General features: G+C 40.2%; 2 protein-coding genes across 8 annotated transcripts in view; one reads left to right on the top strand and one right to left on the bottom strand.

Annotated features, from left to right (window-relative positions):
* The window catches only part of LOC118626658 (cytochrome c oxidase assembly factor 7), an 8,877-nt gene extending 1,586 nt beyond the window's left edge, over positions 1-7,291 (bottom strand). Inside the window, exons 1-2 of the mRNA XM_036256638.1 lie at positions 7,184-7,291; positions 5,083-5,223 (exon numbers count right to left, since the gene is read on the bottom strand). Coding sequence (XP_036112531.1) covers positions 5,083-5,223; positions 7,184-7,289 — 247 coding nt within the window. The 5' untranslated portion in view covers positions 7,290-7,291. The remainder of the gene's footprint in view (positions 1-5,082; positions 5,224-7,183) is intronic.
* Positions 7,292-41,372: 34,081 nt separating this feature from the next.
* Positions 41,373-142,973, top strand: ZYG11B (zyg-11 family member B, cell cycle regulator). Of its 7 annotated transcripts, none has more exons than XM_036256209.1 (14): positions 41,373-41,465; positions 70,550-70,715; positions 80,360-81,114; positions 92,386-92,526; positions 97,623-97,799; positions 99,206-99,270; positions 107,955-108,054; positions 108,280-108,330; positions 110,814-110,975; positions 111,080-111,127; positions 115,409-115,606; positions 115,742-115,794; positions 117,902-117,999; positions 139,817-142,973. In XM_036256209.1, exons 1-14 carry the CDS (start codon positions 41,436-41,438, stop codon positions 140,005-140,007), a joined length of 2,235 nt encoding a protein of 744 aa, XP_036112102.1. In that variant the 5' UTR covers positions 41,373-41,435; the 3' UTR covers positions 140,008-142,973. The 7 variants fall into 7 exon arrangements, with proteins under 7 accessions (XP_036112102.1, XP_036112109.1, XP_036112108.1 ...); XM_036256216.1 differs by lacking the exon at positions 41,373-41,465 and adding an exon at positions 50,588-50,606; XM_036256215.1 differs by lacking the exon at positions 41,373-41,465 and adding an exon at positions 117,129-117,142 and having other exon boundaries at positions 70,151-70,715; positions 139,817-139,967.
* The last annotated feature ends 1,206 nt before the right edge of the window (positions 142,974-144,179 follow it).

The following is a 144,179-nucleotide window of genomic DNA, read 5'->3' as shown; positions in this document are numbered from 1 at the left end:
GCCAGGGCTAGCCATGGAACCTTTTGTTCAAATGAGAACTTATGAGGCAGATCATGAAGGTAAAGGAGGCAAAAAGTGGGAATGATAACAATAGCTACCTCATATGATTGCAGTGAGAATATGGCATCTTATAAGCACTTTATTTAATGTTTGTTAATTTAAATATACACTGAATGTATATTATTTGCTAACTACTATGCTAGGTTCTGGGGAACAGATTCTGTCCCTGTCTGGGGATCTTATGAGACAGATATTAAACAACTACAAAAATAAATGTATGAATATAAGTGTGACAATTGTATGGAGGAAAAGTATAGGATGTTATGAGAATATATCAGGGCTCTGACCTGGACTAGGAGGTGGTATCAAGGAAAGCTTCCCCAAAGAAGTGACATTTGAGCTGTGAAATAATGGAAAAAAGAAGGAAAAGAAAATATTACTTGTTCCAGGCAGAAGGAAAAGGATACAAAGAGAAAAGGTGCCCATGTAGCTTAAACCCAGAAATCCTGGGGAAGAAGGCTAGAGAGATAAGCAGGGTATGGTGAATTGTGTTAAGGATCCTGGACTTAGAATCCTAGCAGCAATAATAAGTAGGAAACCACTAATGGGTCATTTTATGCAGAGGTAGTTACAGGGCTCACTTTTTTTTCTCTAGTACGCTTTTTTATTAATGAAAAGTTGAAATTCCCATGTTATCACTGAGGCAGGATAGTTAAGAAGCTAGGAAGATTCCTGGGCAAGTGGAATAGGGAAACTGAGACAAGAAGATTACACATGGCCAAACAATTTGAACAACTTACAGTCAGCCGGTGAATTGCAAGACCTTATCATCCCTAACCAAGGACGCTTAAAAGCAAACGGTTTATACCTATCCTCCCTAACCAGGAAATATATATCTTCAATCACCCTGGTTGGGGAAAATTGAGAACAGAGACCCAATTAATGCCATCTGTGCCAGCCAAACACAAGGACAGATGAAATCAGGGGAACAAATAACAGAAGTCCCATTAAAGCCAGACTGGCCCAAGATAAAAGTAAAACAATAAAGCAGACCAAAAAATAATCCAAAACTCCCCAATCCACTCATTTTAATGCATCTGTATATTTTAAATGCACCTGGAAAGCTGATGAATATTACGCTAAAACACTTCCCTAAGATTCTTGCCCACAGAAAAAAAGATTAAAAAGCTTTAAGACAGACCCAGTACAGGTGCTATAGAACATGCCCATGCCCCTTCTCAGCATGGACTTTTTACTTCCCCCTAAACTTCAAGGGTCCCCATGAGACTTGCAATCAGGGGAGCAGCAGACAATGGCAGCTCAACCTGGGCTTACCCCTTGATCCTGTCTCCAAGGCCCCCTTTTCTCTGATTCCCCGGTGAGCTAAAGAAGCCTCACCTTGCCCTATCCAGTTTGGCTCAGCGATTAGAGCATCAGCCTGCGGTCCAGAGAGACCTGGGTTCGGTTCCCGCTAAGGGCACGTACCTCAGTTGCAGTTTGTCCCAGGCCCTGGTTGGGTCGTGCGGGAGGCAGCCTCTCAATGTGTCCCTTTCACATCGATGTTTTTTTTTCTCTCTCTCTCTCTTCCTCTCTCTCCCTCCCACCCTATCTGAACAAAAAATGGAAAAATGTCCTCGGGTGAGGATAAAAAAACAAACAGCCCTGGCCGGTTTGGCTCAGCGGTTAGAGCGACAGCCTGCGGTCCAGAGAGACCCGGGTTCGGTTCCTGCTAAGGGCACATACCTCGGTTGCAGTTTGTCCCCGGCCCTGGTTGGTCGGTCGTGTGGGTGGCAGCCACTTGATATGTCCCTTTCACATCGATGTTTCTCTCTCTCTCCCTCTCTCTCTCTCTCTCTCTCTCTCTCTCTTCCTCCCACTCTATCTGAATAAATCATGGAAAAATGTCCTCGGATGAGGATAAAAAAAAGAAGAAGAAAACAAACAAACAAAAAAGAAGCCCCACCTTGGCTCACTTCTACCATTGTGACCTTCACTTCCCAGTGACCTAACAACAGCCCCGCTTTGGCTCATTTCTTTTAACATGTCTAGAGAGCCAAAGCAGAGTACTGCCTAAGCTCTCTCCTGTTACTTCTTCTACCCTAAGTCCTTCCTTTTTCACAGTCCCCAGCTTTAAGAAATGTACTCTGAAAATCACCTAGACTCATGTTTTGAAATCTTTCCTACATGAAATCAAGAACCCACACACTACAGGCCAGCCTGAGGCAAACCCACTCCAGGCTGGTCCCTGTCCGATAACACCATCACCCATTCTCAAAAATATATAAACATTTTAACTATCTCTTAACACTATTTTTTTATTTTTTACGATCTTGTAGACATAAATGTTTTTTTTGCTCCTTTTTCTTCTTTCTTGCATTCTTTTGAACTGTATATCTCTAACAGTCCATTTCATTCTCATCATTGGCTTTTTAGTTATTTATACTTCTTTTTCTAATGGTTTATCTAGTGATTATACTATATATCCTTAACATATCACAATCTACCATGAATTAATATTATATACATATAATATTATATTAATATTCTCACATATAATGTAAGAATTTAACAACAGTATACTTTTACCACATTCCTATTTTTTATACTGTTGTTATTTTACTTCCATATATATGTTACCTTTAAAAAAAGTTTTCTTTTTACACACATATTCTAATGTGCTTTATTCTTTTGTATGGATCCTAATTTTAATCTGTTATTTTCCATCAATCTAAACAACTTTATTTCTCATAATATAGGTCTGTTATAGGTCATTCTGCCAGTTTTTTTAGCTGAAAATGAATTTATTTCATCTTTAATGGGCTAAATAATATTCCATCCAGTGGAAGTTATATTATTTATTTAACTAAGCTGCTACTGTTGGTACACAGATTTTTTTTTTCTTTTTTTTTTAATCCTCACCCAAGGATATTTTTCTGTTTATCTTCAGATAGAGTGAGAGGGGAAGAGAGAAAAACATCAATGTGAGAGAGATACATCAACTGGCTGCCTTCCACATGACCCCAACCAGGGCCGGGGACAAACCACAACCGAGGTACGTGCCCCTGACCAGAATCAAACCCGAGACACATTGGTCTGCGGGCCAATGCTCCAACTGCTAAGCCAAACCGGCCAGGACAGTACACAGATTTAAAAAAAAAAATTAGCCCTGGCCGGTTTGGCTCAGTGATTAGAGTGTCGGCCTGCAGTCCAGAGAGACCCGGGTTCCTGCTAAGGGCACGTACCTCAGTTGCGGTTTGTCCCTGGCCCTGGTTGGGTTGTGTGGGTGGCCACTCGATGTGTTCTTTTCACATCAATGTTTTTCTCTCTCTCTCCCTCCCACTCTATTTGAACAAAATATCAAAAAATGTCCTCGGGTGAGGATTAAAAAATATATATATATATAAGGTAAATAATATAAACCTTTATGACATAATACAGGTGCTATAACAGGCACAAAGATATAACACTTAGTACTGCTTGTAAACTATAAATTAATGATAAATTTGCCAGATAAATAATGCTGGGTGGGGTGAGCATCTTTGCACATAACCTTTATTTGCATTTTCAGTTAATACCTTAGGTTATTAGGAAAATTACTAAGTTAAAGAAATGCCCCTCTGCACCAGAAGGGAAACTAATATTCCTGTTGATGCTACACTTTCATCAGAATAGGGACTACCACAAACCCAATGTCCCACGTGAAAGCAGAAATAATCCACATAGCTTCAGAGAATTAAAAAGACATCTTCAGCCCAGCCAGTGTGGCTCAGTGGTTTAACATCGACCCATGCACCAAGAGGTTGCCGGTTCTATTCCCAGTCAGGGCACATGACCAGCACATGCCCAGGTTGTGGGCCCGATCCCCAGTGGGGGGCTTGCAGGAGGTGGCCAGTCGATGTTCTCTCATCAATGTTTCTAACTCTCCCTCTCCCTTGCTCTCTCTCTAAAATCAATAAAGAAAAAAATATTAAAAAAAAAAAAAAAAGACATCTTCATCAAATTTTCACTGAACATCTTTCCAACCAGGCTTAGCTAGGCACTGGGAACAAGGTATGAATTTATCATAACATCCTCAGGAAGCTCATGATCTAGTGAGAGAAAATAAAAGGCTGCCTGTCAAAGGTCATATTCCCTGTTTGTGGTGGTTTAAAAATATGCCCACAAATTCTTTGATATTCCTGCCTTTGAGGGGTGGAATTTTAAGTTCTCTCCCCTTAGTATGGACTAGATTCATTTCTAATAAACAGAACGTGATAAGAATGAAACATGTGACATCCAAAGGTAGGTCACTGAGGATTCATCAAAAGATACTAAGGATTCCTTCTTACTCTCCCTCTTGGATCACTCACTCTGGAGGAAGTCAGATTCTGTGGTATGAGGACACATAGAGAGATCCATGTCACAAGGAACTGAGGGCACCTGGTAACCGCTGGCCAGGAACAGAAAGAAGTCTTTACCTACAGCCACATGAGTAAGTCATCTTAAACTTGTAAACCCCAGTTCCAGTAAAGCCTTCATATAACTGCAGTGCTAGCTCCTTGGTTAATGTCTCATGAGAGCCTGAGGCACATAGCTAAGTCACTCCCAAATCCCTGACCCAAAGAACTATGTGAAAAAAGTTTGCTAGGATAACTTGCTATTTAGCAACAGATAAACACTACTCCCGTGATAACTAAAATCAGGGCATGAAGACAAAAGACAGATGGAAGGGAATTAACCATTATTGATCCCTTCCTCTAGGCCAGGCATGAGCTGATGCCTTTACCTACATTATCCTATTTACTCCTCACAACAACCCTATGAAACATGTACTATTTTTTCTCCATTTTACATGTGATATAACAGGCACAAAGTTAAAGTGATTGGCTCAAGGTCCCACTCACTACTTGCAAATAGCATTCCCTAAGGTCTGCCTAACTTAAAAGATTGTACTCTTCCCCTAATCACTCTGCTGAACTTGTTTCCAAATCTTCTTGCAATGTGCTTCCCCAATGCCTGTGAGGACCCTTCCACAAAGAAGGCTGAGTGTGAGGTCAGCACTACTATCAATGACAAGAACCAAGGAAAGCATGCCCTCCTTACCTTTTCCTGTCACATAATAGGCCCCCAGTTTGTAGCAGCTATCACTGTGTTTGTTCTCTTCACAGTTGAACTTCAACACCTTGGCAGCCTCATCAAAATTCTTCTTGATCCCTTCCAAATAGTCTACCAGCCGATAACAACCTGTGAAAAGAGGACAAAAGGTGTTCTTCATACCTTGGGCCACTGCTCAGCAGTGGAGAGGGTCCAGGTGTGACAGGCCAGATGTGTCTTTCATTTAAGACCAGCCTCTGTTCTCCTAAGGTGTAACAAAGAATGCAAGTGGTGTTCAGCCATTCCTACAAATGTCACTGTCTGCCCTTAGGCAGGGACTGAGCAATGTAAGGACTGGGGAGACCTTGCCTCTGCACTGGCTCCTCCTCTCACCAGCCCTTCTGTTCCCTGCTAGCCAGGCCAGCCCAAAGATGCAGTGACTTCCATAATTTGAACTCTGCTAGCTTTGGAACTTGTTAGGAGGTTCGGTAGTCAAATGCAGAAAACCAAAAGTATCCATGGGCCAGTCTTTGTAGCATCAAGAAAGGACTGCTTCGATGACTGCACCTTACTCCTCAGCCAGGCTAGCAACATAAAGCCTGAAAACAGAGTAGAAACAGCAGCTAGCAAAGGAGTTGGAAATATACTCTCTCCCCTAGTCTCTAGTCCCAGCGAGGTTCTCCTTAATATCTCTCCTGTCTGTGCCTTCTTCATCTCTCATTCATTTTTACTCAACAATATCTGAGCATCTATGTTCATCTATGTACCAAACACTGTCCCAGATGTTGGGAATATAGTCACTTGCCCTCCTAAAAATTATATTCTAGAGGAGTAAACACAATAAATAAGTAAATAGGTGAGCAAGATGTATTCAAACAGTAATAAATGTTATGACTGAAATAAAACAGGATTATAAGAGTTTGTTGTGCATGTTGGAGAAATGGTTAGATTGGGCGATTAGGGAAGGTCTACTCCTTCTCACTAACCCCAGAAATCTTTCTCAACCACCCTGCCCTTCAGTGACGCTCCTGTGAACTCTCTCTACATTTATGACATGGCCCAGACCTCAAAGAACTCTGGATTCTTTTTAAGCCATTATACTGCAGAGTACCTCTGCGTAGTTGGTTAGCACCAAGAAATAGCTATATCATGTCTGGAAACTAGGCTGCAAGCTATTATAAGGTAGGCCCAGTGCCATTTTTTTTTTCTTTTATAAAAATAAAGTAGGAAGCCCTGGCCGGTGTGGCTCAGGAGGTTGGAGCATCACCCTATACACCAAAAGATGGTGGGTTCAATTCCTGGTCAGGGCACATATCCAGGTTGTGGGTTGGCTCCCCAGTCCGGGTGCAATGCAGGAGGCAGCTGATCGATGTTTTTTTCTCTCATGGGTATTTCTCTCTCTCTCTCTCTCTAAAAGCAATCAATCAATCAATCAAGGTAGGAAGAAGAAAACCACCCAAAACACACTGGCTGCTTTGGATGGCCCCTTCTGGACACCACCATCCACCTACACTCAAGTCAACTCAGTGTCCCCAGAACACACAGTGCACATTCATGTCCTAGGTCCTTTCCACTAACTGGTACCTCTGCCTGGCATAAATCTCCCTTACGTTCTTCAAGGCTTCGTTCAAACGCCATATTCTCAACGATGCCCCCTGACCAGTCAATTTAAAATTGCTCTTCAGAATTCCTGGCACCACTCAGTCACTTCTTTTATCCCATTGCACTTACTATTTTCTAACACACATTCCACTTATTTCCATATGTTTATTGTCCAATTCCCCCCACTAGATGTATGTTCCATGAGGGCAGGGAATTTTATCTGTTTACTGATGTAGCCCCAGTTCCTCTACCCGAAGTGCTCAAAGCACTTCTTCCCGGCCGGCCTCCAGGTTGAATTCGGCGGAGCATTCCTCCACGGGGAGCCCGGAGAGTCCTCGTGGAACCCAACCCGCCCCGGCACACGCAAGGTCGTCAGTGTCCCTCAGACCGACCAGTCCCCGTGACCGCTTCCAGAGTCCCTGAGACCGCTCACGTGACCACCCGCCCCCGCCCCCGCCCCTCCTCCAGGAGCTCCCACGTGTTCCCAGGCCGCGCAGGCGGCGCTTACCATCCGGGTCCTTCTCGCGGTAGCACTGATAGTTGCACTCCACCTCCATGTTCTCCAGAAACGACTTCACCTGCTCCTGGTCCTGGAAGTCCACCACGCCAGCCATGGTTCTTGCTCGCGGAGATGAGATTACTGTGTCGCTCCTACCCGGGCCACGCAGAGGCCCGCCCCACGGTCACGTGGGCCCGTGGAGGGGCGGGGCCGGGGCGGGGCGTGCCGCAGAGGTCTTCGCCCACCGCTCACTCCTGCTAGACTCGGCGCAGCAAAAGCTGGGCGTCCGCTGAATCTTCATGCTGTTGGTCTTTGGCGGTTAAATCTTTTCCTCAAACTATTGGCACTCTTTCTGCATCCCTTTATCTGTGCCAGGTTTGTGGCTTTAAATGATTTTCTACCTGTAGTCTTGTATCCCTTCATCTCCCCATGCATTCATTAGTTTACGTGCCTACTGTGCCTCACCAAGTGCTTCCTTCCAGTAATTCAACAGCTAGGAAGAATGGCCCCTGCCTTTAAAGAGCTTCTAGTTTAGTAGGAAGACATTTATTCATTCAACAAACAGTTTGTGCACCTCCTATGTATAAGTTTGTACAATTGCAATAGAAAATCTGGTTCAGCCCTGGCCTGTTTGGCTCAGCGTTTAGAGCGTTGACCTGCGGTCCAGAGAGACCCGGGTTCGGTTCCCGCTAAGGGCACTTACCTCGGTTGCAGTTTGTCCCCGGCCCTGGTTAGGTTGTGCGGGTGGCAGCCAGTCGATGTGTCCCTTTCACGTCAATGTTTCTCTCTCTCTCTCCCTCCCACTCTATCTGAACAAAATATCGAAAAATGTTCTCGGGTGAGGATAAAAAAAAAAAAAAAAAAAATCTGGTTCATCTCTTTATTCTTTCCAGAACTATCTCCTGCCCCCAACATGAATGACCTAAGGAATGGATGGCTATGTGAAGTGATGACTGAAACACAGTAGCTGTAGAGGTTGTCCAAATAATTTCATTATAATAGCTAGTGTTTAAACAGGGCTGAACTTTGTTCCAGATTCTATTATAAAAATGTACAAATTCTCATTTAATTCTCACTAATACACTCTTTGTGACACTATGGCGTATATATTATTATATTCCCATTCTACAGATGGGGAAACTGAAGTACACAAAGGTTAAGTACCTTGGCCAAGGTCACACAGGAAGTGAAAGAGTTGTGCAGTATTTTTTTAAATAAAAAATGGATGACTTACAAGAGTAATGTGTCAAGGAGATGAGAGAGAGGAAAGGAACTTCACCTGTTTTTTTATTTGTTCTGCTCAGTATCATCAGCTTCATAAAGCCTAGATTGCAAGCTCTCCAAAGCCAGTCAGTTCCTGTTCATCTTTGAGTCCCAGCCAGCTCTGTCTAAAGCCTTCAGTAGAGTTTAGTCCATGGTTTCACATCACCTATAACAATACTTCCCAAATAACTCCCCTATTGACCTATCCCTAATGGCATCAAAGAGTGTACAACTTGCAAACACTTCCTCAATGGAAAACAGCTTACTGCAATTGGGAAATGTTTTTGAAATCCCAGCTTTATTTTAAAATTCATATGACTTTACATCCAATGCCACAATACATCTTTCATTAAAAAATAAAACAAAACACAAGATGGCCTTTTCCCCAAGCCTTTGAGTAAAATTGAAATTCCAGGTGATATGCCACATTTACCTGTGGTTTCTCATACCTGATTACATTGGGAGATCCCTCAGTATACATGCCCCAGGTAGGGAAGCCCTGACCTTGGATTTTGAGCCCACCTTCCTTAGCCTGGCATTTAAGGCTATGTCCAATCTGATTCTAGCCTGCCTCTGCTCCCCAACATGCCACCCAACCTTTTATTCTCTAAATAGGTCTCATGTGTGTCACTGTTTGGACCACCCTTTTTTGCCCAAATCAGATCCTCTCCGCTGTAAAATTTTCCCAGGTGCAACAACTACACACCCCTAAAGTAGATTTAGAGGCTCCCACTCAGTGTTTTACACCACTTGGTTTATTCTGTTATAATGCAGTGGGAAAGGCTGGCTTTGGAGGGCAGACAGACCTTAGTCAGAATCCATGTTCCATGTTTACTAAATTGTGACCTTGAGCCAATCACATTTGTGACCCTGATTCCTTTTCTGTAAATGCAGGTCCCTTGTATGGCTGTCAGGAGGACTAGAAGTTCATGTATGCAATGTAATTAGCAGAGTGCCTGGCTTAGAGTCATTCTTTTTTTTCATTTTTTTTATTAATTAATTTTTGTTACAGATGTTTCTCCTATTTCCCCCACTTATCCCCCCTCCCCCTCCCCCCCTGCCCTGTCCCCCACTTTGTTGTCCATGTCCGTTGTTCATGCATACACGCATATAAGTTCTGGGATTTATCTCTCCCCCACCACCCCCTCTTCTGGGGATTGTCAGTCTGTACCCCACTTCCACATCTCTGGGACTACCCCATTCCTCAGACTGTTATGTTCATTATGCTCCACAAATAAGTGCGATCATATGATACTTGTCTTTCTCTGTTTGGCTTGTTTCACTTAGGATGATACTTTCCAGGTCCCTCCATGTAGTCTCAAAGGATAAGAGATCTTTCTTTCTTACAGCTGTGTAGTACTCCATCGTGCATATGTACCATTGCTTTTTTATCCATTCGTCTACTGATGGACACTTGGGCTATTTCCAGATCTTAGCTATTGTAAATAGTGCTGCTACAAACATGGGGGTACATATCTTCTTTTTGATTGGTGTTTCAGGCTTTTTAGGGTATATTCCTAGAAGTGGGATCACTGGGTCAAATGGAAGTTCAATTTTTAATTTTTTGAGGTAACACCATATTGTTTTCCTTAGTGGCTGCACCAGTCTGCATTCCCACCAGCAGTGTACTAGAATCCCCTTTTCTCCACACCCTCGCCAACACTTGTTTGATGATTTGTCGATGGTGTCCATTCTGACAGGTGTGAAGTGATACCTCATTGTTGTTTTAATTTGCATCTCTTTGATGATTAATGATGTTGAGCATTTCTTCATGTTTCTTAGCCATTTGTATGTTCTGTTTGGAGAGGTGTCTATTCAGTTCCTCTGCCCATTTTTTAATTGGGTTCTTTGTCTTCCTTTTGTGGAGTTTTATGAGCACTCTATATATATTGGAAATTAACCCCTTATCTGATATATTATTGGCCATTACGCTCTCCCATACAGTGGGTAGCCTTTCTGTTTTGATGATTGTATCTTTCGCTGTGCAGAAGCTTTTGAGTTTGATGTAGTCCCATGTGTTCATTTTCTCCTTTGTTTCTGTTGCCTTAGGTGATGTATAAGTGAAAATTCTGCTGCGTATGATGTCTGAAATTTTGTTGCCTACAGTTTCTTCTAGGATTTTTATGGATTCATGAGTCACATTTAAGTCTTTTATCCATTTTGAGTTTATTCTTGTGTAGGGTGTAAGTTGATGCTCTAGTTTCATTTTTCTGCATGTAGCTGTCCAATTTTCCCAACACCATTTATTAAAGAGGCTGTCCTTACTCCACTGTATGCTCTTGCCACCTTTGTCAAATATTAATTGAGCATATTGCCTTGGGTCCATTTCTGGGTTCTCTGTTCTGTTCCACTGGTCTATATGCCTGTTCTTGTGCCAGTACCAGGCTGTTTTGGTTACAGTGGCTTTGTAGTATAACCTGAAATCTGATAATGTGATCCCTCCAACTTGGTTCTTCTTTTTCAAGATTGCTGTGGCTATTCGAGGTCTTTTTTGGTTCCATATAAACTTTTGAAGTACTTGTTCTAATTCTGTGAAGTATGCCATTGGTATTTTGATGGGGATTGCATTGAATCTATAGATTGCTTTGGGTAATATGGACGTTTTTTTTGTTTTGTTTTGTTTTTTTTTATCCTCACCCGAGGACATTTTTTTTATTTTTTATTTTTTGTTCAGATAGAGTAGAAGGAAGAGAGAGAGAGAGAAACATCGACGTGAAAGGGACACATCGAGTGGCTGCCACCCACACGACCCAACCAGGGCCGGGGACAAACTGCAACCGAGGTACGTGCCCTTAGCGGGAACCGAACCCGGGTCTCTCTGAACCTCAGGCCGAAGCTCTAACCGCTGAGCCAAACTGGCCAGGGCAATATGGACGTTTTAATGATGTTAATTCTTCCAATCCATGAACAGGGTATGTGCTTCCACTTTTTTATATCTTCCTCTATTTCTTTTTTCAATGACCTGTAGTTTTCTGTGAATAGGTCCTTTATTTCTTTGGTTAAGTTTTTTCCTAGGTATCTTAATTTTTTTGCCACAATGCTAAATGGAATTGTTTTCTTAGTTTCTCTTTCTGTGAGTTCATCATTGGTGTATAAGAATGCCGTTGATTTCTTGACGTTAATTTTGTATCCTGCTACTTTGCCAAATTCATTTATTAAGTCAAGTAAATTTTTGATGGAGTCTTTGGGGTTTTCTACGTATAGTATCATGTCATCTGCAAATAATGGCAGTTTCACTTCGTCGTTTCCCATTTGGATCCCTTTTATTTTTTCTTCCTGTCTGATTGCTGTGGCTAAGACTTCCAGTACTATGTTAAATAAGAGTAGCGAAAGTGGGCATCCTTGCCTTGTTCCTGTCCTTAAGGAAAATGCTTTTAGTTTTTGCCCATTGAGTATGATGTTGGCTGTAGGTCTTTTATATATGGCCTTTATTATGTTGAGATATGATCCCTCTATTCCCACATTGCTAAGCATTTTTATCAGAAATGGATGCTGGATTTTGTCGAAGGCTTTTTTGGCATCTCTTGATATGATCATGTATTCTTTATTTTTTCTTTTACTTATGTGGTGTATCACGTTTATTGATTTGCGATTGTACCAGCCTTGCATCCCTGGGATGAATCCCACTTGGTCATGGTGGATAATTTTTTTGGTGTATTGCTGGATCCGATTTGCTAGTATTTTGTTCAGGATTTTGGCGTCTATGTTCATCAGGGATATTGGCCTGTAGTTTTCTTTCTTTGTAGTGTCTTTTTCTGGTTTTGGAATTAGAATTATGCTAGCCTCATAAAATGAGTTTGGAAGTCTTCCTTCTTCTTGAATTTTTTGAAATAGTTTGAGGAGAATGGGTGTTAGTTCTTCTTTGAATGTTTGGTAAAATTCCCCCGTGAAGCCATCTGGGCCTGGGCTTTTGTTTGCTGGGAGAGTCTTGATTACCTCTTCAATTTCCTTAGTTGTTATTAGTCTGTTCAAGTTTTCTATTTCTTCCCGGTCCAGTTTTGGGAGACTATGTTTTTCTAGAAATTTGTCCATTTCACTTAGATTGTCGAATTTGTTGCCATATAATTGTTCACAGTAGTTGTTAACGATCTTTTGTATTTCTGTGGTGTCGGTTGTTACTTCTCCTCTTTCATTTCTGATTTTATGTATTTGGGTTCTCTCTCTTTGTTTCTTGGTGAGTCTAGCTAAGGGTCCATCAATCTTGTTTATCTTTTTAAAAAAGCAGCTCTTTATTTCATTGATCCTTTGAATTGTTTTTTTTTGGTCTCTATGTCGTTTATTTCTGCTCTGATCTTTACTATTTCCTTCCTTCTACTTGCTCTGGGGTTTTCTTTTTGTTTGCTCTCTAGTTCTTTAAGTTGTGAGGTTAGATAGTCTATTAGAGATGTTTCTTGTTTCTTGAGGTAGGCCTGTAGTGCTATGAACTTTCCTCTCAGAACTGCTTTTGCTGCATCCCATAGATTTTTTGTTGTTGTGTCTTCATTTTCATTGGTTTCCAGGAAGTTTTTTATTTCTTCCTTGATCTCCTTGGTAACCCATTCATTGTTTAATAACATTCTATTTAGCTTCCATGTGTTCAAATGTCTTTGTATGTTCTTCTTGCAATTGATTTCTAGTTTCATGCCATTGTGATCTGAGAAGATGCTTGATATGATTTCAGTCTTCTTGAACTTGTAGAGACTTAGTTTGTGCCCTAACATGTGGTCTATCTTTGAGAATGTCCCATGTACACTTGAGAAGAATGTGAATTCTGTAGTATTGGGGTGTAATTCTCTATAGATATCTATTAAATCCATTTGGTCTAGTGCTTCATTTAGAGTCTCTGTTTCCTTGCTAATTTTTTGTCTAGAGGATCTATCTAGTGATGTCAGCGGGGTGTTGAAGTCTCCTGCTATGATTGTATTGCTATCGATTTCTCCTTTGAAGTCCTCCAGAAGATTTTTAATATATTTTGATGCTCCTATATTGGGTGCATATATGTTTACCAAGATTATATCTTCCTGTTGGATAGATCTTTTCAATATTATGTAGTGGCCTTTTTTGTCTCTAGTTATGGCCTTCATTTGAAATCTATTTTATCAGATATGAGTATTGCTACCCCAGCTTTTTTTTGCTTTCCATTTGCTTGGAAGATTTTTTTTCATCCCTTCACTTTCAACCTATGTGAGTCCTTTGTTGTGAAGTGGGTCTCTTGTAAACAACATATAGATGAGTCATGCTTTCTTATCTAATCAGCTACTCTGTGTCTTTTTATGGGAGCATTCAATCCATTTACATTTAAGGTGATTATTGATATGTACTTATTTATTGTCATTTTTGTTTATCGTGGTTCTATTTTTCTTCCCATTTCTCCTGCTAATTACAGCAGTCCTTTTGACATTTCTTGCAGCATTGGTTTGGTGCTAATGTATTTCCTTAGTCTTTTTTTGCCTGAGAAGCTCTTTATTTGACCTTCTATTTTGAATGAAAGCCTTGCTGGGTAGAGTAGTCTTGGATTCAGATTCTTGTTTTTCATAACCTTGATTACCTCATGCTATTCCCTTCTGGCCTGTAGTGTTTCTGTTGAGAAGTCAGCTGAGAGCCTTATGGGGTTTCCTTTGTAGGTAACCTGTTGCTTCTCTCTTGCTGCTTTTAGGATTCTCTCTTTGTCTTGAATTTTGGCACTTAGATTACTATGTGTCTTGGTGTGGGCTTGTTTGGGTTCTTCTTACTTGGGGCTCTCTGTGCTTCTTGAACTTGAATACTTTCTTCCTTCACCAAATTAAGGAAGTTTTCTCTCACTATTTCTTCAAATTTATTCTCTAACCCTTGCTCATTTTCTTCTTCCTCGGAGACTCCTATGATGCGAATGTTATTACGTTTCCAGTTGTCCCACAGTTCTCTTAAGATGTTTTCCTGTTTTTTAATTATTTTTTCCTTTTGGTTTTCTGATTGGTTGATTTTTTCTACCCTATCTTCTAATTTACTGATTCGGTGCTATTTAGACTTTCCAATGTGTTTTTCATTTCTGATATGTCATTCTTCATTTTTTCTTGGTGGTTTTTAATTTCCAACTGGTTGATTTTCCACATTTCTATGTCTTTACTCATGGTGCTCATGTCCTTACACATGCTGTTGAGCTTCCTCAAGCTCATGGCTCTGAATTCTAGTTCTGTTAACTTGCTTAACTGCACCTCATTTATCTCATCTTCAGTAGAGGTCTCTTGTTCGTTAGTTTTGTTTTTATCCTCACCCGAGGACATTTTTCCATTTTTTGTTCAGATAGAGTGGGGAGGGAGAGAGAGAGAGAAGAAACATGGACGTGAAAGGGACACATCGAATGGTTGCCACCTGTATGACCTAACCAGGGCTGGGGACAAACTGCAACCGAGGTACATGCCCTTAGCGGGCACCAAACCTGGGTCTCTCTGGACCTTAGGCCGACGCTCTACCACTGAACCAAACCGGCCAGGGCAGAGGTCTCTTGTTCTTTTATTTGGATTTTGTTTCTGTTTTTCACTATTTTGGCTATCACAGTGGGCTTTGGAGTCTGCCAAATTTTCCCTGTGGGTGTTGGTGTTCTGCTGTTTGTGGCTCCCTCTCCTGGGTTTGGATGATGCAGGAAGGATCCACTGTAAACACCACTGTCAAGTCTTAACTTTCCTAGTTAGAGTTGCTAGCCCAGGGAATGGTAGTTATCCTCTAGCTTTTTTTTGCCTGGAGGCTATTAGTAGAGGTCACCTGAAGAACCTTGGTTTCTGAGTTGACTGAAAAAACTCCCTCAGGTGCTCAGTGTAAGAGGATTTCCTGAGGGTGGGGCAGATGCTGGTTGTTAATGGGCCTCAATTAGCATTCAATGGCCACCAGGTGGGGTTGAATCTCCCAGGGAGGGGCTGCCCCTTCTTCCCAGGGCCCTGGGAAGGAGTAAGATGACCACAACCCTGAGTGGCTGCACTCAGCAAAAGCTCTGAGCACCCTCCAAATCCCAAGTGTCCCACACAATTCCAGTCCAGTCTGCCTTCCCTCTGCCGGAGCCCAAGGTGAGTGGCTGCTGCCAATTTCGCCTCTGTCTGGGCTCTGCGCAGTGGAGCCGCCTGGGACTTTAACCCAAGGGCGCTGCTCCCAGCTAAGGGCAGCCGAGCCTGCAGCACCAGCCGAGTGCGTAGCAACCAGCTGAGGTCGCAGGAATCAGCTGAGGTCGCAGGAATCAGCCGAGGCAGCTGCTGGTCCCAGCTGAGGTCGCAGGACACAGCCGAGGTCGCTGGACCCAGCTGAGGCGGCAGCAGGTCCCAGCCGAGGCCATAGGACCCAGCCAAGGGCGCAACTTCCAGTTAAGTCCGCTGGTCCCAGCCCAGGCCACTGGGGACCGTGGGCTCCTGGCCCCCTCTTGCGTCCTCGCAAGCCTATCAGGATTGAGTCAGTGTCCCTGGTTATGTGGTCCTCCAAGCTGCCTTTTGGTTGCCCCTTCCTGACGATTTGTCTTTATTTTCGTTGTAATTCCAGTTTGGTCCTGGGAGATGGTCTGTGTAGCTTCCATTCACTCTGCCGCCATTTTTTCTCTCTCCTAGAGTCATTTTTGTTCCAGAAATATAAGGTGTCCCCCCAAAATGTATACACACTTTGAACAGTTATAAAGCCAGTGTTTATTAAAATATATTTCATTTTTAAAATGTAATAGAATCTACAGACAACCTGTATACTTTTTTTTGGACACCCTGTATTTCTTGTCATGCTCATAATAGCTATAATGGCTTAAAAGTCTGTGTTCCCCACTAGTATGTGAGCTCTATGTCCCTTGTGCTGGTTGCAGGGCCAAGAATAGAGCAAGGTTCAGTGAGGGTAATATAGGTAACTAAGGTCAGGGATAGGCCACAAATTGTCCTTTCCCTTAATCTTACTTGCTAAATCGAAATGAGAACCCCTGAGCAATAGAGGGCGATAGAGAGTTACGGAAAAAGAAGAGAGGCTGGGCCAACTATGAAATCACATATTTTAAAAGGAAATTTTAAAGGTCATTGCAAAGACAGCCAGCTTCTTTTATTAGTTCTGTCCTTATCTCTGTGGTGTTATTCTCCCTATTCTTATAAATGTTTGCATTTTTTTAAACAGATGATTTCATTTAGTTGTGGAGTCCAAAAATCAAAATAAACAAGCAGAACAGAAACATAGATACAGAGAACATTTTAACGGTTAACTTTTATTCAAGTAATATGTGAATATATGCTTATTGTAAATTAATCTAATGTTTTTAGCCCTATTTGATAAGCATGGTGCCGCTTGTAGACACTGTTCAGACTGTTGAAGAGAAATAGAGGGTTAAAGAAGTGAATTACCGCCCTGGCCGGTTTGGCTCAGCGGTTAGAGCGTCTGCCTGCGGTCCAGAGAGACCCGGGTTCGGTTCCCGCTAAGGGCATGTACCTCGGTTGCAGTTTGTCCCCGGCCCTGGTTGGTCGTGCGGGTGGCGGCCACTCGATGTGTCCCTTTCACATCGATGTTTCCCTCTCTCTCTCTTCCTCTCTCTCCCTCCCACTCTGTCTGTACAAAAAATGGAAAAATGTCCTCGGGTGAGGATTACAAAAAACAAAAAAACAAACAAACAAAAAAGAAGTGAATTACCCAAAAACACATAGTGAGAAGACCCAGAGAAACCAGTCCTCTTGGAATTTTAGCATTCACAACAACCATCCCAGATCCTAAAGGGAAAGAATTCAAGAGGAGTATAGCACTCACCTCCTGACTCCAGACATTGATTCAACTGATATTAATTGATCACTAAGTAGTACTTTAGAATCATTTTCTCTTTTATTCACAGCATTACTCTTCATTCATTCAACAAACATTTGCTGGATGCTTAGTAGTGAGTAGGGTTTAAGGGATGCAAAATTGAAAAATCCAAGGTTTCAACAAAACATGCTTTTTCTTAGAAGAGGAAAAACACTGGTAAGTAAACATGATGAGATATTCCTCCTAATGCTTAAAGGAAGGCAAATTAGAAACAGTGTCATATTATTTTTTGTTTCATAGATTAACAAAAATAGGCATTCCATGTTTGTGAGGATGGTGAGAAACCAGCATTCCCATACACTGGGAATATATATTGATACTTCCTCTTTGGAGAGCAATTTGGTAATATTTATTAACATTTAAAATGTGCTTATATATTTGGGGGGGGATAGGAGAAAAATTTGCAAACCACCTTTTTTCACAGTGGGCTTGTATTCAAAACATATAGAGAACTCCTACAACTCAATAAAAAGGCTATGTTTGAAAAATGGGCAAAATATTTGAGTAGGCATTTTACCAAAGAAGGCATATAAATAGGCTAAAAGCACACAAAAATACACCCAGCACTCCCTGACTGGTGTGGCTCAGTTGGTTGGAGCATCGTACCATACACCAAAAAGGTGGCAGGTTTGATTTCCAGTGCCCTGGGAGACAACTGATTGATGTTTCTCTCCCACATCGATATCTCTCTGGCTCAAAGAAAAATCAATAAAATTTTAAAAAATACACCTAGCAGCCCTGGCTGGTTTGGCTCAGCAGTTAGAGCATTGGCCTGTGGTCCAGAGAGGTCCGGGTTCGGTTCCCTCTAAGGGCGCGTACCTCGGTTGCACTTTGTCCCTGGCCCTGGTTGGTCGTGAGGGTGGCAGCCACTCGATGTGTCCCTTTCACGTCGATGTTTCTCTCTCTCTCTCTCTCTCTCTCTCTCTCTCTCTCTCTCTCTCTTTCTCGCTCCCTCCCTCCCTCCTACTCTATCTGAACAAAAAATGTAAAAATGTCCTCGGGTGAGGATAAAAAAAAAAAAAAAGAATTAAAAAAAACAAAAATAGCCCTGGCCAGTTTGGCTCAGCGGTTAGAGCGTCGGCCTGCGGTCCGGAGAGACCCGGGTTTGGTTCCCGCTAAGGGCACATATTTTGGTTGCAGTTTGTCCCCGGCCCTGGTTGGTCGTGTGGGTGGCAGCCACTCGATGTGTCCCTTCATGTCGATGTTTCTCTCTCTCTCTCCCTTCCTCTCTCTCCCTCCCACTCTATCTGTACAAAAAAATGGAAAAATATCCTCGGGTGAGGATTAAAAAAAAAACAACAAAAAACAAAAATACACCTAGCATGGGAAAATGCAAAATAAATTTCCACAATGAGATACCATTACACAACTATTATAATGGCTGTAATCAACCAGACAAATAATACCAAGTGTTGAAGAGGATGTAAAATAACTGGAAACCTGCCCTGGCTGGTTCCCCAGGGATTAGAGCATCAGCCTGTGGACTGAAGGGTCAATGGTTTAATTTCTGGTCAAGGATTGCAGGTCAATCCCCAGAGGGTGGGGTCGTTTGGGAGGCAACCAATCGATGTGTCTCTCTCACATCCATGTTTCTCTCTCTCTCTCTCTCTCTCTCTCTCTCTATCTCTATCTCTATCTCTCTATCCCTCCCTCCCTTCCACTCTATCTAAAAATTAATTGGAAAATATCCTCGGGTGAGGATGAACCACAACAACAACAACAACAACAAAAATCCAAAACTGGAACCCTTATAGATTTCTGGTAGGAATGCAAAATGCTGCAGCCACTTTGTATTTTTGTTTGTTTGAATTTTATTTAATTTGGTAAGTACACTTAACATATCTATCTTGTTAACAGATTTTTTAGTGTACAATATATTAGTATTGAATATAGGTACAATGTAGTGTTGGACACCAGATTTCTAGAATTTACTCATCTTGCTTATTGAAAGTTATGCCCTTGATTAGTAACTCCGCATTTCCTCATCCCCCACAGCCCCTGCAACCACCATTTCATTCTTTGACTCTATGAATTTGACTATTTAAATAATTCATATACATGTAATTATGCAGTATTTGTCTTTCTGTAACTGGCTCATTTCACTTAGCATAACGTCCTCAAGGTTCATCCATGTTGTAGCATACTGCAGAATTTCTTTCTTTTTTGTGGCTGAATAGTATTCCAGTGTATGCATGTGTATCATGTTTTCTTTATGCATTTACCTGCCAATGGACATTTAGGTTGTTTCACATTTTGATCACTGTGAATAGTGCTGCAATGAATATGGGGATGCTAATATCCCTTCACGATGCTGATTTCAATTCTTTTGGATAAATGCCCAGAAATAGGATTGCTGGATCATATGGTAATTTTATTTTTAATTTTTTGAGGAACCTCCATACTGTTTTCTATAGCAGCTGCACCGTTTTGCAGTCTTGTCAACAGTGTACAAGTATTCCAATTTCTCCATAGGCTCAACACTTGTCTTTTTATTTATTTATTTATTTTTAATCCTCACCTGAGGATACGTTTTTATTGATTTTAGAGGGAGGGAGGGGGAGAGAGAGAGAGAGAGAGAGAGAGAGATATCAACTGGTTGCTTCCCGCATGTACCCTGACTGGGATCGAACCTGAAATCTGAGCATGTGCCTTGACCGGGAATCAAACTGGTGACCTTTCAGTGCATGGGACAATGCTCAACCAACTGAGCCACACTGCCCAGGGTAAACCCACAACTTTTTTGATGTAGAGGATGATACTCCAACCAACTGAACCACCCGGCCAGGACTGTCTTTTGATTTTTTTTTTTTTTTATCCTCACCCGAGGATATTTTTCCTTTCTTTTTTTTTTTTTTTTTGTACAGATAGAGTGGGAGGGAGAGAGAGGAAGGGAGAGAGAGAGAAACATCGACGTGAAGGGACACATCGAGTGGCTGCCACCCGCACGACCAACCAGGGCCGGGGACAAACTGCAACCGAAGTACGTGCCCTTAGCGGGAACCGAACCCGGGTCTCTCTGGACCGCAGGCCGACGCTCTAACCGCTGAGCCAAACTGGCCAGGGCCTTTTGATTTTTTAATAATAGCCATCCTGCCCTGGCCGGTTTGGCTCAGCTGTTAGCGCATCAACCCATAGACCAAAGGGTTTGGTTCCAGTCAAGGGCATGTACCTGGGTTGCAGGTTCGATGCCTGGGGTCAGGTGGGAGGCAATCAATCAATGTTTCTCTCTCTTTCCCTCTCTCTCCCTCCCCCACTTCCACTCTATCTAAAAATCAATGGAAAAGTATCTTTGGGTGAGGATTAACAACAACAACATAAAGAATATATCCTATAGAAATTCTTTTTTTTTAAATCCTCACCCGAGAATAATTTCGCATTAATCTTCAGATAGAGCTGAGGGGAGACAGGGAGGAAGAGAGTAAGAAACATCAATATGAGAGAGACACATCAATTGGTTGCCACCTGCGCAACCCCAACCAGGGCTGGGGATGAACCACAATCGAGGTATGTGCCCTTGGCCCGAATTGAACCCGGGATTCTTTGGTCCGTGGGCGATGCTCTTACTATTGAACCATACCAGCCAGGGCCCTACAGAAATTTTTACACAAATAAATATTTGCTGTAGTTTTTGTAGCTGCTGCCCTGCTATTATGAGAATAAAAATGACAAAAGTCAGCCCTGGCTGGTTTGGCTCAGCGGTTGGAGCATCAGCCTGCGGACCAGAGAGACCGGGGTTCGGTTACCTCTAGGGGCACGTACCAAAAAAAAAAAAAAAAAGACAAAAGTCCAAGAATAAGGGACTTAATACAATGTAGACATTAAAAAGAATGAAATAGGTCCATTTATGTAAACATTGAAAGATGTTCAAGCCCAACCAGAGTGACTTAGTTGGTTGAGTGTGGCCCTGTGCAACTCAGGGCACATACTTGAGGGTTTGGTCCCTGGTAGGGGCATGTAGGGAAGGCAACTAATCCATCTCTCTCTCCTTTCTCCCTTCCTCTTCTAAGTATATCCTCTGGTGAGGATTAATAAATTAATAAACAAATAAAATGTATTAACTTTTTTAAAAAAAAGATGTTCAAATGTATTAAGTGATTAAAAAGTTGTATAGCACAACCTAATTTTATTTAAAAAGTAACCTTTTGTATAGTCATAGAAAAAAAAACCAGAGGGAAAATACACTGAACTGTTAATAATAACTATGGGCTGGGAAGGAGAGAGGAAATAGTGTACAGGGGACTTGCAGTGTCTGTATTCCATCTTTAGTTTTATAATAATCGTATATTACTTTTGTAACCTGACAAAATAATAAGTGTTTTTTAAAGATATGATATCTTCCTTAGGCATATTCACTGTCTTATGGGTCATATCAAGTATTAATATCTCCATTTTATAAATGAGGTTTAGAAAAGTAAAGTGATTTCTTCAAGGTCACACACTGGCAAATCTTCCCCAAGGTAACGTATGGGTGAGCTGACAGGATCCGCCCAGTGGGGAAAGACGGGACCAATCACGGTTGCTGTGAGGTCACTTTAAAGGCCTAGGATTGGTGCTCGTGAGGCTGGCGCAGCTGAGGGCGGCCCAAGGCTCGGGATGATTAAGCTTTCCCACGGTTGCCCTAGAGGCACCAGTTCTTTGTCCTCTGCAGGCCCTCAGCCTTGTGTGGGTTAGTCCTGGAGGTGCCCTGCCCTTCCAGCTGTGGCCTGATCCCCCAAACCCGTGCCCGCATAGCCTCCAGCCCTCCCTCCCTTCATCCTTTCTACTGGAAATAGGGAAAGTCCGTGATAGGTGCCAGCTCTGCTCAGACTCGCGTTTCAGCAGCATGATTGCACATCACATAGTCCCCACATGACCTACATGGCTTACAGCCAGCACAAAGCAATCAGAAACAGAATTCAATGCAGCCTCTACTTTCCCGCATGTCTTTGAGGCTCTCAGGTTGTTCAGGTTGTGCTGAAGCTGGAAAGGTCCTGCTTTATAGAGAAGGGGGGGTGGGGGCCGAGAAAAAGGCTTGGCCCAGGGCACAGAAAAAGTTAATGAGAGAGCCATGGAAGCAACGGACTCATCCTTCAGGGCAGCAAGTTGGACAAAATAGACAACAATCTTTGCCCTCAATTAGTATTTGTTCTAAGGAGATTTTTGCGGAATTATTAAAACAATTATGATAATGATATATTAAGCTTAGTACAACACTGGCACATATTGAGCACTCAGCAAGTGGCAGCTATTATTCATGATGGAGAAAGGACTGGTAAACAGTAAAACGCAGTATTTGATTAAGCTGCGAGTTCTCTGAGACTTGTCTGACTCATGCTTGTGTCATTAGAATCTATCATAGGGTCTGGTGCAGATTAGGGTTCAGTAAATATGATGAATGTATGTACAAAAGTCAGATTAATACTGCCTGAGTTTCCTTTATAATCAATCTTTAGAGCTGACATCTCAACAATAAACCACTCTCTAATAAGCCTTCCTCTCCCCTTATATTTGTATATTTCACTCTTTCCAGTTATTGAAAAGTAACTTTCTTCACATTCATGTGTTGTGACAGGTCTGAAATGTAATTGGACAAGATAATGCTGGGAGGAGACAGACCAACTTTTCTTTCTTTCTTTCTTTCTTTCTTTCTTTCTTTCTTCCCTCCCTCCCTCCCTCCCTCCCTCCCTCCCTCCCTCCCTCCCTCCCTCCCTCCCTCCCTCCCTCCCTCCCCTCCCTCCCTTCTTTCTTTCTTCTTTCTTTCTTTCTTTCTTTCTTTCTTTCTTTCTTTCTTTCTTTCTTTCTTTCTTTCTTTCTACGTGCCCCTGGCAGAAACCAAACCCAGGACGCTCTGGTCTGCAAGCCAACGCTGATCCAAACCAGCCAGGGCAACAGACCAACTTTAATACCTACGTTTTAAAGATGCTTCACACAACCACTAATGTGTCTCCTTATCTTACCTCTCAGAAAAAATTGCTGAAAGCAGTAAAAAGAGATCATGTAGGTAAACCTCTTTGTAACCTTCAAACACTAAAAATTAAGATACTGCCCTGGCCGGTTTGGCTCAGCGGTTAGAGCGTCGGCCTGCGGTCCAGAGAGACCCAGGTTCGGTTCCCGCTAAGGGCACGTACCTCGGTTGTAGTTTGTACCCGGCCCTGGCTGGTCGTGTGGGTGGCAGCCACTCGATGTGTCCCTTTCACATCGATGTTTCTCTCTCTCTTCCTCTCTCTCCCACCCACTCTATCTGAACAAAAAATGGAAAAAATGTCCTCAGGTGAGGATAAAAAAAAGTAAATAAAAAAAAAAAAAAGAAAGAAAGAAATGACTCTAAATCCTTGCTACTGAAAGTGTAATCTGCAGCATCAGCATCATTTGAGACCTTGGTAGAAACACAGACTCTTGGGCCTTACCCAGACCTACTAAACCAGAATCTACATTTTAACAAGATCTTCAGGGGATTTAGATGCACAATAAAGTCTGAGAAGCATTGCTTTAAATCAGACTCATAGCACACATGCACTGAAAAGGTTTTGAAGATATCTTCAACTCCATTTTACAGATGAGTACACTGGAGCTCAGCAATAAAACAGACTTGTTTTTCCTTTTGAATTCTCACCCGAGGACATTTTTTGATATTTTGTTCAGATAGAGTGGGAGGGAGAGTACACTGGAGCTCAGCAATAAAACAGACATGTTTTTCCTTTTGAATTCTCACCCGAGGACATTTTTTGACATTTTGTTCAGATAGAGTGGGAGGGAGAGAGAGAGAGAAACATCGATGTGAAAAGGGACACATCGAATGGTTGCCACCTGCACGACCCAACCAGGGCTGGGGACAAACTAACCAAGGTAGGTGCCCTCAGCGGGAACCGAACCCGGATCTCTCTGGACCGCAGTCTGACCCTCTAACCGCTGAGCCAAATCAGCCAGGGCCAGACTTGTTTTTCTAAAAGGCAATTCTAAGTGTGTCATACTGGTGTTGGAAACCAGTGGCTCCACCTTGCTCACATCCTTAGCTCAGCTTTGACCTCTGCTTATCATTGCACTTAATACTTCCCCACCGCCCTGGCCAGTTTGGCTCAGCGGTTAGAGCGTCGGCCTGCGGTCTGGAGAGACCCGGGTTCGGTTCCCGCTAAGGGCACGTACTTCGGTTGCAGTTTGTCCCCGGCCCTGGTTGGTCGTGCGGGTGGCAGCCACTCGATGTGTCCCTTCACGTCGATGTTTCTCACTCTCTCTCCCTTCCTCTCTCTCCCTCTCACTCTGTGCAAAAAATGGAAAAATATCCTCAGGTGAGGATAAAAAAAAAAAAAAAAAAAAAAAATACTTCCCCACCTATATGAGACAAACCAATCACTCTGACCTCTCCTCTTCTTTGAACTCCTCAGGCTGTTTTCTCTATGTGGGCTGTTCTTCCCACTTCTCTCCAGCCTCAGCTCAGATTACGAACACCCTTGATACCAGCTCAGATATGACACCCCCAGTCCTTATTTAGGACATCTTCCTAACCTTTACTGGTTGACAGTGGGCTCTGGTTAGCCAGCTGAGATCTCCAGCTCTGTGGTCATTGCCTGTTTTTAGTATACTTGTTTTACCAGACTGTGAGCTCCTTAAGGGTAGAACCAGGTTCTCAGGTCCCCACACAGTCTGGCACTATGTAAGAGCTCAATTTATCCCATGTGACTAATGATTTCTAAGGTGTCTTCCAGATATAACTTTCTGCATTTTGAGACTGTGAACTCCCAGAGAGCAAGGACTTGATATTCTCTCCCTGTGCCTGCACACAGTAGACACTCATTCACCACCCAGGCTGACTGGTTTAGCTGTTTCAACTGTAGCCAGTCCCATAATGTGGCCCCCAATCTGGTTCACTGCAGCATGCTCAGGGAAGTACAACTGACACTGTGGCAGGATAGTAAGAAGCTAGGAAAATTCCTAGGCAAGTGGAATAGAAAAATTGAGACAAAAAAATTAAATAAGGCTAACAGTTTGGGCAGCTTGCAGCCAGCTTGTGAATCCTAAAACCTTATCTTTCCCAACAAAGAACACTTGCAAATCAATGGTTTTACCTCCCCTCCCTAACCAGAGAATACATATCTAAAATCACACTGGTCTGGGAAATAGAGAACAAAGACCCAATTAATGCCATTTGTGCCAGCTAAACCCAAGGACAGATAAAGTCTGGGGAATAAATAAGAAAAACCCCATTAGAGTCACACAGACCTAAGATAAAAGTAAAACAGTAAAATAGACCAAAAAATAATCCCAAACTCCCCTATACACTTGTTTTGATGCATCAGCATATTAAAAATGCAACTGGAAAGCTGATGAATATTCTACTGAAACCCTCCCCTGTGGGAAAAAAGGAGGGTAATAAAATGTCCTCAGAACAAAGACTCAGTGTAGCTTGCTCTATATACTTTCGGGCCATGAATTCTTTATTTCTTCCTAAACTCCAAGGGTCCCCACAAGACTTGCAACCAGGGGAGCCATGAGTGGCAGCTCAACCCAGGCTCACCCCCTGATCCTGTCTCCAAGACCCCCTTTTCTCTGACTTCCCAATGAGCTAAAACATACCCACTTTGGCTCACTTCTATCATTGTGACCTTCACTTCCCAGTGAGCTAACAGCAGCTCCGCTTTGGCTCGTTTCTTTTCCTTTTTAATCCTCACCAGAGGATATTTTTCTATTTATCTTCAGATAGAGTGGGAGGGAAGGAGAGAGAGGGAGAGAGAAAGAGAGAAACATCAATGCGACAGGGACACATCAACTGGTTGCCTCCTGCATGATCCCAACCAGAGCCAGGGACAAACTGCAGCTGAGGTATATGCCCCTGACTGGAATTGAACACACAACTCCTTGGTCTTTGGGCCAAAGCTCCAACCACTAAGCCAGACCATCCAGGGCAGCTCATTTCTTTCCTATAACATTTCTAGGGAGCCAAAACAGAGCACCACCTAGGCTCTCTCCTGTTGTTTCTTCTACCCCAAGTCCTTCCTTTTTTTCACTATCTCCAGCTTTTTTAAAAAAATTTTTTTCTTTATTGATTTTAGAGAGAGGAAGAGAGAGATAGAAACATTGATGAGAGAGAACATAATTGGCCACCTCCTGCATGCCCCCTACTTGGGATTTGGTCCACAACCTGGGCATGTGTACCAACCAATAATCGAAATGGTGACCTCTTGGTACATGGGTCGACTGACGCTCAACCACCAAATCACACCAGTCAGGTACCCCAGCTTTGATAAATGTACTCTCACAATCACCTGGACTCCTATTTTGAAATCTTTCCTACATGAAATCAAGAACCCACACACTACAGGCCGGCTTGCAGCAGACCCAGTCCAGGGTCCCTGTCTGGTAACAACCCTACAGTTTGCAACACCAAGGGTAAGGAAGAGATCAGATTTCAGGGTAAATCATCTCAAGTCTGGATTGAGATTTAGGGCCTTCTAAAAAAGCTCACAAGATTTCAAATTGTGACCCTGAAGTTTCCTGTCCCTACATAAGAACTGATACAAGTAGGTGCTCAGTACATGTTGATGAGTGAATAAATGAATCGGTAAATTAATCTGAGCTTCTAAATTAACAGAATGAAGACTGTCAGTAAGAAGCAATGGTAAAGGAAGAGAGTTGTGATCAAATGTCACCTAGTGTTAAAGATGAAGTATAAGCTCCTTACCTTTGCCCTGCTGTAATCTGCCCCAGCCTGCCTCTCCAGCTGTCTCTTCCCCTCCTATACATACTCTTTGTGCCTCATCCCAAACTATTTGTAGAGCTCAAACATGTCATCTGGCTTCATTCTCCACTGTCTTCACACATATTGTTCCCTATACCTAGAATACCGTTTCCTCCCCTCTTAATTTAGGTAATTCTTATTTGTCTTTCAAAGCCCAGGTCAAGTAGTATCTCTTCTAGGAAGCCCTCTCTGACCACTCTGCTGGGCTGGATGCCTCCTCTGTGCTCTGGTAGGTGCCATGCTTAAAGTACTGATCATATTCTTTTGCTGTTGTTTATCTTTTTCACTCACAAGACTTGAGCACCTTGAGGGCAAATATTGTCTTATTTATTTCTATTTCTTCAGTGTCCAGCATATGGCATAGAACAAAGGAGAGGCACATGGCAGTGGAAAGAATGTAGAATAGAAGTTATCATTAGTGAGGGAATTTGCCACGCATAGAATTCCAGGTAAGAAGGAATTCGTTACACCTGAAACTAATACAAAATAATATTGAATGTAAATTGTAATTAAAAAATTTTTAAATTAGCACTGGCCGGTTGGGTTCAGCAGTTAGAGCATTGGCCTGCAGACAGAAGGGTTGCAGGTTCGATTCCCAGTCAAGGGCATGAATCTCAGTTGCAGGTTTTATCCCTGGTCCCAGTCGGAGTCGTGCTTGAGGTAGCCAATCCATGTTTCTCTCTCTCTCTCCCTCCCTCCCTCTCTTCCAATCTATCTAAGAATCAGTGGAAAGTCCAGCCGGTGTGGCTCAGTGGTTGGGCATCGACCCATGCACCAAGAGGTCGCCAGTTCAATTCCCGGTCAGGACACATGCCCAGGTGGTGGGCCCGATCCCCAGTGCGGCATGCAAGAGGCAGCCAGTCAATGTTCTCTCTCATTGATGTTTCTATCTCTCTCTCCCTTTCACCTCCTCTCTCTCTCTAAAAATCAACAAAGAAAAAAATTAAAATAACTAACTAACTAAATAAATAAAAGTCAGTGGAAAAATATCCTTCTATGAGGATTTTAAAAAATTAAAAAGAAGAGCTTTGCAAAGCCTCATTTAATATTTGTTGAAGAATAAATTACTTACATGCATATGGCCTCCTAGGAAAGGCCTAGGACAGTGAATAGTAGATAACAGGCAATGATGCCTGGAGAAGTGGAATTCACACAGAAACATATACACACACACACACAGTCCATGCAGATGCATCATTTTTAGTACATGGATAGATGACCCTCTTCAGAATAGTACCCTGGAAACAAGGCCCCAATAGTCTGATTTGGGTGACTGTTCCAAACTAGCTGCCACATCTTTCTTTCTCCCATCCAAGGAAAAATGTGCACATAAAGTATGAGATCTGGATCAGTTACCAACCCTGAAGCCAAGTTAATTCTATAACCAAGTCACTCCTCTCTGTAAACTTCAGTTTCCTCATCTTTATAATACCAACTTAATTAATCCTCACTAGAACTCTATGAGGTAAGTACAATTTTCATAGAAATTTTAGAGATAAAGAAACAGACATAGAAATGTCACATATGTTTCCAAGATCATACAGCTAATAATTATGGAGATGGGAGTGAAACCCAGATTGGTTTGTTTCCACCTACGCTCTTAACAAGTACTATTTTATTTATTTTTTAAATGTCTTTTCTTTCAACTATTATATACTCCTGTGATTGGAAGTTTTTCTGTCTGAGTAGTCTGGGCTATTTTAAGATGCGCTAAAGGTAAACTGGCTGCCTTTATCTGAGAAACTGGAACAAGTTTTTAGCACTTCAGCCAGAGGGCATTCAAGGGACAAGAAGATCCCATGAAATTAATTCCTCCAGTCAGGCCATGTTCTGGGCCCTGAAGACAAAGCTAAATTGAATCCGGCCAATGCTCTCAAGGAGCTCACAGCTTAGTTGGGGAGACAAGCAAAAGAGACAACCCCAGTATAGTATTGCTATGTAGGGAAGCTCTTAAGGGACATCTAAGTAAATTATGGAGGGATTTATCAGAAAAGGCCTTCCAACGAAGGAGACACATGAATCTAGTGTCAAAGGCAAGTGGAAGACATAGTTGAAGAAAGCATGAAGGGTTCTTGGCAGAGAGAATGCTATGAGCAAATATGGAGGGGCTTCAAATCGCACTATATACTCCAAGAACTATGAATTGTTCATTATGGCTAGAACAGAATTAGGAGACATGAAATGGAAGTGTTGTTGCCCAAGGCATAGACAGAGGCCAGGTGGGAAAGTGTCTCAGTTGTCAAATTAAGGGGTTTGGCCTTATCCTGTAGGAGATATAGAGCCATTGAAAAGTTCCAAACAGGGGTATATTATGGATTAGAAAGATAATTTTTGTTAATAAAAGGGGGGTTGAGTTAGAAGTTTAAAACTGGAGACAGCTTTCCCCGGGCCAGTTTGACTCAGTGGTTAGAGTGATGGCCTGCGGACTGAAGGATCTCAGGTTTGATTCCAGTAGGGAACCCGTACCTGGGTTGCAGGTTTGATCCCCCACTGTGGTCGGGGTCATGTGGGAGGCAACCAATTGATATGTCTCTCTCACATCGATGTTTCTCTCTCTCTCCCTCCCTTCTTCCCTTCCACTCTCTCTAAAAAAAATCAATGGGAAAATATCTGCAGGTGATTAACAAAAAATAAAACAATAAAACTGGAGAAGCTTTGAAGCACATCATTAGTCATTAGGGAAATGTAAGTTAAAACCACAATAAAGTACCATTTTACACCCACTGGAATACCAATAATAAAAATAATGGATGGCTGTGTGTCCTGGCTGGTGTGGCTCAGTGGTTTAGCATCGACCCATGCACCAAGAGGTCGCCAGTTCAATTCCTGGTCAGGGCACATGCCCAGGTTGTGGGCCAAATCCCCAGTTGGGAGGCATGCAGGAGGTGGCCAATCGATGATCTCTCTCACTGATATTTCTAGCTCCCTCTCCCTCTCCCTTTCTCTAACATCAATAAAAAGAAAACAATTTTTTTTTTTAATCCTCATCCGAGGACATTTTTTTTCCCCGATATTTTGTTCAGATAGAGTGGGAGGGAGAGAGAGAGAAACATCGACGTGAAAGCGACACAGCGAGTGGTTGCCACCCACACGACCCAACCAGGACCGGGGACAAACTGCAACCGAGTTATGCGCCCTTAGCAGGAACCGAACCCGGGTCTCTCTGGACCACAGGCCGATGCTCTAACCGCTGAGCCAAACTGACCAGGGCGAAAACAAATTTTTTTTTAATGATGAACAATTACAAGAGTTGGCAAAGATGTAGAGAATCAGAACCCTCATACATTGCTGAAAGAAATGTAAAATGGTGTAGCTACTTTGTAAAACAGTTTAGCAGTTCATCAAAAAATTAAATATAGAGTTATCATATGACCCAACAGTTCTACTCCTAGGTATAAACCCAAGAGAAATGAAGGCATACATTCACATAAAACCTCTTACATGAATATTCATAGCAGCATTATTCATAATAGCCAAAAAGTGGAAACAAAATAAATGTTCATCAGCTGATGAACAGAAAAACAAAATGTGGTATATCCATACAATGAAATATTATTCAGTCATAAAAAGGAATGGAGTCCTGATACATACTACAACATAGATAAGCCATGAAAACATAGTGCTAAGTGGAAGAATCCAGACACATAAAGCCACATGTTAGATGATTCCACTTACATGAAATGTTCAGAGTAGCCAAATCTATAGAGATAGAATGTAGATTAGTGGTTTCCAGGGGCTGAGGTAGGAAGGAATGGTGAGTGACTGCTGTTGGGTACCAGATCTGGAATTAGTGGTGATTGTTACACAATTTTGTGAATATATTGAAAACAACTTAAACAAAGGCACTAATGATAGGGATATCAAGGAAGAAGAAAATGATTTGAAAAATAAATCATGCATAGAATTCCTGGTCTGGGGACGGCTTTGCAAGCCTCAATATCTGTTGAAGAATTAGTTAATAACTTAGATATGACCCCCAGGAGGTAAAAATGGTAGGTGATTTTTTGGTAAGGGGTGAAGGAGAGGAAGATGTCAAGGATGACTCCCAGGTCACCCTTAAAAACTCATCTATGGGCATCCTGAGATAGAGAGCACAAGAAAGGGAAAAAGTTTTGGGGAAAGATAAGGAATTAATTTTTGGATCTATTGCTATAAGATACCAGTGGGATATACAGATGGAATTTGCATTTGGCATTGGATTTGTAGATCAAAAGCTTGGGAGAAAAATTTTGGACTCATCAGATTATAGGGATGGCCTCTCCCTGTCTACATGAAGCCATTGGAGAATTTGTCATGATTCAAGGAAAGCAGAGAGAGTATAAAGGTAAAGAGATTGTGATGCACATGTAGGATGTTTTCAGACTTCAGACATGAATACATTTTGAGTCTGACAAAACTGAGACATGGGATTGGGTGGCTGAAATGGGAGCGAGAGTCACTAGAATCGAGAAGATCAAGGAGCAGAGAGGCCAGAGAGCTAGATGGGTCACTGAGGTGAATAGTGAAGTCACCCAAGTTGTTATAGGATTGCAATAGCCTAGTGGCTCTCAAATCTTAGTATGTGGATTAGGATCTGTTGGAAGGCTCGTTACAACACAGATTTCTGGGCCCCACACCCAGAGTTTTTTATTTTGTTGGTCTTGGTGGCCCAAGAATTTGCATTTCTAACAAGTTCCCAGGTGATGCTGATACTGATGGTCTGGGGACCACACTTTGACAATTACTACAACAGAGTAAAGCCTGAGTCAGGTGCCAAAGTCTTCTATACATGTATTTAGTGGATGAGAGCAACAAAGAGGGAGAGGTACCAACCCTAAACAGTTGATTTAGAATGTGGCCCTGACACTTCGACACTCCACTTAGTGATCAGTTATTTATCTACCTTGGGCACATACCCCTCCGTGCCCTTTATACTAGAAGTTTGGACAGCCTTCAACTCCCCTCCTTGGTTTAAAGTTTTATTTATTTATTTATTTTATCCTCACCCGAGGATATTTTTCCATTTTTTGTACAGATAGAATGGGAGGGAGAGAGAGGAAGGGAGAGAGAGAGAGGAACATCGATGTGAAGGGACACATCGAGTGGCTGCCACCCGCACGACCAACCAGGGCCGGGGACAAACTGCAACCGAAGTACGTGCCCTTAGCGGGAACCGAACCCGGGTCTCTCTGGACCACAGGCCGACACTCTAACCGCTGAGCCAAACTGGCCAGGGCTAAAGTTTTAAGTTCTGCATTGATTCTTTGTTCTATGGAGTACACTTCACCCTCATGTTTGAATCAGAAATAGCTAAAGCGACCTTTATGCTAAAGCTAGCAACTTCAGAAGAAAAAGAAGACTTAACTGCCAAACTGCTTTCTACCCCCAGAGGTTTCACTATGTTTTGAGGAATGAAGAAAGGAAATAGAAAAGAAAACACTAGAGAGGGTGTTTATAGATTAAGTGAAAAATAGCAGGCAGGTTTTTCAAACTAATGTTCTTTCTCACAATAAACATATTCTGTGCTTTTATGCAAACTCTCTGAAACACATTTTACATTAAAACTCAGGAAAATTCAGGTAGAACTTGTAACTTATATTAAAAAGCAGAAGAAGGTAAAATGTAATCTTACTAGAGACCTCTGCTTCAGCCTGATTAGTCACCTAAGAACGTTCATTTTACATCATTATACTTATAGGTCCTAAGAGTTTGTTTCCTTTCTGTACAAAACCCTCTGTTCATTGTTCCTTTTTAATTAAAAAAGACGAGAAGATACTTAATTGATTTTTAAACCACATTTCTCTTCTCTGGAGACATAATTTCTGATTCCACAATCAGGAGTTTTTACCAGCTCCCCCATGAGGTCTTGGATCCATTATGTGAAGAGGATTTCCCAAGCACTATCTGATTTCTCAGAGTTCCTGTGGCTCGTGTTAAATATTAGCTACTCTCTGTCTACCCTGGAGGCATAGGTACCTAGAGAAATCAAGACTCTGGCTAGATAAGGACAGAACCAGAATGTTAGAACTGGTAGAGACCTTGGAGTTTACCACCCCTCCTGACCACTCATCCCCTCAGGACATTGTACAGATGATCAAACCACCCCAGAAAGAGAAAAGATTTGCCCAAGGCTTCATTATCTTAGGGGCCCAAGTGGCCTTAATTAAAGGTACAAAATCCCACTTCCCCTGTATCAGAGCCAGGGACTAGAATTCAACCCTTTGACTCCAGGTACAGTGCTCCTTAGTCTCTTCTTGAGACAGTACACTCATGCTTCAGCAGCAGTCTAGAGAGGTATAAAACCCTTCTGTTTTTCTGCTCATATCATCTTCATTTGTCTTGTGGCATCTGACAGAAGACACTAGGAAGGAAAGAGAAAGTAGGAGAGCAGCTCTCCTAGTTCCTTCCTGGACCTACATTGTTAGCATCTTCTAGGAATGTGCTAGTAATGTGAATTCTTGAGTCCTAACCCTGACCTCATGGATCAGAAAGCCTGGGGGAGGGACCTAGAAAACTCCTTTACCAAGTGCTTCAGTTGATTCCGATAGACACTAGAAGTTGATGATGGATTATAATAGAAAATTTTGCATTAGAAAGACCTCCTGTTCACTTGGTCCTTCCTGTCCTAGAGAGAAATTCCAGTCCCCTCCAAGGCTGGGAAGTAGGTAGAATGAGCTCTGGGGTCAGATTTAGCCCTTCCACAGCTGATTGGTGAGGTCTCTTGTATCTAAGCCTGTGTTCTCATCTATCAAATGGGAAAATAACCCCTTCTACCAGTTCCAGGGGATTGTCGTGAAGATTAAATGTGAGGTTGGATGATAAACTACTTTCTAAAAAACCATGTGCTGTGATTATGTGAGGGATTGCGAGTTTGTATCTTGATTGCTACTTTTAGCTCTGAAAAAAAAAAAATCTCTTTGATACTGCCTAGTTCTACACACAAAACAGCCAGCCCACCAACCAGGGTGAACTCTTAATAGATAATGTTTATTGGAAACTTCTGCCCTGAGTCTTGGGTTCGGATAAGGGGTTGGAATGGAGCTCAGCACCTCATGTTCAGGAGTAGCCAGCTGACATTTTACATACGCAGTAGGTTTGTTATCCCCTTATTAAATTGCTAAGGAGGAGCTTGTTTATTTTTAACTGGGAGTCTTTTTCATTACCCAACAAAGTACAAAAGACAGTAGACCTTTAGAATGGTCCCCTCCCTTAAAGATTCAGGGCATTGAATATTAAAAGTAACAGGAAATCCTGCCTTGGAAATGAGTTGTATTGAAATTTCTCTTCCTTTGCTTTTGCACTTAACTTTCTTGAACCACTGAATGTTAGAATTAGAAGGCATCTGAACAATTATTAATTCTATTTTTTTAAATTCCTTACAGAACTCTTATCTATTGTATTCCCAACATTTTGTCAATTGGCCCCTTTTTGCACTTCTCTGGTAACCAGGAGTTTACTATAAGTAGCTCATCCCATGTAGGATAATTCTTGCTCTTTGAATGTTTTTCCCTTTGTCTTCCTACAGTTTCCCATTCCCTCTTTGCCTCTAGCTTTACATTCTAGAGCAAAATGGAATATATATTCTCTTCATAATAATAATAATAATAATAATAATAATGATAGCTATCATTAAAATTATAAAGAAATCTTCCAATTTCTATAAACAATTGAGTTTCTGGAGAAGTAAATTATTATAAAGCTCTGAATACCTTAGATTCAGTCTTGATTATAGTTAGAGAATAAAGGCCAGAAGCTTTTTGTTGTTATTGTTAATCCTCACCTGAGACTATTTTTGACACTGATTTTTAGAGACCGTGGAAGGAAGAGAGGGAGGAGGAGAGAGAGAGACATCAATGTGAGAGAGACACATCAATTGGTTACCTTCCCACATTTGCCCAGACTGGGGCTGGGGAATGTACCTGGTTGCAAGTATGTGCCCTTGACCAGGAATTGAACTGAACCCCTGACCCTTTGGTGTGCAGGCCAATACTCTAGCCATTAAGCAGTAATACATTTTCATGATTAAAAAATTAAATAAGGCCCTGGCCGGTTTGGCTCAGCGGTTGGAACATCGGCCTGCGGTACAGAGAAAAAATTAAATAAGCCCTGGCTGGTGTGGCTCAGTTGGTTGGAGCATCGTCCTGTACACAGAAAGTTCGAGAGTTTGATTCCTGGTCAAGGCATTAACCCAGTTTGCAGGTTTGATAACTGGTCAGGGCATGGTCAGGAGGCAGCTGATCAATATTTTACTTTCACATAGATATTTCTCTTTCTCTCTCCTTCTCCCTTCCTTTCTCTAAAATAAAAAAAATAAATAAAAACATTATAAAATTATTTTAAAATCAAAAGATACAAAAGGTTGTATGATAAAAGTCTCGCTTCTACTTCTTTCCTGCCATCCAGTTATCTTCCCTAGCAGCAATCGAATAATCAATTATATTAGTTTCTGTTAAATTTTTCCAGGAATATTTTTTTTGCATATATAAACAATTATGAATATATATTGCTACCAACATTTCTTACAAGAACAACAGTATTCAATATATATTGTTGGGGACCTTGCCTTTTCACTTAACAATAGATCTGGAAGAGTCTATATTAGTATACAAAGAACTATCTTCCTTTTTAAACCTGCAGAGTTTGCATTGTAGAAATATACTATTATTTGACCAATGTACAATAAGCCTGTACATATACTTGAACATATGTGTAGATTAAATTTCTAGTAGTAGAATTTCTCAGTCAAAGGGAATGTCCATTTAAGATTTTGATAAATACTACCACCAAATTGTCCTCCAAAGAACTTGTTACAGTTTACACTCCCACCAACAAAATATGAGCGTACCTGTCAAACATCCCCCTCACCACACAGTGTCTTATCAATTTTATTGATCTTTGTCAATCCAGGAGGTGAAAAATAGTATTTCAAAGAAATTCTAATTTGCATTTCTCTTATTATGAGTAAGAGTGAGCATTTAAGAGCCATTTCTATTTCTTTTTCTGTGAACTAGCAGTTCATATCTTTTATACATTTTTCACCTTGGGTTTTTGTTCTTATTCTTTGCTAGCTCTGTATATTAAAATGAAAACCATCCATTTTTCTATGAAATGAAATGCAAAGATATATATAGTTATTTGTCATTTTATTGTTCTTAAGGTGCTTTTATGCCTTACAGACTGTTGTAATTTTTACGTAGTTGAATTTATCAGTCTTCTATAGCATCTAGGTTTTGTTTTGTACCCTGTACTTTGAAAGACCTTTCTCATTTTAACATTATAAAAACATCTCCCATGGTTCCTTCAAGTATGTATTTTTTACATTTAAATATTTGATGTATTTGAAATTTATCTTGGTGAATAGTGTGAGGTGTAGATCTAAGTTATATTTTTGTAGATGGCTATTCAGTTATTCTAATACCAAATACAATTCCACCTTTTTTTTTTTTTTCACTGACTTGAAATTTTACTTATACTATATTAAATACCTAAGAATATTTGAATGTACTATTGTACTTTCTATTCTGCCTCATTGATTACAGATTGACTGTGGCTCCATTCTTTATTTCTTTCTTCGTTACTGGTAAACACAGAAATCTTGGTACCTGGCCATTTGCTGAGTAGGTTTTTCCCCATTAACTGTTTATCACCCCCCCCCCATGGTGTTGTTTCTCTCTCCTTCTCCTTCTCCTCCTCCTCCTCCTCCTCTTCCTCCTCCTCCTCCCCCCCCTCCTCCTCCTCTTCTCTCCTTTTTTTTTTTAAATCCTCACCCGAGGATATTTTTCCATTTATCTTCAGATAGAGTGAGAGGGAGAGAGAGAGAGACAGAGAGACAGAGAAACATCTATGTGAGAGAGACACATTGACTGATTGCCTCCCACAGGACCCGGACCAAGGCTGGGGACTGAACTGCAACTGAGGTACGTGCCCTTGACCAGAATCGAACCTGCGACTCTTTGGTCCATGGGCCAACAATCTAACAACTGAGCCAAACTGGCTAGGGAATTTTCTGTTTTAATTTGTTGACACTATTACAGATGTCCCAGTTTTCCCCCTTTTGCCCAACTCCCCCCGCTCCCTTCCCTCTGGCCATCACCACACTGTTGCCTGTGTACATGGGTCCATTCTTTACTGATGGCAAAACCCTGATTTTTTTTCTTTTATGGTTATTTTTCTTTTTTTTTTTTCTTTTTCTTTTTTAATCCTCACCCGAGGACATTTTTCCATTTTTTGTTCAGATAGAGTGGGAGGGAGAGAGAGGAACAGAGAGAGAGAGAAACATCGACATGAAAGGAACACATCGAGTGGCTGCCACCCGCACGACCAACCAGGGCCGGGGACAAACTGCAACCGAGGTACGCGACCTTAGCGGGAACCGAATCTGGGTCTCTCTGGACCGCAGGCCGACGCTCTAACCGCTGAGTCAAACCGGCCAGGGCTTTTTTTTCTTTTCTTGATTCAAGAGACAGAGAAGAGAGAGAGAAAGAGATTTGTTGTTTTACTTATTTTATATTCATCAGTTGCTTCTTGTGTGTGCCCAGACTGGGGATCAATCCCTCAACCTTGATGTATCGGGACGATGCTCTAACCAACTGAGTTACCCAGCCAGGGCCAGAACCCACAACCTTGGCATATCAGGACAATGCTCCAGCCAAGCAGGATGAATTTTCTTCACTACTACCAGGTCCTCAGAAAGGGTGAAGCCCAGATCAGAGAGAGAATAAATCATAGTTGGTCTAAGCTAATATTGGTGGTCTTATTCCCTTTGCTATTTGTTGGTTTATTCATGGCCAATAGGACTTGAAAGGTAGTTTACTGGTGGCTACCAAGAATAATAGGAATCTATTAGACATACAAAGGAAGGTGTTTAATTGGTAGTTGGATATATAAATCTGAAATTCAGAAGAGAGGTATGGAATGGAGGTGTCATTTGAGGGGATTATCACTACATAGATCATATTTAAAGTAACATGATGGGATAAGATTATCAAAGAGTGAATATAAATGGAAAAAGTTAAAAGGTCAAAGTATTAACTAGGGGACTGCAGTATTCAGAGGTCATAGAAGTGTGGAGAAGCCAAGAGTAGCCAGTGAGACTGAAAAACCAGGGAGAGGAGTATCATACATGAAGAGGAAATAATCAGGTGTGTCTAGTGTTCTTGGTTGGTGAAGTAACACTGAGAATTGACCATTGTTAATAAATGGATGTCACTGGTGACCTTGACAAGAGCATTTCAGTGGTAGAGGTAAAGGCTTAACTGGACCAAGGTCCCACAGAAAATAAGAAAAAGAAAGTCAAGACATCAAGCACAGTATAGGTCACCTTTGTGAGACATTTTGTTGTAAAGAAGAATAGAGAAATGAGGCAGTAGCTGGAGGGCTGAGCAAGGTCAAGAAAGGTGTATTTGCCCTGGCCGGTTTTGCTCAGTGGTTAGAGTGTCGGCCCAGGGACCAAAGAGGTGTGGATTCTATTCCGCTCAAGGGCATATACCTCAGTTGCTGTTCGATCCCCTGCCCTGGCCAGGTTGTGTGGGAGGCAACCAGTCAATGTCCCTTTTTCTCCCTTCCACTCTATCTGAAGATAAATGGAAAACTATCCCCTTGTGAAGATTGTAAAAAGAAAAAGAAAGAAAGAAAAGAAAGAAAGAAAGAAAGAAAGAAAGAAAGAAAGAAAGAAAGAAAGAAAGAAAGAGAAAGAAAGAAAGGTGTATCTAATTAATTTACTTATTTATTAAAGAATAGTTTATTGCCCTGGCCGGTTTGGCTCAGCGGTTAGAGCATCGGCCTATGGTCCAGAGAGACCCGGGTTCGGTTCCCGCTAAGGGCACATACCTCAGTTGCAGTTTGTTCCCGGCCCTGGTTAGTCGTGTGGGTGGCAGCCACTCGATGTGTCCCTTTCACGTCGATGTTTCTCTCTCTCTCTCTCCCTCCCACTCTATCTGAACAAAAAATGGAAAAATGTCCTCAGGTGAGGATAAAAAAAAAAAAGAATTGTTTATTGATTTTTCTTTTTTTTTGGAGAGAGAGAGAGAGAGAGAAACATTAATCAGCTGCCTTCTGCACATTCCCAACTGGGGATCGAGGCTGAAAGCCAGGGATTAATGGGAATGGAACCAGCATTTCAGTGTACTGGTTGACAACGCCCAACCAAATGAGCCACACTGGCCAGGGCTATTTTTTATTTTTGAGACGGAATAAATAAATTCATGTTGGTTTGTCAATAGAAAAGGAAAACAGAAAAATGAAGATATAGAAGAGAGAAAGAATTGTTGAATAGCCCAGATCGAGTGGCTCAGTTAGTTGAGCATCATCCTGTATACTGAAAGATTGCCGGTTCCCTTCTCTGTCAGGACACACACTTGGGTTGTTGGTTTGATCCCCGGTTGGGGTGTGTGTGGAAGACAACCGATCAATGTTTCTCTCTCACATCGATGTTTTTCTTTCTTTCTCTCTCCCTCCCTTTCTCTCTTTAAGCATGTCCTCGAGTGAGGATTAAAAAGAAAAAAAAAATGATGGTTTATGAACAGTTTGTCACCAATTTGTGGCAGAAATTGAGAGTAAATATTTAAATTTAAAACTTAAATACTGTATAGCAATTTGAATAGCATTTTGACAGGAAAATTTTATGTCTGTTAGAACTAATAATAAAAAAATATGACCTAGAGTAGTCAAATTCATAGAGACAGAAAGTAAAATGGTGGTTGCCAGGGGTTGTGGAGAGGAGGCAACAAGAAGTTATTGTTTAATGGGTTTGGAGTTTCAATTTTGCAAGATGAAGAGTTCTGAAGTTCCATGGTGGTGATAGTAGCGAAACAATGTGACTTGTTTAATGCCGCTGAATTGTACACTTTGAGAAAAATGGTTAAAAAATCTGGATTTAGCCTGGCCGGTGTGGCTCAGTGATTGAGCTTCAATCCATGCACCAAAAGGTCATATGCCCAGGTTGTGGGCCCAATCCCCAGTGGGGGACATGCAGGAGGAGGCCGACTGATCTTCTCTGTTATTGATGTTTCTGTCTCTCTCTCACGCTCCCTTCCTCTCGCTCTCAAATCAATAAAGAAAAAAGAAATTAAACATTTGAACTTACATTTTATGTCTGTTTTTAAATTTATTTTCTAATAATCTTACAAAAGTATAGGTTTGTAACTGATTGTGAAGGAAAAAAAAAAACAAAAACAAAACCAAACCTTTTAGACCAGATAGTCTGAGAAGAACTGAGGAAGGTTTGACCTCCCATAAAAGACAAATCATTAGTAGGAAGGAAAAGAAGGCAGAGTTACAGGCTGAGCCGACTTATAGGTAGTTGGAAGTCATGGTGGTTGGTGGGAACTTGTAGCTGTTCTCTCTCTCTCTCTCTCTCTCTCTCTCTCTCTCTCTCTCTCTCTCCTCATTTCCCCAGTGAATTGGTAGTAAAATAATGAGTTAAGTGAGGATAAGGGAACAAGTTTTGCAGAGGGATGTGAAATTGCTATCTAGTAGGGTGGGAGGGTGTAAGGAACTGGAAAAATGTAGTAGTATAGCCAAGCATTAGGGGCCTATTGAGGATAGTGACATCAAATTTAGAGGGAGACCAATCAGCCCATTTAGTACGGTTTTGTGTTTTTCTCTACTCCCCACCATCGCCCCTCCCCGCAGACACACACCCCATTTTGCTGCAGGTTCAGGATTAGAGTTTTGTCAGGTGAGTAGGAGGAAAGGAGAGCAGAACTGGAGGAATAAGGGTTAATACCTGGGAATGATTTTCATGATGGACAGTAGAATCTAAGCTGCTCAAGAAAGGAAGTGAGGACATAGGGTAGTGTGAGGAAGATTGGAAAGGTAGTAGGGTCAGTGGGTTTTGAGTCTTGGTGGAATTGAAGAATTTTTGGAGTTGGTTATTAGAGGAAGAGAGCTAGAAAAGAAGGATTTTGCAGTGGGATGATTAAAACAGATTTTGGAGGGGTTACAATTATTGGTAATGAAAAGATCTGCGGTATGAGCGTGAAAATGAGAAGCTGAGGCAAGGGTGATCACTAAAGGAGAGGAATCTGAGAAGTCAGGGCATTGGAATAATCATCTGAGAGAACTGAAATCACCAAGAATTATGATAATAGTAATTAATGACAATGAACCAGAAGCACAGGAGTCTATATGTGACTGAAACGAGTGAGTGCTCTAGTCTCCCGTAACGACGTAATACTTAAAGCTCTTACTTTTAAAGGGGGGATGGGATTTGAGGGAATGGGACGCCTTTAAGGGACTAAGACGGAGAGAAGCCAGAGGTGGGGTGCCGGGTCTTACACCCCACCGCTGAGTCTGCGCAGTGAGAGTGGAGGCGGGGCCAAGTTTGGGCTCGTGAGTGTGGGCGGGGCCTCACGGGGGGCGGAGTCTGCGGTCCGGGTCGGGCTGCCGCTGCGGTGCTGCACTTCCAGCTTCTGAGGGAAGGAGGCCGAGGCCTGGGCCGAGCCCGGAGCCGCCGCTCGCCGGAGCCTCCTGGAGCCCCCGCGCCGGCTCAACCTGGGGGCGGGCTCAGGCCCGGCCCGCCGCCGAGCCCAGGACAGAGGCTGCATGCCCGAGGACCAGGCTGGCACAGCCATGGTGAGGGAGCAAGGCCTGCCTGAACCGCAGCCGTCCGCCACCCTGGCTCCCGCAGGCCTGCCCTTCCCTTGCCCTGGTGCCCCTCTCTGCGCCCTGCCTTTACCTCACCCCCTTGTTACCGCCCCCTCGGTGGCCCGCTCCTCCTTCCTGGTGTTCCCCGGCCACCTGCTGGGGTGACATTCCCCCTTTTCTCTTTCCTCCCAGGTGACACCAGCTTTTATTTTTTTTAATCACCCCCAGTGACAGCCGCTTTCGCGATCCTCTTTGCCGCCCCGTCCTCGTCCTTTAACCCGACCTTCCTTTTCTTCTCTACCATTTTGCTTTATCCTTTTGGGGGCATCTCTACTACTTACCTCTTTTCCTCCCCATTTTTCGTTCCGGCCCTTTGCTCTCGCTTCGTACCCCCTTTCACCATTTTATCTCCACTGCCCCCTCCTTGCCGTATCATTTCTCCCCTTCGTCCTCTACCATCCACATTTCCTCTCCCCGTTATCGGCCATCCTCTCTCCCCCGGCTCTCACAGCTGTCCCCATTTCCTTCCCCGGGTTTCAGGAGTCTAAGCAGGAACAATTTGAGGGCGATTGCTTTCCCGGAGCTGCAGGGCGGGCAGATGAGAATTCGCTGGCTTTCTTTTCTTTTTGTAGAGGAGAAGGACGATGTTGGAGGTACTGGAGAGAGCCTCGAAGCCTTGTTATCTAGTGTCATTGCAAAACCTGAGTGACAGTGTGTTTTAGAGTGATGGAGTGGGACCAGCATGCATACTATGGTCTCATGAGATGTGTTACCTTTTGACAGAAATAACTAAAAATGGTTTGGAATGTATTTTTTATTTTGAGGGTCTTTTAATGTGGAGGTACAAGTTTGAAAAATTTAAAAATATTTACAGGTTTGACTGTTACTCAGAACAAATGATTTGTTTTTGTTTGGAGGCAGAGACCAGGGCTTCTACAGACTGAAAATCAGCTTAGCAGTCAGATTGTGACAGCTCTTTTTAATACCTTCTAATGCCTTCATTGGTTTTGCCCTCTCTGAATTTAGTTGAGAGACCCTTATATTGGCAATTCTTCTCCTTCCTGTTTCAAAATAGGTTGAGGCTTCAGTTGGTTTTTCATTGAGTTGAGTCACACATGGTTTGCAGTACATTTAATGAACATATTTCTCAATCATATGCAGTAATCTATATTTTGGTCTCTTGGAGGAATAAGACATTGTAGTCAAATCTAAGTCCTGGTAATCAAGTTCTCCTAGGAGTTAGTTAATTTCTATTTTTTCCCCATCTGTTTTTTAGGAAAATGGTTTATAATGAAATGATTTAATTTGTGAACTTTCTCTAATTCACTGACTCTGCATTTTTGGGTTGTCATTTTCCTGTGTCCGTCTCCACAACAACCTTTCATGTTCACAACCGATCACATTGTCATTGTGTTAAACTGTTTTTCCCCCTGAGATGTGAGTTCTTCTAGACAGCAGCTGTACCTTACTTATTCCTGTTATTCCCAGTGCCCACTTAAATTTAATGGGGATATGTTCTGAGAAATGCATCATTAGGTCATTTTGTATTTGTTCCATCATCATAGAGTGCACTTACACAAAGCTAGTGGTATAGCCTACTATATCCCTAGGCTATATGATATACCACTGTTGTATATGCAGTCCATTATTGACCAAAATGTTGTTATGCAGTGCGTGACTGTAGTTGAGATGTCTAAGACAGGGGCTCTCAGACTTTACCATGAATCCGAATCAACTGGAGAGCTTGCAGGCAGTCAGTTCTAGAGTTTGATTTATTGGGTCTGAAATAGGGCCTGAAAGTTTGCATTTCTAATGAGTAACCCATATCATGCTGATGTTCCTGGTCTGTGAATCACACTTTGAGAACCACTAGTCTAAGATATTAGTTCTACTTTTTATTCGTCTAACAGTTATTTTTAGTGCCACTGACTGTGTTGTCATTGGGATATTACAAGTAATAAAACATGTGGCCCCTACCTTTTTGTATCATATATGTGTGGACATAAGAAGAGTAAGAAGAGTAGTTTTACTTTGCTTAAAAATAAATGATTTGGAGAGAGAGGAACATTGATTTGTTGTTCCACTTATTTATGCATTCATTGGTTGCTTCTTGTCTATGCCTTGACTGGGGATTGAACCCACAACCTTGGTGTATCAGGATAATGCTCTAACCAGCTGTGTTACCCGGCCAGAGCCCCTGAAAAAGAGTAATTTCAAGTGAGGAGTGCTAAGAAAGGAAAAGTTGAATCAAGGTATGGGATAGTCAGGGATGGTTTCCTAGAGGATTTTACTTTCAGGAAGAAAACTGAAGGATTAAATTATAGGAGTTGTGTTGTGGAAAACCAGATGGAAGGAATAGCACATGTGAATGACCTGTGGTAGTACTCTCTCTTGTCAGTTTAACACTGCATATCCTGGAAGTTTCAGCTAAAGGAACACAAGGAAACCCATCTACCCTGCCTACCCCTAACACTGATCACACTCTATTATATAACCCTCTTACATAAAATATATACCAATTGTAATTTTATATTTCTTGATGTGATTATTTGGCTAATGTCTGTATCCAATCCCAGACTATAAAAATCATTGATACAGAGGTGGATTTTGACCATCTGCTAAATGAGGGCCATGTGATGTTCTAGGCACTGGGGTTACAGTGATTAAAAAAAAAGGCATAGTCCCTGTGGAGGGAGGAAGGTAGACAATAAATAAATAAATATGTAATGAGAACTAATTATAAATGCTAAGAAGAAATACATCAGGGACATTTTGATATCTTGCTTTTCAGTATATGTCATCAGTTTGGCTCAAAAAGACTCATAGAAATTTAAAAAGAAAGAAAGAAAGAGCGAGCCCTGGCTGGTGTGAGTCAGTTGGTTGAGTATTGTCCCATGCAAGGAGAGGTCCCTGGTTCCATTTCCAGTCAGGGCACATACCTGGGTTGGGAGTCAATCCCCAGTAGGGAGTGTGCAGTAGGCAGCCAATCAATGTTTATCTCTCATCTATGTTTCTCTCTCCCCCTCTCCCTTTCCCTCTTTCTAAAAAATCAATAAAAGCATTTTTAAAAGTAGAAAGAAATCAGGGTAAGATATAAAGTGATATCTGTATGCAGCAAATGTTTTTGATAGTATAAACAGCAACACTAATAGCTAATATTTATTGAACATGACTGTATAGGCCCTGTTTTAAGTGATTTACATATTTTATCTCATTTAATCCTCATAGCAACCCAGTGAGATAAGTACTAGCTCTATGAATGCAGAGACCATGTTTGTTTGGCGCATTCATTGACTCTTTAATACACACAGTGCCTGGTGCATAGGTGCTCATAAATATTTCTTGAATGAATGAATGACTTTAGACATGATCAGAAAGACAGGGAGGCTTGGTTGAAAAGGGGACATTTGAACTTGGGGTCTTAACAAGTGGGATTTTATTGGGTAAGAATTTGGGGAGGAAAGCCATTCTTGGCAAGGGACCAGCTTGAGTGTCAAAGCTGAGACAGAAGCAGGCATGATATATTCTGAAAAATGTGTAACTCGAGTATTGAAGGTGCAGTAGGTTATGAGATTAGGTGAGCCTGAGGTCAGATCATGGAGGACCTTGAATCACAGGCTCAGCAGTTTTGGCCTCATTGTAAAGACCCTGAGTACCTGAAAGGGGCGTGTGTGTGTGTGTGTGTGTGAAGGGATGTCATAATTAAGAGATCTGAAGGGATGATCACTATGAAACGGTTTGGAGCGGGAAAAACTGTTGCATTTGTCTGGGTGAAAAATAAGTGTGTAAACTTTCTCCCTAGCCTTATTATGGTGGTGGTAATGTAAATTAATGGAAGGAGAGTATAGGGAAATGAAATATGAAGATCTGGCACACCACTTCTTGTGAATTTTCCGTAGAGACATTACTATGGAATTGTACAAGAAACAGAATCAGCCCTGGCCGGTTTGGCTCAGCGGTTAGAGCGTTGGCCTGCGGTCCGGAGAGACCCGGGTTCAGTTCCTGCTAAGGGCATGTACTTCGGTTGCAGTTTGTCCCTGGCCCTGGTTGAGTCGTGCAGGTGGCAGCCACTCGCTGTGTCCCTTTCATGTCAGTGTTTCTCTCTCTCTCTCTCTCTCTCTCTCTCTCTCTCTCTCTCCCCCTCTCCCTCCCATTCTTTCTGAACAAAAAATGGAAAAATGCCCTCGGGTGAGGATAAAAAAACAAAAAAACAAAAACAGCTTTGCAATTCTGCTCGTTGGGCCTCAGTTTTTATATTTGCTACTTTTAGGGATTTATGACAATAGTAAAACAAAGTAAATTTCTATACTGAAGTCCTTTATTTACAAAGGTCTCCCAAAGGTTGTGTATTAGGTCTTACAGAGAGAATGAGCATTTTCCAAACTTACTTAATATTTTGAAAAATTTTTATTGCTTTCTAGAGAGAGAGGAAGGGGGGGGAGAGAGAAAGAGAGAGAGAGAGAGAGAAACATCAATGCAAGAGCAAAACATTGATTACCTGCCTCCTGCACGCCCCCTGCCAGGGATCATGCCTAGAACCTGGGCATGTGTCCTGACTGGGAATTGAACCCACAACCCTTTGGTGCCCAGGATAATGTCCAATCAACTGAGCTGCACTGGCCAGGGTGCAAACTTACTTAATTTTAAATATATTTTTTGTGTGGTATGAGAAAGTGATTTTAAGTAAAATTTACTTTTTTAAATTTTAAATTAAGTAAAATTTACTTTGTTTTATTTTAAATTACATATATAATTTATTTAATAATACATTGAACAAAATACAGTAAAACAAACTTCTTAATTTTTAACAAATGACACATTAACATGAGATAAATCATTATTTGTCATATTTTAAAATGAATATTTATTACAATGTAGGTAGAGATTAATTATGTTTATAGCATCAAAATTAATAAGAACTGACTTTTTAACCTTAAATTTGGAATTCATTTTCTTAAAATATGTTTTTATTGATTTTTGGGAGAGAGAGAGAAAAACGTTGACGTGAGAGAGAAACATCGATTGGTTGCCTCCTGCATGCCTCCTATTGGGATTGAGGCTACAACCTGGGCATGTGCCCTGACCGGGAATCGAACCTGGACCTCTCTGTTCATGGGATGTCGCTTGGTCCACTGAGCCACACTGGCTGGGCTGGATAGTTTATTTTCAATAAGTGAAAATCCTAATTGGATATAACTATCGCCACATTTCTTTAAAAATTTTTTTTTTCTTTATTGATTTTTGCAGAGGAAGGGAGAGGGAGAGAAAGATAGAAACATCGATGAGAGAGAACATCGATTGGCTGCCTCCTTTTTGCTCCCCATTGGAGATTTGGCCCACAACCTGGGCATGTGTCCTGACTAGGAATTGAACCAGTGACCTCTTGGTGCATGGGTCGTTGCTCAGCCGCTGAGCCACAGCAGCTAGGCATCACATTTCTTTTTTTTAATGCTTAAAACATGCTGAACTATCTCACCCTGGCTGGTGTGGCTCAGTTGGTTGGGCTTTGTCCTGTACACCAAAAGATTGCTGGTTTGATTTACGGTCAGGGCACATGCCCAGGTTGTGGGCTCAAATCCCCGGTAGGGGGCATGCAGAGGCAGTGATTGATGTTCTGCTCTCACATCTATGTTTCTTTTTCTCCCTCTCCCTTCCTCTCTAACAGTCCATAAAAACATTTAAAAAAAAAATAACTGAGCTATCTTGATGTAGTAACCACTTAAGAATCCTGATCAGATAAATGTATTCATTTACTCATTTTATCATCATCGTGGCTTATGGTTCTTGTCCTTAACCAACAGTTCATTATAAGAATAAAAATAATTTTAAACTACTGTGATGTTCAATGTTCAGATCATGAGCCAGCCTCCTAATTTTCATTAATTCACTATGTGCAGCAGATAAAATTTTGGATAATCTCAAACTGTTCTGTTTTTAAAGGAGAAAAAAGATAGATATCTATTTTTTGTTAATCCTCACCTGAGGATATTTTTCCATTAATTTTTAGATAGAATACAAGGGAGGAAAGGTGAGGGGGGAGAGAGAAACATCAATGTGAGAGAGACGCAGTGATTCGTTGCCTCCCACATGACCCTGACCAGGGCCGGGGATCAAAACTGCAACTCCGGTACATGCCCTTCACTGGGAATGGAACCCAAGACCCTTTGGTCCAAGGGCCTACTCTCTAACCCCTGAGCCAAACTGGCCATGGCAAGGAGAAAATTTATAATAATTATTTTATTAAGTGGTTAAAAGTATACAAATTGTGCCCTGGCCGGTTTGGCTCAGCGGTTAGAGCGTCGGCCTGTGGTCCAGAGAGACCCGGGTTTGGTTCCCGCTAAGGGCGCGTACCTCGGTTGCAGTTTGTCCCCGGCCTTGGTTGGTTGTGAGGGTGGCAGCCACTCGATGTGTTCCTTTCACATCGATGTTTCTCTCTCTCTCTCTCTCTCTCTCTCTCTGTTCCTCTCTCTCCCTCCCACTCTACCTGAACAAAAAATGGAAAAATGTCCTCAGGTGAGGATAAAAAAAAAAAAAAAAGTATACAAATTGTGCCCTGGCCGGTTTGGCTCAGCGGTTAGAGCATCAGCCTGCGGTCCAGAGAGACCTGCGTTCAGTTCCGCTAAGGGCATGTACCGCGGTTTCAGTTTGTCCCCAGCCCTGGTTGGGTCGTGCAGGAGGCAGCCACTCGATGTGTCCCTTTCACATGAATGTTTCTCTCTCTCTCTCCCTCCTACTCTGTCTGAACAAAAAAATGGAAAAATGTCCTCGGGTGAGGATTAAAAAAAAAAAAAGTATACAAATTGAGATAGATATCAATATTGAATTTAATGATGTGACCCATTGGGAAATGCTGGCTAGAACACTACGTTTTTCATGGGTTCTAAAGCTAGCCCTTAAGCCGTGGCCCGTTTGGCTCAGTGGTTGGAGCGTCAGCCTGCAGATCAGAGAGTCCTGGGTTTGGTTCTCGCTAGGGGCACGTATCAAAAATAAAGTAAAAAATAAAGCTAGCCCTTAAAAACACATTTAACCAGTAAGTGGAAGAAATAGTCATTATTTACAATTTTAACCAGTAAGTGGAAGAAATAGTCATTATTTACAATGGAATAAACAATTTTTAATTTTAATAGCAATTAAAATAGAAAAATAATGTTAAAACAAAATTCTTGAATACTGGGACATTTATTTAGAGGAGCATGATTTCATACAATAGCTTTCATTTAGTGAGCACACAAAGTGTCAGAGGATGTACTAATTAATCTTAACAGTCCCATGAGGTTGATGATGTTTTCTCATTGCACACATAAGAATACAGAGGCTTTGAGAAATCAAGTAACTTTCCTGAGGTTATATAGTCAATAAGTGACAGAGCAGGATTCAAGCACAGGATTTTCTGACCCCCTAAGTCTGTGCTGTTTCAAACATGTTCCCTGGATTCTTATGTGGTTGTAGAAATCTAAATTGAATTCAGGCATTTAAAATATTTGTACTATTGTTTTCCTTCATAAAAATAATTCATATTGCCCTGGACAGTTTGGCTCAGCAGTTAGAGCGTTGGCCTGCGGATCTGGGAGTCCCGGGTTTGATTTCTGCTAAAGGCACGTATCTCGGTTGCAGTTGGTCCCCAGCCCCGGTTGGGGTTGTGTGGGTGGCAGCTGATCAGTGTATCTCTCTCACATTGATGTTTCTCTCTCTCTCTTCCTCCCTCTCTCTCTCCCGCTCTATCTGAAGATAAATGCAAAAGTTTCCTCCGGTGAGGATAAAAAAATAAAATAATTCATATTTATTGAAATAAAATTGGTCAAAGTATGTACAGTTTTATGGTTCTTTTTGTTGTTGTTAATCCTCACCTGCGGATATTTTTTCCATTGATTTTTAGAGAGAGTGGAAGAGAGAGAGGGAGAGAGAGAGAAACATTGATATGAGAGAGACACATCAATTGGTTGACTTCAACACGTGCCCCAACAAGGGCCCGGGATTGAATCTGCAACCCGGATACATGCCCTTGACTAGGAATCGAACCCAAGACCCTTTGGTGCTTGGACCAACACTCCAACCACTAAGCCACACCAGCCAGGCCAGTTTTATGGTTCTTGAACCATGTTGCCAAATTGCCTTCTATAAAGCACTTGAAGCAGAATATAAGATGTTGATGGAATTCTGTCTTTTGCATTTCAATACCTTTTGAACATTGAAAGCTTGGGAACTATGGCAGGACTATACTTTCAGAATACATTAATTGGGGGCGGGGGGAGCAGAAGGTTAGTAGGAATTCAGAATTATGTTAAAATGCTACTGCTCTTGACCTGGCAAGTTTGGCTTAGCAGTTAGACCGTTGGCCCGTGGACCAATGAGTCGCAGGTTTGATTCCAGTCAAGGGCACGTACCTGAGTTGCGGTTTGTCCCTGGCCCTGGTTGGGTTGTGCGGGAGGCAGCCAGTCAATGTGACTCTATCACATCGATGTTTCTCTCTGTCTCTCTCTACCTCCCTCCCATTCGATCTAATAATAAGTAGAAAAATATTCTCGGATGAGGAATAAAAAAAAAATTAAAAAAATAAAAAATAAAATGAGCCTGGCCCATGTCGCTCAGTGGCTGAGCATCAACCCATGCACCAAGAGGTCACTGGTTGGATTCCCGGTCAGGGCACATGCCTAGGTTGTGGACCCAAACCCCAGTGGGGCATGCAGGAGGTGGCAAGTCAATGTTTCTGTCTCTCTCCCTCTCCCTTCCTCTCTCTATAAAATCAATAAAGAAAAATTTTTTTTAATAAAATAAAATGATACTACTCTTAGTTCTAACAGCATCTATTATGCATCGAAAACAGTATATATTTCAAGATACAGTGATACCTCGGTTCTCAAACATAATTCGTTCCAGGAGGACGGTCGAGAACCGAATTGTTCGAGAACCGAAGCAATGAAACCAATAGGAAAGCGTGACTCCACAAAGCGTGACTCTCTCTCTGCACTCACACTGATGACGCAAGCAAGGCGCGCTGGGCCGAATGAACGCCATTCGGCTCAACTCGGCTCATCTCGGAAGTTCGAGTTCCAAATATTTGTTCGGATTCCGAGACAAAAGTTTCTCGAATCTCCATTTGGTCGAAAACCGAGGCGTTCGAGAACCGAGGTATCACTGTATTATTATATATAGAGGGAGCATACTTGGTATGAATGTGGATTTGTGGACTTTTTATGATATTTAAGGAGCCTGCATTTTAGACCCCGCTAGTTTACAGTGTTCTTACAGGGCTGCTGCAGCCACATAGGCTATACTGTACAACTCAAATGGTAACCATACATATGGACAGCAGTGGGTCTATAAAGATCTGTATTCTGTGTACTTGTCAGTGTCTAGCACATAGTAGGGGCTCAACAAATAGTTGTTGAATAAAAGTTTTTGAATATTCTATTAGGACTCTTATGATCTAATCCTTAATGATCTAATCATTTTATGAGGAAAAAGTCTTTTCATTTTATGCTCTGTAATACTAAGCACACATTATGCTGTTTTTCCTGCCTCTGAGTTTTGCTTACACTGTTCCTTTTTGCCTAGAATGCTGTCCCCCTTCCTGACTATTGAACCTCATATGTTATCTTAAACCAGCAATTATCAACTGGTATGCTGCGGCAGGCACACTGGTATGCCCCAAGAATTTTAAAAACATGTATATCTTACTATTTAGTTAGGGGCACTGACCTCTTTTCCCTTAGACTGTCTAATAAAAAAATGACAACAGCCAACACAACAATAGCTGTCCGGTGTGAGTGAATCAAAATTATACCTATTTTTTTGTCATTTCGGCAAAAAATATATTTTTTGGTGTGCCGCAGAATTTTAGCAATTAGTTTATATGTGCCATGAGATGAAGAAGGTTGAAAATTGTTGCCTTAAACCTTACCTCCTTTTTGAAGCTTTCAGTTACCTCCAGGCAGCCTTGTATTGTTTTTTTCCATGTACCTTTCCTGTACTTAGTGTATGTCTTGGTTACAATTTATTCTGTGGTGGTATTATTGCTTTTTTGTTTTATTTTTTTTAAAGCGTGAGAGAGAAACATTGATTTGTTGTTCCACTTATTTATGCACTCATTGGTTGCCTTTTGTATGTGCCCTGACTGGAGATCTAACCCACAACCTTGGTGTATCAGGATGACACTCTAGTCACTTGAGCTACCTGGCCAGGACCAGTATTATTTGTTAACAAGGCTGGCTGTCTCTCCAGACTGTGAGCTCTCTGATGGCAAGGACATTACCAAGTTTTATCAACTTCATATCTTAAACACTTAGCATAATGCCTGAGATGAGACACAGTAAGAAGATAAGTATTTGTTCAGTGAAAGAATGTGTGTATTTTGTAGAAAATTTAATAAGGTGATGTTAACTAAGAAGTAAGTTATAAAAGAGGGCAAAAAAGGTGAACACTCTCTAAAGGTCCCATGAGAGGAAAAAGAAATTTGATGGGTAAGAAATGTTGAATCAGTTTCTCTTATTAGCCTAAATGGTACTTTTGACATAGGATACATGTTTCTGTCCAGAAGAGTTGAGCTAGAGGAGTTAAGGAAGCCAAGTGATTTCAAGATGAATTGCAAAACGATATACCTTTGTATAAATACTTGCAAATTACTTGTTTATAATTTGTGGAGGTGTCCTTCCAGAGAATAGAATATTTAAACACAAACAGTCAAGACTCAGTTACAGGTAAATCTAGAGGGGTGGTTAATCATTTAAACATTTTGTTAGCTCTATATAAAGATCTTTTGGTTTTTTTCTTTTTCCTATCTCCAGTTCTGTTTTGTATAAACATTTTTCTTAGCTCTCCAGCATCTTAATCCTTGTTCAATGTCATATTCTCCTTTTCTAAAGACATTTTTTAAAAGTGTGAATGTTCATGGGAATGTAATGTCAGTTAGTTTCTTTTCATGGGCCTTGTAACCTTTGGCAAATCATTTAATCTCTCTATGCCTCTCTCTCTCTCTCTCTCTCTCTATATATATATATTTTTTTTTAAATTGATTTTTAGAGGGAGAAGAAGAGATAGAAACTTCTATGTTAGAGAGAACCATCAACCGGCTGCCTCCTTCACGCCCCCTACTGGAGATTGAGCTGGCAACCTGGGCATGTCCCCTGACTGGGAATCTAACTCATGACCTCTTGGTTCTATGCCTCCATTTTAAAATCTGTAAAATGAAACGGTTGTATTAAATCCTCTCCGTGATCCCTTCCACCTCTTAAAAAAAATGTAATAAAATTCTGGCAAGTTAAAGGTAAGTATTATAGTAGAGTAGGTACGTTCTATTAGTTATAGTACTATAGGATTATGGCAAGATGCTTTTCTAACTTTAAATTTTGTATAAACTTGCCCTGGCCAGTTTGGCTCAGTGGTTACAGTGTCGGCCTGTGGTCCAGAGAGACCCGGGTTTGGTTCCCACTAAGGGCACATACCTCTGTTGCAGTTTGTCCCCGGCCCTGGTTGGGTCATGCGGGTGGCAACCACTCGATGTGTCCCTTTTGCGTTAATGTTTCTCTCTCTCTCTCCCTCCTATTCTGTCTGAACAAAATAAATAAATAAATAAATAAATAAATAAATAAATAAATAAATAAATAAATAAATTTTGTAGGAACTTGAGCTCTTACCTCAACTTTTCATACCAGAAACTATTAATTCAATTATGTTAATATTTGCATAGTACTTTAGTATTTTAAAGGCATTTTTATGTATATCTCATTTATTCCTCACTACCATTTTGTGTGGTTGTCAAGATAGAGGTGTAGGATCAGTTTTACAAATAAGAAAACTGAGAAGTTAATTTATTTTCCTAAGGTGACACAGCTACTAAGTAACAGAGCCAGGACTGACTGCAAGCCTAATGCTTTTTCCATTATTAACCTGGCTTCTCTGTTTACCATATTATGTTTCAAAACTCATGCTGTTAGTTAAGAGGAAAAAGATGCTAAACTATCTCTTTGAGTTAGTGATTCCTATGATCTACTCATCAGCTCAGTAATTATTGAGTTGAATTTTTGTTTTGTTTCTTGGGATAGTTTTGTTACTTGTGCTAAGATGGAAGGGAAGGGGATTTATTTACCTTTCCAGGCTTTGATCTCTTATAGATGGAACAGCTTCTTGTCCTTTAGCGCATAGTCTCGTTTGCCACACTGGTCAGGCCATGAAGTGATACATGCGAGAAGCTTGTCTTGCCTGCATTATTTGACATCTAGGGAATCTCTGAAAGTCGTTGGTGGTTTTTAAAAAGAAAAATAACTTCCCACTGTCCAAGCCAAGTAGTTCATTATATTTGTACCCTTGAGTACAATTTATCTGTGCCTTTGGTACTATCTTCTTGACCTTCTTCTCATTTGTGAAATGATTATGTTTGGGGAAGAAGAAGGTAAATGGATTAGATATATCTAAGGTTGTGTTGGTATTTATTCCTGGAAGTCTGACTTGGTTGAATCAGTAGCAGAAAATATAAGGAAAAAGACTCCTATAAATGAGGGAGAGATTTCCCTCCTGATACATGATGAACTATTCTAAAAATCCTTTACTTAGCTTCTAGGGGCTGGTAAATGATGCAGTTCCCCAGGCTTTTAATTTTTTAACTACTATTAAAGGCTCCATCTAGATAACTACTTAGTGAGTTACTAAGAATTAGTATAATTTAGTAATCATAAAGCTAAAGTTAGAAGATTTCTAGAGTTTACTGAGGAGGACTCTAGTTCTTTTATAAAGAAGTCTGACATTTGGAAGTATAAAGCTCCTACTACATATAAACAAATGTAGGTTTTTGGAATTTCTGTTAATTTCTTGAAAGAGAGCTTTGTAATCAGTACATCAGCAACATTGTCTTGAGTTGGTAGGTTTTTTTTTTGTAATCCTCACCCGAAGACATTTTTCCATTTTTATTCAGATAGAGTGGGAGGGAGAGAGAGAGAAACATCTACGTGAAAGGGACACATAGAGTGGTTGCCACCTGCACGACCCAACCAGGGCCAGGGACAAACTGCAACCGAGGTACATGCCCTTAGCGGGAACCAAACCCGGGTCTCTCTGGACCACAGGCCTACACTCTAACTGCTGAGCCAAACCGGCCAGGGCAGTGGTAGTTTTTTTTTATTGTTGCTAGTTTTGTATCTTAATTATGAATTATCACTAATTTAACTTTATTACTGGTATAACTTGTGGTTTATTTGGTTAATCTAGTGTGGGTGATGTATATTTGTATTAATAATACTTTTGACATGAAAACTTCCAAATTCAGATTTTGACAATGTATGTATTGTTATTTAAATAAGAAACATCCATTTTCTTTCTTTTTTTTTTTTTGAGAGATTGGGGCACGGGGAGGTGGGGGGGGACATCGATTGGCTGCTTCCTGCATGCCCCCCTACTGGGGTTCAAGCCAGCAACCCAGGCATGTGCCCTGACCAGGAATCCAACTGGTGACCTTTTGGTGCATTGGATGATGCCCAGCCAACTGAGCCACACCAGCCAGGGCAAAAACATTTTTCTTGTTAAAGCAGATGTCTTAACATTTTCTTGCAGTTATAATTCATTGTTAACACTGTTTTCCACTGTAACTTGGGAACGAAGAGTGGGTGGGTAGGCTATAAGGTTTTTTGCCCCACCTAAGTGGGACAGATAAAAAATCTTTAAGAACTACTTTCTTTGAACTCATAGCCTAGAGGGAAAGACAGCCATTTAAACAAATAAAAGTTATACAGTGGATAACTAATAGAACTAAATACAAAGTGTAATATGATTATATCTACCTGTGTTTTGGCATATATATGAAGCTTCATGGAGGAGTGGACATATGTACTGGCTCTTTTAGTATGAATAGGAATTTGATAGATGGCCAAGTAGGGAAGGGCATTCTAAGGAGAGGGAAAACATGTATAAAGGAGAGGCATAGCTACTATTGGTAACATTCCTTCTCTGAATCTGTTTCCTCAACAAAAATAACTTCTATTCTCCTTACCTTACAGAGTCATAATGATTGTTTTTGAAAAGGCTTTATAATTTTTTTTTTTTTTTTTTATCCTCACCCGAGGACATTTTTCCATTTTTTGTACAGATAGAGTGGGAGGGAGAGAGAGGAAGAGACAGAGAGAGAGAAACATCGATGTGAAAGGGACACATCGAGTGGCTGCCACCGCACGACCAACCAGGGCCGGGGACAAACTGCAACCGAAGTACGTGCCCTTAGCGGGAACCGAACCCGGGTCTCTCCGGACCGCAGGCCGGCACTCTAACCACTGAGCCAAACCGGCCAGGGCTGAAAAGGCTTTATAAATTTAAATGCTAGACAGATGTTTAATGACAAAGATTCTTTTTTACTTGCTTTTCTTTCCCCTCACCCCAACATTTGAGAGCCTTAGTTTCTCCCCTAGGTAATGTCATGTCAAGACCTCTTCTAACCCTTTAGTCTAGTCATTCTTTTTTTTTTAAATCCTCACCCGAGGCTATTTATCCATTTATCTTCAGGTTGAGTGTGAGGAAGGGAGGGAGGGAGAGGAAGAAGGAGAAGGGGGGTGAGAGAGAGAGAGAGACAGACACACACACACACACACACACATCCATGTGAGAGACACATTGATTGGTTGCCTCCCCACGACCCCAACCAGGATCCGGGACTGAACCACAACTGAGGTCACAACTGAGATACATGCCTTTGACCAAAATCAAACCCATGACTCTTTGGTCTGAGGCTGTAACCACTGAGCAAAATCAGCCAGGACACTAGAGTCATTCTTTTTTTCTGTTTTTATTGTTCTTCCAAGGCTTTGTTCTGTGATATCTAAAGGCAGGAGAAGAGAAGATTTGTGATATACCTAACTTTAATAGTAAGAAAAATTCTTTAGTTGTTTATGTATATAGTCGTCCCTTGCCACTTGGTGCTTCTACTTTTGCGGCTTCACCCTATCGCGTTTTTAAAAAAAATATATTCATTAAAAAGTTGATGGAGCCCTGGCCGGTTTGGCTCAGCAGTTGGAGTGTCGGCCTGCAGACCAGAGAGTCCTGGGTTCGGTTCCCGCTAGAGGCATGTACCAAAAAAAAAAGTTGATTGAGACAGTGAAAATGATACAGCACGTGCTCGGTTGTCTGAGTCAGTTATACACCCCTATATTACAATTAAAATTAAAATTACTGTATGTATGGACTGTAGGCCTATGTATTTGAGCACTCCAGGAATCCTTCAATGCCAGGTGCAACCGCTAGAGTCTGGAACAGATTAACCATGATAAACGAGGGATGACTGTAACTGTCACTATTTCAGTTGTGACCTATGTAGTCTAGTTTCAGAGCAGTGTCATAATCCATGGAACATAGTTCTGCAGTGAAAACGTAATTTAGAAATAACTCAGAGTTTTTATTGCAAATTTTTGAATATTGTGAAGTAGAATAGAGTTCACAGATCTCTTTTTATTTTCTCTCTAGTTCCCTTATACATCGTAGCTGTTCCCCTTCCTTTCTACTGAAAACCCTTCCAGTCCAGCATTATCAAATGGTAAAACCTATGGGGAATGTAAGACTAGATAAGGAAAAGTGTGTAAGAGCAGTATAGTAAGAATGGTTCATTTAGGGAAATGTGTGTGTGTGTGTGTACGCACATACACATTTTCATTCAAAATTAAAATAATTTTATTGAGTCTAATAAAATATGTCTGTTCTTACTAATTTGAATATTTTTATTGAAAAAATGCCAATCATTAATAAAATTGAGCCCTGGCTGGTTTGGCTCAGCGGTTAGAGCATCAGCCTGGGGACCAGAGAGTCCTGGGTTTGGTTCCTGCTAAGGGCACGTACCTCAGTTGCAGTTTGTCCCCAGCCCTGTTGGGGTCGGTTGGCACCGTGTGGGTGACAGCCAATCGATGTGTCTCTCTCATGTCGCTGTTTCACTCTTTCTCTCTTCCCTCTCTTCCTCCTGGTCTATCGGAAAATAAATGCAAAAATGTCCTTGGGTGAGGATAAAAAAAAAAGATGATAAAATCGACACTGTTTTGATTATCTTATAATATTTGAAAAGCAAAAACATGAACACAACTCTTTTTCATTTCCCTAATTTTTAAATTTTTGTCTTTTTCCATTTTTAATCATTTAATTTATTTAGAAGATAATATGAAACATTTATGTAAGCCATGGAACATAGTAAACAAATATCTAAAATCCCAGCATCCAAGTTAAGAAGTAGAACATGACCACTGCCATTTTTTCCTCCTGTGGTACCACATTTCTCTATGTCATGTCTCCTCACCCCCAAGGTATCCACTATCCTTTTTTATTTTAAATCTTTCCCTTGATCTTCTTTATAGATTTACCATAACATATTATTTGGTTTATTTATTTATTTATTTATTTAGTTAGTTAGTTAGTGAGTTAGTTAGTTGTCCTTTTCATTGATTTATTGGGGTGGCACTGGTTGACAAAATTATATAGATTTCAGTTGCACAATTCTACAGCACAGACTTCTGGTCAAGATGGCGGCGTAGATAAATGTGGTATCGCATCCTCCCACACCACATCAAAGTTACAACTAAACTACAGAACAACCATCATTCAAAACCGCCTGAACTCAAGCTGAATGGAAGTCCTACAACTACGAAATTAAAGATGCAGCCACATCGAGACTGGTAGGAAGGGTGGAGGTGGACGGGCTGATCCCACACCCACATGTGGCGGATAAAAATCAGGAGGATACCTCGGCTGGGAAGGTCCTCTCTGAGGACTGAGTGGTCCCCGTCCCACACCAGGCATCTCGCTCAGGGTTCCAGTGCCAGGAACAGAAGTCCCCATTACTTCTGGGTGAAAAAAAACAGCAGGAACTGAGGCTCAGGGAGGCTGAGGCGGCTGGAGCCCCAGGCAGCTCCTGTTAAAGGACCCGTGCACAGATTTATCGGACTCACTCCCTCTAAGCTTGGAGGGGAGGCAGCTCGATGTAAGGTAGCCAGGTGCCGCAGGTGGGAGGTGGGAAGAAACCGAAGAGCCAAACAGCCGAATAAGCAGAAATCAGGCTTTATTGGGTACACTCCAGGTGGGTTCACAGACTCCGGGGGTCGAGTCCGAGAAGCCGCGCCCGATGCTGGGGTTTGTGATTTTTATATCCGCGCCTATGGCAGTGGGAATTTGTTGTTAGGGTTAGGTCCTGAGGGGCTACGCATGGGTGAGTCTATTGTCCCGGAGCAAACAGTTCCTGGACTAGGACAGGAGAATGGGACAGGAGTTGATCTATGAGTTCGGCGCAAACAGTTCCTGAAACAGGGTGGGAGTTTAGGTTGGGTAAGTGAGGTAATGGCTGAACAGTTTGCCTGGCGCCAGTTCCCAGGCTATCGGACACTCGAGGGGCACCAGAGACATACAAGGAAGAACTGACTGAGCTGCTTGGCATTGGAGCAAGGGCTGGAGAGGGGGCTTTCTCCAGGACAAATGTGCTGTCAGAGGCCTTTGTCCCTTTGGTGAGCCCTTCCCTGGGGCAACAGAGAGCCGCCAGATCTGGGACTCCAGCAACCTGTCTCACACCGGTTGCCCGGCCCTGGTGATTTCCTGAGGCCCTGCCCCACCCAACTTTCAGGCCCACCCAAGCTGTTGCCAGTTGCTTAACCATAGGATTAGCCTGACTTGGATCCTGCTTCAGGTTTTCCTAAATTATTTCAAACAAGTAGCATCTGGTCTCAGCGAGCCCCATACCTCTCATTAAGTAATACATAGAAACAAACAGGGAGGCAGCCAAAATGAGGAGACAAACAGGTCCCAAATGAAAGAACTGAACAAAACCCCAGGAAAAGAACTAAGCGAAATGGAGATAAGCAACCTAACAGATGCTGAGTTCAAAATACTGCTTATAAGGATGCTCAGTGAACTTAGTGAGAACCTCAGAGAACTTAGTGAGGGCCTCAAGAGCATAAAAAAGGACCAGTCAGAAATGAAGGAGGCACTAACTGAAATAAAGAATAATTTACACAGATTCGATAGTAGAGTAGGTAAAGCCAAGAAGCAAACCATCAATTTGGAATATAAGGAAGCAAAAAACACCCAATCAGAACAGCAAAAAGAAAAAAAACCCCCAAAAAATGAGGATAGTGTAAGGAGACTCTGGGACAACTTCAAGCATGCCAACATTCGCATCTTGGGGGTGCCAGAAGGAGAAGAGAGAGAACAAGAAATCAAAAACCTATTTGAAACAATAATGGCAGAAAACTTCCCTAACTTGGTGACAGAAACAGACATACACGTCCAGGAAGCACAGAGAGTCCCAAACAAGCCCACACCAAGACACATCATCATCAAAATGCAAAATGTTCAAGACAGAGAATCTTAAAAGCAGCAAGAGAAAAGCAGTTAGTTACCTACAAGGGAGTTCCCATAAGATTGTCAGCTGATTTCTCAAAAGGAACTTTGCAGGCCAGAAGGGAGTGGCAAGAAATATTCAGAGTGATGAAAAGCAAGAACCTACAACCAAGATTACTCTATCCTGCAAAGCTGTCATTTAGAACTGATGGCCATATAAAGAGTTCATCACCACCAAACCGTTATTATATGAAATGTTGAAGGGTCTCTTTGAAGGAAGAGATAAAATATATGATCAAACAAAATGGCAATGAATACGTATCTGGTGACAGTGCAATCTACAAACAAAATGAACAGGCAGAACAGAAACATTCTCATAGATACAGAGAATATTTTGTTGGTTGCCAGATGGGAGCGGGGTTGGGGGAATTGGTGAAAAAGGTGAAGGGATTAAGAAGAACAAATTGGTTGCTAGACTGACAAACCTCAAAGAGAAGGGGGTTGGGGGATGGGAAGAAATAAACCAAAAAACTTATATGGATAACCAGAGGACACAGACAACAGTGTGGGAAAGGGAAGGAGGGGGGCAGGAGTAGGGAAGATGGGGTCAGTGGTGGAAAATGAGGAACATCTGTAATACATTCAACAATAAAGATAAAAATAGAAATTCAACAGCACATCTTCTGTACACTGTATTGTGTGTTCACCACCCCAAGTCATATTGTTTAATTTAGAGGTAGCTTTCCAACCTTCTGAAATAACTTTTCAGGCAATATTATTCCCTATGCCTAATTGATGTTTTATTGAAATCCTGCTCTATGTATAGTTTTTACTTAGATTAATATTTTATTCTCAACATTTTATCATGTTGTTAAAATTTATTTTATATATATATGTATATGTATATATAAATAAATAATCTGGCCAGTATTGCTTAGTGGTTGAGCATCGACCCATGCACCAAGAAGTTGCCAGTTCGATTCCCGGTCAGGACACATGCCCAGGTTGTGGGCCCAATCCCCAGTGAGGGGCATGCAGGAGGTGGCCAATCCATGGTCTCTCTCATCGATGTTCTGTCTCTCCCTCTCCATTCCTCTCTCTAAAATCAATAAAGGAAAAAAATTTTAAATATATATATTGCTTTGTCATATTCTACAGAGTTTATATACCATAATTTGTTTTTTTTTTAAAAAATTATTTTAGACATTTATATGTATGTATGGATGTTTTGGGGGTTTTTTTGGTCAGAAGAACTGATTAATCTCTTTGTGTAAATACCTTTGTCACTACCCCCCCCCCCAGTTGGATTTTAGAGAGAGAGAGAAGAAGGGAAAGAGAATGAGAGGGAAAGAGAGAAACACATTGATTTGTTGTTCCACTTATTTATGCATTCATTGGTTGCTTCCTGTATGTGCCCTGACTGGGGATTGAACCCTCAACCTTAACGTATCAGGATGACACTGTAACCAACTGTGATACCCAGCCAGGGCAACTATCTTAATTATTTGCTCCCCAACTTCTTTTTTGTAAATTTTTGGATGAAGAAGTAATGAATCAAGAGTATGGGTGTTTTAAAAATAATTATTAAATCTTTTATATTGAGAAAAATCGTGCCAACTTACACATCGACCAGCAGAATTTGAAAGGACCAATCTGGGCAAATTTTATTTTAATAATTTACAATGTGCATTTATACCCTGTTTCGGAAAACACCACATTAATAAAAAAAATTAAAGGGGTATGCTGTTCTTTCAGAGTGGAGCTCTTGTTTTTCCTATTTGCCATAGGATATTTTTTTAGCCATTGTTCAGGTACTCTAATTCTGCCAGCTGTATTTGGTGATAATTACAGGGCTTAGTTATCTCTTCTGATCACTGCAAGAGTTTATATAGCTGTCACTATGTGGAGGGGCGGGTAGCGTTGATACTTAAATCTATATAATCTGCTCAGTTCTTTCTAAAGCATTAGTTCCTCTTCTGTACTTGCCAAAGCAGACTAACTATTCATGACCATAACAAATTTCACTGAAAAAATTATCCCTTGTGTAGTCTTATTAGTTTTGTCAGTGAAATTATAGGAGTGTTAATCACTATTTTGTTTTTTATTTTTATTTTCTAACATTTTTTTACAATTTCACTTATAAAAACTTGCAAAAATAATACAAAGAATTCTCATGTAGCATTCACCCAAATTCCTCAAATGTTAGCAATTTATCCTGTGTGCTTTGTTGTGCTCACTGTCTTACACACACACACACACACACACACACAAACACACACCACTTTCCTCCCCTGGTTAACTATTACTTTAAATACATTTTGGAGTTGTTGTATTTTTTTTAACTAATTTCTCCTCCAAAGAAGAGGGATATATATATTTTTTTATTTGATTAATTAATTTATTTTTGTTACAGATGTTTCTCCTTTTCCCCCCACTGATTCCTCCCTCCCTCACCCTCCCCGCCTTGTCCCCAGCTTTGTTGTCCATGTCCATTGTTCATGCATACATGCAGAGGGATATATTTTTTAATTGATGAATTGATGTTAGAGAGAAGGAAAGAGAGAGAAACATTGACATGAAACATCGATTGGTTGCCTCCTGCATGTGCCCCAACTGGGAATCAAACCTGAAACCTGGGTATGTGCCCTAACCGGGAATCAAACCCACCACCTTTTGGTGTATGGCATGATGCTCCAGCCAACGGAGCCACATAGGCCTGGGCTTGGAGTTTTTGTTTTTTTTTATCCTCACCTGAGGACATTTTTCCATTTTTTGTACAGAGTGGGAGGGAGAGAGAAGAAGAGAGAGAGAGAGAGAGAAACATCAACGTGAAAGGGACACATCGAGTGGCTGCCACCTGCAGGACCAACCAGGGCCGGGGACAAACTGCAACCGAAGTACGTGCCCTTAGCGGGAAGCGAACCCAGGTCTCTCCGTACCTCAGGCCGACGCTCTAACCACTGAGCCAAACCGGCCAGGGCTTTTGTTTGTTTTTTTTAAAATCGATTAGAGAGAGTGAGGAGAGGGAGACATTGATTTGTTTTTCCACATTTTTTTTTTTTTAGTTTTGTTTTTTTTTAATCCTCACCCGAGGACATTTTTCGATGTTTTGTTCAGATAGAGAGAGAGAGAGCGAGAGAGAGCGAGAGAGAGATCTCGACGTGAAAGTGACACATCGAGTGGTTGCCACCCACACGACTTAACCAGGGTCGGGACAAACTGCAACCGAGGTACATGCCCTTAGTGGGAACTGAACCCCGGGTCTCTCCGGACCTCAGGCTGAGGCTTTAACCGCTGAGCCAAACCAGCCAGGGCTGTTTTTCTACATATTTGTGCATTCATTGGTTGAGTCTTGTATGTACTCTGACCGGAAATTGAACCCACAACCTTGGTTTATCGGGTCCATGCTCTAAGCAGCTGAGCCACCCAATTAGGGCAAAGTTTTTGTTTGTTTGCTTGTTTTTATCTCAACTTCTCCTTCCACGCCCTTTTCTCTCCTTCACTTGAGGGGGCTACATGGAATAAGAATTGTGATGTTCTGAATTAAATACTTTGGTTCAAGGCCCCATTATGCCACATTCTACCTAGATGGATTAGATTCATTATTTTTTCTGAGCTCTAGTATCCTCATATACAAAATGTATCTGTTATAGCAGCTCCACAAGATTGTTGTGCGGGCTAAATGAGACAGTGTATGTCAAAAGTATGCTGTATATTGTTCAGTCCTTCAAAGAACACTTGCTTGTCTAGTAGAGTGCCAGGCATTGTGCTCAGGACTGAGGATTCAGAAAATATCAGCATCTATTTCCTATTTGGTTACTTACTGCATTTTGTCAATTTTTCCTTCAGATTATTTTTCACTTTTTAATTTTTTTCCCCCATTTTCATTGTCTCTACCCTAATCCATAACTCCTATTTGAGCCACTGTAACAAGCTGGTACCAAAGTTGTTTTTTGGCACTTATATTAATACCAAACTAATAATTGTTCTGAGAGTTGTTATGATATAGTAGAAAAGGTGTAGACTTCGTAATCAGTAGATCTGGATTTGTATCTTGACTCCACTTCTTACAAGTTTTGTGACACTGGGGAAGTCCCTTTACTATTCTCATCATTTGAACTCTTTTTTTTCCTTTTAACAGGTAAATATTTGGGACTGTGCTAGGGTGCTAGGGGTATAAACAAAGGGTTAATAATTTCCTTGAGCTTGAAGGAAACAGATACAGTCATAAATAACAATGGTATAGCATAGAATTATAAAAGAAAACTGGCTTTGGCGTCAGATGTAAAAGGCAGCTTATGCATTGGTAAAAGCATAGATTTAACTCTAGAGTCAGATTGCCTGGGTCTAATCCTGACTCTCTCATTTATAAGATGTATCATTTGGGTCAAATTACTTAGCCCCTCAAAGCTTCAGTGTCCTCATCTTTGTAGAATAGGGATACTGATAGAATTTAACTTAACAGAATTCTTATGAGAAGTAAATGGAATTATATGTACAGTCGTCCCTCGCAACTGTATTACAATTACAATTAAAATTACTGTACATATGGACTGTAGGCCTATGTATTCGAGCACCCCAGGTTCTCAACACCAGGTGTAACCGCTAGAGTCTGGAACGGATTAACCGTGATAAATGAGGGATGCCTGTAAAGCACTTAGCATAGTTTATAATATTAGAACATAGCATATATTAACAAAAAGTATGAGCTTGATAAGTATGATTATGATTATGATATTATAGTGGTTAAGAGCTTTAAAATATAGGTTTTGGCCTCATGAGCTGGAGTCCTAGTTTAGCAACATACTGGTCATGTGAGAATGGGGAAGATATTTAACCTAAACTTCAGTTTCTTCATCTTTAAAATACATAATGGAACAGTTCTGGACTCATGAGATGTAGAAATTGAAAGAGTTCATGTTTCTAAAGAGCTCTGAACCAAAACCTGAGATGCAGTGTTTTATGAACGACAACTATTGTAATTTTTATTTTATTCTTGCTCTGCTATCTGCTGGCTCTTTTTATCTTTGATATGTAAATTAATCTTTCTGAGCCTCAGTTTACCTACTTTGTTCAAAACAGAATTTATTTATTTATTTATTTATTTTTAATTTTTTATTTATTTTTTTGTTACAGATATTTCACCTTTTTTTACCCCATTGGCATCCCCCTCCCCACTCCACCCCGTCCCCGGCTTAGTTGTCCATGTCCATTGGTCATGCATACATGCATATAAGTTCTGTGGTTTATCTCTTCCTACTCCCCCCAACCCCTCTTCTGAGGGATGTCAGTCTGTGCCCTACTTCCATGTTTCTGGGTCTACCGTATTCCTCATACTGTTATGTTCATTATATTCCGTATATAAGTGAGATCATGTGGTATTTGTCTTTTTCTGCTTGGCTTATTTCACTTAGGATAATACTTTCCAGGTCCCTCCATGTCGTCTCAAAGGATAAGAGATCTTTCTTTCTTACTGCTGCATAGTACTCCATTGTGTATATGTACCACAGCTTTTTTATCCATTCATCTACTGATGGACACTTGGGCTGTTAAAACAGAATTGTTTTGAAGATTGCAAGTAAGTTGACCATTGAACAATGTGGGGGTTAGGGGTGCTGACCCCCCCATGCAGTAAAATATCGTGTATAACTTTTAAAAAATTTGTTTTCTTTATTGATTTTAGAGAGAGAGGAAGGGAGAGGGAGGCAGAGGTAGAAACATCAATGAGAGACAACATTGATTGGCTGCCTCCTGCATACCTGCTACTGGGGGTATGTGCCCTGAAGGGGAATCGAATTGGCGACCTCCTGGTGCATAGATTGATGCTCAACCACTGAGCCACATTGGCCGGGCCTGTGTATAACTTTTGACTCCCCAAGGACTTAACGTTTTTTGTTTTTTTTAATCCTCACCAGAGGACATTTTTCCATTTTTGTTCAGAGAGGGAGGGAGGGGGGAGAGAGAGAGAGAGACATCTATGTGAAAGGGACACATCGAGTGGCTGCCTCCCGCACCACCCCAACCGAGGCCGGGGACAAACTGCAACCGAGGTACGTGCCCTTAGCGGGAACTGAACCCGGGTCTCTCTGGACCGCGGGCCAATGCTCCAACTGCTGAGCCAAACTGGCCAGGGCAGAACTTAACTATTAATGACCTACTGTTAACTGAAAACCTCACCAATAAAATACTCAATTAACCCTTATTTTGTATGTGATATGTATTATATACTATATTTTTATGATAAAGTGAGCTAGAGAAAAGAAATTGGTATTAAGAAAATTGCAGCCCTGGCTGGTTTGGCTCAGCAGTTAGAGCGTCACCCGTGGACCAGAGAGTCCCAGGTTTGGTTCCCACTAAGGGCATGTACCTCGGTTGCAGTTTGTCCCCAACCCTGGTTGGGGTTGTATGGGTGGCAACCAGTTGATGTGTCTCTCTCACGTTGATGCTTCTCTCTCTTCCTCCCTCTCCCTCCCACTCTATCTGAAGATAAGTGCAAAAATGTCCTTGGATGAGGATAAAAAAAATAATAATAATAAAAGAAAATTGCAAGGAAGAAAATACATTTATAGTATTTACTGGGGAAGAAAATCTGTGTGTAAGTGGGCCCGTGCAGTTCAAACCCATGTTGTTCAAGGGTCAACTGTATACATATATCAAAGTGGTTGGATTAGTGCCTGGCACCACATAGCTGTCATTCAGTACATAATAGCTATTGTTAATGGTGCACTTTAATTTCTCAGGTGCTGAGAGTAAAATTAATCTGCCTTGGAAATTAGGAAAGTCATCACCGAACTAGTGAGGTTTGACTGAATTTTGAAGGGGGTGTGTGGTTTTGCCACATAGAAGAACTAATTTTAAAAAAAAAGCTTAGAAGTGTGAACGTGCCTGTTATAGTGCTTAGGGGAAGTAGGTTGCATTAAGGGACACCCAGTTTAGTGTATCTGGTGGTTAGCACTTTTTTTTTTTTATCCTCACCCGAGGACATTTTTTGATATTTTGTTCAGATAGAGTGGGAGGGAGAGAGAGAGAGAAACATCGAAGTGAAAGGGACACATCGAGTGGTCGCCACCCACACACCCACACAACCCAATCAGGGCTGGGGACAAACTGCAACCGAGGTACGTGCCCTTAGAGGGAACCAAACCTGGGTCTCTCCAGACCGCAGGCCGACACTCTAACCGCTGAGCCAAACCGGCCAGGGCTGGTTAGCATTTTTTGAGGGAGAAGGTGGAAAATTAGGCTAGAAAGGAAGGTTGGAGTCAATTAGTAAAACATTTTGAATACCTTGCTAACGTGTTTACACTTATTCTTTAGGTCCCTGGTTTTCCTCCTTCTAACAGCAACATTTAATTTGCTGTGGGATAGGGAGGGGAATTACTTGAAACTGGTGTTATAAACAGGAATTTTTTGGTAATCTTATGTTTTATCTTAAAATTCATGCAGTGTTTATATTCTACATAACATTTGTTTCAGTACAAAAATATTTTAAGTTATTTACTGGTTATGTAATTTAATTCCTTGTCCCCCAGTCTTCCATATTCTCATCCTCTGAAATAATCTTTGAGTGTGTTTGGTATTCTAAGATGTGCCAAGTTCATTTCGTAGCTTTAGTCCCTTGTCACACCTCTACTGGGAATCCCTTGTATGTATTTCCAGCATTAGAATTGTGGTTATAGATGATATGGAACTTTTGAAATATTTTTAGAAGGAGAATGATAGGTAAGACCTGTGTATTAAAGATCTGGGTTGGGCCAGATTGAGTAGAAGCTTCATTTTGATTAATTAAAAATAATTTTCCTGCCCTGGCTGGCATTGTCTCAGTGGTTAAAGTGTTGGCCCGCACACTGAAGGGTCAGAGGTTTGACTCCCTGTCAAGGGCAGATATCTGGGTTGCAGATTCCATTCCCAGCCCTGGTCAGGGTTTGTGCGGGAGGCAGGCAATCAGTGTGTCCCTCTCACATTGGTGTGTCACTCTCACATCGATTTTCTCTCTCTTTCTTCTCCCTCCCTTCCTTTCTCTCAAAAAAAATCAATGGAAAAAAATATCCTTCCATGAGGATTAAAACTTTCCTGTTTGTTCTTCCTAGAAATCATTTAGTCTTTGAATTCTGTGGATTACTTCATGATCCAAATTAAGTCAGACTTGACTTCCTCTCTCTTCTGAGTTTTTAGTAGGAACTTTAAAAAAAAAAACTCTGCCTGGAGTGTGCCTAATTGGTAAGGGGCTAGAACTCTTTGGGAAGGAATTTCCAGGAGATGAATTGTTTAGACACCAAATTCCAGCATTAAAAAAAGAAAATGTGTTTTTATTTATTTTAGAGAGAGAGGAAAGAAGAGGGAGAGAGAAAAAAACATCAATCGTAGACTGAATCTGCAGCCTGGATATGTGCCCTGAACAGGAATTAAACCTACGACCTTTCAGTATATGGGACATGCTCAACCAACTGAACCATACCTACCAGGGCACCAAATTTTAGCTTTTGCTTTATCCTTTCTTTGTTAGTCTTTGTGTGCTGCTGCTATTTGTTTAAAAACAAAATAGGATCCCAGCCGGTGTGGCTCAGTGAACCAAGAGGTCACCGGTTCCATTCCTTGTCAGGGCACATGCCCAGGTTATGGACCAAATCCCCAGTCGGGGGCATGCAGGAGGCAGCCAGTCGATGTTCTCTCTCATCGATGATTCTGTCTCTCTCTCCTTTTCCCTCCCTCTCTCTCTAAAAATCAATAAAGAAAAAATAAAAATTAAAAAATATAATAAAATAAAAACAAAATAGGAAACACTGATCTCTCAATAATTCTGTGTTAGCTTAAATTACTGGTATTTGGGGAATTACAGATGTCAGTATAGGCTTTGGAGTGGATCTCAGATAACCTGAGTACAGTTCTAGTTCTGTCATTTGCTTGATATATGCCTCTCTATTCTTTACTTTAAGTGAGGATCATTATCCTTGTCCACATCACAGACCCACTTTGAGTATCAGGTGAGATAATATATCTGGAATTGGTGAAGCTGAAAGGTAGTATATTACAGTGGATAAGGACATAGGCTTTGAAATCATGTTTTCTGGGTTTGAATCCTGGCTCTGCTCCATACAAGCTTTGTGTTTTCTGTTTTATCTCATTTAATCCTCAAAACAACTTTATGAAGTAGGTATTAATTACTATTATCTTTATTATAAGAGTTGTACTCCTGAGTCAGTTTTTAATTTGAAGCCATACTTTGTCACTTACTATGTGTGGAATGCTGAGAAAGGTGTTACTTTTCTTACGTGGTTTTCAGTTATGCAAAAATGGAGATGATGCTTTACTGCTTTGTAATTCATGTAAAATACTCAACACAGTCATATTGAAAACACCTAATGGACGGTAGCTACTATAGTATATTATAATTGTATTATTGGTGGGGACATTTAGAGTTGTTTTTTCTTCCTATAATAAAACCCTTACACTTACATTTTTGTGCTTATTTGATTAATTCTTTATTTTTCAGATAGGAATAACTGGGTTAACCTTTTTCGTTTTTGAAAATGCCAGCAACTATGGAAAATTTCTTTTACCCAAATAAATTTATCATATTTGAACTATAGCTTGGGGTGGGAAATTAATTTGGAAAGTAAATTGAGGCTAGATTTTAGAACTCAAGCATCTAAGAATTTTTTTGTTTTTGTTTTCAGGCCCATGGGAGTTCATTGAAGGTTTGAGCAGAGGAGGGATCATGGGTGCTAATTTAGGAAGATTAATCTGCTATGCCTCTGAGGTCTTTCCTGACCATCATTGACTTATTAGGGCACTCTGCTATATGCTTACATACTACCCAATATGCCGTCTATTATAATATTTAATAGGCTTTATGTAAATATTTATTTAAATGTTTCTCTTCTCTTCTTGAGAACATGGATCACATGTTGTATTTCCTAACAAAGTATCTAACATATGGTGGCACTTATGGGTGGGGAGAGCTCCTCATCCCCACCTGTTGCTCATGGAAGTGGGCTTCTTTCGATATCCTGAGAAAAGGAATTTTCTGAGACTTACATGGGAGGATGAGCTATTGTAGAAAGCTTTATTTCTGTGGAATCAAACCCCTGAATTTCCAAGGTCCTATTTCCCTTCATCCTCCTAAGGAAGAAATGTAGCTGTGGCTTCAGCAGAACTAGAATCAAAGTCAGTGTCCAGAATTTTTGCTCCATATTAGAGCAGTGTCCAGTCTAGCATCAGGCTAGCTTAGTCTGTCTGTTACCCACTGCAGTCCATCAGTCCATTGTTTGTGGTGTCCACAGGCCACATGGCTATGGAGGAAACACAGGCAGGACCAAAGCCAAAGGAACCAGAGAGCTGAGAGAGCCAGAGCCAAGAGCCCCAAGAGCTGAGAGAAATAATTCCTTTGTTTGGGGGATATGTATCATGGGCTTGTATTGGCTCCACCTCTTCTAGCCAATGATTTCTGTTCTCAGGTTTGATGGACAGTAAGCACCTTCCCTATGTCATCTCCACTTCACTGCCCATGTGTCCATCCTCCCCTTTTTCCAGTCTGCAGGGAATGGCCTGGTGGTTCTCTGGGGAGTGTGAAATTGCAGCTTCCTGGTAAAGCTTCCTAAATGATATGCCTATAATGCCTGGCTTTCCCCTTTGCTTCTTTCCTATTATTAATAACTAGTTAATTACAACAGTATCATAGTGAGTGAAAATACTTGTTGAATGTGGAAATGAATGTTTTATTCCCTTCTTGTCTGGAAATTAACTTATTGGCTTTTGTGTTCCTTTTATTTTTCTTCCTGGACTCCAAGGAGGAGGCATCTCCCTATTCCTTACTTGATATCTGTTTGAATTTCCTGACTACACACCTTGAAAAGTTCTGTTCAGCAAGACAAGATGGAACATTGTGTCTGCAAGAACCTGGAGTATTCCCACAGGAAGTGGCTGATCGATTGCTTCAGACTATGGCCTTTCATGGTAAAAAAAATAATATAATCAGAGGAAAAATAATTTGTTCTGTTAATTGGCATTGGATTTTGAAGTGCTACTGTGGTCATTTAATTATTTTCTTAGAAATAACAAAACAAAACAAAAAATGCCCTGGCCAGTTTGGCTCAGCAGTTAGAGCATTGGCCCGTGGTCCAGAGAGACCCTGGTTCAGTTCCCGCTAAGGGCACATACCTCGGTTGCAGTTTGTCCCCGCCCCTGGTTGGGTCATTTGGGTGGCAGCCACACGTTGTGTCCCTTTTAAGTCGATGTTTCCTCTCTCTCTCTCTCTCTCTCTTTCTCTCTCTCTCTCCCTCTCCCTCTCCCTCTTCCTCTCCCTCTCTCTCCTTCCCACTCTATCTGAACAAAAAATGGAAAAATGTCCTCCGGTGAGGATTAAAAAAAAAGAAATAACAAAAAAAAGCCAGATGAGCCTGATTCCAGGGAAGTAATTTTATTTATTTTTGCCTACACTGCTACTTTTCTGTAACTTAGATTAAGCTTTTTTTTTTTTTTAATTGGGGCAAATTACTTTTTGTTTTTTCTCTTTTTGCTTTGAGAAGCTATTCTCATGGCAAAAATAACTTCTCTAACTTCCAAAATATCCATTTAGAAGTCTGCTGGTGTGAAAAAATACCTTACATCCTTATTTGGCAGTGGGAGAATCAATACATACTGTTATAAAAAAACTAGTTTCTGCTTTTGACCTTTGAAATGAGAAATCATTGCTAATTTAGGACTTATGTTTTCAAAAACAAATTCTAAAAATAAATTGGGAAAGTCCCATCTGTGAAATTCTGGTTATGTATATTGAAGATTTTTCTTACTTCTATTTAAGTTTTAAGTAGAAAGAGATATAATACCTTTTTAGGTCCTGTCCAGGTAGCTCAGATAGTTAGAGTGTCACCCCAATATGTAAGGTTGTGGGTTCGATCCCTGCACATACAAGAAACAACCAGTGAAAAGGGGGGAAGAGGAGACACCTGCAATAATGTCAACATTGAGCCCTGGCCGGTTTGGCTCAGTGGTTTAAAGCATTGGTCTGCGGTCTGGAGAGACCCGGGTTCAGATCCCGCTAAGGGCACGTACCTCGGTTGCAGTTTGTCCCTGGTCCTGGTTGGGTCGTGTGGGTGGCAACCACTCGATGTGTCCCTTTCACATTGATGTTTCTCTCTCTCTCTCTCTCACTCTCTCTCCCTCCCTCCCTCCCACTCTATCTGAACAAAATATCAAAAAAAAAATAATAATGTCAACATTGAAACATTTTTAATAAATAAAAAAAAGAAGCAACCCTGGGTGGTTTGGCTCAGCAGTTAGAGCGACGGCCCGTGGTCCAGAGAGACCCAGGCTCTGTTCCGCTAAGGGCATGTAACTTGGTTGCAGTTTGTCCACAGGAGGCAGCCACTCGATGTGTCCCTTTCACATTGATGTTTCTCTCTCCCTCCTACTCTATCTGATTAAAAAAAGAGAAAAGAAGCAACTAATGAATGCATAAATAAGTGGAACAACAAATCAATGTTTCTCTTTCCCTTTCTCTCTCTCAAACTCAATAAATAAATTTAAAAAAAAGAGGGATATAATACCTTTATATATAGGGTTTATAAACTTTTACAGTAGGAAATATAATTTGTCTACAACTATAAAGTAGAATGAAAATGTGGTAATAATATTATTTATTGCTTGCCTGTTATATGTCAGGCATTTTATGTTTTCCTTGAATTTTCTCAACAAACTATATAAGAAAGCTATTATTATTCCATTTATATACAGATAAGGAAACAGGTTCAGAGAAGTAACTTGTTAAGAATTACACTGCTAGTAAATGGTGGAATCCTGGTTCAAATGCAAGTATATCTGATTCCAAGTCTATGCTCTTTTCACTGTGCTACACAACCTTTTTATACTTACATTAGAGGTATCTCTGCTCCTAGATGGCAAATAATGGTAAATATGTTTAAATATATATATTTAAAACATAAATGTAGATAATGCATTCCAAGGAAGGATAGGAGAAATAAGGCTGTAATTAAGTCATTTTGGAATAATTTAGTAAAGAAGACTTCTGTACTCTTTGGTTTTCACAAAATTGCTCAAGTCTATAGTCTCTTTGAATTCTTCCAACCTGCCAGGGGAACTAAGGTACATTTCAATAGGTACAATAAATATTAAAAGTTCAAGGTCCCACCCGGTCAGTGTGGCTCAGGGGTTGAGCTTCGACCCATGCACCAAGAAGTCACCAGTTCGATTCCTGGTCAGGGCACATGCCCAGGTTGTGGGCCCAATTCCCAGTGGGAGGCATGCAGGAAGTGGCCAATCGATGTTCTCTCATCGATGTTTCTGTTTCTCCCTTTCCCTTCCTCTCTCTCTAAAAATCAATAAAGAAAAAATAAATTTTAAAGTTCAAGGTCCTTTACAAAGCTGCACAACAATGTAAGAGATTATGCCAGTGCTAACATTTCTTACTAGTCTCAATTTAATGATTATTGGTTGCATGTTCAATTTAAATATATTAAATATATATGAACATGTTCTATTTAAATATATATAGATATAACTAGTTTTATAAATCATGAGTAAATGTTAACTAAAGTTCTAATATTGCCAGATTCCTAATGATAGCAGCTAACATGTATTAAATGCTTGTTACTATATAATAAAGCACTGTGGCAAATGCTTTTTAAAAAAAACTTATTGTTGAAAGTATTACAAATGTCCTCCCTCTTTTCTCTCATTGACCCCCTTCTGCCTTCCTCACACTATTGTCTATGTTCATTGGTTATGCATATATGCATATAAGTTCTTTGGTTCATCTCTTCCCACCTCCCTCCCCCCTTCCCTTTGAGGCTCATCAATTTTAACAATCAATTTGTACTTTTTTTTTTTTTTAATCCTCACCAAGGATATTTTTCCATCTATCTTCAAACAGAGTGTGAGGGGGGAGACAAAGAGAGAGAAACATCGATTGGTTGCCTACTGCACAACCTCAACCAGGGCCCGGGACCGAACCACAACTGAGGCACGTTAACCAGAACCAAACCCGTGACTCTTTGGTCCCCGGGAATATGTTCTAACCGCTGAGTGGAACTGACCAGGGCCAATTTGTACTTCTTAACCCCTTCATCTTTTTTGCCCATCTCCCAAAACCCTCTCCCATCTGGCAACCAACAAAAAGTTCTTGATGTCTATGAGTTTGTTTCTGTTCTGCTTGCTCATTTTATTTGTAGATACAATTGTTGATAGATATGTATTACTTGCCATTTTATTGTTCATATTTTTTATCTTCTTCTTTAAGACCCTTCAACATTTCATATAATACTGGTTTAATAGTGATGAACTCCTTTAGCTTTTTCTTGTCTAGGAAATTCTTTATATGTTTATTGATTCTACATGATAACTTTTCAGGATAGAGTAATCTTGGTTGTAGGTCCTTGCTTTTCATCACTTTGAATATTTCTTGCCACTCCCTTCTGGCCCACAAAGTTTCTTTAAAGAAATTGGCCGACAGTCTTATGGGAGCTGCCAATAGGTAAATAACTACTTTTCCCTTGCTGCTTTTATGATTATCTCTTTGTCTTTAACCTTTTGCATTATTTTAAAAATATTTTTTCTTTATTGATTTTACAAAGAGAGGAAAGGAGAAGGAGAGAGAGATAGAAATATTTATGAGAGAGAACATCAATTGGCCGCCTCCTGCATGCTCCCCACTAGGGATTGGGCCCACAACCTGGGCACGTGCCCCGACCAGGAATCCAGCCGGTGACCTATTGGTGCGTGGGTCGATGCTCAACAACTGAGCCACCCCGGCCGGGCTAACCTTTTACATTTTGATGATGATGTGTCTTGGTGTGGGCCTCTTTGGGTTCACCTTATTTGGGGCTCTGTGCTTCCTAGACTTGTATGTCTGTTTCCTTCACCAAATTAGGGAATTTTTCTGTCATTATTATTATTATTTTAAATATGTTTTTATTTATTTATTTTTTTAGAGAGAGAGGAAGGGAGAGAGAGAAACACTGATGTGAGAAACACTGATTGGATGTTTCTCCATACCCCCCAAGGGATCAAGTCCTCAACCTAGGCATGTGCCCCAACCAAGAATTGAACTAGAACCTCTCAGTTCATTGGACTACGCTCAATCCACTGAGCCACACCAGCCAGGCAATTTTTTCAACTAGGTTTTCAGTTTCTTGCTCTCTTTCTTTTCCTTTGGCACCTCCATGATGTGAATGTTGGTATGCTGAAGTTGTTCCAAAGGCTCTTTACACTATCCTTTTTTTTTTTTTTTTTGATTCTTTTTTTTCTTTTTGCTGTTCTGATTGGGTGTTTTTTGCTTTGTTATATTCCAAATCAATGGTTTGTGCCTCGGCTTCACCTACTCTACTATTGATGCCCTATAAATTATTCTTTATTTCAGTTAGTGCATCCTTTATTTTTGATTCGTCCTTTTTTATGTTCTTGAGGTCCTCGCTCAGTTCCTTGACCATCTTTATAACTAGTGTTTTGAACTCTATATCTGTTAGATTGCTTATTTCATTTTGTTTAGTTCTTTCCTGGAGTTTTCTTCTCTTTTTTTATTTGAGACATGTTTCTTTGTCTTCTCATTTTGCCTGCTCTTCCCTGTGTTTGTTTCTATGTATTAGGTAGAGTTGCTATGTCTCTTAGGCTTGGTAGGGTGGCCTATTACAGTAGGTGTCCTGTAGGTTCCAGTGGCACAGCCTCCCTGATCACCCCAGCTGGGCCTTCAGGGTACAACGCTTGTGTGGACTGTACACCTCCTGTTGTAATTGAGTCTTTTTTTTTTATTTTTTATCCTCACCGGAGGACATTTTTCCATTTTTTGTTCAGATAGAGTGGGAGGGAGAGAGAGAGAAACATCAGCGTGAAAGGGACACATCGAGTGGTTGCCACCCGCATGACCCATCCAGGGCCAGGGACAAACTGCAACCGAGTTATGTGCCCTTAGCAGGAACCAAACTCAGGTCTCTCTGGACTGCAGGCTGACGCTCTAACCGCTGAGACAAACCAGCCAGGGCTGTAATTGATTCTTGATGGCTGTTGGCAAGTCAGTGGGAGGGATTTACTCTGGCTGTAAGGACTGGCTGTGCCCACTGACCACTAACCTCTGACTGCCGTGGAGAATCAGCTGTGTAGAAGTCTACCACACAGAGCAAGACTTACTTAGGCAGGGCTCTGGTACTCACTGAGTCTACTCCTTGAGTGTGTCACTTGTGGAGGTGGTTGGGTGGTGGTGCTTTGATGGGGTTTAAAGCTGTCCACTGGGTGTGCTGGCTCTGGGGCAAGGTCAGCCAATGCCTGTGTTCTACCTGGGGCCACCAGGCATAAGCTACAAGGTGGTCTGCAGACGTGTGCTTCTTGTACTGGGCTTGGAGGTGTCCAGGCAAAGCCAAGCTGTGAACCAAGGCTGACTGCTCTAGTGCCAGGCATGAGGCCACTTAGCGAGACATACGGAGCTTACTAAGGCCAGATGCTGCTTGTTTGAGAGAATTTAGGAAAATCTGAAGTAGGATCCATGACAGGCCAATCCTATGGTAAAGCTACTGTATACGGCTTTAGTGGGCTGAAAGTTGGGAGGGGCAGGATTTGGGGGAATCATTAGGGTGGGGCAAACAGTGTAAGCCAGGTTGCTGGATATGTCACTCCTCTGCCAGCCCGGTGGGGGAAGGGCTCACCAAAGGAACAGTGGCCTCCGCCAGCACATCTGTCTAGAAGGGTGCCTCTCCATGCCAAATGATTCAGTTCTTGCCGGTATGTCTCTGGTGACTTTCAAGCTGCCTCCCCAACACTGGAGCCAGTCTCTATGTGCTTCTTCTTTAATTTTGTAGTTGCAGGACTTCCATTCAGCAGGATTTCAGGCAGTTCTGAATGATGGTTCCTCTGTCATTTAGTTGTAATTTTGATATGGTCTGTGGCAAGTGCTTTAAATGAATAAAATAATTGACGTAGTTTTGTTTTTTGTTTTTTAATCCTCACCGGAGGACATTTTTCCATTTTTTTTGGTTCAGGTAGAGTGGGAAAGAGAGAGGAACACAGAGAGAGAGAGAAACATTGATGTGAAAGGGACACATCGAGTGGCTGCCACCTGCACGACCAACCAGGGCCAGGGACAAACTGCAACCGAGGTACATGCCCTTAGCGGGAACCGAACCCGGGTCTCTCTGGACCGCAGGCCAACGCTCTAACCGCTGAGCCACACCGGCCAGGGCTTGACGTAGTTTTTAAGTCAGGCTAACTAAATAATTGTCTTCCGGAGTAGTGTCCTGGAGAGGCTATATGCTTCATCAAAATGTATTCTCTACTTCTTCTTTTCAGGCTGCCTTCAGATGAGAAAACTGAAGATCAGAGAAATAACTTGCTGCTCTCATTTGTGTTACCCCAATGTGATTACCTGAATTATTCACAGAAAAGTGTTCTGAATTATTTAATCTCTTTGTAAAAATCATATCCAAATAATCAAGAGTGGATACTACTGATAATATGCCAAAGAACATATTGCCAATTCTTGTCACAATTTTAGAAAGTTGTTTCATAAATATTTCTCTGTGTTAAAAATTTTCATAGTAAAATGTTTGGGAGTAATATTGCCCTGGCCAGTTTGGCTCAGCAGTTAGAGCGTTGGCCCACAGACCAATGAGTCACGAGTTCGATTCTGGCCAAGTGCATGTACCTCGGTTGCGATTTGTCCCCAGCCCTGGTCAGGGTTGTGTGAGAGGCAACCTGTCAATGTGTCCCTCTCATGTCGCTGTTTCTCTCTCTCTCTGTCATCCCTCCCACTCTATCTGAAGATAAATAGAAACATATCCTCCAGTGAGGATTAAGAAAAAAATTGGTAGTATCATATTTTTCTAATAGCATAATGACTTTAGAAAATGCTTATTATTTACATTAAAATTTTTTAACTTATTTACCCAATTCAAAAGATTAATGATATTGGTAATAGTCTTTATTAAAATAAATCTGATGCTCCCCCTGGCTGGTGTGACTTAGTGGTTAGAGTGTCATCCCATGCACCCAATTATTGTTCATGAAAAAAGACAGATGATTCTTCAGTATGTTTATTTTTGAAAGAAGGAAAAGATTTAGAAAGTTGTCTTTCAAATATAGTTAATGATGTTTGTGTAGTGTTTTCAATTTGCAAAGTGCTTTTTTTTTTATTTATTTATTTTTTTTATCCTCACCCGAGGATATTTTTCCATTTTTTGTACAGATAGAGTGGGAGGGAGAGAGAGAGAGAAACATCGACGTGAAGGGACACATCGAGTGGCTGCCACCCACACGACCAACCAGGGCCGGGGACAAACTGCAACCGAAGTACGTGCCCTTAGTGGGAACCGAACCCGGGTCTCTCTGGACCGCAGGCCGATGCTCTAACCGCTGAGCCAAACTGGCCAGGGCGCAAAGTGCTTTTTATGTATATTGTCTTATTTCATGTTTACAGCAATCACTGTGAGGAAGATATAACTATTCACATTTTACAGATAGTGAATATTAGACTTGTGGAGTAATATATCTAGTGTCAAGTAGCAAATAAATATTGGAGCCAGAACTCAAGCACAAGACTGATTTCTAAATCTCAGTCTCTCTTTTATTCTTTCTTTCTTAAAAAAATTTCCTTCTTTTAATTCCATTACTCTCAAATATAGATACTTAAACTTAGTTATTAGAAAAATTCACTTAATGTAGACTGACCCAAATAGGCTAGGAGTAACCATTTTACTATGTGTATGTATATAATATCAAAATTTGAGAGCAAAATTTGTAAGGCACTATGATAGTCATACTAAGATTAAAATCAGTCTTAATTAACTGAGGAGTCTGAAGTTTCAGCTGTAAAAAACAAAACTAACATTTAAAAATATGTGAAAATATAATTTGTGGCATTAACAAGGAAAACATTGATCTTGTTTTCAAAACTCAGTGTCTATTCCCATTTTTGTTTTTTATAAGCGTCCTTAACAGAAGATCCTTAATGTATGTGTGAAAGAAGTTACTAGTGCAGAAGAGGCTCAGTAGAAGTAAAATGTATGAGAAGAGAGTTCAGAGAAGAAAATTATTGAACACCTGTTGCATGCCAGGCACTATGTTAGGTGTTGAGTGTACAATATTGAACACAAAATAAATGTTACTCTCATGGAGTCTATAGTCCAGTGGGACACATAATAAGAAGTGAACAAACGTATAGAATTACAACTTGTGATAGATTCTCTGAGGGAAAAAGAACATGGTTCTCAAGAAAAATAAAAAAGGAAGGCGTCTGCTTTAGCTTGGATGGTGAAAGAAAGCTTCTCCAAGGAGGTGATATTTAGGCTAAGACCTGAATGATGAGAAGGAGGCAGGTCAGTAATATAAAGATAAGGCCCCTCATGCCCTGGCCAGTTTGGCTCAGCGGTTAGAGCATCCACCTGCGGTCCGGAGAGACCCGGGTTCGGTTCCGGCTAAGGGCATGTACCTCGGTTACAGTTTGTCCCCAGCCCTGGTTGGTCATGCGGTGGCAGCCACTCGATGTGTCCCTTTCACATCGATGTTTCCCTCTCTCTCTCTTCCTCTCTCTCCCTCCCACTCTGTGTACAAAAAATGGAAAAATGTCCTTGGGTGAGGATTAAAAAAAAAAAAGATAAGGCCCCTCAGCACTGCCTAGGAATTTTTGAATATTTCTCTGATCATTATTAGTGCTCCTAATGATTGTTTCAGATATCCTTTGCTCTTCTCAGATTTTCTATCACTTACTCTTAGCAAGAAATTGAAACCATCAGATAGAATTCCTTTAATTCCATGTCAACACACCTTCAAATTTTCTGCAGTGATATATATTTTTTTAAATTAAACTTTGTATTTTTTTTTAATCCTCATCCAAGGATATTTTAATTCATCTGACAGGGAGGGACTATAACCTCTAGATCCTTTTAATAAAATTTTAGATCTTATTAGCTAGTAGTTTAATAATAAACTATAGACAGATGTACTAACTATATTTGTATGTAGATATGTGTTTGTGTGATTAATAATGTGTTATAGTGAATTTAAAGGATAGGCTAGAAATGCATTAGTAACAAGTTAACCTCCAGATGTAGTAGCATAGCACAAAGTTAATACTTCACTCATGGTGCATAAATGCTGCAAGTCCATGGAGGATTCTGCACCATTATAACCCTATGACCCAAGTTGATGGAAGTTCCATTCTCATAAAGCTACACTGTCTAGAACTTGAAGGCTCTTCATTTGTCATAGCAGGAAATGATAGCATGGAAAATCATGCACTGGCTCTCAGGTGCTTCAGCTTACAGTCCATTGGCCAGAAGTAGGGCCATGACCCCATCTATCTCCAAGGGTTCTGGGAAATGTACTTGTCCATGTGTTCAGGGAGACAAGGAGAACCAGATGTTAGTATCAGTAATGTCTACCACAGTCCTGATTCTGCCACTTGCTATCTCTGATCTTGGAAAGCCACTTTTCTAAGCCCCAGTTTGCTCATCTATAAATTGTAGATAATATTTTTACCTAAGTCAATTGTTATATAGATTAAATTAAATATTGTTACATGGGAGTGCTTTGGAAATGCTGGAAATTTTAGCTTTTCTTTAACCATTTTTTGAAGTTAAAGTGCTGCTTATGTTTTCTAGGTCTACTGAATGATGGAACTGTAGGTATTTTTAGGGGCAACCAGATGCGCTTAAAGAGAGCTTGCATTCGCAAAGCCAAAATCTCTGCTGTTGCTTTTCGGAAAGCCTTCTGCCACCACAAGTTAGTGGAACTTGATGCGACAGGTGTGAATGCTGACATCACGATTACAGACATCATCAGCGGGCTTGGCAGTAATAAATGGATCCAGCAAAATCTCCAGTGTTTGGTGCTGAACTCATTAACTCTGTCCCTTGAAGATCCTTATGAACGGTGCTTCAGCCGGCTTTCTGGCCTTCGAGCATTAAGTATCACCAATGTTCTCTTTTACAATGAAGACCTGGCTGAAGTTGCCTCATTGCCAAGATTAGAGAGCCTGGATATTTCTAACACCTCAATCACAGACATCACAGCTTTGCTGGCCTGCAAAGACCGACTCAAGTCTCTAACCATGCATCACTTGAAATGTTTAAAAATGACAACAACTCAGATATTGGATGTTGTTCGAGAACTGAAACATCTGAATCATCTTGATATATCAGATGATAAACAATTCACATCAGACATAGCACTTCGCTTATTAGAACAAAAAGACATCCTACCCAACCTCGTCTCCCTGGACGTTTCTGGGAGAAAGCACGTGACAGATAAAGCTGTTGAAGCCTTTATACAGCAACGGCCCAGCATGCAGTTTGTAGGTTTGCTGGCCACTGATGCTGGTTACTCTGAATTCCTCACAGGCGAAGGGTACTTGAAGGTTAGACTTTAAAAATGTATTATTTTGTCAGGCTGTCTTAGTTACATAAGACTCCATTAAGATAAATGTCTAATAATATATGGACTTTGCTTTAGAGTCAGAGTCCTAACTAAAATCCCAGCTTACTTACTTTATGACTTAAAACAAGCTATGATGTAACTTTTTGAGTTTCCATTTCTTTATAAAATAGGTACCATTCCTACCTTGCAGAATTCTTCTGAAGATTAATAATTATATATGTAAAGTGCAAGTCACGTAGTAGGCCCTTAATAAATAATAGTTCTCATGATGATATGTCCAGATATTTTGAACCACTTAAACATACCATTTCTAATGGATCACTTCAAAGAAATAGGGGTACTCTTTGTTGAATTTAGTATCTAGTGGGAGATCAAGTTCTCCAAGGAGATCTCTACTGCAGAAATGGTAAAATTTTGCTTTTCTTAGGTTTCTTATGCCTAGTGGTTTAAATTCAGGTTAGCAAACATCTATTGGGCTTGACACAGTTTGTCATTCAAAGATGAAAAAGATACAGGCTCTGCCTCCCAGGAGCTTAGTCTGATAGAAGTGGTGATCATCTTATCTATAAAGCCAAGTATAGTAATAGTTTCTGTAAGAGAGTAGGAGATAGTTCTTCTAGCTGAAGAATTTGGGGCTTGATGGAGAAAATGGTATCTGAGTCAAACCTTGAAGGATAGAGTATGACAGATTTAAGGAAAATTAATATTTTTCTAACATACATTGTATCCTCTTGATACTTTATATTGATAGATATTAACCCCATATTATTGATGCCAAACAGACTCAGAAATTATATGATTTACTGTTAGTTAGGACCAACATTTGGATCTACATGTCTAGTTCCAGAGCCCCATTTTCTCCCCTTATTATCTACATTACTCAAGCAGAAACATTATTTGATCTTACCTGGAGCAGAGAAGGAAAGGTTCATTATAAATATCTTATAAACATCTCAATTCCTAGTTTTTTTGTAAATTGAGACTTTAAAAAATAGAATGTAGAAAATGGTTTTGAGTTGCTCTTTTTATTCATTCATTCAATAAATGTTTAACAGGTGCCTCTAAAATAGCAGGTATCGCTAGATACTGTGCTGGACATGGGGATTTGATAGTGAAGCCAGACAGATATAATCTTGCCCTCATGGATCTTGTAATTTAGTGAGGGAGTCAGACAATCAAATATATGTTGTGTGTGTGTGTGTGCACAGGCAAATATATTTATATGTAATATATATATATATATATACACACACACATATGCTTTAAACTGTATAGTTTACACAATACTATATATAAGAATGTTTAACAGAGAGATTTGACTTAGTTTCAGCCTTCTCTGAGGAGTTGATAAATGAGTGTAGATCTTGGCAGAGAGAATAATATATGTAAAAGATGTGTGGTAAAAAGGAGCATAGTACATCCAAGGAACTGATGTACTGTGGATAGAGCTCAACAGCAGAAAGTCACAGAGTGATGAAATGAGATTGGAGAAATAGGTACCAGAGCCAGACTTGGCAACATCACATAAGCCAGGTGCAGGGCAATAAGTATGAGGAACTTACTTCACTTGTTATGAAACAAGCTAGATTTCTAGTGCATGGCTTGTTGATGAAAGAAGCACAAAAATGTAAATTACTATTTTAATATTACTTAACTCCCTAACAAATGGGTCAGGTAGTAAAGAGTTATAAAAATTAAAGGGGAAGAAAGCCCTGTGTGCTGAGAGTTGAAAAAGGATTTCCCAGAAGAGGTGAGCTTGACTTGCATCCTGAAGGATGAAAGGAATGTATCGCTGGTACCTTAAGCTAAATAATCTCAAGGTGAAGAACCTATAAAAGTTGTGATCCCAGAGCAGTGAATTAGTCTAAGTTTTAAAATTGAGGCTAGAAGGACATCTGTATTCTATAACGCCTCTGTGAAACAAGTTTGATTTCACAACTGCATCTGTAATTACTTTGAAATCTTGCCCTTAGCAAACACTTTATTATTTATCATTATCTAATTTCGACCTCTGTAACTGTTGAAGCAGAGATTCTCAACCTTGTCTACAATTAAAATCACATGGAGTGTAATTGTGAGATGATGGTTGTGTTAACTAACCTTACCATTGCAATCATTTCATAGTATATACTTTGCATCAAATCATGGTGTACACCTTAAACTTACACAATGTTATATGTCAATTATTCTTGATAAATCTGGGAAAAAACGTTTTTAATTCTCACTGAGAGAGAGAGAGAGAGAGAGAGAGAGAGAGAGAGAGAGAGAGAGGGCGACATTGATGTGAGAGAAACACATCAATTGGTTGCCTCCCACATGTGCCCTAACAGGGACTGGGAATAGAAACTGCAATCTAGGTATGTGCTCTTGACTGGGAATCAAACCCTTCACTGCTGGGGGCCAACACTCTAACCGCTGAATAACACTAGTCAGGGCTGGAAAAAAAATTTTAATTAAAAAGAAACAACCTGGGCCCTGGCTGGTTTGGTTCAGCAGTTAGAGCGTTGAACCCCGAACCAAAGAGTCATGGGTTCCATTCTGGTCAAGAGCATATACCTTGGTTGTAGTTTGGTCCCCAGTCCTGTCGGGGTCGTGCGGGAGGCAACCAATTGATGTGTGTGTCTCTCACATTGATGTTTCTCTCTCTCTCCCTCTTTCTATCTTTCTCTTTCTCTCCCCCTCTCACTCTGTCTGAAAATAAATGGAAAAATATCCTCGGGTGAGGATTAAAAAAATAAATAACCTGGGAATCTTGAACAATTAAATCAGAATCATAGGGAGGTGGAACTCAGGCTTCAGTGTTTTTTAAAGTTGTGTAGGTGATTGTAATCATTATTTTAAAATATTTTTAAGATAAAGATCATTGGATCTTTGCCCTTTATTCAACTGTATACACAAATTGATGTTCCTTTAAAATTATTTGACTACTGATTTGAAAACTGGAAAATAATAGGTCATGTTAAGGGAGGAGAGCTGAGATCATCATGTCTCCTTTTTAGAATTGTCCAACTTAGTAAAGTTGATGAAAAACTTTTCTAAAATGATTGTCTTAGTATTGTGATACTTTAAATTAGTTTAGTCTGGCTTTTTGGCTTTACATTCCTGAGTTTTTTAGGCCAGACTAAAGGATATAAGAAAGAGAGACAATGTAACTCCCTAGTATTCTTATTCTCACTTCTTTTGTTCAGATAGAGTGGGAGGGAGCGAGAGAAACATCGATGTGAAAGGGACATATCGAGTGGCTGCCTCCTGCACGACCCAACCAGGGCCGGGGACAAACTGCAACCAAGGTACGTGCCCTTAGTGGGAACCGAACCCGGGTCTCTCTGGACCGCAGACCGACACTCTAACCGCTGAGCCAAACCATCCAGGGCCCTAGTATTCTTTATAAGGCATTCCATATATAGTACTCAGGGGGTGGTTATAAGAACAGGTGTTTTTTTTTTTGCATTTTTATATATATTACTTATTTTGGTCTCTTGACTCAATAGAGGGAATGGTTTTCTTAAGGGTCACAATCAGATGATATTAGAGCTTTCCCCTGTACCCTTGGCCTATTTGATTCCAAAGTATTTGTCCTTTCCACTATATCTCATTGCCTCTATTTGAGTATCTTAGTTCTTTCTTTTCCTCTCAGTTTCTAGTCCCAACACGGAGGGCTCTCTTACAATAGAATTTCTAACTCTGTCGTCACTGTTTCCCCACCCAATTTGCTCTTTTGTCACCATCCACTTCCAGAACCTTATACTTCTTCATAACTAGGATTCTTAGGTTTGTGGGCCGCCTCATTCCCCAACTGGTTCCCATGAAAATCACTGAAAATTTTCTAAATCCAGTATTAGTTCTCAGTTTTCATCATATTTGATCTAAAGTGGCATTTGATACAGTTGATCTTGTCCTTCTTAAGATTTTTTTTTTTGCTTAGCTTCTAGGATATCATACTGGTCTTGCTTTTTTCCTACCTTTCTGACTACTCAGTCTCGGTTTTCTTTATTGGTTCTTCCTCATCTTATCAGGCCTCTAAATATTGGAGTGTTCCATGCCTTCGTCCTTAAACCTACTTGTTAATGACTCCCAAATTTAATCTCCAGCCTACATTTCTTTCTTGAACTAAGATTCCTATGTTGAACTTCAGTAATTGACATCTAGTGAGGTACATATATGTGTTTTAAGCAGAGGAGTTGATCATTCCCCAAAAAAACATTTACCAGCCCTGGCTGGTGGTTAGAGCATCAGCCCATGCACCAAAGGGTCATGGGTTTGAATCCCAGTCAAGGGCACATACCTGGGTTGCAGGTTTGATCCCCAGTCAGCGTGTGTGCAGGAGGCAAACAATTGATGTTTCTCTCTCTGTCTCTCTTTCTCTCCCCCTTTCTCCCCCCTCCCTCCCTCCCTTCCACTCTTTAAAAAATAAATCGGTGGAAAAAATATCCTCAATAAGGATTAACAAAAAACATTTACCAAGTACTTTTTTTTTTAATCCTCACTGGAGGACATTTTTTTTTTTTTTTTTTGCATGTATCTTCAGATAGAACGGGAAGGAGAGAAGGAGGAAGACAGAGAGAGAAACATCGATATGAGAGAGACACATCAAGTGGTCGCTACCCTCATGACCCCAACCAGGGCTGGGGACAAACTGCAACTGAGGTACGTGCCCTTAGCAGGAACCGAACCCAGGACCGATGCTCTAACCACTGAGCCAAACTGGCCAGGGCACCAAGTATTTTTTAAAGAAATCTGAGTTAGTGCCCCTGCTCTTGAGAAAATCTAGTCTAGTGGAGAGGAGACAGACAAATTTAAAAATAGCTTTAATCCAGTGTGAGATGCTATAATAAAGTTATATAGAGAGTGCTATAAGAAAATTTTTCCTTAGAATATAAATTTTCATTTTAATCCATATATTAAATATATATTAAAAATTTTTTTTTATCCTCACTTGAGGACATTTTTGCATTTATCTTCAGATAGAGCGGGAGAGAGAGAGGAAGGAAGAGAGAGAGAGACACATCGAGTGGTTGCCACCCACACGACCCCAACCGGGTCCAGGGACAAACTGCAACTGAGGTACATGCCCTTACCGGGAACCAAACCTGGGACTCTCTGGTCCATGGGCTGACACTCTAACTGCTGAGCCAAACTGGCCAGGGCTAAATTTTTTATTTATTGATTTTAGAGAGAGAGAAACATTGATTTATTGTTCCACTTTCTTTTAAAAAAATTTTTTTTCCTTTTATTGATTTTTAGAGAGAGAGTAAGAGAGAGGGAAAGAAAGACAGAAACATCGATGAGAGTGAACATCGATTGGCAGGAGAGTGAACATCAATTGGCGGCCTCCTGCATGCTCAACACTGGCGATTTGGCCCACAACCTGGGCATGTGCTCTGACCGGGAATCAAACCGGCAACCTCCTGGTGCATGGGTCAATGTTCAACCACTGAGCCACACCAGCCAGGCTAATTGCCATTTTATTTTTCATATTTTTGTTTTTTTCCTTCAAGAAGACCCTTCAACATTTCATATAATACTCATTTAGTGGTGATGAACTCCTTTAGCTTTTTCTTATCGGGGAAACTTTATATGTCCATAAATTCTAATGATCTTGGTTGTAGATCATTGCTTTTCATCACTCTGAATATTTCTTGCCACTTTCTTCTGGCCTGCAAAGTTTCTTTTGAGAAATCAGCTGACAGTCTTATGGGAGCTCCTTTGTGGGTAACACACTGCTTTTCTCTTGCTGCTTTTAAGATTCTTTGTCTTTAACCTTTGGCATTTTGTTGATGATGTGTTTTGGTGTGGAGCTCTTCGGGTTCATCTTGTTTGGGACTGTCTGTGCTTCCTGAACTTGTATATCTGTTTCCTCCACCAAGTTAGGGAAGTTTTCTGGCATTATTGTTTCAAATAGGTTTTCAATTTCTTGTTCTCTCTCTTCTCCTTCTGGCACCCTCATGATGCGAATGTTGGCACACTTGAAATTGTCCTAGAGTCTCCTTACACTGTCCTCAATTTTTTTGGATTCTTTTTCTTTTTGCTGTTCTGATTGGGTGATTTTTGCTTCCTTATATTCCAAATCAATAGTTTGCTTCTTGGCTTATATACTGTACTATTGATTCCCTGTAAATTATTCTTTATTTCAGTTAGTGCATCCTTTATTTCTGACTGCTCCTTTTTAATGTTGTTGATTTTCTCACTAAGTTCCTTGGAGTTCTAAGTTCCTTGAGCATCCTTACAACCAGTCTTTTGAACTCTGCATCTGTTAGATTGCTTATCTTCATTTTGTTTAGTTCTTTTCCTGGAGTTTTTTTCTTGCTTTCATTTGAGACATATTTCTTTGTCTCCTCATGTTGACTGCTTCCCTGTGTTTGTTTCTATATATTAGGTAGAGTTGCTATGTCTCCTAGGCTTGGTAGGGTGGCCTATTGCAGTAGTGTCCTGTAGGGTCCAGTGGCACAGCCTCCCTGATCACTCCAACTTGGCCCTCGAGGTATACCCCTTGTGTGGACTGTACACCCATCCTTCTGTTGTAGTTGGCTCTTGACTGCTATTGGCCCATCAGTGGGAGGGATTTACTCAGGCTGATGAGCTGCAAGGACTGGCTGTGCCCACTGACCACTGACCTTTGACTACCTTGGAGGATCAGCTGTGCAGGGGCCCACCACACAGAGCAAGACTTACTTCAGCAGGGTTCTGGTACCCACTGAGTCCACTCATTGAGTGTGTCACTTGTGGAGGTGTTGGCTGGTGGTGTTTCGATGTGGTCTGAAGCTGTCCACTGGGTGTGCTGGCTCTGGGGCGAGGTCAGTCACTGCCTGTGTTCTACCTGCACCACCCAGCATAAGCTACAATGTGATCTGCAGGTGTCTGCTTCTTGTGCTGAGCTTGGAGGTGCCCAAGAAAAGCCAAGTTGTGAACCAAGGCTGGCTGCTTCTAGTGCCAGGCCTTGGGCCACTTAAGGAGAGGTATGTGGCTTGCTGAAACCAGATGCTGCTTATTTGAGAGATTTTAGGAAAATCTGAAGCAGGATCCAAGACAGACCAATCCTATGGTAAAACCACTGGAAACAGCTTGGGTGGGCTGGAAGGTTGGGTGGGGCAGGGCCTCAGGGAATCACCAGGGCAGGGCAAACAGTGTGAGCCAGGTTTCTGGTGTCCCAGATATGCTGGCTGTCTGCTGCCCCAGGGAAGGGCTCACCAATGGCCTCTGACAGCAAGTCTATCCAGGAGAAAGCTGCCCCTCTAGCTCTCGCCCTAATGCCAAACAACTCACTTCTTCCTCGCATGTCTCTGGTGTCTTTCAAGCTGTTTCCCCCACACTGTAGCCTGGAAGGTGTGAGTCCGAGTAAGTTAGTGTGCGGGGCCCTTTAAGAGGAACTGCCTGGGGCTCCAGAAGCCTCAGCCTCCCACAGCCTCAGTTCCAGCTGGTTTTTACAGCCAGAAGTCATCAGGACTTCTCTTCCTGGCCATGAGTCCTGAGCTGGAGGGCCTGGTGTGGGACAGGGACCCCTCATTCCTCAGGGAGGACCATCACAGCCGAGGTATCCATCCTGATTTTTTTTTTTTTGGTACGTGCCCCTAGCGCGAACCGAACCGGGACTCTATGGTCCACAGGCCGATGCTCCAACCGCTGAGCCAAACCAACCAGGGCTCCATCCTGATTTTTATCTGCCACACGTGAGTATGTGACCAGCCAGGCCACACCTCCACTCCTCCTACTGGTCTCAATGTGGCTTCTTTAATTTTGTAGTTGTAGGACTTCCATTCAGCTGGATTTCAGGTGGTTCTCAATGACGGTTATTTTGTAGTTTAGTTGTAATTTTGATGTTTTCTGGAAGGAGCTGAGTACTGCGTTTACCTACACTGCCATCTTGAACGGAACTGTTTTAAATTGTTTGCAGAGCTCAGCCAGCATGGCTTAATGCACTGAGCGTCATCCCATGGTCTAAGAAGTCTCCATTCGATTCACTGTGTGGGAGGGACCCAATCAATGTTTCTCTCTCACATCAGTGTTTCTATCTCTCCCTTCCTCGCTCTCTAAAAAAAAAAATCAATAAAAATATTTACAAAATAAAATGTTTTCAGAAACTAGTACATATATATACTTGATTTTTTATCTAGCATATGAAATTGATGGAACTGAAGATGCTACAGTCTGAGGAACCAGATTGTTTGATTTGAGGATTTATCACCAGCTAGAGAAGTGTTGTTCAATAAAACATACAGGCAATGAAATTGGTTTCAAGTTTTTAACATTTCATTAGTAAAAGTTCTTAAATTTTATATTCAGATGTAACTTGAGGCTATGTTTTATATAAGATATTGTAAAACTCTTTAGAATCAACCAAATATGGGTAAATGAAGTATAACTGAAATAATAGTTAAGTAATTTCTCTCTTATAATCTTTTTTTGTTTCACATAATATTTCAGTGTCTTTCCAAACCTAGGAGAATCTAAGAAAAAGTTCAGGGTGATTTAAAAAGAATGAACAGTTGGAAATTTTTTATTATTCAGTTACTGCTTATGTATGTGAATATATAGTCATGACCAATGTGTGTGCATATAAATTATACATAAACAGTTTAAAAAGTATTTTGTAAAGAAATAACATTGTTGTCCTGGCCAGTGTGGCTAAGTGGTTAGAACATTGGCCTGTAGACCAAAGGGTGGAGGGTTCTATTCCTGGTCAAGGAAAAGTACCTGGGTTGCAGGTTCAATCCCTGATCCCTGTTGGGGTGTGTGCCAGAGGCAACCAATCAATGATCTTTCTTACATCAGTGTTTCTCTCTCTTTCCCCATCCCCTTCTACTCTCTCTCAAAATCAATGGAAAAAAAATATCCTTGGGTGAGGATTAACCAACAAAAAAGAAAGAAAGAAAGAAAGAAATGACATTGTTATTTTATTTCTATAGTCTTACAAATAAATGCTCATTATGTGCCCTTGTGTCACTTAGCACACATTGGTACCATAGTATAGTTTGTATTAGACCTTGTAGCATATCATATCAATGGTTGAAATGTCAGTCATGATGCAGCCCTTCATTTCCTCAAAGTTGCATATTCCCACCTGAATACTATATGTTCATATAAGACCTAGTTGCTGAGTAATAAACTTTTTAAGTATTTATTTTGTCACCCTGTATAATGCTACTGCCAAAAAGGCTCAGTCTTCCAACTTAATGAGATTATATATCTCTGAATGGCAGTTTTTTACATGTTTTTAAACCTTATTATAAAATAAGACAGATACTACACAGACCGTACATAAATGTATAGCTTAGTGAATGAAAATAAGGCGAACACACTTGAGACCATCACTCTGGCTAATAAATAGAACTTTGTCAGCTACCCTGAAGCTCTTCCATGTGTCCAATCCTGGTTAAAACCTTCTTTCCCACAAAAATAACCTTTATCCTGACTTTAATAATAATAATAATCATGCCCTGCTGGTGTGGCTCAGTGATTGAGCATCGACCCATGCACCAAGAAGTCACCAGTTCAATTCCCGGTCAGGGCATATGCCCAGGTTGTGGGCCAAATCCCCAGTGAGGAGCAGGCAGGAGGCGGCCAATTGATGTTCTCTCTCATCGATGTTTCTATCTCTCTCCCTCCCTGTTCCTCTCTCTTTAAAAATCAATAAAGAAAAAAATTAAAAGAAAAATAATAATCATCATGTCCTTGCTTTTCTTTCTAGTTTTATAACCCAACTGTTTATCTCTAGGCACTTAGTTAATCTGTAGACCAATTTTTTGCCGATTTTTCAAAAATTTGTCTTTTATCTTTTAGTGTATAGTTTCCCTCTCCATTCCTTTCTTTTCCTTATGATTTGTCTATTAAAGAATCCAGCCTTTTTGACTTGCAGAGTTTTCCTCAATCTGGATTTTCTCGATTATATACTCTTGGTGCATAGTTCCCTGTGTTTGAATTTTCTGCAAATCGGTAGCTAGATTTGGAGGCTTAATCACACTCACGTTTGATACCTTTCACAAGACCCATAAGGTGCTGTGCTCTTTTATTAAGGAAGTACATAATGTCTGGTTATCTTTCTGTGATATCAACAGTTGTTACCTAGTTCCATTAATTCATTGGAGAATATGATGCCTATTCTAATAGTTTCTTTTCCAGTTATTAGTTGGATTACTTTTTTAAAGAGCCACTTCTTATATACATTTGGTTACCCAATGGTATACAAACCATAGTTTAAGTGTATTAACCTTTATAAATGGGAAATTTCTAGATGTACTTAATTTTGAACAGAACATCTTGGTACTAAATGGGAGCTTGATAAATCTGGGGAAATTAACTAATAAATTTATGTGATGAATACTTACTGAGTGCTTATTATGAGGCACACATAATGCTAGCATTTGGGATACAGTGGTGAATGGGTCAGCCTAGTAGGGGGAGGATTATGATAATGGCTATGAAAGAGATGTTTCAGAGGGACCTGATGTAGATTGGTGGGTCAGAGAAGGCCTCTCTAAAGAAGTATCATTTAGTCCTGGCCGGTTTTGCTCAGCAATTAGAGCGTCGGCCCATAGACCAGAGAGTCCTGGGTTCGGTTCCCGCTAAGGGCATGTACCTCAGTTACAGTTTGGTCCCTGCCCCGGTTGGGGTCATGTGGGTGGCAACCACTCGATGTGTCTCTCTCACATCGATGTTTCTCTCTCTCTCTTCCCCCCTCTCTCCCTCCTGCTCTATCTGAAGATAAATGCAAAAATGTCCTTGGGTGAGGATAAAAAATAAAGAAAAAAATAAATAAAGAAGTATCATTTAACTTGAATTGGGAAGGTTAAGTAGAAATTCATCAAAGAAAGAGAGGAAGATTTCAGTCATAGGATATTAATATAATGGCCTTTTGCTGGGAAAGAGCTTGGTTTATTGAAAGATCAGGAAAAAAGCCAATGTGGCTATAACATTGTATGTTATGGGGAGAGGTTTACTTTAAAAGGCAGGTAAAAGCCTAATCCCAAGGCAAGACCTTATAAATAGTATTAAATAACTTGAAATTTATTTTAGGTGCAATGTAGACATTTTATTTATAGGCTTATAGTAGGGTCTGAGCCTATCTAATATAAATATCTCTTTAGCATATGTACACCTCCATAGATGACTACTCTGGGTGGGTTGGAAAGTTATCATTCTGATTCGTTTTAAGCCTTACATAGCTATAGTGGATGCCAACTATACAAATGATGTTTGAATAAAGTTAGAGGGTTGAGAATAATCCTAAAAGCTAATTTTCTGGCTGTGTTCAAAGGTGTCTGGAGAAGCCAATGAAATTCAGATTGCAGAAGCATTGAAGCGGTACAGTGAACGGGCATTCTTTGTCCGGGAAGCTCTATTTCACCTTTTTAGCCTAACTCACGTGATGGAAAAAACAAAGCCAGAAATTTTAAAGGTAAGAATAATAAACTGGATATGAAAAATTTGAAATTATCTGCCTGGATAGATGATGGTTTTGTAAACAAAGGTGGTAAAAATTTAACCTTTGCTTTTTTTTTGTCACAGGATTGATGTATGGTTTCAATTATTAGCAGTAAATGAGAGAGAAAATAGTTGCACAATGTTATTGAAGTTATATAGTAGTCTCATTAAGCAATGTAAATGCCTTTCAGATGATATTTAACTACCTAAAACCAGTGACCAGTGTAAGATTTTTTCACCAGTTTTAATATAAAATGGAAGTATATTACTGGAATCAGGACATTGCAATATGTATTAGCCCTGTATTATTTCCATACAGGCTCTTTTTAAAGATACAGTATTGGAATTCCATTAGGCATTTTTCTAAGCCATTTATAAACCTTCTGTGCTTTCATAACTAATCCATGTTATTTAACCAAGATAGCTTTTAAAGGGCAAGAAAGAAAGATTCTTAATTTTTTTGATTGCTTAGGATAGTATTTTTTAGAATGTGGTCTTTGTCTACCAGAAGTCTGGAATATTGCTTATTTTCTTTATTTTTCTTTATTGATTTTTAGAGAGAGAGGAAGAGAAAAGGAGAGAGAGATAGAAACATCGATGAGAGAGAACATTGATTGACCACCTCCTGCATGCCCCCCACTGGGGATTGGGCCCACAACCTGGGCATGTGCCCTGATCAGGAATTGAACTGGTAACCTCTGGGTGCGTGGGTCAACACTCAGTCATTGAGCCACACTGGCCAGGTGGAATATTGCTTATTTTAAAAAGCAGATTGTGAATCTCATCCCAAGAAATTTAGATTCAATAGGGCTATTCTAGATACAGGAATCTGCATTTTAATAATCCCTCTAAAGCCCTGACCAGTTTGGCTCAGCAATTAGAGCATCGGCCTATGGACCGGAGAGTCCCGGGTTCAGTTCCTGCTAAGGGCATGTACCTCAGTTGCAGTTTGTCTCTGGCCCTAGTTGGGGTCATGTGGGTGGCAACCACTTGGTGTGTCTCTCTCATGTTGATGTTTCTCTCATCCCCTCCCCCCTCTATCTGAAGATAAATGCAAAAAAGTCCTCGGGTGAGGATTTAAAACAATAAATAAAAAATAAAAAAAAGCAGACTTGTGAATCCCATCCCAAGAAATTTAGATTCAGTAAGGCTCTTCTAGATATAGGAATCTGCATTTTAATAATCCCTCTAAAGCCCTGGCCAGTTTGGCTCAGTGGTTGGAGTGTTGGCCTGCGGACCAGGGAGTCTTGGATTTGGTTTCCATCAAGGGCACGTGCCTCGGTTGTGGTTCCATCCCTGGCCCTGGTTGGGATCTTGCAGGGGGTCAACTGGTCAATGTGTCTCTATCACATTGATGTTTCTCTCTCTTTCTCCCTCCCTCCCACTCTGTCTGAAAATCAATGGAAAAATATCCTGGGGTGAGGATTAAAATAATAATAATAATAATAATAATCCCTTGAGATGCTTCTTTTTATACACATTCATTTTTTTAAAATATTTTTATTATTTTTTTTTATCCTCACCCGAGGACATTTTTTGATATTTTGTTTAGATACAGTGGGAGGGAGAGAGAGAGAAACATCCACGTGAAAGGGACACATCAAGTGGTTGCCACCCACACGACCCAATCAGGGCCAGGGACAAACTGCAACCGAGGTACGCCCCCTCAGCAGGAACCGAACCCGGGTCTCTCCAGACCGCAGGCCAACGCTCTAACCGCTGAGCCAAACCAGCCAGGGCTAGACACATTCACTTTTGAAACCAGTGAGTATAGGACTATATTATATTTGGTACCTCATTTAGTGGGCTCAACAATCCCAACCGGTAAGTTGTATCTTCTATTTTATAGATTGTGAGGGTCTGTGAGGTTAAATAACAATAAGTCAGTGGCACAACCAGAAATGACTTAACCTTCAGGTATCTTAAATTTTGAGAATGGAGTGCTTGGATAGGAACAAGTATGTTTCAGTCCCTAGGATGTTATCCTCAACTCCTGTCACCCCCTTCATACATACCAGAGGATATTGGCACTTGGTATATGCAAAATATATATATATATATATTTTAGCAACAAAGGACTAGAGGTCTAGTCCTGATCTGAAATATTTACTCATTCATTCATTCATTCATTCATTCATTCAGAGAATGATACAGAGAGGAATAAAGTAATATAGGCAATTATTTTAAGGAGTTTTGCTGCAAAAGGGAGCAAAGAAAAAAAGGTGGTAGTTGGCTGAGGAAATTTTTTTTTTTTTAAGATAGGGGGCAAAACAGCTTGTATATATGGTGATATGAATGATCTAGTACAGAATTTTATTTTTAAATCCTCACCCGAGCATACTTTTCCATTTATCTTCAGATAGAGTGGGAGGGGGAGAGAGAGAAAGAGAAAGAGAAGGAGAGAGAAAAACATCAATATGAAAGAGACATATCGACCAGCTGCCTCCCGCACGACCAACCAGGGCAGGGGACAAACAGCAACAGAGGTATGTGCCCTTGACTGGAATTGAACCTGTGACTCTTTGGTCCATGGGCTGATGCTCTAACCTCTCAGTCAGACTGGCCAGGGCCAGAATTTTTTTAAATATATTTTTTTATGGCCTTAGAGAGGAAGGGAGAGGGCTACATAGAGAGAAACATCGATCGGTTGCCTCCCATACCCACCCCAACTGGGAATCAAACCCACAACCTGGATATGTGCCCTGACTGGGAATCAAACCAATGACCTTTCTGTGCATGGGACAACACTCAACCAACTGAGCAAAATTGGCCAGGGAATCTAGTACAGAACTTTAAAATGATGTAAAAACGAGAGGGGAGAACAGCTGAAACAATGTTCTTGAGTAGACAAGAAAGGAAAGATCTAGCACAAGTGGAAAGATTACCTTTAAACAGGAACCCACAAAAATCATTTATGGTGACAGGCAAGAAGGCAGCATGTGTATATGCTAGTAAAGGGGTACATGTGGTAGTAAGATTCTGAAGTTCTTTTCTCATTGCTTCAGTTTTCTCAGTGGTTGAAAGCAAGGTCTTCAGATGATAATGAGGAATGGGGAAGATTTGTTGGGGGTTTGATTGGAGAGGAAAAGGTAAATAATTATCTAAGCCAGAGGGAAGTGAATGGATTTTATTGTACTCTAATTTAAAAAAAAAAAATGTTTATATTGATTTTTTTTAGACAGAGAAAGGGAGAGAGAAATAGAAACATCCATGTGAGAGAGAAACATCGATTGACTGCCTCCTGCATGCCCCGTACTGGAGATCGAGCCCAAAACCTAGGCATGGGCCCTGACCTGGAATCAAACCGAGACCTCTCAGTCCATGGGACGATGCTCAGTCCACTGAGCCACACCAGCTGGGCTATTGTACTCTAATTTTAACAGTGTTCTCGGGGAACTGAATGTTGAGATTTGAAAGTAAAGTTTAACTCTTCCCGTAAGTGGCCTGAAGTGACCTTTGGAAATGATTTGCTATTCACTTGACTGAGAAAATCCCACAAAATCATGCAAATCAAGAGGTTCAAATCTTTGTGTTAACTTTAAGAACACCCGTGAAACTGCCTAGGCCATCAAGGGTATGCATATTTGAAAAGCCACCAACTATCTGAAAGATATCACTTTACAGAAGCAATGTGTACCATTCTGTCATTAGAATGGTAGAGGTGTGGCCAGTTTGGCTCAGCAGTTAGAGTGTTGGCCCATGGACCAATGAATTGCAGGTTTATTCCACTCAAGGGCACATACCTTGGTTGTGGTTCGTCCCCGGCCCTGGTCAGGTTGTGCAGGAGGCAACCAGTCAATGTTTCTCTATCACTTCGATGTTTCTCTCTGTCTCTGTCTCGGTCTCTCTCTCTCTCTCCCTCCCTCCTCTCTCCCTCCTACTCTATCTAATGATAAATAGAAAAATATCCTCAGGTGAGGAATGGAAAAAAAAAAGAACTAGAGTGGTGGAGTTGGTAGGTTTGCCCAGGCCATAGAGTCTGGGAGGATGCAGGGTTAGTGGCCCAAAATCATTGCTGAATTTTTTGCTACATATGCTTAAAAATGCAGAGGAATGCAAAACTTCAGGGTTTAGATGTAGGTTCTCTGGTCTTTGAGCATATCCAGGTGAACAAAACTCCCAAGATGCAGTGCAGAATTTACAGAGCTCATGGGCAGATTAACCCACACATGAACTCTCCCTGCTATATTGAGATGATCCTTACTGAAAAAGAGAAGATTGTTCTTAAACCAGAAGAGGAAGTCACATGGAAGAAAAATATATTCCAGCCCGGCCTGGTGTAGCTCAGTGGTTGAGCATCGACCCATGCACCAAGAGGTCACCGGTTCGATTCCTGGTCAGGGCACATGCCCAGGTTGTGGGCCCAATCCCCAGTGGGGGGCATGCAGGAGGCGGCCAGTTGATGTTCTCTCTCATCAGTGTTTCTCTCTCTCTCTCTCTCCCTTCCTTTCTCTCTAAAAAACAATCAATAAAGAAAAAAATATTTAAAAACAAAAATATATCCCAGAAGAAACTGAAGAAACAATAACTATGGCCCAGGAGTAAATTCAGCATAAAATAAATGCTAATAAAAGTAAAAGTAGAGAGCCCTGGCCAGGTGGCTCAGTTGGTTGGAGCATCATCCTGTGTATCAAAAGTTAAAGTAAGAAAAAAAAAAGGAAGCGAAGTTTAGTTTACTGCCATATCACCCTGAATGTGCCCAATCTTGTCTGAAAGTGAAATTTGCCTCTGTTTTATTCTATTCAAGTCAGTAAGAATTTATTTAGTGTTAAGCATATAATAGATACTCTACTAGGTCTTGGAAATACAAAGATGAATTACCTCAATAGAAAAGATTCATTAGCTTTACAGAAAAATTTCTGGGCATGAATGATTTGATGCCTATCTCCACCAGATAGGCAGAAACGAAGTATTAGTGAGCAACTGCTATGTCCCAGGCTCTTTACACATGAGAATAAAAAATAATACTTAAAACATTTTAGAAATTATTATAGATTAACAAAATAATGTTGCTATGTGATGAGGGGTTGGATTTATAAGGTGGATTAAGATAACTAATTTTTTTCCTAGCTTGTGGTCACTGGGATGAGAAACCATCCTATGAATTTGCCAGTGCAACTTGCTGCAAGCGCCTGTGTATTTAACTTAACCAAGCAGGATCTTGCTGTAGGAATGCCTGTCCGACTCCTTGCTGATGTGACCCATTTGCTGCTGAAAGCTATGGAACATTTTCCTAATCACCAGCAGGTAAGCATATGGGAATCTGCATTCAAATAGTCCTTTTAGTGTCTCCTACCCATCTCCTACCTCCATATAGTTCAATTTGGTAGACCAAGGCTGGAAATTCAAATGACTTTGGAAGCTGTTAAGTAATACATTTGTGGTATGATTGAGTGTAGGACAACAAAGCTGTAGAAAACTAAAGTGCACATTACCTACCTAAACAGGATTTTTTTTTTTATTCTCACCTGAGGACATTTTTCCATTTTTGTTCAGATAGAATGGGAGGGAGAGAGAGGAACAGAGAGAGAGAGAGAGAGAGAGAGGGAGAGAGAGGGAGAGAGAGAGAGAGAGAGAAACATTGATGTGAAAGGGACACATCGAGTGGCTGCCTCCTTCACGACCCCAACCAGGACCAGGGACAAATCGCTACCGAGGTACGTGCCTTTGACCAGAATTAAACCCGTGACTCATTGGTCTGCGGGCCAACGCTCTAACTGCTGAGCCAAACCGGCCAGGGCATCTGTCTAAACAAGATTTAAATCCAAATGTTGAGGGAAATAGTGCAAGCTATATAAAACTCATCTTCAACCTAGATCTTGAGTCTGATAATTTCAGCAAACAGGCATAATACTATCAAGTACTGGGATACAGAAATGAATAAGACATAGATTTTCTTTTTCTAGCAGGATGGTAGACTATAAAACCTAACCAGATAAAAACTCAAAATACAGCTTAAATTATATATATATTTAAATCCTCATCTGAGGGTATGTTTTTATTGATATTTTTTTGGGGGGGAGAGAGGAGGGGAGAGAGATAGGGAGAAACATTGATATGAGAGAGAAGCATTGATTGGTTGCCTCCTGTACTTGCCCCGACCAGGAATCAAACCTGCAACCTTTTGGTGTATGGGACAATGCTCCAGCCACCTGGCCAGGGCTTAAATTATATTTTTTGACTCTTAAAATTTAGCAGGGAGTTGGCAAGTTAGTAAAAAGATATACTCAAGAGGTCCAAAACTAAGTAAAAACAGCAACCCAGATTGGCGAGTGGATCATTAAAGCCAGCTTCCCTCAAACTAGATGAACTTTAGGCATTTTCATGGCCTCTGGAAGCCCGGGGGACAGAAGACAAAACATTACCCACCCAAAGTCTACCAGAACAGAGGGAAATTAGCTGGAATTATTCTATTTATTATCCTATTTCTCATCTAATGGAAAAGAAAAAAATATGTGCTGGTAAACATATGGGTCCAGTGGAAGTCATTCTTTCAACAGTAGGGGACTAGAATAAAGGTAGTAAGAAATAAGTAGTGTTTCATCAGTCTTCTTCCTTTTTTTTTTTTAAAGTATAGAGGCTACTCCTGTTTAAAAAAATAACAAAGCACTATTTTATTCAGGATTTTTTTTTTTCTCCCTTTGGTTTTTTAGTTACAGAAGAATTGCCTCCTTTCACTTTGCAGTGACCGGATTCTTCAAGATGTTCCATTTAACAGGCAAGTGATAGTCCTAGAACTCAAAATGGGACAAAACAGAATTTTAGAAATCTGTCTTGGGTAATTTCTTACCAGTTAGGATATCCCTGGTGTACGATTAATCAAGTGGATGGGATTATATGTTGCCTTATAGAATGCTCAATCTATTTTCTATAGTTTAGTGCCTTGATATTCATGATAGTACATTGGCCCCTGTTTTCAGAGTCCCTTGCTGAAGAATTTATATTGATTATAGTTTTTAAAGTGTCCACACAATAATGTAGGCTAAAGAAATTGAGGAATAGAGAGAGTCAGTATCTTGTCCATGGTTTTGTGAGTAGTAACTGCCAGGCTAGAAGTATTCTAGTTCTAGGTCCAGTGTTCTTTCTCTATGTCATATCTCTTATTATTAGTTATTTGATATTGAATTATAGAAGAAACTTTTAAGCAGAGGTTAAAGGAAGACTGGTTTCTAGTAAGTGAAAAGGGTTCTTTTGTTTTCTAAGATGTTATGATTTGGAAGCTAAAAAGGTGATTTATTTTTTCATTTTACTATTTTAAAATATAATTTCTTAATCATGATATTTTGAAAAAGAAACTTATATTTTATTATTTAATGAAAAGTATATTTCTTTTTTTTTATCTTTATTGTTGAATGTATTACAGATGTTCCTCATTTTTACCCCATTGACCGCCTCCTCCCCACTCCTGCCCCGCTCCTTCCCTTTCCCACACTGTTGTCTGTGTCCATTGGTTATGCATATAAGTTCTTTGGTTTATTTCTTCCCACTCCCCCAACCCCCTTCCCTTTGAGGTTTGTCAGTCTAGCAACCAATTGGTACTTCTTAATCCCTTCACCTTTTTTACCCATTCCCCCAACCCCCCTCTCATCTGGCAACCAACAAAATGTTCTCTGTATCTATGAGAATGTTTCTGTTCTGCCTGTTCATTTTGTTTGTAGATTGCATTGTTGCTAGATACATATTCATTGCCATTTTGTTTGATCATATATTTTATCTTTTCCTTCAAAGAGACCCTTCAACATTTCATATAACTTTTTGGTGGTGATGAACTACTTTAACTTTTTCTTGTCTGGGAAATTCTTTATATGGCCATCAGTTCTGAATGACAGCTTTGCAGGATAGAGTAATCTTGGTTGTAGGTTCTTGCTTTTCATCACTCTGAATATTTCTTGCCACTCCCTTCTGGCCTGCAAAGTTCCTTTTGAGAAATCAGCTGACAATCTTATGGGAACTCCCTTGTAGGTAACTAACTGCTTTTCTCTTGCTGCCTTTAAGATTCTCTCTTTGTCTTGAACATTTTGCATTTTGATGATGATGTGTCTTGGTGTGGGCCTCTTGGGGTTCATCTTGTTTGGGACTCTCTGTGCTTCCTGGATTTGTATGTCTGTTTCCTTCACCATGTTAGGGAAGTTTTCTGCGATTATTGTTTCAAATAGGTTTTTGATTTCTTGTTCTCTCTCTTCTCCTTCTGGCACCCCCAAGATGCGAATGTTGGCATGCTTGAAGTTGTCCCAGAGGCTCCTTACACTATCCTCATTTTTTGGGGTTCTTTTTTCTTTTTGCTTCCTTATATTCCAAATTGATGGTTTGCTTCTTGGTTTTACCTACTCTACTATTGAATCTGTGTAAATTATTCTTTATTTCAGTTAGTGCCTCTTTCATTTCTGACTGTGCATCCTTCATTTCTGACTGGTCCTATTTTATGCTCTTGAGGCCCTAACTAAGTTCTCTGAGGTTCTCACTAAGTTCACTGAGCATCCTTATAAGCAGTATTTTGAACTCAGCATCTGTTAGGTTGCTTATCTCCATTTCGCTTAGTTCTTTTCCTGGGGTTTTGTTCTGTTCTTTCATTTGGGACCTGTTTCTTTGTTTCCTCATTTTGGCTGCCTCCCTGTGTTTGTTTCTGTGTATTACTTAACGAGAGGTTTGGGGCTAGCTGAGACCAGATGCTGTTTGTTTGAAAGAATTTAGGAAAACCTGAAGCAGGATCCAAAGACAGGCCAATCCTATGGTTAAGCAACTGGCAACAGCTTGGGTGGGCCTGAAAGTTGGGTGGGGCGGGGCCTCAGGGAGTCACCAGGGCAGGGTAACCAGTGTGAGCCAGGTTGCTGGAGTCCCAGATATGGCGGCAGACAGGGAAGGGCTCACCAAAGGAACAAAGGCCTCTGACAGCACGTCTGTCCCAGAGAAAGCCCCCTCTCCAGCCCTCGCTCCAATGCCAAACAGCTCAGTTCTTCCCTATAGGTCTCTGGTGCCCCTCGAGCTGCCTCCCCTCTAAATTTAGAGGGAGTGAGTCTGATAAGTCCGTGCACGGGCCCTTTAAGGAGCTACCTGGGGCTCCAGCTGCCTTGACCTCCCTGAGCCTCAGTTCCCACTGTTTTTTCCAGCCAGAAGTTATGGGGACTTCTCTTCCTGGCACTGGCGCCTGGTGTGGGACAGGAACCCGTCAGTCCTCAGGGAGGACCTTCCCAGCTGAGGGTTTTTTATCCGCCACACGTGGTTTTGGGACCAGCCCGTCCACATCCGCCCCTCCTACCAGTCTCGGTGTGGCTGCTTCTTTAATTCCGTAGTTGTAGGACTTCCATTCAGCTTGATTTCAGGTGGTTTTGAATGATGGTTGTTCTGTAGTTTAGTTGTAACTTTGATGTGGTTGTGGGAGGACACGATGCCTCGTTTACCTACGCCGCCATCTTGACCAGAAGTCGAAAAGTATTATTTCTTAACCAGCAATTTTACTGTGGTTTACTTTAATTTTGTTAACAGTACACTGTTATCAGGCATTGCTGAGGAATGAAGTGTTCCATTTACTATTTAAAATAAATAGTTTGGATAAAATATAACTATATATATATCATATAGATTACTAGTTTCATTTGATAGCCAATGTACTCTACTAGAATTGAGCTTCTTTGTGGTCAGAGATTATGATTGATTAATCTTTTTGTTGCTAGTGCTTTAAAGAATTCCTGTTAGTAATGGCGTTTGAGATAATAAAGATAACTAACATGTATGAAGCACTGATATTACAAGGTACTGTGCTGTGTTTTACATATGCTTATTCAGTCCTTACAACAGTCCTGTGAAATTGTTATTCTTGTCTTCATTTTACAGATGAGGAAACGGAGGAACAAAGAGGGTTAGTAACTTGTTCAAGGTGATAAGATAGCAAGTACCAGAATTTAGATTTAAATCCAGACTAACTCAGAGCCTTTACTTTTTACACTGTGCTATATTGCCTTGAAGATGAAGGTGGTTGAGTTGATTTTTTTATGTTTTGGGAACTGAACAAATAAAGGCACAGAGGAAGTTAATAATAACAGTAGTAAAAAATAACCTTTATCAAAAGCTTAGTGTGTGCAAAGTTCTGTACTAAATCTTTAGCTTGATATGTGATATCATTTCATCCTCATGACAATTGTATGGAATAGATCTTATTATTTTACAGATGAGAATATTGAAGTTAAGGGAGATTAAGGAACTAGCTCAGGGTCCCAAAGTTAGTAAGTGGTGGAAGGTGATATTTGAGTCCAGGCTGACTCCAAAGATGATGATTTTTGTTTGTTTGTTTTGTTTTTTGTTAATCCTCACCCAAGGATATTTTTTCCCTTGATTTTTAGAGAGTAGAAGAGAGGGAGAGAGGAGGAGAGAGAGAGAGAAACATCGATGTGAGAGAAACATCAGTTAGTTGCCTTCTGCCTGCATTCCGAGCAGGGCTAGGGATCAAACCTGCAACCCAGGTACATACCTTTGACCAGGAATCAAACCTGAGACCCTTTGGTGCCCAGGTGGATGCTCTGTCTGCTGAGCCGCACTAGCCAGGGCAGTTTATGATGGTTTTAATGACTTGACTGCATTGCCTCACATGATAAAATAATTAATTTTATTATAATCATTGACACTAGGTAGAAGTAGTATTTAAATCCAAAAATCCAAAGAACTTCAGAATCTGTGCTCTTAACTACCAGGGTGTATTACTTCATGATTTTGGGTATGTTTGGGGGACTAATGAGCAGCCCACTTTGCAGTAAAAATAGGGTAGACCAGAAAAAAGAAGATTTGAATGTACAGGTCCATTACTAGAGTCCTAAAATATTGAGTACAGGAGTGACATCATACCTAATTTCTATGACAGATTTATTTATTACCAATGTGTAGGCACAAATTGAAGGGAAAGCAATGGAGGCAGAGGCTCATTAGGAATCTACTACAGAAAGATATATGTACCATTATGTTCGTTGCAGCATTACTAGTAATAGCAAGATATGGAAGCAACCTAGATATCTCTCAGTAGATGACTAGATAAAGAAGATGTGGTATACATCTATATCTATCTGTCTGTCTGTCTATATCCACATCTGTACATCTATATATCTATATCTGTCTATCTATCTACCTACCTACCTATTTATTGGGATATTATTTAAAATTATAAAGAATGAGCCCTGGCCCAGCCGTTGTGGCTCATTGGTTGAGCATCGACCCATGCACCAAGAGGTTACCGATTTGATTCCTGATCAGGGCACATACCCAGGTTGTGGGCCCAACCCCCAGTGGGGGGCATGCAGGAGGCAGCCAGTCGATGTTCTCTCTCATCGATGTTTCTAGCTCTCTCTCTCTCCCTTCCTCTCTCTCTAAAATCAATAAAGAAAAAAAATTTCAAAAAAAAAAAAGAGTGAGCCCTGGCTGGTTTGGCTCAGTGATTGGAGCATTGGCCTGCGGACCCGGGTTTGGTTCCTGCTAGGGGGACCCCCAAAAATAAATAAATAAATAAAAATAAAGGGTGAAACCTTGCCATTTGTGACAATATGGATGGACATAGAGGGTATTATGCTAAGTGAAATAAATCAGACAAAGACATATACCATGTGATTTCACTTATGTGTGGAACCTAAAGAACAAAATAAATGAACAGACAACACAGAAAGAGACTCACAGATACAGAGAAAAAACTGAGGGTTGCCAGATGGGAGGGGTTTTGGGGAGCTAGGTGAAAAAGGGAAGGGATAAAGGAGTACAAATTGATGGTTACAAAATAGTCATGGGGGTGTAAAGTACAGCATAGGGAATATAGTTAATAATACTGTAATAAGTATGTATGGTGCCAGGTGGGTACTAGAATTGTTGGAAGGATCACTTTGTAAATTATATAAATGTCTAACCATTATGCTGTACACCTGAAACTAATATAAAATAATATTGAATGTCAAGTGTAATTGAAATACGATATAACATTTATAAAAAAGTTTAAATTTTATTTATTTTAGTATGTTTTTATTGATTTTTTAGAGAGAGAAGAAGGGAGAGAGAGATCGAAACATCGATGTGAGAGAGATACATTGATCGGCTGCCTCCCGCACAGCCCCCACTGGGGATCAAGCCCACATCTGGGCATGTACCCTGACCGGGAATCGAACCAAGACCTCTCAGTTAATGGGACGATGCTTAATTCACTGAGCCACATCAGCCAGGCAAGAAAATAATTTTTAAAAAGAGAATGGAATCTTGCCATTTGTGACAATATGGATGGACCTAGTTGGTATTATGCTTAGTAAAGTAAGTCAGACAGAAAAAGATGAATACCATATACTTTCACTTATATGTGGAATTTAAAAAATACAAAATGAATGAATAAACTAAACAAAAAAGAAACAGACCCATAGATATAGAGACCAAGCTGATAATTGCCAAAGGAAAGGGAGTGAAGGGTGGGAATTTAAAAAATTGTTTTTTAAATGTTGGCGGACTGATTCTATCAAGGCATACCTCATTTTCCACCTCTGTAGCTGACCTGTCCCCAGAGCTGGGGTCCTAAAGGTATAGCCCTGTGATATTTGCTATCACCAACCCTGACTATGGTAAAGCATGAGGTATTTAGGGAGTCATAGACAGCTCTCTGGGATGCCTCAGTATACAACTACCTGGCAAATGCTATTTTAAAAATACAATAAAACCTACAACAATTGGTCACCATTAGAAGATTATATGATTATAGCAAACCACTCATCATTTTGAAAGCTGGCAAATAAAGGGAAGGAATCAAATATTTATCCTGTATTTCCTATAACAACTATATTACTAGACAATCAAATAGTAGATGTATTAAATTATTTGTATTTCAACTAATTGATGAAGAAAGAATGATAGGATAAGAATGTCAACACTTTATAATTCCTAATTAACTAATGGATATAAGCAATAAACACCAATGGCTACTAAAACCACAAAAAGAGCGACAACTAGACGTTATGTGCCTTCTGACAAGAGACTACAACACAATCTAGGAAGTAGTTTTGCCCCCCTAAAAATCAAATGTAAATCCGATTAAATGTCTAAATCAAACTACTAATTTATAGGAAATAAAGATGGTAGAAGAACATGTTAAATAGCACCACAGGGCAGAAATCAGAAAAATCCAGACTATAAGAATTTCTACAGGACAAAGAAACCAATTTCTTCATCAAATAAATGACAAGGGAATGGGAAGGGGAGGAAGGGAAATAAAGAAACCTGTAGCTTAAAAGGCATTTAAAAAACATGTCAATCTACCGTAATATGTGGGGCAGGGGATGGGGAGCATGATCAAAGATGGCCTTGAAAATAGAAAGGAGTTAACGATAAATTTGAAGGCCCTGGCCAGCATTGCTCAGTGGTTACAGCATTGGCCCACAGACCTAAGGGTCTCAGGTTTGATTCCCAGTCAAGGGCACATACCTGGGTTACAAGTTGATCCCTGGCCCTTATGGGGCACAAGCGGGATGCAACCCATCGATGTGTCTCTCTCACATAGATGTTTCTCTCCCCCCTCTCTCCCTTCCCTTCCATTCTCCAAAAAAAAAAAAAAAATCAATGGAAAAAATAACCTTGGTGAGGAATAAAATAATACTAATAATAAAATAAATTTGAAGGACGTTGCAGAGGAGTAATTTACTCAATGTAATCATTCAGCCAACATGTATTAAACAATGTTCATGTGTAAAGCATTGTATTGGGTTCTTGTCATAAAGGGCTAAATAGGATGTGGTCCCTTCTGTCAAGAAACTCACATACCAATGGGGTATTCAGGTGAGTCTACAGATAATCACAACTCTCTGATAGAATTATAAACAAGTGCTAAGGAGTAATGAGAAATCAATGATAAAACTTGTCGAGAAAGGCTGCTCAAAGGAAGTATTACTTGAGTTGAGTCTTGAAAGATAAAATTATGGGTAAGATAATCAGATATATTCCTTGATTTCTCTCCTTATTTCACATCCTACATTCAGTCCTTTGACAAAGCCAGCTCTATCTTCAAAATATACCCCTAATCTGGCCATTGTCTTGACTTCTATTTCTACCACTTGGATTAATCTAAAAGTGATTTCTCTCCTGAATGACTGTGGTCGCCTCTGAACTGTTCTCCATGCTTCTGTTCTAGCCCTCCTGAAGTTTATTCTAAATACAACTCATAGAATAATGTTATTTAAAACATAAATTGGTTCATTTCATATCTCTGCTCAGAATTCTTCCATGGCTTTTTATCTCATTCAGAGTAAAAGTTAATTCATACCTGGGACCTCCTTCTTCCTTCCTTCCTTCCTTCCTTCCTTCCTTCCTTCCTTCCTTCCTTCCTTCCTTCCTTCCTTCCTTCACTTCTCACCAGAGGATATTTTTCTATTGATTTTTTTTTAGATACAGTGGGAAGGAAGGAGGCAGAGAAAGAAGCATCGAAGTGAGAGAAACACATCAATTGGTTGCCTCCCACAGGACCCTTACTGGGACCAGGGATTGACCCACAAACTCGTAACTGTTTGGTCCAAGGGCCTACACTCTTAACTGCTGAGTCAAACAGGCTAGGGACTGAGACCTCATTTCTTAGTACTATTCTTTCCTTTGTTCTCTCTGCCCTGGCCTCACTGGCCTCCGTGGTATTTCTCAAAACCTCCAGGCACACTCTCACTTCAGGATCGTCGTGTTTCTCATTCCATCTGCCTGAAATACTAGATTTCCACATGGCTAGCTCTTACTTCCTCAAAAGTTTTAATGAGACCTTCCCTAGCTACCCTACATAAAATTTCAACATTTCATGTCCTCTCTTTCCCTGTTTTTCTTCTTCTTTTTTTTTGGTACGTGCCCCTAGCAGGAACCAAACCCGTGACTCTTTGGTCCGCAGGCCAATGCTCCAACCGCTGAGTCGAACCGGCCAGGGCTGTTTTTCTTCTTTATAGCATATGTCTATATTTAATCATATACTTTACTTATTTTCTAATTTATTATCTGTTTTTCCCCACTAGAGTGTAAGGCCTATGAGAGTAGGGATATTTTCATTTTATTCACTACTCTAACTCTAGCTCCAAGAACAATATCTGGTGCAAAGCAGAAGCTCAATAAATGTTTGTGAATTAAGGAATTTCTGTTGTGCTAGGTACTGTGAGGAACCCAGAAAATACTTAACTTATCATTACAGTATAGACATCACTACAGAATAACAATATGTTATAATTTTAGAATATGAATGCCCAATAGTTTTGACTCTTATTTCTTTACAAAGTGTTGTCAGAATTAATAATGAGGTACCGTCTCCAGAATACTAAGTATAATGATTATTCTCTATTAATTCAGAGGAATTATCACTTTTCACCTGGGACTCTGAAACTGTGCCTGGGCCTCCAGGATTCATTCATGAACTCATTTGTGTGTTTTTAGGTTTGAAGCAGCCAAGCTTGTTATGCAGTGGCTTTGCAACCATGAGGATCAAAACATGCAAAGGATGGCAGTTGCCATCATTTCTATCCTGGCTGCCAAGGTACCTGAATTCGTGTTTCTCCTAATAGTTATTATTTTCCCAAAATCTGTGAGCCACAAATGTTAGTAAGCCTCTCTCCAGCCTGCTTATTCAAGCTGCATTCAATATTGCAGAATTTAAGGTTGATCAGAGATTTTACTCTTACATTTAGAGTCTGTTACAGTGAATGATGTTAATTAAACTCACACTAATGGGTTCTTGGACATTTACTTTGCTTGCTTGCAGCTTTCTACAGAACAAACTGCACAGCTTGGTGCTGAGCTCTTCATCGTTAGGGTAAGTGTTATCTCCTCTATGCAGACAACTAGACAGTTTTTATTTTCATTGTTTTCAAGCAGTGTTGTGTACCTTCTGATGTTTTATATTTTAAAAACTTATTTTTGTTACTTCTAAATGAGGATATTTATTTCTTTTTATAGAGGCAGCTTTACTCCTTAACAGAGATAAAAAGAATCCTGAACTAAGAGTCAGATGATCTAGGATCTATTTGTAAACTCATTTTGTGAATTTAGACAAACTACCTGAACTGTTGGGGTGTACATAAGCCATAAGATCCTATCTAGTTCTAAAACTCTGTGATTTTGTTAAATTTATGAAGAAAATATAAAGACTATAATAGGCATAAGATTGTGCTAAAGCTAGATGATTTGAGGAAGAAGATAATTTAAATAGTTGACATATTTTTCTTGCTTACACAGTTGAAGAAATAACATAGTAAACAGTGAAAAGTTAAAAAGCTTTAAAGAGAGTAAATATGAACAGAATAAGAGGACTGGAGGCAAAAGTCCACTTTGGGGCTTCCTGTTATAATCTTGGCATGAGGTGTTTGAATAACCATAGTAGAAGGAAAAGTCAAGTGAAAGACTGCCTTTTTCTATTACTCACAAATTGTGTATGTAATGGCAAAGTAAGTCATACATTTGATAGGTAAGTAGAAAAGGATGCTGATATTACTATTTTTAGGGATGACATTTTAGTTATAAATATGGCTTTTTATTGTTCTATATGTGTTTCAGTAATTTTGGCTGGAAATATATTCAAATTTTTTTTTTTTTTATCCACACCCGAGGACATTTTTACATTTTTTGTTCAGATAGAGTGGAAGGGAGAGAGACAGAGAAACATCGACGTGAAAGGGACACATCAAGTGGTTGTCACCTGCACGACCCAACTAGAGCCAGGGACAAACTGCAACCGAGGTACGTGCCCTTAGTGGGAACCGAACCCCGGGACCGCAGGCCGATGCTCTAACTACTGAGCCAAACCATCCAGGGCTATATTCAAAGATTTTAAGGAAATAGTTCTCTCATATGCTTCGGGGGAAAATTAAGCTTAGTTTAAGCAGGAATTAGCAGAAAATAGTAGTAGTAGTAGTAGTAGTAGTAATGATGATAATAGCTAGCTTTTTTAAAAAAATCTTAATTTGCACCTGCAATTTACAAATGAGGAAACAAAGAATTGGCAAACAGTTAACCAGATGCAGAGATTTTATTTTAGCTCAGGAAACATGGTTCTACTGTTAAACGCTTAGCCACTATACTATTACTTTAAATAACTGCACATAAGTGTGTTTCTTAATTTTTTTTTTTCTTTATTGATTTTAGAGAGAGAGAGAAACATTGATGAGAGAGAACATCAATTAGCCATCTCCTGCATGCCCCACACTGGGGATCAGGTCCACAACCTGGGCATGTGCCCTGACCAGGAATCATACCAGCAACCTTTTGGTGCATGGGTCGATGCTCAATCACTGAGCCATTCCGGCTGGGCATGTATTTCTTAAAATTTTTTTTTCCTGAATTGTATGTATCTTTAAATAAGTGTTCATTAATGCATCTTTTTTTTTTTTTTTTTTAATCCTCACCAGAGGACATTTTTCCATTTTTGTTCAGAGAGGGAGGGAGGGAGGGAGAGAGAGAGAGACATCGATGTGAAAGGGACACATTGAGTGGCTGCCTCCTACACAACCCCAACCGGGGCCGGGGACAAACTGCAACCAAGGTACGTGCCCTTAGCGGGAACCGAACCCAGGTTTCTCTGGACCGCTGGCTGATGCTCTAACCGCTGAGCCAAACTGGCCAGGGCCATTAATGTATCTTTAAATAAGTGTTCATTAATGTTTTCTTGTATCTCTTAGCAGAGCTCTCTCTAACCCCCAAAAGTAGAATCTAAAAATGGAATTGTGGATGCCTTATGTAGGTCTTAAAACAGTTAACTTTCACACTTTAAATTTCTTAGGTTAAAGCTATGTTAGAGATAATATACAAGTGGAATTTCAAATTTAATACCTCTCAGACTGAATTTTCTCTCCTGAAAAATGGGAATAGCACTACAATTTAGGAAGTGTCTACAATTATAGGAAGTGTCTACAATTTAGGATATAATTTGCTGATGCTAAATAAATGTTTGCTTTATTTTCCCCTTCTCTCCTTCACATTTTTTATCCCAGGATCTGAAATGAATGTATGTTGTGACCAATTGGGTAAGATAGTTGGTCCCAAGCTTTAATAACTTTGCTTTTCATTTTATTTACAGGCAATTAGATTATAGGTACAATAAAAATAACATAGAAGTACTTATGAAGTTCTTATACTTTTCTCTTGTTGGAGGAATAGTCTGATCCAGGAAGCTGTTTGTTATACTTATAAAAACCTTTATAGAAAGTGTCTTAAGTCATAAGACTAAACATGGACTGTGTTTATTACCATTAATAATTATAATTATTCAATAATGAGAAATTAATTCTATTTTTCTTTCAGCAACTTCTTCAAATAGTGAAGCAGAAAACCAATCAAAATTCGGTGGACACTACTTTGAAATTTACTTTGAGTGCACTTTGGAACCTCACAGATGAATCTCCAACCACTTGTAGACACTTTATTGAAAACCAAGGGTTAGAACTCTTCATGAGGGTTCTAGAGGTTAGAATGGGAATTTAGCCTTCAGTTTTGACATTTACTGATTGATTTAATAATTTATTTTATTGGTTCTTTAGGTAGTTATAGGTTTCTCTTTGTTTTTACAGTCTTTTCCAACTGAGTCCTCCATTCAACAGAAAGTTCTAGGACTTTTGGTAAGATATAAGCATTTCCTGCTTAATTCAAAGCTGTAATTATTTTCTGTCTGAGGTAATATATTGAAGTTGCTACTCTATTTATAAATACTTAATGACATTAGAAAATATATACATTATAATTAAGTGAAGAAAGCAAGGTTGTGGGTTCAATCTCTGGTCAGGGCACATACAAGAATCAATCAGTGAATGCATAAATAAGTGAAACAACAAGTTGATGTTTCTATCTCTCCGCCTTCCTCTCTTTCTCTTAAATCAATAAATTAAAAAAAATTGTTTAAAGATTAGTAATGAATCTGAGTAATTTAATTATGATTTATCTTGATGTGATTTACTTTATGTTACCTGCATTTGGGATTCACTGAGCTTCTTGGATCTATATAGATTTATAGTTTGTCAGGTTTGAAATGTTATCAGGGATTGTTTCTTTTCTATTTATTTTTTTATGTTTTTATTGATTTTAGAGAGAGAGAACAAGGGAGAGAAAGAGAGAGAAAAACATTGATCAGCTACCTCCTGCATGCCCCCTACTGGGAATGGAGTCCAAAACCCAGGCTTACACCCTGACCAGGGATCAAACCTGCTACCTCTCTCTCGGTGCTCAGAATGACTCTCAACCAACTGAGCCACACTGGCCAGGGCCAAGGATTGTTTCTTCAAAAAGAATTTTTGCATCCTCCTCACTGCCCCTAACCTATTGGAGTATTTTGGAAAGTACAGTTTCTCATATATTAACTGCTTAAAATTGTCCCCACAGCTCATTGATGCTCTTTTAATACATATTTTTTAATGCTCAAAAATTTTCTACAGCCCTGGCCAGTTTGGCTCAGCGGTTAGAGCGTCTGCCTGTGGTCCGGAGAGACCCGGGTTCGGTTCCCGCTAAGGGCATGTACCTCGGTTGCAGTTTGTCCCCAGCCCTGGTTGGTCGTGCGGGTGGCAGCCACTCGATGTGTCCCTTTCACATCGATGTTTCCCTCTCTCTCTCTTCCTCTCTCTCCCTCCCACTCTGTCTGTACAAAAAAAAAAAAAAATTTTCTACAAATTTGCTGTCTTGGCCATTCTCTACTCGGATCTTTGTTTCCTCAAATCAGCAGAACTGCCAGATTCTCTTTAGGTTTTTTGTACATACACAGCAATCTGGAAACTGCTCCATTTGAATACCTTCTCTCAGAGATCACATTTCTGTATAGCCTGTTGTCTACTGCTGGAAAACAGTTCTCATATGTTTTGTCTGATTTTCTAGTAACTTGCTTATGGCAGGAAAGAATAGCCATAATTGTTTTGAAAATCTCTTTTGTTCTATTCCAAAGCTTTCCTTTTTTTATTTTAAATAATAGTCTTTGCATTTTCTTTTTTTTTAATCCTCACCCAAGGAGATATATATATAATTTTTTTTTTTTTTGCATTTATCTTCAGATAGAGTGGGAGGGAGAGAGGGAAGAAGGGAGAGAGAGAGAAACATCGTCGTGAAAGAGGCACATCAATTGGTTGCCACCTGCACAACCCCAACTGGGGCTAGGGACGAACCGCAACCAAGGTACGTGCCCTTAGTGGGAAACAAACCCAGGACTCCCCAGTCCACGGGCCGATGCTCTAACCGCTGAGCAAAACCAATCATGGCTAGTCTTTGCATTTTCTTGTGTGTATGTGTGTTTCTAATTTGTTGTTGTTTTATCAGTAACTATCTTTTAGTTGTATTATGAGCAATTCTTGGGAGAGGTCTAATCCATTATTATGTTTGATGATTCTCACTAATTATGGATTGTTTTAATTGTGAATTGTAATTTAGCATTTTGATACATCATCTTCTGTGGCTCTGAGCTAAAGTTGTGTCCTTCTCAGAGGGTCTTTGGAGGAGAAGGACTACTTTTTATTTTTTATTTCTTAGTTTAAAAAAGGCATATATCTCTTTCTTTTTTTGTCACTATAAAAATGATACATGTGCCCAGCCGGTGTTGCTCAGTGGTTGAGCGTCAACCCATGCACCAAGAGGTCGCTGGTTCGATTCCCAGTCAGGGCACATGCCCAGGTTGTAGGCCCAATCCACAGTGGGGGCATACAGGAGGCGGCCAATCGATGTTCTCTTCCACTGATGTTTCTATCTCTCTCTCTCTCTTCCTTCCTCTCTCTCTCAAATCAATAAAGAAAGAAAAATGATACGTGCTATGTAAAAAGTTATAAATAGGGAAGAGTGTAAAATATAAATGTGAATGTCTTTTCTTGTTTGAATATGTGACATTAAGAGGGGCATAGAAGACACTGATTGATCATTGATACTGACGGAAAAAGGCAAGATTATACACATTCATGTAATGAGTTTAGTTAAATTTGTCTCTTCTACCCTCACTCTTTTCCATGGTTGGAGAAGAAAACTTGTTAATCATTACAGAGAATACATGTGGATATGATGTCTTTCTTTCATTATCATTTATTATAGAATGACTTATGTTTGGAAGTGAATAGTCTCTTAACAATGAAAAGGTCAAGGTTTTTGGTTCCTAAAAAATGGAATCAGCCCTGGCTGGTGTGGTTCAGTAGTTGGAGTATTGCCTGCCCCCCCCCCTCCCCCAACACACACACAGAAGGGTCACAGGTTTCTAGTCAAGGACTCAAGGGCATGTACTTGGGTTGCAGGTTCAACCCCTGGCCCCAGTCAGGGCACGTGTGGGAGGCAACCAGTCAATGTTTCTCTTTCTCCCCACCCCGCTCCCTTCCTTCCATTCTCTGTAAAAATCAATGGAAAAATATCCTGGAGTGAGGATTAACAAACAAACAAAAAAACAAATGGAATCAATGGTTAGGAAAATAATTATGATTTTATAGTAGATCAAATGAAATTTTAAGAATGAGGATTAACCCTGCTGGGTGGCTCAGTTGGTTGGAGTGTCGTCCCATACACCAGAAAGGTTGTGTGGAGAAAACTCTCCCTTCCTCTCCCTCTCTTTCAAATCAATTTTTTAAAAAAATCCTCAGGTGAGGATTAAAAAAAAGAATAAGGATTAGCCCTCGTAGGGTAGCTCAGTTAGTTAGAGCATTGACCCAGTACACCAAGGTTGTGGATTCTATCCCTGGTCAGGGCACATACAAGAATCAACCAATGGATACATAAATAAGTGGAACAACAAACCAATGTTTCTCTCTCTCTCTCTCCCCTTCTCCCTTCTTCTCTAAAATTCAATAAATTTTATTTTATTTTTTAATGAATTTTTAAATTTATTTTTTGTTAATAAAATTCAATAAATTTTTAAAAAATAAGAATTATCCTTAAAAAAAAAAAAAGAATTAGGATTACTCTTCAGAGTAGTGAGATGAATTAGAAACCCCTCAGTGGTTTCCCATGTGAACGGAAATCTTCCTTATGTACTACCAAGGGAAGCCATTATACCCCAAGTCTAGATATAATACCTTCTCTAGCCAGCAGGCAAACTTTGGTACTCAATGGGGGGGTCTAAAGCTATGCAATTTTTAAGACAGAAGATTGCTGTTTTTCTCAAACGAATGGATGCTTTTTTGTCTTCATCTTACTTAGGCTCTCCACCAGTATTCAGAATTGCTGATCCCTTCACTCTTTTGATATACCCACCCCTCTCTGCTTTCTAGGTACCAGACTTTCCTGGTTTTCCGCCTACCTCTCTTGCTATTGTTTCTCTAAACCACACAGATGGTATAATTTGAGCCACAGCCTTGCATGAGGGCAGGCCCCTGGTTATAAATAATAAGGAAAGACTTTTCCTTTTAGGCCAGAGAGTAGATTACAATAGGTTTATTTTTCATGTATCTATGTCAGTCCACTCTTTTATTGAGGTGTAACACTTTGAAAGTCCTTCCTTTGTATGTGAAGTCTTAGTTCCAATAGTTAGTCTCTACTTTCTGCCTTTGCATAGCTATTGAAACCCATTTCTCTGCCCCTGAAGGTTGGTGATAGCTCCAGTTTGGTTCTGTTCACTTTTTACCCCAGCAAGTAAAGTTACATATTTAAAGGTTGTTAGCTATTTTTCAGCCATTGCTTCCAGATATTTTATATCAGGACATTTTTAGGTCATCTATTTTGACATTTTGACTGAAAAGGCACTCACTACTGTTTATTTGTTATTTTGTTTGGAGAAGAGAGAAAAAATTACCCATAATTCCATTGTGCTAATATAGCAACAGTCTTCACCTATTGTCCATTTGCAGATACATGTCTAAATCCTTGAAATCTCTGTTATTTCTTAGAATACAAAGGGTCATTAGGCATTTACTATACTTATTGCTTTAAATTTTATATCTTTTTTTTTGCAGAACAATATAGCTGAAGTACAAGAATTGCATTCTGAATTAATGTGGAAGGATTTTATAGACCACATCAGTAGCCTCCTACATAGTGTTGAAGTGGAAGTCAGTTACTTTGCAGCAGGAATTATTGCCCATTTAATATCTAGAGGTGAACAAGCTTGGACATTGAGCCATAGCCAGAGGAATTCTCTTCTGGATGATCTGGTAGGATTATTTGGTGTTTTCTGGAAGCATACAAACAATATTCATAGTGGTTAAACTGTCAAAGCCTCACAATGCAATAATGCAGTGCTAAAAAAAAATATTGTAATCCTTTCTTGTGTGTTTTGTGTCTTGCAGCATTCAGCTATTTTGAAATGGCCAACTCCAGAGTGTGAGATGGTAGCATACAGGTAATTAACAAGTAATTAATATTAAAACAGTAACCTTTTTGCTTGCCTAGAGGTCCTACTAGATGCATAATTCCTACTAGCTATATAATTTTTCTCCAAGCCATTTATCTTCCTGCTGGCTTTAAAAGAAGCTAAGTATTTTTACTTTTCTGTTACCTCTCATTCATCAGTCCTTCCTTCATTCTACATTTATTGAAGACAAGTGCCAGGGGCTTGTTCTATGCTCTTGAAATCCAAAGAGGAGTAAGTTATGGTACTTACACACAGGAACCTTACAGCATAGTAAGGGAGACCAATGTGAGTCAGATATAATTCACTATTATGCTAGGTTTGTGCATAGAAAGCTATAAAATTAAAGATGAGAGTACTTAAATCTGCATTGGAAAATGGTTAAAGGCTTCCGGGGGAAGTAGATTATGAGCTGAGTTTTCTGTTTTGTTTTGTTTTTTTACTTTTTATTAAAAATTTTTATTGACTTTAAAGAGAGAGAGAAAGGGAGAGGGAGAGAGAGATAGAAACTTTGCTGAGAGAGAACATCGATTGGCTGCCTCCTGCATGCCCCACACTGGGGATTTGGCCTACAATCTGGGCATGTGTTCTGACCAGGAATCGAACCGGCGACCTCTTGGTGCATGGGTCCATTCTCAACCACTGAGCCACACTGGCCGGGCTGTTTTTTTTACTGTTTTTGAAATATGTTTTTATTGATTTTTTAAAGAGAGAGGGAGAGAGAGCTAGCAGCATCGATGTGAGAGGGAAACATCAATTGGCTGCCTCCTGCACGCCCCCTACTGGGGATCGAGCCCACAACTCAGGCATATGCCCTGACCAGGAATCGAACCTGACCTCTCAGTCCGTGGGATGATGCTCAATCCTCTGAGTCACACCAGCAGGGCTATGAGCTGAGTTTTGAGAGATAATTAAGTGGGGGCAGAAGATTTTAGGAACAGAAAACAGCATATTAACACAAGAAGGTGCAAAACAAGATGACACATTGAGAGAACTAGAAGTAATGCCAGGTTAGTTTAGGGAAGCAGTTTGTAATAATTTATTAAAATGCAGACTCGATGCCTAACTCTATTTATGACAGTTAGGTGACTTGATAGCTAGTTACTAATTACTTGAAGTATTCCAGATTGCTGCATAAATAGTATTATTACAACTTGTTTTTGTTATCTACTTCATAAATGCTGTTGCTGCCAACATTTTTTTATCACCCCAACTTATGTTCTATGCATTTTGGAACAGAAAGCCAATAGAAATAGAAAGGCTAATTCTAGACCTCCTTCATGGTGTCCAACCAGTTAATTATCAACTAACTTCTTCTTTTCTAGGTTTTCCAGCCAAGGTCTGCTATTCTTAAATGTGCATCTTCAAGATCAAAAAAGTACTTCTGAAAAAAAAATATTTCTGTGTTGGTACCTTGTTCTAGTCACCCTCCATCTTCTCTACCAAGACTTCTCCAGAATATGGCCCTCTTTCAAATGGATAAAACAAAGGAAAGATATACTATAGCTCATTTATATTAGTTTTAAAATACTTGGGTGTGCCTAGCCAGTGTGGCTCAGTGGACTGAGCATCATCCCATGTGGACTGAGAGGTCCTGATTCAATTCCCAGTCAGGGCACATACCCAGGTTGCAGGTTCAACCCCCAGTAGGGGTGTGCGGGAGGCAGTCACTCGATGTTTCTCTCTCACATCAATGTTTCTATCTCTCTCTCCCTTCCTCTCTCTCTAAAAAATTAATAAAAACATATTAAAAAAATAGTTGGATGAAATTTCTAGAATGAAAAGTTCAGGTATCATTGCTTTAGAAAATGACACTAAGCCCTGGCTGGGTGGCTTAGTTGGTTGGAGCGTTGTCCTGTATACCAAAAAGGTTGCAGGTTTGATTCCTGGTCAAGGCACATACCTCGATTGTGGGTTTGATTCCTGGTTGAGGTGCATACAGGAGGCCAACTGACTGATGTTTCTCTCTCCATCTCTCTCCCTTCCTCTCTCTCTAAAATCAATAAACATATTCTCGGATGAGGAATTTAAAAAATAAAGAAAGAAAATGACACTAAGTATAGGATGTAACTTTTATTCTTTTCTTTTGAACTTTTAGGTCCTTTAATCCGTTTTTCCCATTACTTGGCTGTTTTACAACACCAGGAGTCCAGCTATGGGCAGTTTGGGCCATGCAACATGTCTGCAGCAAGAATCGTATGTACCAAAAAGAAACTATGTTTTTATTTTTCAGGGAAAATTCTCCTTACATAGGAATGGCAGTTTTGAATGTGTATTGAAGTGATTTTTAAGGACACAGACTTTAAAAAATGCAATGTAAGAGATCTTAGGTTATAAAGTAAATTTATTTTTTGAGAATGAGCTTGGCGATAGTAGATACTGAATGACACTGTTCTAACATCATGGGATATTAAGATTAGGAGCCTACAGTAAGTTAATTTGTTGAGCAAGATGTCTTAAGGAGATCCAGTGTTTATGGTACATTCCAGTGCCCAGTCTTCATCTACACAAAATTCCCCCACATAAGATGTTGCTCTCTGCACCCATGGTTTGTGAAGTATTTAGATCAGGGTTTGTTTGTTTTCTTGTTTTTTAAGTATGTTTTTATTGATTTTAGAGAGAGCAGTGGGGAGAAGGAGAGGGAGATAGATAGATAGATAGAGATAGAGAGAGAGAGAGAGAGAGAGAGAAACATCGATCGACTACTTCCTGCATACACCTTGATTGGGGATCTAGTCCTCAACCTGGGCATGTGCCCTGACCTGGAATCAAACTAGCGATCTTTCCATGCACAGGATGATGCTTAACCAACTGAGCCACATCAGCCAGGGCCTAGATCAGGTTTTATATAATTCTTTTTTGAAGTTTGTGACACAACTCTTTGTCAGTTATTTATTAACATAAGGTCATTTAATAAATGATTTGAAACATTCACAAAAACACATAGAAACACTAATAGTAAAGTATAAAGGTTTTTTTTTAATTAAAAATAAGGACCAGGGAAAAATAATTTGGGGAAAAAAATTAAAGGATGGGGAGAAAATACTAAAATGTAGATTCTTAGACTACACATAGTGATTCATATAATTTTTTTGTGGCTGAGCTGCAAATAATCAGCTACATGGTTCTCTTTTTGTATTAGACGAAAAAACATGCCATATGCTCAGGAAGATGTAAAGCTTTTCTAAGCAATTAACTACAAATTAAATTTATTTTATAGGATCTTAATAGGGGCCATATTATAAACAGCCTTATATAGGAAATGTGAGAGTTGTTTTCAACAATAGACTTATAGCAAATAGCACTAACATTTTGTTAGCTTCTTTCTCATTGCATTCTTTGTTGAAAACTCAGTAAAAAGGCAACTCAGTAAAAGCTCTTCTGTATTAGATGGACAGAGAAAGGTAGTTTAGGGAATGGAATGTGACAGAAAAACAGCTTTGTAACCTGCCTGAACTTCTACCTGGAAGCTTTTCTGGCCCCTCCTACTAACTTCCCCAGAAGGAGAGTTGTTTGTTCAGAAATATAAGACTGCCTTATTAGCTATATTAAATAGCCTCTGCTATGAAATTTTTCTTCTCTTATTGTACGCAGGTTCTGAGAACTCCCTAGCTTCTAAACAGTCTATCCCTGCCTGGCCGGTGTGGCTCAGTGGTTGAGCGTCGACCCATGCACCAAGAGGTCGCCAGTTCGATTCCTGGTCAGGGCACATGCTCAGGTTGTGGGCCAAATCCCCAGTGGGGGGGTGTGCAGGAGGCGGCCAATCGATGTTCTCTCTCATCAATGTTTCTCTCTCTCTCTCTCTCTCTCTCTCTCTCTTTCCCCCTTTCTCTCTCTTAAAAAAAAAAAATCAATAAAGAAAAAAAACCCCAGTCTATACCATCTTACACTCAGCCTCTAATCTCTAGGCTTCTTTCCTCATTACTCAAGGAACAGACTTTTCACAGTTCCAAAGGAGAAAATAAAACATAAGTAAATAATAATAGTATATTTTTATATATATTTGTTTTTGTGACTGCTTTTAGATGCCACTGTTCTTTTAAGTTTACTCTATGGAATGACCACTCTGAAGGATTTATTCTAAAATGTACTGTAATGTGGGTTAGAATATTTTATGTCCAACTCAAGTAGTTCAAGTACCTATTTTCTTCTTTACTGGCTTATTTTGTTTATATTTAAATGGAATTTACTTCTCAGTTTGCATTAAAACATTTTAATGCTGCTTACAACTTTTAACAATTAAGAGATAGTATAGTGTAGTGGTTATGAGCACACAGGAATCTACCTGGATCAAATCATGTTCTACCACTTACTATGTATGCCATCCTGAGCAAATTATTAAGCCTGGGTTCTATTTCCACATTTGTTAAATGGCAATAATAATAGTACCTATTTCATAATTATAATTCACATTTTGCCATATTTTAGAAATTTTCTGACAATATGATTTGTAATAATCACATAATCTCTCCTATATGGTATATCAGTTTCCTATGGCTACCATAACAAAGTACCACAAGTGGGTGGTTTAAAACAACAGGACTATCCCTGGCCGGTTTGGCTCAGCAGTTGGAGCGTTGACCTGGGTTCGGTTCCCGCTAGGGGCACATACCTCAGTTGCAGTTTGTCCCCGGCCCTGGTTGGGTCGTGTGGATGGCAACCACTCGATGTGACCCTTTCACGTCGATGTTGCGCTCTCTCTCTCTCTCTCTCCCTCCAACTCTATCCGAACAAAATATCGAAAAATGTCCTCGGGTGAGGATAAAAAAATAATAATAATAAAAATAAAAAATAAAACAACAGGACTATGTTTCTCAGTTTTGGAGTCTAGAAGTCTAAAATCAAGGGGTCAATAGGGCCATGCTTTTTCTGATGGCTCTAGGAGAGAATCCTTCTTTTCCACTTCTGGTATTTGCTGACAATCCTTGACATCCCTTGGCTTGCATATTTTTTTCACTATAGTCAGATGGCCATCTTATCCCTTTATATCTTCACAGAGTCTTTTTCTGTGTGTGTCTATTTCTGTGCCTAAACCTCCTCTTTTCGTAAGACCACCAGTCATCTTGAATTGCGGCCCATCCTAAGTAATTATATCAACTACAACTCTATTTCCAAATAAGGGCACATTCTGAAGTATTGGGGGTTAAGAATTTAACCAATCTTTGTTTTTTAAATATCTTTTTATTGATTTTAGAGAGAGAAGAAGGGAGAGGGAGCTTCTCTGGCGCTTCCCATATATACCCTGACTGGGGATTGAACCAACAACCGAGGCATGTACCCTGACCAGGAATTGAACCAGTGATTTTTCGGTGCACAGGAAATGCTCAATCAACTGAGCCACCTAGCCAGGGCTAACCAATCTTTTTTGAGGGCACAATTCAACCCAAAACATATGGCTATACAATCATTTATATATGTAGCGACTTATCAATTATATATGTAGCTACTTCCCTGTTAATGAACATTTAGGTAGTCTACCTTTTAATTTTAAAATTATACTCAAATGCTTGTTTTTATAGACATATTCATTGTATAATTATTTATAATAGCAAATAACTCTAAATTACCTAGAGGTCCAGCAATATAGAAATAATAAATAATGTTGAAATATCCAGACAGTGGAATATTTATATGTCATTAAGAAGACCTGATAGAAAATTATATAAGCAGAAACTTATACTCTGGGTCAGGAGTAACTGTCCCTCCAGCCACAAACAATAGAAAACTGGGGGTTGGGGGGGGACTTGAAACAATTCTTTCTAGACTACACAAAAGACACCAAGGATTCTGATCTCTAGAAGGAGGGAAACAAATGAGATGAGCTCTATAGTCTTTCTGGCTTTCTTCCTGGAGGCATTTACTAGACCTTGGCATAGAGTGGGGTAACCAAGTACAGCACAGCAATTTTCTTGAACTGAGGAAACAGAAATCAGAGTTTGATGAAACTAAGGTGTCTGGAATTTGTGGGGCAGAGTAAGCAGAAGTGACAGCCATATCTAGAAAGAACTCCAGAAATCTTTATAACGGTTTCTTGAGTCTTTGTCTGAATACTAAGTTATGCATGCCTAGGGTAAGACTCCTTGAGGCCTGAGAAAGAATAAATATCAAGGTGCTGCTAAATGAATAACATTTGGAGCTCACACAAAGTTAGGAAATATTCGAGTTCCAAAAAGTGGAAAGAACCTAATACCTAGGGCATTCACCTAATGCTAGTAGAGCCCAAAGAGATGAAACTACCCCTAAAATAAAGGCTTCTCTAGGGCAACCTTAAAAAAAGCTTAAAAACAGCCCTGGCCAGTTTGGCTCAGCAGTTAAAGCATTAGCCCTCGGATCAAAGGGTCTCGGGTTTGATTCCGGTTAAGGGCACGTACCTGAGTTGCAGATTCAATCCCTGGCCCGATCAGAGTCATGTGGGAGGCAACCAATAGATGTGTCTCTCTCACATCAATGTTTCTCTCTCTCTTTCTCTTTCTCTTTCTCTCTCTCTCTCTCTCTCTCTCTCTCTCACCCTTCCTCCCTTCTAGTCTCTCTAAAAACCAATGGAAAACATCATTAAGTGAGGATTCTTTTTAAAAGCTTATAAACAGTCTTGAAATGGTCATACTTCTCTGAAAATAAATGAACTGTATGCTGGAGAAAAACTAAGCACTCTTTTAAAAAACGACAACAAGCCCTGGCTGGTGTGGCTCAGTGGTAGAGTGTCGGCCCATGCACCCAAGGTCACAGGTTTAATTCCCGGTCAGGGGCAGATAGCTGGTTGCAGGTTCCATCCCTGGTCCTGGTCAGAACATGTGCAGGAGGCAACCAATCAATGTGTCTCTCTCACATCAATGTTTCTTTTTCTCGCTTCCTCCCTCCATTCCACTCTCTGAAAATCAGTGGAAAAATATTATCCTCCAGTGGGGATTAACAACAAAAAAAAGTAAAATAGAAGTACTAGAGCTAAAGCTATAAATATCGACATGAAAAATATCTGGATGAGGTTAAGAGTAGATAACAGAAGAAAAGGTAAGTTAAATTGAATATATAATAATAGAAACTACCCAAACAGAATCTTAGAGAGAAAGAAAGCCGGAGGCAAAAAAAGAAAAAGAATATCAGAATTACCTTGATATCAATACTAGGCAAAGCGCCCTGGCCGGTTTGGCTCAGCGGTTAGAGCTTCGACCTGCGGTCCTGAGAGACCCAGGTTCGGTTCCCGCTAAGGGCGCGTACCTCGGTTGCAGTTTGTCCCCGGCCCTGGTCGGTTGTGCGGGTGGCAGCCACTCGATGTGTTCCTTTCGCATCGATGTTTCTCTCTCTCTCTCTGTTCCTCTCTCTCCCTCCCACTCCACCTGAAAAGAAAATGGAAAAATGTCCTTCGGTGAGGATAAAAAAAAAAAAAAAAAAAAAATACTAGGCAAAGCCATTATAAAAGAAAATTACTGAACAGTATCTCTCATGAACATAGATGAGAAAATTCTTAGCAACTTTTTAACAAATGGAACCTATCAGTACAAAAAAAAAAGGACTAGGGAGATTGTTCCAGGATTGCGAGGTTGGTTTAACTTTTGTATTGTTTTTTGTTTTGTTTTGTTTTTTAATTTTTTTTTCTCTATTGATTTTTAGAGAGAGGGGAAGGGAGAGAGAGAGAGAGATAGAAACATCGATGAGAGAGAACATCAACCGGCCGCCTCCTACATGCCCCCCACTGAGGGTTTGGCCCACAACCTGGGCATGTGCCCTGACCGGGAATCAAACCGGCAATCTCTTGGTGCATGGGTCCATGCTCAACCACTGAGCCACACAGGCCGGGCTAACTTTTGAAAATCAGTATGTTTTATTCTATTACCAGAATAGGAAAGAAAAGCAATCCAGATCATCTCAGTATATGCAGAAAAAGCATTTGACAAAATTCAAGATTCAGTCTTAATAAAGGGCATCTAAGGAAATCCTACATCTAAATTAACATTGAAAAATTGAATGTGAACGTTTCCTCCCTGAGATCAGGAATAAGGCAAGGATGTCCGGTGTTATCACTACTGAACATTATAATGGAGGTTCTGTCCAGTATGATCAAGAAAGGAACAAAAGATAACAGATTGGAAAGAATGAAGTAAAACTATTTCTGTTCACCGATGCTGTGATTATCTATGTAGAAAACTCCCATGAAATCTGCAAAAGGTTAATTAGATCTGATCTAATAAGTGAGTTTGGCAAGGTTCCAGGATATAAGATCAATATACATAAATCAGTTACATTTCTATATATTAGCAACAACCAATATAAATGGAAAAATGACATTTACAAGTACATCAAAAACTGTGAAATACTTAGGAATATATCTGACCAAGTTGTGCAAGACCTGTACACTGAAAAAAACAAAGCATTGCTGAGAGACATTAATTATACTTCATTGTCACAGGTAGTAAGAATAGTATAGTGTATACAGTGTCTCCAGTTTTCCATGATAATATGAGACTCCTTAGTCACAGACTTGCTAATCTTTGACACCAGACAGGTATTATTGGAATGGGACTTTTTCAGGACCAATGAGATAGTGAAGGTTGAGACAACAAATGTCTCTTATGGACCAGGACTCCTTATGACAAACCCCTGAATGCTGGCGCAGTCAGTCAAAGAACTTACTGGAGTCACAGCCTTTAGTTATTCACCAGACGCACACTAGTACATGCATCCTGTGGTTGGCAGAGACCAGAGAGAGTATTCTCACTGATCATAAAACCAAGCTTTCACAACCTAGAACAAAACGAGAGTCAAAAGAAAACATGATCATGACCTGGTCAGGTTGCTCATTTGGTTAGAGCATCGTCCTAATATGCCAAGATTGTAGGTTCAATCCCCCGTCAGGGCACATGCAAGAAGCAACCAATGAATGAATAAGTGGAATAACAAGTTGATGTTTCTCTCTCTCTTTCCTTCTCTCTCTCTAAAATTTTGTTTGAAAAAAACCCACAATGGTTCTGCTGGTGTGGCTCAGTGGTTGAGCATCAGCTCATACACCAAGAAGTCTATGGTTCAATTCTGGGTCAGGGCACATGCTCAGGTTGTGGGCTAAATCCCCAGTGGGGGGCATGCAGGAAGTGGCTAATCGATGTTCTCTCTCATTGATGTTTCTGTCTCTCTCTCCCTTTCCCTTCCTCTCTCTCTCAAAAAATCAATAAAGAAAAATAAAATAAAAACAAATCCACAATGACCATCTCTGGGAGGAAAGGGATCAATAGAAAATAAAAGTACTCATAACAGATTTTTACCTAAGTTATTATACTCAAGGAACTAATTCACATAAATATTTTCTTCTAAATTTAGAAAAAGAAAAGGACTCTTACCATTCTAGATTCCATCAGATCCTGTAGGCAGAGATCTGGGAGACTGATGTGGTAAGAATTCTTACCTTATACAGTCTTTTGTCAGAGTTCCCTGGATCTCTCCATTGCAGTAGCCTCGGAGTGAGCAGTGTCCAGCCAGAAGTCACTTTGTAGTTGCCAAAACTGTTATGAGGAAAAATTTTCCTTCTACTCTTCTAAGGTTCTTTAGCTGGTCTAATAATCAAATTGACAATACAGATTAACAAAAGAAAAACAAATGTAATTTTATACATGCAAGAGCCCCATAAAAATATGAGACCCAAGGACAAGTTGGGCATGAGGCTTGTGTGCCACCCTAAGCTAAGAAATGGGGAAAGCGCCCTGGCTGGTTTGGCTCAGCGGTTAGAGCGTCCACCTGTGGTCCGGAGAGACCCGGGTTCGGTTCCCGCTAAGGGCATGTGCCTCGGTTGCAGTTTGTCCCCGGCCCTGGTTGGTCGTGTGGGTGGCAGCCACTCGATGTGTCCCTTTCACGTCGATGTTTCCCTCTCTCTCTCTTTCTCTCTCTCCCTCCCACTCTATCTGTACAAAAAATGGAAAAATGTCCTCGGGTGAGGATGGAAAAAAAAAAGAAATGGGGAAAGGGCCTGGGGCTTCAAAGGGGAGGAGGGTAATTCATGGGACAATAAGAGTAGATGTTTTGTAATAAGATGTTTGCCCTGCCATACAGATAGGTCATTCAGATAAAAGTTATCTCTAATAATAGCTCTCTTTCTGGGCCAGACCCCCTACCTAAATTTCTTTTGGTAGTTGTAGGAGAAGTAAAAAATTTTCTTGAGTCTACTGGGTCTTGATTGCCTTCATCTCAAAATAATCCACATGCCAAAGTGGCGTTTTGGAGTGGCTTATTCTACTCTTCTTTAGTATCATCTCTGTTTTCAGCATTTGTAGCTGTAGCCCTGGTCCTGTTATCACCGCATCAGAAAGGGGGATTTTAAAACAATCGAAGTGATATGGATACAAAGAAGAAAACAAAAAGTGTAGTCATTGTACCAATATTCTCCCATGACAAGAATTACATACTCAGCCCTGGCCGGTTTGGCTCAGCGGTTAGAGCATCCGCCTGCGGTCCGGAGAGACCCGGGTTCGGTTCCCGCTAAGGGCATGTACCTCGGTTGCAGTTTGTCCCCAGCCCTGGTTGGTCGTGCGGGTGGCAGCCACTCGATGTGTCCCTTTCACGTCGATGTTTTCCCCTCTCTCTCTCTTCCTCTCTCTCCCTCCTACTCTATCTGTGCAAAAAATGGAAAAATGTCCTCAGGTGAGGATTAAACAAAAAAAAAAAAAAAAGAATTACATACTCATACTAACATCCTTTCCCACTCCCTTTCCCCCAGATCTACCAGAAAAACAGAAGAATATTTAGTGGGGCACTCCTTTGGTTCTACTGATGTTTAGTATGAACATACACTCGTGAAGGTGTATAAGCCAGCCTTTCAGGTCTATATATCTCCCCTCCCCCTCCATTCCCCTTTTTAGACAAGCAATTTTTTAAAGCTTTTTTTTTCATTGATTTTTTTAGAGAGAGAAAGGGAGAGAGAAAGAGATAGAAACATTGATGTAAGAGAGAAATATCTATCAGCTGCCTCCTGCATGTCCTGCACCAGGGATCGAGCCCGAAACCCAGGCATGTTCCCATACCAGGAATCGAACCAGGACCCCTCAGTCCATGGGGTGACACTCAGTCCACTGAGCCACACTGGCCAGGCTAGACAATCAAATTTTTTTTTTTTTTTGGTACGTGCCCCGAGCGGGAATTGAACCTGGGACTCTCTGGTCCGCAGGCCGATGCTCCAACCCATGAGCCAAACCGGTCAGGGCGACAACCAATATTTTAATGACCAATTCCGGTTCTCTATAAAACTGTATCACTTTGCCCATTGTTGGACATTACAAGGGAGGAAAAAGTGTTCCTTGACGCTCTGGCATACTGTGTCTCAGAGAGTGCAAGAGAAGTAAGTCTAGATTCAGTCTATCTCTGCATTGCTGTAATACCTAATGTCTACTCATTTCATGGACCCAGGTAGCCACCTCATGTAAGCACACAGGTCTGAAATTAAACTGACAAACAGATTTATAGGAGAAAAGCATACAAGTTTTATTGGATTTTAACAAGTACATGGGAATTTACACAAGAGAACGAAGACCTGAATAATGACCAAAACAGGAAGATTTTATACCTCTTAGATAAAGAAATAATAAATTTTTAAAGAATTAATGAGACAAAAGTGTTTAGTCTAGGGGTTGTAAATGGTAAAGAACAAAAGAAAAAATTTGCTAAAGTGGACTTGATCAAACTTAAGGATTTCTACTTTTTCAAAGACTTAAAAAAATGAAAAGCCTGCCCTGGCCGGTTTGGCTCAGTGATTAGAGCCTCGGCCTGCGGTCCAGAGAGACCCGGGTTCAGTTCCCACTAAGGGCACGTACCTTGGCTGAAGTTTGTCCCCGGCCCCGGTTGGTCGTGCAGGTGGCAGCCACTCGATGTGTATTTTTCACACCGATATTTCTCTCTCTTTTCCTCTCTCTCCCTCCCACTCTATCTGAACAAAAAATGGAAAAAATGTCCTCGGGTGAGAATAAAAAAAAAAAAAGAAAGAAAGAAAAAAAAGAAAATGAAAAGCCAATACACATACTAAGTCAAAATATTTTCAAATCACATGTCTGATAAAGCATTTGTGTTTGAAATATATAAACAACTCTCAAATCTTTAAAAAAATTTTTTTCTTTATTGATTTTAGAGAGAGAAGAAGGGAAGGGAGAGAGAGATAGAAACATTGATGAGAGAGAACATCAAGTAGCCACTTCTTGCATGCCCCCCACTGGGGATTGGGCCCACAACCTGGGCATGTACTCTGACTGGGAATCAAACTGGTGACCTCTTAAGGGTGCATGGGGCAATGCTCAACCACTGAGCCACACTGGCTGGGCAACCATTCTCAATTCTTAATGATAAGAAAACAATAGAAATTTTTAAAATGGACATAAGAATTGAACAGAACTTACATGGGTGGTGAATAAGTGCATGAAAAGATGTTCAGTCTTGACTAATTTGGCATAGTTGGTTGAGCATCATCCAGTGCACCAAAAAGCTGTCAGTTGAATTTCTGGTCAGGGCATATATCTGGGTTTCGGGCTCCGTCCCCATTAGGGGGCATGCAGGAGGCAGCTGATTGATCTGACATCAGTGTCTCTGTCTCTCTCTCAAATTAATAAAAACATATTAAGAAAAAAAGAAAGGCCGGCCAGTGTGGCTCAGTGGTTGAGCATCGGCCCATGTACCAAGAGGTTGCCAGTTCAATTCCCGGTCAGGGCACCTGCCCAGGTTGTGGGCCAAATCCCCAATGGGGAGCATACAGGAAGCAGCCAATCGATGTTCTCTCTCATCAATATTTCTTTTTTTTTAAATTAATTAATTAATTAATATATTTTTGTTACAGATGTTTCTCCTTATTCCCCTACTGATACCCCCCTAACCCACCCTCCTTGCCCTGTCCCCAGCTTTATTGTCCATGTCCATTGTTCATACATATATGCATATAAGTTCTATGATTTATCTCTCCCCCGTGCCCCCTCTTCTGGGGATTGTCAGTCTGTACCCCACTTCCACGTCTCTGTGACTACCCCGTTCCTCAGACTGTTATGTTCATTATATTCCACAAATAAGTGAGATCATATGATATTTGTCTTTCTCTGCTTGGCTTGTATTGCTTCGGATAATACTCTCCAGTTCTCTCCATGTCATCTTAAAGGATAAGAGCTCTTTCTTTCTTACAGGTGCATAGTACTCCATTGTGTATATGTACCACTGCTTTTTTATCCATTTGTCTACTGATGGACATTTGGGTTGTTTTCAGATCTTAGCTATTGTAAATAGTGATGCTATTAACATGGGGGTACATATATTCTTTCTGATGGGTGTTTCAGGCTTCTTGGTGTATATTTCTAGAAGTGGGATCACTGGGTCAAATGGCAGTTCAATTTTTTATTTTTGGAGGTAACACCATAGTGTTTTCCATAGTGGCTGCACCAGTCTGCATTCCCACCAGCAGTGTACTAGAGTCCCCTTTTCTCCACACCCTTGCCAACACTTGTTGTTTGATGATTTGTTGATGGTGGCCATTCTGACAGGTGTGAGGTGATACCTCATTGTTGTTTTAATTTGCATCTCTCTGATGATTAGTGATGTTGAGCATTTCTTCATATGTTTCTTAGCCATTTGTATGTCCTGTTTGGAGAGGTGTCTATTTAGTTCCTCTGCCCATTTTTTAATTGGGTTCTTTGTCTTCCTTTTGTTGAACTGTATGAGCACTCTATATATATTAGAAATTAACCCCTTATCTGATGTATCATTGGCAATTATGCTCTCCCATGGAGTGGGTTGCCTTTCCATTTTGGTGGTTGTTTCTTTTTTTTTTAATATTCTTTTTTTTTTTTTTTTTAATACTCATCTGAGGACATTTTTCCATTTTTTGTGTGGACAGAGTGGGAGGGAGAGAGAGGAAGAGAGAGAGAGGGGGAAACATCGATGTGAAAGGGACACATCGAGTGGCTGCCACCCGCACAACCAACCAGGGCCGGGGACAAATTGCAACCGAGGTACATGCCCTTAGCGGGAACCGAACCCGGGTCTCTCCGGACCGCAGGCGGGCGCTCTAACCGCTGAGCCAAACTGGCCAGGGCTGGTGGTTGTTTCTTTTGCTGTGCAGAAGCTTTTGAGTTTGATGTAGTCCCATGTGTTTATTTTCTCCTTTGTTTCTGTTGCCTTAGGTGATGTATCAGTGAAAATTCTGCTGCGTATGATGTCTGAAATTTTGTTGCCTACATTTTCTTCTAGGATTTTTATGGATTTATGAGTCACATTTAAGCCTTTTATCCATTTTGAGTTTATTCAAAATGGTGTAAGCTGATGGTCTAGTTTTATTTTTTTTTTGCATGTAACTGTTCAATTTTACCAACACCATTTATTAAAGAAGCTGGTTTTACTCCACTGTATGCTCTTGCCCCCTTTGTCAAATATTAGTTGACCATATTGTCTTGAGTCCATTTCTGGGTTCTCTATTGTTCCATTGATCTATCTACCTGTTCTTGTGCCAGTACCAGGCTGTTTTGATTACAGTGACTTTATAGTATAACCTGAAATCTGGTAATCTGATCCCTCCAACTTTGCTCTTCTTTTTCAAGATTGCTGTGGCTATTCAGGGTCTTTTTATTTTTTAATCTTTACCTGAGGACATTTTTTGTTCAAATAGAGTGGGAGGGAAAGACAGAGAGAAAGAAACATCAACATGAAAGGGACACATTGAGTGGCTGCCTCCCTCATGACCCAACCAGGGCCGTGGACAAACTGCAACCAAGGTACGTGCCCTTAGCGGGAACTGAACTCGGGTCTTTCTGGACAGCAGTCTGATGCTCTAACTGCTGAACCAAAACTGCCAGGGCTATTCGGGGTCTTTTTTTGGTTCCATATGAACTTTTGAAGTATTTGTTCTAGTTCTGTGAAGTATGTCGTTGGTATTTTGATGGGGATTGCATTGAATTTATAGATTGCTTTGGGTAGTGCGGACATTTTAATGATGTTACTTCTTCCAATCCATGAACAAGGTATGTGCTTCCACTTTTTTATATCTTCCTCTATTTCTTTTTTCAATGTCCTGCAAATAGGTCCTTTTTTTCTTTGATTAAGTTTATTCCTAGGTATCTTAATTTTTTTGCCGCGATGGTAAATGGGATTATTTTCTTAGTTTCTCTTTCTGTGAGTTCATCATTGGTTTATGAGAATGCCGTTGATTTCTTGACGTTAATTTTGTATCCTGCTTCTTTTCCAAATTCATTTATTAAGTCTAGTAGATTTCTGATGGAGTCTTTGGGATTTTTTACATATAATATTATGTCATCTGTGAATAATGACAGTTTTACTTCCTTCTTTCCAATTTGGATCCCTTTTATTTTTTCCTCATGTCTGATTGCTGTGGCTAAGACTTCCAGTACTATGTTAAATAAGACTGGCAAAAGTGGGCCACCTTGTCTTGTTCCTGTTCTTAAGGGAAATGCTTTTAGTTTTTGTCCATATGATGTTGGCTGTAGGTCTTTCATATATGGCCTTCATTATGTCGATATAGGATCCCTCTATTCCCACATTGCTGAGCGTTTTTATCAGAAATGGATGCTGGATTTTGTGGAATGCTTTTTCAGCATCTATTGATATGATCATATGATTTTTATCTTTCATTTTGTTTATGTGGTGTATCACATTTATTGATTTGTGAATATTGTACCAGCCTTGCATCCCTGGGATGAATCCCACTTGGTCATGGTGAATCTTTTTTTTTTTTTTCCACATCTTTATTGTTGGATGTAAAATGTATTACAAATGTTCCACATTTTTCCCCCATTGACCCCCCTCCTCCCCACTCCCGCCCCCCTCCCACCTTTTCCCAAACTATTGTCCATGTCCATTGGTTATGCATATAAGTTATTTGGTTTATTTCTTCCCACCCCCCCAACCCCTTTCCCTTTGAGGTTTGTCAGTCTAGCAATGAATTTGTGCTTCTTAATCCCTTCACCTTTTTCATCCATTCCCCCAACCCCTTTCCCAACTGGCAACCAACAAAATGTTCTCTGTATCTATGAGAATGTTCCTGTTCTTCCTGTTCATTTTGTTTGTAGATTCCATTGTTGATAGATATGTATTCATTGCCATTTTGTTTGTTCATACATTTTATCTTTTTCTTTAAAAAGACCCTTCATCATTTCATATAATAACGGTTTGGTAGTGATGAACTCCTTTAACTTTTTCTTGTCTGGGAAAGTTTTTATATGTCCATCGATTCTAAATGACAGCTTTGCAGGATATAGTAATTTTGGTTGTAGGTTCTTGGTTTTCATCACTCTGAATATTTCTTGCCACTCCCTTCTGGCCTGCAAAGTTTCTTTTGAGAAATCAGCTGACAGCCTAATGGGAACTCCCTTGTAGGTAACTAGCTGCCTTTCTCTTGCTGTTTTTAGGATTCTCTCTGTCTTGAACCTTTTGCATTTTGATGATGATGTGTCTTGGTGTGGGCCTCTTGGGGTTCATCTTGTTTGGGACTCTCTGTGCTTCCTGGACTTGTATGTCTGTTTCCTTCACCAAGTTAGGAAAGTTTTCTGCCATTATTGTTTCAAACAGGTTTTCGATTTCTTGTTCTCTCTCTTCTCCTTCCGGCACCCCCAAGATGCGAATGTTGGCACGCTTGAAGTTGTCCCAGAGGCTCCTTACACTATCCTCATTTTTTGGATTCTTTTTTCTTTTTGCTGTTCTGGTTGGGCGTTTTTTTCTTCCTTATATTCCAAATCGATGGTTTGCTCCTTGGATTTCCGTACTCTATTATTGAAGCTATGTAAATTATTCTTTATTTCAGTTAAAGCCTCCTTCGTTTCTAACTGTGCAGCAATCATTTCTGACTGGTACTTTTTTATGCTCTTGAGGCCCTCACTGAGTTCATTGAGCATCCTTATAAGCAGTATTTTGAACTCAGCATCTGTTAGGTTGTTTATCTCCATTTCGCTTAGTTCTTTTCTTGGGGTTTTGTTCTGTTCTTTCATTTGGGACCTGTTTCTTTGTATCCTCATTTTGGCTGCCTCCCTGTGTTTGTTTCTGTGTATTACTTAATGAGAGGTATGGGGCTCGCTGAGACCCGATGCTGCTCGTTTGAAAGAATTTAGGAAAAACCTGAAGCAGGATCCAAGACAGGCCAATCCTATGGTTAAGCAAGTAGCAAGAGCTTGGGTGGGCTTGAAAGTTGTGTGGGGCGGGGCGGGGCGGGGCCTCAGGGAGTCAGCAGAGTGGGGCTACCAGTGTGAGCCAGTTTGCTGGAGTCCCAGATATGGCGACTGTCTGCAGCCCCAGGGAAGGGCTCACCAAAGGAACAAAGGCCTCTTACAGCACGTTTGTCCCCGAGAAAGCCCCCTCTCCAGCCCTCGCTCCAGTGCCAAACAGCTCAGTTCTTCCCTGTATTTCTCTGGTGCCCCTCGAGCTGCCTCCCCTCGGAGCTTACAGGGAGAGAGTCCGACCAGTCCGTGCGCGGGCCCTTTAAGGAGCTGCCTGTGGCTCCAGCCAGGTCAGCTTCCCTGAACCTCAGTTTCTGCTGGTTTTTCCAGCCAGAAGTTATGGGGACTTCTTTCCTGGCACTGGAAACCTGAGCGGGGCACCTGGTGTGGGACGGGGACCCCTCAGTCCTCAGGAAGGACCTTCCCAGCTGCGGGAGCCTCCTGATTTTTATCCGCCACACTTGGGTGTGGGACCAGCCCATCGCACCGCCGCGCCGCTGCCGCCACCCCTCGCGCCGCCGCCCCTCCTACCGGTCTGGATGTAGCTGCTTTTTTTTTTTTTAAATTCCGTAGTTGTAGGACTTCCATTCAGCTTGATTTCAGGCGGTTTTGGATGATGGTTGTTCTGTAGTTTTGTTGTAACTTGGATATGGTTGTGGGAGAACGCGATACTGTGTTTCCCTACGCCGCCATCTTGACCGGAAGTCTCGTGAATCATTTTTTGACGTATTGCTGGATTCGATTTGCTAGTATTTTGTTCAGGATTTTGGTGTCTATGTTCATCAGGGATATTGGCCTGTAGTTTTCTTTCTTTGTAGTGTCTTTTTCTGGTTTTGGAACTAGAATTATGTTGGCCTCATAAAACGAGTTTGGAAGTCTTCCTTTTCTTGAATTTTTGAAATAGTTTGAGGAGAATGGGTATTAGTTCTTCTTTGAATGTTCGGTAAAATTCCCCCGTGAAGCCATCTGGGCCTGGGCTTTTGTTTGCTGGGAGAGCCTTGATTACATCTTCAATTTCTTTTGTTGTTATTGATCTATTCAAGTTTTCTATCTCTTCCTGGTTCAGTTTTGGGAGACTATGTGTTTCTAGGAATTTGTCCATTTCACTTAGATTGTCAAATTTGTTGCCATATAATTGTTCATAATATTTGTTAACAATCCTTTGTATTTCTGTGGTGTCAGTTATTATTTCTCCTCTTTCATTTCTGATTTTGTGTATTTGGGTTCTCTTTGTTTCTTGGCGAGTCTAGCTAAGGGTCCATCAATCTTGTTTATCTTTTCAAAGAACCAGCTCTTTGTTTCATTGATCCTTTGAATTGTTTTTTTTTTTTTGGTCTCCATGTCATTTATTTCTGCTCTGATCTTTACTATTTTCTTTCTTCTACTTGCTCTGGGATTTTCTTTATGTTTGCTTTCTAGTTCTTTAAGATTAGATAGTCTATTAGACATTTTTCTTGTTTCTTGAGGTAGGCCTGTAGTGCTATGAACTTCCCCCTCAAAACTGCTTTTGCTGCATCCCATAGATTTTGTGTTGTTGTGTCTTCATTTTCATTGGTTTCCAGGAAGTTTTTAATTTCTTCCTTGATCTCCATGGTAACCCATTCATTGTTCAGTAACATGCTATTTAGCCTCCATGTTTTGAAATGCCTTTGCATGTTCTTGTTGAAATTGATTTCTAGTTTCATGCCATTGTGATCTGAGAAGATGCTTGATATGATTTCAGTCTTCTTGAACTTGTAGAGACTTAGTTTGTGCCCTAACATGTGGTCTATCTTTGAGAATGTCCCATGTGCATTTGAGAAGAATATGAATTCTTCAGTTTTGGGGTGTAATTCTCCATAGATATCTTTTAAATCCATTTGACTTAGTGCTTCATTTAGAGTCTATTTTTTCTTGTTAATTTTTTGTCTAGAGGATGTATCCAGTGATGTCAGTGGGTTGTTGAAGTCCCCTGCTATGATTGTATTGCTGTTGATTTCTCCTTTGAAGTCCTCCAGAAGAATTTTAATATATGTTGGTGCTCCTACATTGGGTGCATATATGTTTACCAAGGTTATATCTTCCTGTTGGATAGATCCTTTCAATAGTGGCCTTCTTTGTCTCTAGTTATGGTCTTCATTTTGAAATCTACTTTATCAGATATGAGTATTGCTACCCCAGCTTTTTTTTCCTTTTTGTTTGCTTGAAAGATTTTTTCCATCCCTTCACTTTCAACCTATGTGAGTCTTTTGTTGTCAGGTGGGTCTCTTGTAAACAACATATATGTGAGTTATGCTTTCTTATCCAGTCAGCTACTCTGTGTCTTTTTATCGGAGCATTCAAACCATTCATATTTAAGGTGATAACTCATATGTACTTATTTATTGCCATTTTTGTTTATTGTGGTTATATTTTTCTTCCTATTTCTTCTACTAATTACAGCAGTTCTTTTAGCATATCTTGCAGTGCTGGTTTGGTGTTTATATATTCCCTTAGCCTTTTTGTCTGGGAAGCTCTTTATTTGACCTTCTATTTTGAATGATAGCCTTGCTGGATAGAGTAGTCTTGGATTCAGATCCTTGTTTTTCATGACCTTGATTACTTCATGCCACCCCCTTCTGGGAGTGTTTTTGTTGAGAAGTCAGCTGAGAGCCTTATGGGGTTTCCTTTGTAGGTAATCTGTTGCTTATCTCTTGCTGCCTTTAGGATTCTCTCTTTGTCTTTAATTTTTGGCATTTTAATTACTATGTGTCTTTGTATGGGCCTGTTTGAGTTCTTCTTACTTGGGGCTCTCTGTGCTTCTTGAACTTGAATGCCTTCTTCCTTCACCAAGTTAGGAAAGTTTTCTGTCACTATTTCTTCAAATATATTCTCTAACCCTGCCCATTTTCTTCCTCTTCGGGGATTGTTTGTGTAGCTTCCATTCACTCCATCTCCATTTTCACATCCTCTATGCCTATCTTGTGCGCAGCTGGGTCGCACATGCCTCTCTGATGCCCCCGCACCCTGCAGGTTCTGTGGGTAACTGGATTGCACAGTCCCTTTGGGGATCCGGCTCTATGCCTATGTTATGAGCTTCTGGGTCCCACAGGCCTCTCTGGTGCTTCAGCACCCCACAGGTCCTGTGGGTAACTCCTCTCTCATCAATATTTCTATCTCTCTCTCCCTCTCTTTTCCTCTCTTTCTAAAAATCAATAAAGAAAGAAAAATTTTTTTAAGAAAAAGATGTTCACCATCATTAGGATAGACATATGGATTAATGCACTGGAATTGAGAATGCAAAAATAAATCTATGTAACTGTGTTCTGCTGGATTTTTTTTTTTTTTTAATCCTCACCCGAGGACATTTTTCCATTTTTTGTTCAGATAGAGTGGGGAGGGAGAGAGAGAGAAAGAGAGAGGAAGAGAGAGAGAGAAACATCGACGTGAAAGGGACACATCGAGTGGCTGCCACCCGCACGACCCAACCAGGGCCGGGGACAAACTGCAACCGAGGTACATGCCCTTAGCAGGAACCGAACCCTGGTCTCTCTGGACCGCAGGCCGACGCTGAGCCAAACTGGCCAGGGCTCTGCTGGATTTTGACAAGGGTGTGAAGACAGTTCAGTGTGGAAAGAATATGTTTTTCAACAAATGGTGCTGGGAAAACTGAGTAGGCACAGGTAAAAGAAAGAACTTGAACCCTTATTTCATACTATATATAAAAATTAACTCAAGATGAGTTATAAGCTTAAATGTAAGAGCTACATTTACATAAACATAAGCACATAAAACTTTTAGAAGAAAACAGGTATAAATCTCTATGATCTTGAGTTAAGCAATGGCTTCTTAGATAAGACACCAAAAGCATAAGGGACAAAAGAAAAACTAGTTTAACTGGATGTATAAAAAAATTTTTTAACTTTTTTACTTCAAAAGACAACAAGAAAGTGAAAAAACTTTTTTTTAAAAAAAGAAAAAATGTGAAAAAACTCACAAAATGGTTGAAAATATTTGCAAATTATATATTTGATGAAGGACTTGTTTTCAGAATATATAAGGACTTCTTACGTCTCTAATAAAAAAATAATAAACCTGTTTAAAAATGGGCAAAGGATCTGAATAGACATTCCTCCAAAGAAAATATATAAATTGCCAATAATCACATGAAAAGAAGCTCAACATCATCAGTCATTAGAGAAATATAAATTAAACCCACAATGAAATACCACTTTACACCTAATAGGAAGGCTGCCTATAATCAAAATGATGGACAAGGATGAGTGTTGTCGAGGATGTGAAACAACTAACAACTTTCACATTCATTGCTAATGAGATGGAAAAATTATATAACCACTTTAGAAAATAGTTTAGTGATTTCTTATAAAGTTAAGCATACAGTTATCATTTGCCCAGCATTCCAGGTATTTCCCCAAAATCAATGAAATGAAAAGTCTACCAAAAAACTTGAACAAGGATTATATCATTTTTAGTCACTGTAACAAAATGGGGGGAGGGGTAGTGGTTAGGAACAATCCAACAAATATAAATCAGTATAATAACATTAAAAATATGTAGTATAGCCCTGGCCGGTTTGGCTCAGCGGTTAGAGCGTCCGCCTGCGGTCCAGAGAGGCCCGGGTTCAGTTCCCGCTAAGGGCATGTACCTCGGTTGCAGTTTGTCCCCGGCCCTGGTTGGTCGTGCGGGTGGCAGGCACTCGATGTGTCCCTTTCACATCAATGTTTCCCTCTCGCTCTCTTCCTCTCTCTCCCTCCCGCTCTATCTGTACAAAAAATGGAAAAATGTCCTCGGATGAGGATTAAAAAATATATATATATGTAGTATAGTCTGACCAGTGTGTCTCAGTTGGTTGAACATTGTCCCATGCATTAGGAAGTCTCCAATTCAATTCCTGGTCAGGGCACATGCCCTGGTTGTGGGCTCAATCTCCAGAGGGGCCATTCAGGAGGCAATAGATGGGATGTTTCTCATCAATGTTTCTATCTCTTCCTCTCCCTTCCATTCTCTCTAAAAATTAATGAAAAAAATATCCTCAGGTGAGGATTTACAAGAAAAAATATGTAGTATATTCAGCCCTGGCCAGGTAGCTCAGTTGGTTAGAACATCATCCTTATACACCAAGGTTTTGGGCTCAATCCCCAGTCAGGGCATATACAAGAAGTAGCCAATGAATGCATGGGTGGAACAACAAATCGATGTTTCTCTCTCTCTCTCTCTCTAAATAAATAAATAAATACTTTTTTTAAATGTAGTATATTCAATGCAATGAAATAATTCCCAGCCTAAAACAGAAAACAATTACATATGCATAACAACATGGATGCATCTCAAAAACATCATGCTGAACAAAAGTAAATAATAAAAGAATACATACTATATGATTCCAATTACACGAAATTCTAGACCAGGCAAAAGTAGTCTATGTTATAGAAATTAGAACAATAGTTTTCTGGGATGAATTATGCAGGGGAGAATGACTACAAAAGTGCACAAGGAAACTTTTTAGTTGTTGAAAATATTCCATATCCTGCCCTGGCCGGTTTGGCTCAGCGGTTAGAGCGTCGGCCTGTGGTCCCGAGAGACCCGGGTTCGGTTCCCGCTAAGGGCACGTACCTCGGTTGCAGATGGTCGCTGGCCCTGGTTGGTCGTGCGGGTGGCAGCCACTCGATGTGTCCCTTCACGTCGATGTTTCTCTCTCTCTCTCTTCCTCTCTCTCCCTCCCACTCTATCTGAACAAAAAATGTCCTCGGGTGAGGATAAAAAAAAAAAAAAAAAAAAAGAAAATATTCCATATCCTGATTGGGGTGGTGATTATACAAGTGTATACATTGGAATGATACAGCAAAATGTAGATTAAATTTTATTTCATTTTATTGTGTATAAATTATACTTTAATAATTGACTAAAACCAAAGAAAACCTTTAAAAGTTATGTGTACAAAAAATTTTCAAATCAAAAGGCAAAGAAAATATTTAGAAATAAAGAAAATTAAATGTACAATATCAGTGCCATTAAATTTTTTAAAAAGACAAATGAGCCCTGGCTGGTTTGGCTCATCGGTTAGAGTGTCGGCCTGCGATCCAGAGAAACCTGGGTTCAGTTCCCGCTAAGGGCATGTACCTTGGTTGCAGTTTGTCCCCCGCCCTGGTTGGGTCATGTGAGTGGCAGCCACTCCATGTATCCCTTTCATGTCGATGTTTCTCTCTCTGCCCCCTACTCTATCTGAACAAAAAATGGAAAAATGTCCTCGGGTGAGGATAAAAAAAAAAGACAAATGGGGTGGAGGGACTGGGTGAAAAGGTGAAGGGAGTGAGAAGTATGAATTGGCAGTTACAGAGTAGTCATGGGGATGTATAGTCATATATGGAATATAGTCAATAGTATTATAATAACTATGTATGATGTCAGGTGGGTACTGGAAATGTCAGGGGGGAACACTTTAAAAAGTATATGATTGTCTAACCTATATGTTGTACACCTGAAACTAAAAATAATATTGAATGTAAACTGTATTTAAAAATAAAATTTAAAAAGAATATATATAAAAAAATAGGAAATGCATAAAAATGTAACAGCACCTATCTTACCTGTTATTTGAGATCAAATAACTTTTTTCCAGATTGTCTATGTCTTAAGATTATGATTCACATGTAAATGTAAATGTAAATATATATATATGGTATGTGTATTATTTATGTGTGGACCTTGCAGTGTAGACATAACATCATTACAAAGGTATTTATCAAGCCGTAGCATATGTTAGTGGTCAATAACAAAACAGCTAAAATTTAAGTGAAAAAAGAACTCATTTTGTGAAATAATTTTTAGGTGTTTTAAGAAAAGCTTTTCATCTTGTTTTCTTTCAGCCTCAAGGTATTGCAGCATGCTGATTGAGGAAGGAGGATTGCAGCATTTATACAATATCAAAGAACACGAACAGACTGATCCCCATGTCCAACAGATTGCTGTGGCCATCCTGGACAGCTTAGAGAAACACATTGTACGCCATGGGAGACCACCTCCCTGTAAAAAGCAGCCCCAGGCCAGACTAAATTGATAGCCATAGGCAATTGGATAATTAAATCACAGAATTCCTTTTGGTGATAGGTTAATTTGGAGTACCTTTGCCCTCTGTGATGTTTTGGGGTTTCTATGACAAGAGTCTTAGTTCAGTATGGGATTGATAATGTACAGTACTGCCCATGTGAACGGTCTCTAATTTGTTTTGTGATTTTTAACTTATGAGGCAAGAAGGGTCTCTTCCTTCATCATTGCATTTTAGGAAATTTTCCACATCTTTCAGTGTTTGAACGTACCTGTGCTTGAAATTCTACAGTTTTATGATAAAGTTTGCACGAACTCTTAGGCCAGGTTTTCTGATCTTAAAGACCCTTCCAATCAGTTTGCAGCTTCAGATAAGCTGTTACCCTGATTTCTGGCACTTCTTCAGTTGTAAATTTTATACTGCTTCTGTATAAAATGCCTTTATTCTCTGTGTACCTTTTATAAGATGCCCTTCTTAGTGTAAAAGAATGGAAATCTGAATCCTCTCCTTGGGAAGGCTACTCACTGGCTGGAGCCAGGCTGGCTGGAAGAAAAATATATTAAAAAGAAAAACTATTAAGGGAGAACAGAGTTTAGGAACTGAGAAAAGATCTGGTCTTATGGTATAGTTTTTAAATTGGAGTAGGCTATCCTTCTGGAGCCCACATCTCCTAGGGCAGTGAGCAGTAGCTTCTTCTACATATTTATTCCTGGAAGCATGGGCTTTTGCTTCCTACTGCTGGTTACTCTCTAGAAATATTTCCCCAAGCATCACAGTGTAAAATATTACAGCATTCTCTGTTAAAATTAATTGTCTGAATCTATATGTCACATTGTTGTGAAAATGTGAATTTTTAAAATGTCACGTTAAAACTGACCATTCTTGTCCCTCTATTTCAGTCATTTTGTTCAGTGGAATAGAGATTACACATGATCTTACCTGCTCAGTTAGAATACAATTAACAACAGTCAATTTTGCCACAAGAAGTTAAATTTCTTTTGTTTCAAAATATGTGTGTCTTAATGTTTTCGTGTTGGAGAAAGATGTCCACACCTCACTGCCAAAAATGAACAAGAAGAATTAGACCATTGTTAAATGTAGTGATTCTAGTTGGAGTACATAAAAGGAAATACTTTTTGATGGATTATTTTTTTAGATAATTGCCTTTCCTTTAAGATACCTGCTACACTATAGTAAAGAATCAGTTATCATTAGATTAATAATGGCAGTCGGGAGGCAGCAAGTCATCAAGAAACGTAATTCCCATTTAAAATTTTAGTTTGTAAATAAAGGTAATCACAATCTCAGATGACTGCATGTTTTTCATAGATGACCAGAATGTTTTCAATAGAGATTTTAAATGGTATGTTTAAATTATGGTGATTATTCAGAAACATTTTTATTTAGGAAGGAGCTGATTTATTAGTATGCTGATAACATTTTTGACATAAACATTTCGTACCACTGTTGCAGTAATCATACTTGAATCATTTGGTACTCCTCCACAGGGATGAAATTTAAACTAAAAACAATAGGTCTTTAGAACTATTGAAGTTCAAATAAAATTGTGGGTTAATTCTGACTTAATTGATTTAAGAAAATGTTATAGGTACAGGATACATTTTCACAGATTAAGCATATTTCAAAGGAAATGGAAAATTCTTTTAAATTTTTACCCTTTTCTCTGAATTTTAATGTTTAAAGCAAAAATGTAGAAAATAGGACAGCTTACAGTAGCTTGGAAGTTACTACTAGCTATGTTGACCACTTACAGGTCTCCTAGCTTATGTAGTTAAGGGAAAGCCTATTTGAAAAGTTTGTCTTCAAATTTCTCTTGTATCGTGTTTAAGACAAAAGTGCATGTTCCTTACAGGCTAATTCTAGATTTTTGTCTTAATAAATTATTTTCAGAAATGGCTAAAAATGTACAGAAAATAATAAATCTCTTCATTACACAGAATAATTTGTTGATAGATAAAGACAAAATTATTTTAATTTACACTTTGAGTACTGGTGATGGCCAGATACTTCTGAGTCTTAAAAGCAAAATAATTGGTCACATCCCAAATATATAAAAATTGTAGTGCCTTTATTGTTGGGATGTTTCTTAAAATTGTATATCTAATTAAGGCACAGAATTGTTTCTAGATCTTGAATCTGGCTAAAATATAGTAGATGTGTATATCGAAATTATAAGGCATAACTGGCCTGGCCACAGTAAGAATCTATTAGGCCTCCCTTTTGCATTTGTGTAATAGAATTTAACAGTACTTGGTGCCTTCACGGGTTATCTCTTCAGTGGCTCAAAGGTACTGTTTCAAGCACAATTTAGACTAGGGTTGAACCACTCATGCTCATCATAGGTACACTCAGATACTGTAAAAATATCACTATATCGGTCCACTAGCAACAGCAAGAGTTAGATCTAAAGGAAATGGAATTAGACTTTTTAGAGTATAATGATGTATATTTGTGGTATCATTGAGTAAAACAAGAACAGTCTGAAATTAATGCAAAAATAATTAAGCCATCTCATTGTTTCCATCAAATAAGTTTTGCGGTGGTCTTTGAACTCTAAAAAAAAATTTTTTTTTTTGCATTTGAAAAGAAACACAAATCAAGTGGTAATATGGGGTTAGTTTACCCTCTGGCCAAGTCTGGCCAAGGGCTACTGATCTTAGTTGAGGATTTAAAAAATTATATCAGACCCACAGTTTCAGGAATTGACTTAAATGTTGCTGCTCCTCACTGTTGAACAGAAATGTTGTTTAATGGCACCAGTCAACTCAAGTGAATTTACCCAACGTTGCAATGAAACACCATAAGGCTGCTGTGGAAATTTAATTTTATCTTTTAATTTTGAACACCCAAAGAATTAAAGATTCATGTTTAAAAACATTAATCCTATACATCCAGCCTAGGAAGTTGCTTTTACTAACGGGACCTTTTGAGTTGGCCTTTTTTTTTTTTATAATCCTCACCGGAGGACATTTTTGCATTTATCTTCAGATAGAGTGGGAGGGAGAGAGAGGGAGGAAGAGAGAAAGAGAAACACTGATGTGAGACACATCAACTGGTTGCCACCCACATGACCCCGACCGGGGCTGGGGACAAACTGCAACTGAGGTACGTGCTCTTAGCAGGAACCGAACCCAGGACTCTCTGGTCCGCAGGCCGACACTCTAACTGCTAAGCCAAACTGGCCAGGGCTGAGTTGGTTCTTTTTCTCCTCAATTTCATTTGGCTGTATTTTTTATTATACCATACATTAAAATAGCACTAGGCCATCTTCTAGCCTTTGGACCACATTTTAATTAAAACATTTTATGAAAAGGGGAACGGAAAATCTGTAATATTTCAATAATAAAGATTAAAAAAAGAAAGAAACCATTTTATGTGCTAAATTAGGGTAGGTTAGATTAATGAACTATGATTTTGGCTTAATGTTTCAAAATGCATGGATGACCCACAACCCCTTCCCTGCCATAGAACAATATGCAGCAGTATCCAAGTTTGCAAAGAGGTCATGAGTAACAGGGAAAACAAACTTATTGTTTTGTGTATGTTGAAAATCCACCCTTCTGCTGTCCTGGAATAGTATGTTTACATTGTTTGGTTATTATACAACTTTTATCTCAAAGTAAACAGTATTATTAAACTAAAGGTATAACTTAAAGGCACTATCACATTGTCAGCTAACGTGGGCAGTTTTAGCTGTATGTTACTTATTTGGGACTTTGTGGCTAGGGCTTCAGAGTAGTATTCTAAGACAGTTTACAAAGAGATTTGCGCCCTGGCTGGTTTGGCTCAGCGGTTAGAGCATCGGCCTGTGGTCCAGAGAGACCCAGGTTTGGTTCCCGCGAAGGGCATGTACCTTGGTTGCAGTTTGTCCCCGGCCCTGGTTGGATTGTGCGGGTGGCAGCCACTCGATGTGTCCCTTTCACATCAATGTTTCTCTCTCTTCCTCTTTCTCCCTCCCACTCTAGCTGATCAAAAAATGGAAAAATGTCCTCAGGTGAGGATAAAAGAAAGAGAGATTTGCAAATGTATGGTTTCCCTCTCAAATTCATTATAGCAGTTTCAAATGACTGTATGGATATAGGATGTTGAATCTTTACCATGTGCTTTGTATTGACACATTTTTAATTTTTAGTGTTAACTCATGAACTGTTTATTTTAGGAAT

Source organism: Molossus molossus, unplaced genomic scaffold, assembly GCF_014108415.1.
Source record: "Molossus molossus isolate mMolMol1 unplaced genomic scaffold, mMolMol1.p scaffold_m16_p_12, whole genome shotgun sequence".
NCBI lineage: Eukaryota > Metazoa > Chordata > Mammalia > Chiroptera > Molossidae > Molossus > Molossus molossus.
Note: the sequence above shows the minus strand (reverse complement) of the source record. Positions and strands in the feature narration are given on the sequence as shown.

Coding starts and splice junctions, on each gene's coding strand:
- ZYG11B (XM_036256209.1), top strand. CDS start 41,436: ATGCCCGAGGACCAGGCTGGCACAGCCATG. Junction 41,466..70,549: donor ACCAGGCTGGCACAGCCATG/GTGAGGGAGCAA, acceptor CTGGACTCCAAG/GAGGAGGCATCTCCCTATTC. Junction 108,055..108,279: donor TTTCTATCCTGGCTGCCAAG/GTACCTGAATTC, acceptor GCTTGCTTGCAG/CTTTCTACAGAACAAACTGC.